At 51.6% G+C, this 121008-nt stretch overlaps 1 pseudogene and 5 gene segments (V, D, J or C); 3 read left to right on the top strand and 3 right to left on the bottom strand.

Moving 5' to 3' along the window:
- Nucleotides 1-5717: 5717 nt before the first annotated feature.
- On the bottom strand, nt 5718-28878 carry LOC140896787 (Ig mu chain C region membrane-bound form-like). The segment is given in 10 exon segments: nt 5718-5726; nt 7796-7847; nt 12481-12568; nt 17158-17268; nt 20087-20308; nt 20796-21125; nt 23964-24283; nt 24584-24910; nt 27523-27831; nt 28872-28878. Coding segments are annotated over 10 exon segments (1775 nt in total).
- A 131-nt stretch (nt 28879-29009) lies between these two features.
- LOC140896786 (Ig gamma-1 chain C region-like) lies at nt 29010-37787 on the top strand. The segment is given in 6 exon segments: nt 29010-29014; nt 29463-29584; nt 32682-32978; nt 33309-33623; nt 36779-37105; nt 37447-37787. Coding segments are annotated over 6 exon segments (1407 nt in total).
- Nucleotides 37788-44660: 6873 nt separating this feature from the next.
- Nucleotides 44661-64937, bottom strand: LOC140896785 (Ig mu chain C region membrane-bound form-like; annotated as a pseudogene).
- A 4134-nt stretch (nt 64938-69071) lies between these two features.
- LOC140896784 (immunoglobulin heavy constant epsilon-like) lies at nt 69072-74315 on the top strand. The segment is given in 5 exon segments: nt 69072-69081; nt 69125-69421; nt 69724-70038; nt 73323-73646; nt 73975-74315. Coding segments are annotated over 5 exon segments (1287 nt in total).
- Nucleotides 74316-82060: 7745 nt separating this feature from the next.
- Nucleotides 82061-104517, bottom strand: LOC140896783 (Ig mu chain C region-like). The segment is given in 9 exon segments: nt 82061-82224; nt 91142-91255; nt 95584-95916; nt 96404-96733; nt 99409-99720; nt 100888-101207; nt 101506-101826; nt 104125-104433; nt 104508-104517. Coding segments are annotated over 9 exon segments (2213 nt in total).
- Nucleotides 104518-104678: 161 nt separating this feature from the next.
- On the top strand, nt 104679-114060 carry LOC140896782 (Ig gamma chain C region-like). The segment is given in 6 exon segments: nt 104679-104726; nt 106069-106186; nt 109407-109703; nt 110037-110351; nt 112968-113294; nt 113647-114060. Coding segments are annotated over 6 exon segments (1446 nt in total).
- Nucleotides 114061-121008: the final 6948 nt, after the last annotated feature.

Here is a 121008-nt window from a genome sequence, read left to right as displayed (position 1 = left end):
TAGGATCCCCTGGGGGACTAACATGAAGGGGAAAGGAATCCAGGAGAGCTGGCTGTATTTCAAGGAATCCCTGTTGAGGTTACAGGGACAAACCATCCCAATGTGTCAAAAGAATAGTAAATATGGCAGGCGACCAGCTTGGCTTAACGGTGAAATCCTAGCAGATTTTAAGCATAAAAAAGAAGCTTACGAGAAGTGGAAGGCTGGACATATGACCAGGGAAGAGTATAAAAATCCTGCTCGGGCATGTAGGAATGAAATCAGGAGGGCCAAATCGCACCTGGAGCTGCAGCTAGCGAGAAATGTTAAGAGTAACAAGAAGGGTTTCTTCAGGTATGTTGGCAAAAAGAAGAAACCCAAGGAAAGTGTGGGCCCCTTAATGAATGAGGGAGGCAACCTAGTGACAGAGGATGTGGAAAAAGCTAATGTACTCAATGCTTTTTTTGCCTCTGTCTTCATGAACACGGTCAGCTCCCAGACTGCTGCGCTGGGCATCACAACATGGGGAGTAGATGGCCAGCCCTCTGTGGAGAAAGAGGTGGTTAGGGACTATTTAGAAAAACTGGATGTGCACAAGTCCATGGGGCCGGATGAGTTGCATCCGAGAGTGCTAAAGGAACTGGCAGCGGTGATTGCAGAGCCATTGGCCATTATCTTTGAAAACTCGTGGCGAACGGGGGAAGTCCCAGATGACTGGAAAAATGCTAATGTAGTGCCAATCTTTAAAAAAGGGAAGAAGGAGGATCCTGGGAACTACAGGCCAGTCAGCCTCACTTCAGTCCCCGGAAAAATCATGGAGCAGGTCCTCAAAGAATCAATCCTGAAGCACTTACATGAGAGGAAAGTGATCAGGAACAGTCAGCATGGATTCACCAAGGGAAGGTCATGCCTGACTAATCTAATCGCCTTCTATGATGAGATTACTGGTTCTGTGGATGAAGGGAAAGCAGTGGATGTATTGTTTCTTGACTTTAGCAAAGCTTTTGACACGGTCTCCCACAGTATTCTTGTCAGCAAGTTAAAGAAGTACGGGCTGGATGAATGCACTACAAGGTGGGTAGAAAGTTGGCTAGATTGTCGGGCTCAACGGGTAGTGATCAATGGCTCCATGTCTAGTTGGCAGCCGGTGTCAAGTGGAGTGCCCCAGGGGTCGGTCCTGGGGCCGGTTTTGTTCAATATCTTCATAAATGATCTGGAGGATGGTGTGGATTGCACTCTCAGCAAATTTGCAGATGATACTAAACTGGGAGGAGTGGTAGATACGCTGGAGGGCAGGGATAGGATACAGAGGGACCTAGACAAATTGGAGGATTGGGCCAAAAGAAATCTGATGAGGTTCAATAAGAATAAGTGCAGGGTCCTGCACTTAGGATGGAAGAACCCACTGCACAGCTACAGACTAGGGACCGAATGGCTAGGCAGCAGTTCTGCAGAAAAGGACCTAGGAGTGACAGTGGACGAGAAGCTGGATATGAGTCAGCAGTGTGCCCTTGTTGCCAAGAAGGCCAATGGCATTTTGGGATGTATAAGTAGGGGCATAGCGAGCAGATCGAGGGACGTGATCGTCCCCCTCTATTCGACATTGGTGAGGCCTCATCTGGAGTACTGTGTCCAGTTTTGGGCCCCACACTACAAGAAGGATGTGGATAAATTGGAAAGAGTCCAGCAAAGGGCAACAAAAATGATTAGGGGGCTGGAACACATGACTTCTGAGGAGAGGCTGAGGGAACTGGGATTGTTTAGTCTGCGGAAGAGAAGAATGAGGGGGGATTTGATAGCTGCTTTCAACTACCTGAAAGGGGGTTCCAGAGAGGATGGTTCTAGACTATTCTCAGTGGTGGAAGAGGACAGGACAAGGAGTAATGGTCTCAAGTTGCAGTGGGGGAGGTTTAGGTTGGATATTAGGAAAAACTTTTTCACTAGGAGGGTGGTGAAACACTGGAATGCGTTGCCTAGGGAGGTGGTGGAATCTCCTTCCTTAGAAGTTTTTAAGGTCAGGCTTGACAAAGCCCTGGCTGGGATGATTTAATTGGGGATTGGTCCTGCTTTGAGCAGGGGGTTGGACTAGATGACCTCCTGAGGTCCCTTCCAACCCTGATATTCTATGATTCCCTGCCTTTTGCATTCCAATTGCTTCTGCAGCTTCTGTAGCCTCAGGTAAGGGCTGTGCTCCTGCCTCCTGATCACTGCCCATGAACAGATCTCCCAGTCCTTCATTTGTAGCTTTCTTTTTTAAGCTTTTTCCCTTTTCTGAACACAAATCTTCCAGGGCCTTTCTCTCACAGCCCTCATACGCTCTTTGCTCACCCATTGCAACTGCTCTTTAGCCAGCCAAACTCTCAACACCAAAATTCAACTTTGGATAGTGTGGGGTTCTGGTCCAAAGCTTAACAGATCTGGTTCTGTGGATCCCAGCACGACTACATGACCGTAACGACGCTGCCTCTGGAGGGACACTTCTGAGAGTCTCAATTCAGGACAAATTGCTCAGAGTAGGGCCGTCACAGCCCAAGGCTGGGGTTTCTCCACTTCTAAAGCACCAAACCAGCCAGCCAGAGTAACAGGGTTCCCTCCCCACTCTGGACTCTGGGGTACAGCCGTGGGGACCCGCATGAAAGACCCTCGAAGATTATATTCCGTCAGCTTAGGTTAAAAACTTCCAAAAGGCACAAATTCCTTTCCTTGTCCTTGGACAGTATCGCGGCCACCACCAAGTGATTTAAACAAACATTCAGGGAGGGGCCACTTGGAGCCCTTAGCCTCCCTCCCAAAATATCCACCCAAGCCCCTTCACCCCCTTTCCTGGAGGGGGCTTGAGAATAATATACCAACCAATAGGTTACCAAAGTGAGCACAGACCAAATCCCTGGTTTTTAGGGGACTGAAAATTAATCTGGTTCTTAAAAGAAGAATTTTATTTAAAAAAAAGTAAAAGAATCACACCTGCAAAATTGGGATGGAAGGTAACTTTACAGGGTAAATAAAAAGATTTAAAACACAGGGAATTCCCCTCTGACTCTGCTTCTCAGACACAAAACAGGAATAAAATTATCGCTTAGCATAGGGAAAATTTACAAGCTAAAACAAAAAATAATCCAACGCATTTCCTTGCTATTACTTACAATTTCTGTAATTTTAGACATATTATTTCAGGATCTTTTTAGGAGCTGGGTTACCTGCTCCGTCTCTCTCTTTGTTCTGAGAGGGAACAACAAAGAGAGCACAAACAATCTGAAAGTATCTTCTTTCCCCATTGGTCCTTCTGCTCAGGTGTCAACTAGGTTAATTGCACTGATTAATCCCTCACAGGTAAGTGATTCTGTACCTCTGGCCAGGAGCGATTTTATGTTACTGCATACAGAAAGGTTGGAACCCTTCCCTTTATATTTATGACACAGAGAGTAATGGCAAAGTTCTTGGTCCAGGCTTGTACCAGTGATACAGGTTCAAATCCAGTCTCTGGAGTACATCCACAGAGGGGATGGGTCATTCAGTCCTTTGTTCAGAGCTTCAGTTTCTAGCAAGGTTCTTCCAGAGGTCTGAAGCAGGACTGAAGACAAAACGGAGGGGTTTTCCGGGCCTTTTATATTCTCTATCCTTTCTTCTTACTGTGGAAACTCACAGCACCAAGATGGAGTCTGGAGTCACATGGGCAAGTCACATGTCCATGCATGGCTCAGTTTGCAGGCCGATGCCATTGTTTACAGGTTAGTTTGAACGTTCCCAGGAAAGCTCAGACGTGGATTGGCATCTCCCAAATTCATTGTCAGTTAAGTGTTTCTTGATTGGCCACTTACTGAGAATAGTCCTTTCGCAGGAAGCTGAGCAAATGCTTGACTGAGGCTACTTAGAATCAAAACACTTTGAAATACAAGTCCAAAGCCAATATCCATAACTTCAACTACAAAAATCATACACACACACAGACAGGATCATCACAACCAGCAAGTCATAACCTTGTCATAGACACCTCATACAACAATCTTCGTACAACATTTCCTGCAAATACATAACAGTGATTGCAACAATGATCCATGCCGTCACAGTTCATGTCAATAACATCACAGAGGGCAGCATGGAAGGGAAAGAAAGAACAGAAGAAGGAAAGAGAAAGAAGAATAGGTGAATAAGACAGAGACTGAGTGAATGAGACACAGACATAAAAGCAGGAAGGGATGACACAGACAGACAGACTGAGCAGCTCCCCCAGCCCTGACCCCTCTCACCCTTGCTCTCTCCGCCCCCGTGCAGGTGAAGTGGCTGTTCTCCGCCATGGTGCAGCTGAGGCAGGCGAGTGGCCCCGAGTACAAGAACGTTGTCCAGCGCGTGGTGTAGGGGCCGCTGCCCCCGTCCGCCCGGAGACAAGGGGCCGGGACTCCCGGCTCTATTGGTGACACCACCCTGAGTCCCACAGCTGCCCCCCGCTAGCGCTGTGCCCCTGGGAGACCCCCCTGGGGGGAGCGAGGAGCTCACCCCACATGGCCTAATCCACCCTCAGCCACTGGGGACGCTGCCCTGCTGGGAGCTGGGCTGAGACCAGACAACTCGCTTCATGCAGGGGACCAGCACCCCTAGCGAGGAAACAACCCGACTCCCACTTCCCACCCTCCCGAGCCCAACAGCCCTCTGCTCTGGGACTGGATCAGAGCCAGCGCGCCCTAGAGCGGAAAGGCCCCCATATCCCCTTCCCCACCCCCTGCGCCAGCCAGCCCCCCGCCCTGGGGCAGGACCATAGCCAGAGTTGTGTCTGTCGTGCTGTATGTTGCATATTTAGCTCTTCATTGGGATTTTTATGGGTGGTGTGTGGGTGTGACTTTTGTTGTGTGCACTGAGTGACCATAAATAAATAAATAAATAGATATACAAATCAGGCTCCATCTCATTCATAACCTCCATCCCCCACTTTCAGGGACCGCTGACACCCGCCAGAGGGTCATGTCGTGTCTGTAGGGGGTGTCTCAGGGCATGGAGAATGAAATGAAGGATGCCCGCTGCACTGGCCCCAATGGGAGATGGGGGCCTAGTTACGAACCCAGAGAGCTGGGACCGAGGGGCAGAAAGGGGAGATCTCTGGGGCAGGGAATACCACTGGTCAGGAAGAAGAAAGAAAGAAAGAAAGAAAGAAAGAAAGAAAGAAAGAAAGAAAGAAAGAAAGAAAGAAAGAAAGATGTGTATGTCTGAGAATGGACGGATGGGTAGATAGACACCGGTGGGCTGGGACATACAGTGGGTACCGTTCTCCTTGGTTAAATCCCCCAAACCACCCTGAAATGCAGCTTTATTTTATTTTCGATCAAACACACAATTCCTGTGTAAGTTGCAAGTTAAACGGTGGATCAAATGAGACTCTTCTCCCTCGCCAGAGTCCACGTTGACCAGACCTCAGGACACTACAGCCCTGCACACACAGACACACAAGGAAATCCAGTCCCTGCCGTGGGATGGGGGTGGAGGATTGAGGGGCACGGGGCTGAGCTCAAGCTCCAGCGTGGGCTGCCCCACGGGGACGTCCGGGGAAGGACTCTGCCCTCCCTGCTCTGCGTTCTGCGGAGCTCAGACCCTTCAGCGGCCATTGTCGCGCCCTCCGCGCTGCTGTGGAACATGGTCTTTCCCGGTGTCCGGAGAGGGGGCCGGAGCCCGGGAGGGCTGAAGATGGAGGGAGGGAATGAAGAGGACGAAGCAGTGCTGTCCCCTCCTAGGAGCCCGGAGCCGGGCACTCACCGCACCTGTGGGACACAGAGAGCAGAGGGGTTCAGCCGGTGCCGCTCACGGGCAGCATCCTCGGCTGGGAGAGCAAGGCCAGAAGGGACCCTTGGGACCATCTAGCCTCGCCCAGCCACGCCTGCATCCTGCCAGGATGTCTGGGTTGAGCTGGAGCTCATCTTCCAGACAGAGACACCAGCCTTGTCAAACCGCCTCAGGGAACGGCCACTGCCCAGCGGGTGCCGCACACCAAGTCCCTGGGGAGCCGCAGCTGCCTCCGCCAATTCTCCCTGCTTCTGGTACCAGCCCCATTGCAACGCGGCCCGGCACAGAACCGGCTTCACGGGCACCTCTGGCCCTTTGTGCTTCTGGGCCCGACCACTGATCCTTGGAGGTCACGGCTGAGTGCTTATTGATTGACGCTCATTGAGCCTTGCTCTTGGAACATTTCCTCTTGCTTCTTAATTAGGGATCATTCATTTTTGGTCATTGATCATTAATTCCTCATTATTGACAAGTGATTCTTATCAATTGATAATTATTAGCAGCGTATTGATGCTTGATCCTCGATTCTTTAACATTAATTACTGATCTGTGAGTGTTGATTATTGATAATTAATTGCAGATTAATGGCTATTCAGCATTAAGTACAGATCACTCCGTACTGACCAGGGATAGCCAATCCATGATTATTGATTTCTCAGTGATAAACAATTGGAATTGATAATAGACTGTTGATACTCATTTATTGATCACTGCCGCATTAACCTTGATGGGAGCTCATTAATTAGTGATGACGGGTGGTGGATTATTAATAAGTAATCGTTCCTGATTCTCTCTCATTGATCGTTGGTCACTGTCAGGAATCAGGGCTGGCAGCAGAGCGAGTCCCAGGCAACCTGACGTGCGCACCTGGCCTGGAGCCGGCTGCCTGATTGGCTCCGCCCTGATTGCTTGGCAGAGTCAGCAGCCCGGTTCATGAGCCCAGCAGAAGTTAAGCAGCTGCCCAATGAATTTCCCCAGGGCTGCAATAGCAGCTGTGACTGCTTGTTCCAGCCCGGCTCCTGCCTTCTTCCCTTCTGGGTCCAGCCCAGCTGCTGTCCTGCACCCAGGCTTTCTTCTCTCCAGGTAACCTGTTCCTAAAGCTGGGCTCTAACTCCTGACTTTGGTGTTAGCCTCTGACAACCGTAACATCATAGAGCTGTGGGACAGGGAGAGACCTCGACAGCTCACCTAGTCCCCTCTCCTGCCCTGAGGCAGGACTAAGTCATAACTAGTCCATCCCTGACAGGTATTTGTCTAACCTGCTCCTAAAAACCTCCAACAATGGAGGATCCACAACCTCCCTGGCAATTTGTTCCAGTATTTACCCAGCCTGACAGTAAGGAAGGTTTTTCCAATGTCCAACCTAAACCACCCTTGCTGCAATTATCGCCCATCGCTTCTTGTCCTAGCCTCCGAGGTTAACGAGTACAATTTTTCACCCTCCTTTTTAGAACAACCTTTTGTAGATTTGAAAAATGTTATAATCTCATTCCCCCGCCCAGGCCACCCCAGTCTTCTCTTCTCCAGTTCTTTCAATCTTCCGTCACAGCTCATGTTTTCTAGCCCTTGAATGATTTTTGTTGCTCTCCTAAGGCCTTTCTCCAAATTTTCCACTTCTTTCCTGAAATATGGTCCCCAGAACTGGACACAAGACTCCAGATGAGGCCGTATCAGTACGGAGTAGAGCAGACGAATTACTTCTCATATCTTCCTTACAATATTCCTGCTAATACATCCCAGAATTCATTTTTTTCCCCGATAGTATTACATTGTTGACTCATATTTAGCTTGTGATCCCCTACTACCCCCAGATCCCTTTCGGCAGTACTCCTCCCTAGGCCGTCATTTCCCATTTGTGTGTGTGCAACTGATTGTTCCTTCCTCAGTGGAGTACCTGGCATTGTCCTTATTGAATTTCATCACTGAATGTGGGTGACTAAGTAGTTCCCGCGGCTGGCGGCTGGCTGCATGCTGATGGCGTGGGATCGATTCTTGAGCACTGGTTGTTGCTCTAAGCAGTAAAACAGGACCATGCTGTTGCTGTTACCTTAAGCAGCGTGATGCCGGCGCTGTACAACAGGCTGAGCAGGAAGAGAGCTGTCAAGGTTCCTTCCCCACTCTGAACTCTAGGGTACAGATGTGGGGACCTGCATGAAAACCTCCTAAACTTACTTTTACCAGCTTAGGTTAAAACTTCCCCAAGGTACAAACTATTTTACCCTTTGCCCTTGGACTTCCACTGACACCACCAAACTTTATCTGGGTTCCTGAAAAAACGTAGTGTGGAAACGTCTTTCCCCCCAAAATCCTCCCAACCCTTGCACCCCACTTCCTCGGGAAGTTTGGTAAAAATCCTCACCAATTTGCATAGGTGACCACAGACCCAAACCCTTGGATCTTAGAACAATGAAAAAGCAATCAGTTTCCTTAGAAGAAGGCTTTTAATAGAAGGGAAAAAAAGAGTCACCTCTGTAAAATCAGGATGGTAAATACCTTACAGGGTAATCAGATTCAAAACACAGAGAATCCCTCAAGACTGCATATTCTCCGAATCCCGCTAGGAGACCATCTACAAGTCTTTGGAAGGTGGCGGGTGCATTTCGCAGCCCGAAAGGGAGGACATTAAATTCATACAGCCCGAGATGTATGGTGAAGGCTGACCTTTTCTTGGTGGATTCATCTAGCGGTACCTGCCAGTACCCCTTGGTTAAGTCCAAGGTAGAGATGAACTGGGCCCATCCCAGTTTCTCTAATAGTTCATCTGTGCGTGGCATTGGATAGTTGTCTGGGCGAGTTACAGCATTTAGCTTACGGTAGTCCACGCAAAAACGTATTTCCCCATCTGGTTTGGGAACTAGAACCACTGGAGATGCCCGTGCACTGCCAGAGGGGCAGATTATACCCATCTGTAACATATCCTGGATCTCCCAGTCTCCTCAAGCAGTTTTAGCTTGAGGAGACACCCGGTAAGGTTGGACTTTAATTGGGTGAGTATTACCTGTGTCAGTGGAGTGGTATGCCCATTCAGTCAGTCCTGGGGTGGCTGAGAACGTCGGCGCATAGCTAGTGCACAGCTCCTCGATCTGCTGTCGCTGCATACACCCAAAGGTCAGGGAGAGGTTCACCTCTTCCACATCATCAGCACTTTTCCCTTCGTAGTAGACACCTTCAGGCCACTCAGCGTCGTCTCCTCCCTGGGCTGTAAACTGACAAACCTTTAATTCACTGGAATAAAAGGCCTCTAGAGAATTAATATGGTACACCTTAGGCTTTCGGTTGGAGGTGGGAGGTTGGAGGTGTTAATTATGAGATAATTAACAGCTCCCAGGCGCTCCTGGACTGTGAATGGCCCTTCCCACGATGCTTCCATTTTATGGGCCTGGAGCACCTTTAAGACCATGACCTAGTCCCCTACTTTGAAGGAACGCTCTCTGGCATGTTTATCATACCAGGCTTTTTGCTCTTTTTGAGCATCCTGTAAGTTTTCTCTAGCAAGGGCTAAAGAGGTTCGGAGGGTGTTTTGTAGGTTGGTTACAAAGTCCAGAATGTTAGTTCCTGGAGAAGGTGTAAATCCCTCCCATTGCTGCTTCACCAACTGTAATGGCCCCTTAACCTCATGGCCATATACAAGTTCAAATGGGGAAAACCCTAAACGGGGATGTGGTACAGCTCTGTAGGCAAAGAGCAACTGCTGCAACACTAGGTCTCAATCATTGGAGTGCTCATTTACAAATTTACATATCATGGCCCTCAAAGTTCCATTAAACTTCTCCGCCATGCCATTTGTTTGATGGTGGTAAGGAGTAGCTACCAAGTGATTTACCCCATGAGCTTCCCAGAGGTTTTCCATAATTCCTGCCAGGAAATTAGTCCCTGCATCTGTGAGGATGTCGGAGGGACAACCTACCCTGGCAAAAATGTCTACTAGTCCTGGCTCACACTTTTAGCCCTGGTGTTGCTTAGAGCTACTGCTTCCGGCCATCGGGTGGCAAAATCCGTGAAAGTCAGTATGTACTGCTTTCCTCTGGGTGTCTTTTTCAGAAAAGGACCCAGAATATCCACAGCTACTCACTGAAATGGAACTTCAATGATGGAGAGTGGCTTTGACCTGGTCTTGGGGTTTTCCCACTCTTTGGCATACTTCACAAGACCAGACATAGGTAGAAACATCCTTGCCCATTTCCTCCCAGTGGAATGACCCCCCAAAACGGTCTTTGGTCCTGTTCACCCCAGCATGGCCACTAGGATGATCGTGGGCTAAGCTCAAGAGCTTGGCCTGGTATTTAGTTGGAACTACCAACTGTCTCTGAGGATGCCAGTCTTTCTGGTGTCCACCAGAAAGAGTTTCCTTCTATAAAAGTCCTCTTTCTACAACAAACCTGGATCGATTAGAAGAGCTGAGAGGCGGTGGGTTGCTCCGTGCCACCGTCCAAGCTCTCTGGAGGCTTTCATCTGCTTCCTGTTCGGTCTGGAACTGTTCCCTTGATGCTGGAGACATCAGTTCCTCATTGGATTGTGGACCTAGGCTTGGTCCCTCTGGAAGCGATGTAGGGGATGGGGCTGTTTCCATTGACTGTGAACCGCTCTCCACTGGGACACTATGTTGGGGTTAAGGCTCCGGCTGAGCCTCTTGTGCAGGGTTATTGGCTGCTGCCAGTTCAGGTTCAGTGGGGCTCTCTGGTGTTGAGGTTGCAAGTACTGGATTCAGTGCTAGCAATGGGTCCGGTGCTGGTTGTTCCGCTGGTTCCAGTTCTGGGACTGGTTCCGTCTGGGTCTCTGGGACTGGATCCACTACTGCTGTTGCAGACATTGGCCTGGGGTCCCGGTCCATCACCTCTGACCGGGTCCTGATAGAAGTTTCTGGAACAGAGCTAGGCCTCATGGCTTGTTTAGCCTGGCTGCGGGTGACCATTCCCACCCTCTTGGCCCGCTTCACATGATTGGCCAAGTCTTCCCCCAACAGCATGGGGATGGGATAATCATCATAGACTGCAAAAGTCCACGTTCCTGACCAGCCTTTGTACTGGACAGGCAACTTGGCTGTAGGCAAATTGAAAGAGTTGGACTTGAAGGGTTGAATCGTCACTTAAATCTCTGCGTTGATTAAATTGGGGTCCACTAAGGAAGCATGGATAGCTGATACTTGTGCTCCGGTGTCCCTCCACGCGGTGACCTTCTTCCTGCCCACACTCACAGTTTCCCTCCGCTCCAAGGGTATCTGGGAGGTATCTGGGCCTGCAGATCTCTGGTGTGATTCCGGTGCAATGAACTGTAATCTGTTGGGGTTCTTGGGGCAGTTGGCTTTTACATGCCCCAGCTCGTTACATTTAAAACATCGTCCAGCTGACGGGTCACTGGGGCGAGGCGGGTTGCTGGAGAACGGGGAGGTGGGACGATAAGGTGTCTGGAGGGTTCTTTGGGAGGTAGGTGGGGCCTTGGGTGGCCCCCGGTAATAGGGTGTGGTCTTGGGTTGTCCCTTCTGGTCTCCACTCCAACTGCGACCAGTTTTCTTCTCTGCCACCAACACCCATCTGGCTCCAATCTCTCCTGCCTCGATTACAGTTTTGGGCTGCCCATCTAGGATGTATCTTTTTGGGCTGCCCATCTAGGATGTATCTTTCTATTTCCTCAGGAACACCCTCTAAGAATTGTTCCATTTGCATTAGGAAGGGCAAATTTACTGGAGATTCAACACTTGCTTCCAATGATTTCCAGTTGGATACCTGCTTTCTAGCAGCCCAAAGGAAAAAATTTCCTTTTCAAATCTGTGCTCCTTGTCCAAAAAAAAAAAAAATAAAAATCCTAAAAAACCCAAAAACTAACACTTTTGTATTCAGACAAATAGGTAGAAATCCCCTCTAGTTGCTCTTAGGTCTGTGAAAACTTGAGAATTTCCCTGCAGGAGGTTAACTACTCTGCCTTAATCCCACCGCTCTGCCACCATGTCAAGGTTCCTTCCCCACTCCGAACTCTAGGGTACAGATGTGGGGACCTCCATGAAAACCTCCAAAGCTTACTTTTACCAGCTTAGGTTAAAACTTCCCCAAGGTACAAACTATTTTACCCTTTGCCCTTGGACTTCCACTGACACCACCAAACTTTATCTGGGTTCCAGAAAAAACATAGTTTGGAAACATATTTCCCCCCAAAATCCTCCCACCCCTTGCACCCCACTTCCTGGGGAAGGTTTGGTAAAAAGTCTCAACAATTTGCATAGGTGACCACAGACCCAAACCCTTGGATCTTAGAACAATGAAAAAGCAATCAGTTTCCTTACAAGAAGAATTTTAATAGAAGTAAAAAGAAAAGAATCACCTCTGTAAAATCAGGATGGTGAATACCTTACAGGGTAATTAGATTCAAAACATAGAGAATCCCTCTCGGCAAAACCTTAAGTTACAGAAAGACACACAAACAGGAATATTCATTCTATTCAGCACAGCTATTTTCTCAGCCATTTAAAGAAATCATAATCTAACATATACCTAGCTAGATTACTTACTAAGTTCTAAGACTTTCCTGTTCTGTCCCCGGCAAAAGCATCACACAGACAGACACAGACCCTTTGTTTTTCTCCCTCCTCCCAGCTTTTGAAAGTATCTGGTCTCATCATTGGTCATTTTGGTCAGGTGCCAGCGAGGTTACCTTTAGCTTCTTAACCCTTTACAGGTGAGAGGATTTTTCCTGTAGCCAGGAGGGATTTTAAAGGGGTTTACCCTTCCCTTTATATTTATGAAGGCAACAGGTGTCCAGAGACCGTCAGATTCCTCCTCTTCTCCTTCAACAGAGATGCCGTGGTCCTCCACTAGGCAGTGAGGAGCTGGGGATGAGACAAACGTGCCAATTAGAGAGGCCTCTTCGTTAACCCAGGGAGCTGAGTGGGCACAGCGGGGAGGTCTGATCTGGGCTCTGGGCAGGAGAGAGGCCAGGGGAGACCGGGCAGGCTGCAGGGGGAGACCCCACATCACAGGCTGCAATTCTCACAGCAACCTCAGGGATTTCAGCCCCAACTTCCATTAAATTTCACGCCCTTTGGCTCCTTTACACGCCCCAGCCACCCCGAGCATGCGATTCCCCTCCCCAGGCCAGCAACAGAGCTGGGCTGAGACCTGCCAATGCATAGCTCAATAGGGCCATGCGCACCCATCCAACAGCGGCATCTTCCCAGCCAATGCCAGTTCATTCCAATGCTTCCCTTCCAGATCTTGTGCTGGTGGCAGGGTGTGCATACCCGCACTAGCCAGGAAAGGGTTAATCACACCCTAGGGGTGGAGGAAGTCCTTCACCTCACACCATGCTAAGCAAGCTCCAAATGCTGTGCTGGTAGGAAGAAGAGCAGGCCAGCTCACTCTGCACTGACCGCCAAGGAGGAAGGACATTTGGTCGAGGCTCCAACCCAGGAGCCATTACAGCCCTTGCCTGTGGAAGGTGGACATCTTGAGACAGACCTGGGACCTCTTGCCTTCAGCTGACCAGCTGGAGTCGGAGTCACAGGGAAATACCTGCTCCGAGGAGCTCGCAGACCCCAACGTGATATGGACTGCAGCTTCAGGAAGCCCGGTAGCAAGTGACCCAGGGAGGGGGAGGGAGTGGTATCTCCCACCCGTCTAAGGTCAGCATGTTGCAATCAGGGGAGGAAAACGATAACAGACAATGCGGAAATGGCAGAGGTGCTTAATGACCTCTGTGTTTCCGTTTTCACCAACAAGGTTGGTGGCAATTGGACGTCTAATGTAGTGAATGCCGGTGAAAATGAGGTAGGATCAGAGGCTAAAATAGGGAAAGAACAAGTTAAAAATTACTTAGCCATGTTAGATGTCTTCAAGTCACCAGGGCCGGATGAAACACATCCTAGAATACTCGAGGAACTGACTGAGGGGATATCTGAGCCATTAGCGATTATCTTTCAAAAGTCATGGAAGTTGGAGGAGATTGCAGAAGACTGGAAAAGGGCAAATCTAGTGCCCATCTATAAAAATGGAAATAAGGACAACCTGGGGAATTACAGACCAATCAACTTAACTTCTGTACCCGGAAAGATAATGGAGCAAATGATTAAGCAATCAATTTGCAAACATGTAGAAGAAAACAAGGTGATAAGTAACAGCGTGGATTTGTCAAGAACAAATCGTGTCAAACCAACCTGATAGCTTTTTTTGACAGGGGAACAAGCCTTGTGGATAGGGCAGAAGCGATAGACATGGTATATCTTGACTTTAGGAAGGCTTTTCATACAGTCTCATGTGACCTTCTCATAAACAAACTAGGTAAATGCAGACTAGATGGAACTACTATGAGGTGGGTGTATAACTGGTTGGAAAACCATTCCCAGAGAGTAGTTATCAGTGGTTCACAGTCATGATGGAAGGGAATAATGAGTGGGGTCCCACAGGGATCAGTTCTGGGACCAGTTCTCTTCAATATCTTCATCAATGATTTAGATAATGGCATAGAGAACACACGTATAAAGTTTGTGGATGATACCAAGTGGGAGGGGTTGCAAGTGCTTTGGAGGTTAGGATTAAAATTCAAAATCATAGAATCATAGAATATCAGGGTTGGAAGGGACCCCAGAAGGTCATCTAGTCCAACCCCCTGCTCAAAGCAGGACCAATTCCCAGTTAAATCATCCCAGCCAGGGCTTTGTCAAGCCTGACCTTAAAAACCTCTAAGGAAGGAGATTCTACCACCTCCCTAGGTAACTCATTCCAGTGTTTCACCACCCTCTTAGTGAAAAAGTTTTTCCTAATATCCAATCGAAACCTCCCCCACTGCAACTTGACTATGAATGATCTGGACAAAGTGGAGAAATGGTCTGAAGTAAAAAGGATGAAATTCAAAAAGTACAAATGCAAAGTACTCCACTTGGGAAGGAACAATCTTCCGCTCTACTCCGTGCTGATTAGGCCTCAACTGGAGTATTGTGTCCGGTTCTGGGTGCCACATTTCAGGAAAGATGTGGACAAATTGGAGACAGTCACAGAAGAGCAACACAAATGATTAGAAGTCTAGAAAACATGAGCTTTCAGGGAGGATTAAAAATTGGGATTGTTGAGGCTGGAAAAGAGAAGGTTGAGAGGGGACATGACAACAGCTTTCAAGAACATAAAAGGTTCTTACAAGGAGGAGGGAGAAAAATTGCTCTCCTTAACCTCATAGGGTAGGACAATTAGCAATGGGCTTAAATTGCAGCAAGAGAGGGGTCGGTTGGACACTAGAAAAAACTTCCTGTCAGGGTGGTGAAGCACTGGCATAAATTGACTAGCGCGGTTGTGGAATCTCCATCACTGGAGATGTTGAAGAGCAGGTTAGACAAACACCTGTCATGGGCGGTCTAGATAATACTTAGTCCTGCCGTGAGTGCAGGGGCCGGAACTAGATGAGCGCTCAGGTGAGCCCGTGTCCCACTGCCCTTGCCTCATCCCCTCCGGTGACAGCCCCTGGGTTTGGCCATTACCACACTGCCCTGCATTTGAGGTCCTCTCTATTCACTCTGGCCGCTAGGCCACACTCCCCTACACTCAAGGGCTGCCATATTGACTCTAGCCCCAAGAAAACAAAGTCCTGCACTTGAGGACTGATATATTCACCATGGGCACTAGGCCACACCGCTCTGTGTTCATGAGTGCCCTTTAACAGACTTATCCTCCAGGAACTTATCTAATTCTTCTCTGAACCCACTTATACTTTGGGCCATCACAACATCCCCTGACAACTACTTCCACACGTTGACTCTGTTGTGTGAAGAAGTTCTTTCTTGTGTTTGTTTGAAACCAGCTGCCATTTAATTTCATTGGGTGACCCCAGGTTCTTGTATTATGTGAAGGGGAAAATAATACTTCCTGATTTACTTTCTCCACACCCGCCATGATTTTATAGACCTCTGTCATATCCCCCTTAGTCATGTCTTTTCTAAGATGGAAAGTCCCAGCCTGTCTAATCTCTCCTCAGTCGGAAGCTGTTCCATCCCCATGATCAATGTTGTCCCTTTTCTCTGTACCTTCTCCATTTCTAATACATCTTTCTTGAGATGGGGCGACCAGAATTGCATGCAGTATTCAAGCTGTGGACATACCATGAATTTATACAGTGGCATTATGAGATTTACCGTCTTAATATCTGTCCCTTTCCTAATGGTTCCTACCATTTGTTACCTTTTCTGACTGTCACTCTGTGTTGACTCCAGAACTGAGTGCTGTATTCCAGTATCGGTCTCCCTAACCCCGTACACAGAGGTGAAATCACTCCCCTGCACACCACCCCCATGTTTATACATCCAGGGACAGAGCTGGGAGGAATGAAGGCTCCTAACTCAGTCTCACCCTCCTGCCTATCTCCCTGAAGACATAACACCAAATTCCTGGGCGCTCTGCCTCTAACCTTATGTGGTCAAGTGAGGACACATCTCCTAAGGCTTCTCATGCCGGAGTGGCTAGGGCTACATTGTGAGACAGGTGCAATAGTTACGAAACAAGTCTTGGAGATGGGGGATCAGGGCTCTATTCCCACCTCTCCCACTGACCTGCAGTATGACCCGAGACAAGCCACCTGGGCTGGGGACTTTAAAGGACTCTTAGGAAATTAGGTGCCAGTGAAATAAACTCACAATTGAATGGGAGTTGGGTGTCTCATTCCATTTTAGCTTAACAATTTTAATCCTTTTCTGCCAAAATATCAGCTCCTTGCTTCCAGGACGTTTGCTGTGTGTGTGTTCATACCGGACCCATCCAATGGGGCCCTGACATCAGTCAGGAGATCTAGGAGCTGCAATATCATGAATAATAATGGATGGATAGCAACTCCCTGCAGAGGGATGGGCAGGTGGAAACATGACCATGAGGATGGATGGATGGATGCAGAGAGGAGATTGCATAATTTTGCATGCATGGATGGACAGATATTGTGCAATCAATGAGACAGGTACTGCAGAGGGTAGGATGGATGGATAAATCCTGTGGAAGGATGAATTGACGTAGACAATCCATAAGGAAAAGAGGATGGCTAAAGAGAAAGAAAGAAAGAAAGAAAGAAAGAAAGAAAGAAAGAAAGAAAGAAAGAAAGAAAGAAAGAAAGAAAGAAAGAAAGAAAGAAAGAAAGGTGGGGGGATAGATCTAGATATTGGGGAAGGAAGCGTGGATGAGACACAGAGACAGTCTCCGCCAGAAGACACACCCTTCATCACAAACTCTGGCATGCTGCATTTTAATTTGGGCATATTCCACACACAGCCACGCTCTGTACACCAGAGCTCCCACAGCTTTACACACAGGCTAAGAGGAATCCCAGAGCCCACGAGGTTCCCTGGCCATCTCAGATATGCCATGAGGAGCCCACGCGGCTCTGCTCCTCAGTAGCAGGTGACGTCAGTATCGGACAAGATCACAGAGATATTGACGGTGGTGGGTTTACCGGAGGCTTTGTCCATGCTCCGCTGGACAAAGGTCATGGGCAGACCCTCGTGCCCCACCACGCAGGCGTACGTGTCCCCCTGTCCCCATTCAGATGCCAAGACATTGAGTTAGAATCATAGAATATCAGGGTTGGAAGGGACCTCAGGAGGTCATTTAGTCCAACCCCCTGCTCAAAAGCAGGACCCATCCCCAATTAAATCATCCCAGCCAGGGCTTTGTCAAGCCTGACCTTAAAAACTTCTAAGGAAGGAGATTCCACCACCTCCCTAGGCAACGCATTCCAGTGTTTCACCACCCTCCTAATGAAAAAGTTTTTCCTAATATCCAACCTAAACCTCCCCCACTGCAACTTGAGACCATTACTCCTTGTCCTGTCCTCTTCCACCACTGAGAATAGTCTAGAACCATCCTCTCTGGAACCACCTCTCAGGTAGTTGAAAGCAGCTATCAAATCCCCCCTCATTCTTCTCTTCTGCAGGCTAAACAATCCCAGCTCCCTCAGCCTCTCCTCATAACTCATGTGTTCCAGTCCCCTAATCATTTTTGTTGCCCTTCGCTGGACTCTCTCCAATTTATCCACATCCTTCTTGAAGTGTGGGGCCCAAAACTGGACACAGTACTCCAGCTGAGGCCTCACCAATGTCGAATAGAGGGGAACGATCACGTCCCTCAATCTGCTCGCTATGCCCCTACTTATACATCCCAAAATGCCATTGGCCTTCTTGGCAACAAGGGCACACTGCTGACTCATATCCAGCTTCTCGTCCACAGTCACCCCTAGGTCCTTTTCCGCAGAACTGCTGCCTAGCCATTCGGTCCCTAGTCTGTAGCTGTGCATTGGGTTCTTCCGTCCTAAGTGCAGGACCCTGCACTTATCCTTATTGAACCTCATCAGATTTCTTTTGGCCCAATCCTCCAATTTGTCTAGGTCCTTCTGTATCCTATCCCTCCCCTCCAGCGTATCTACCACTCCTCCCAGTTTAGTATCATCCGCAAATTTGCTGAGAGTGCAATCCACACCATCCTCCAGATCATTTATGAAGATATTGAACAAAACCGGCCCCAGGACCGACCCTTGGGGCACTCCACTTGATACCGGCTGCCAAGTAGAAATGGAGCCATTGATCACTTCTCGTTGAGCCCGACAATCTAGCCAACTTTCTACCCACCTTATAGTGCATTCATCCAGCCCATACTTCCTTAACTTGCTGACAAGAATACTGTGGGAGACCGTGTCAAAAGCTTTGCAAAAGTCAAGAAACAATACATCCACTGCTTTCCCTTCATCCACAGAACCAGTAATCTCATCATAAAAGGCGATTAGATTAGTCAGGCATGACCTTCCCTTGGTGAATCCATGCTGGCTGTTCCTGATCACTTTCCTCTCATGCAAGTGCTTCAGGATTGATTCTTTGAGGACCTGCTCCATGATTTTTCCAGGGACTGAGGTGAGGCTGACTGGCCTGTAGTTCCCAGGATCCTCCTTCTTCCCTTTTTTAAAGATTGGCACTACATTAGCCTTTTTCCAGTCATCCGGGACTTCCCCGGTTCGCCACGAGTTTTCAAAGATAATGGCCAATGGCTCTGCAATCACAGCCGCCAATTCCTTCAGCACTCTCGGATGCAACTCGTCCGGCCCCATGGACTTGTGCACGTCCAGCTTTTCTAAATAGTCCCTAACCACCTCTATCTCCACAGAGGGCTGGCCATCTCTTCCCCATTTTGTGATGCCCAGCGCAGCAGTCTGGGAGCTGACCTTGTTAGTGAAAACAGAGGCAAAAAAAGCATTGAGTACATTAGCTTTTTCCACATCCTCTGTCACTAGGTTGCCTCCCTCTTTCATTAAGGGGCCCACACTTTCCTTGGCTTTCTTCTTGTTGCCAACATACCTGAAGAAACCCTTCTTGTTACTCTTGACATCTCTTGCTAGCTGCAGCTCCAGGTGCGATTTGGCCCTCCTGATATCATTCCTACATGCCCGAGCAATATTTTTATACTCTTCCCTGGTCATATGTCCAACCTTCCACTTCTTGTAAGCTTCTTTTTTATGTTTAAGATCTGCTAGGATTTCACCATTAAGCCAAGCTGGTCGCCTGCCATATTTACTATTCTTTCGACTCATTGGGATGGTTTGTCCCTGTAACCTCAACAGGGATTCCTTGAAATACAGCCAGCTCTCCTGGACTCCTTTCCCCTCCAAGTTAGTCCCCCAGGGGATCCTGGCCATCCGTTCCCTGAGGGAGTCGAAGTCTGCTTTCCTGAAGTCCAGGGTCCGTATCCTGCTGCTTACCTTTCTGCCCTGTGTCAGGATCCTGAACTCAACCAACTCATGGTCACTGCCTCCCAGATTCCCATCCACTTTTGCTTCCCCCACTAATTCTACCCGGTTTGTGAGCAGCAGGTCAAGAAAAGCGCCCCCCCTAGTTGGCTCCTCTAGCACTTGTGCCAGGAAATTGTCCCCTACGCTTTCCAAAACCTTCCTGGATTGTCTATGCACCGCTGTATTGCTCTCCCAGCAGATATCAGGAAAATTAAAGTCACCCATGAGAATCAGGGCATGCGATCTAGTAGCTTCCGTGAGCTGCCGGAAGAAAGCCTCATCTACCTCATCCCCCTGGTCCGGTGGTCTATAGCAGACTCCTACCACTACATCACTCTTGTTGCACACACTTCTAAACTTAATCCAGAGACACTCAGGTTTTTCTGCAGTTTCGTACCGGAGCTCTGAGCAGTCATACTGCTCCCTTACATACAATGCTACTCCCCCACCTTTTCTGCCCTGCCTGTCCTTCCTGAACAGTTTATAACCATCCATGACAGTACTCCAGTCATGTGAGTTATCCCACCAAGTCTCTGTTATTTCGATCACGTCATAGTTCCTTGACATCACCAGGACCTCCAGTTCTCCCAGCTTGTTTCCAAGGCTTTGCTGTAGATGAAGTAGCGCTCCTCCTTCCCAGCCTCCCGGACGGGGCCGATGTTGGTGTAGGCTTCCTGGGGAACAGGCTGCTCCTGTTGGGTCCGTGTCACCAAGATGGCTCTGGGCTGGAAGCCGGAGGCCAGGCAGGTGATGGTGGCCGATTCCCGGAGAGCCAGCTCCTCAGCGTGAGGAGGGGAGATGTAGACAGAAGGGGCCCGGAGGGAAACCACTGCCATGAGAAACAGCAAAGGGTTAATGCAAAGGATTGGGACCCAGGAGTCCTGGCTACCACCCCCCACCCTCATCACCCTGCTATATCCCACAAGACCCCCCACTCCCCACCCAGACCCATGGATACAATCTAGGAGTTCGGCCCACACTAACCCACCAGATCCAAATGCCTTCCCTGAAAAGTGGCTAGAACTCAAGACTCATGGCTTCCAGTCTACCTATTCTAAATCATGACATCCCACTCCCCTCCCAGAGAAAGAAAAAGAACCCAGGAGTCCTGACTCTGTCCCCTTCTGTCTCATAAATTTGCCCGTTTCATCCCAACCACAAATTTGCGACACCCAGTCCCAAAGACCTCAAGCCGGATCACAGCTAAAGACAGAAGGTCCTGTCTCCCATTCCCCACATCCTGAGCCAGCCACTCTCCCAAGCCTGCAGCCGGATGGCAGCTGGCGCCCCCTACAGGGGAAAGGCTGAGCTCTTACTGTGACTCTTGCGGATGCTCTTGACAATGGCCGACGGGATGTCTTGGTGCTTCACGGTGCAGGTGAACTCCTCCCCCGCCTGCCACTCCTCCACGCACACCCGCAGGATGCTGGTTGCACTGTAGGTGCCATCTTCCTGCAGCACTGCCTCCCTGGAGACCACGGCCAACGGGCCCCCACTACCCCAGTTCCAGGAGACCTCCAGGCTGCCAGGGGTTTCCATGCCACTCACCAAACAACTGATGGTGGCGTTCTGCCCTATGTAGAGCTTCTCCAGGGAAGGGGGAAGGAGAGAGACCTCCAGAGGGTGTCGATTACAGTTGCTGACACCTGGTGGGGGGCAGGAGGCAGCATTGAGGGCTGGGCTGAGCAAATATTTCAACAGGCACGAGGTGGTAACTGAGTGCCTCGCTCTCAGGGGCGCAAAGCCCAGGGGCTGTTTGGGAAAGGGGCTGAGGGTCATTGGAGGTGGAAATAGGGCACTAGGGTCCCTGGTAGAAGGGGCAGGACCCTCATCTTATGGAGCAGCGGGGAAAATGGCTGAGATTTTCCAACCAACAGAGAGATGGGGATTCCTGGGTCCAATTATGCTTATTTGGGTCTCTCGGTGCCAGGAGCAAATCTGAAGGTCTCCGGCTTTGTTGGGAGAAAGCCCCATTGAGGAAAACATGGCCAGGGACAGACCTGCCATGGTTGCTCAACTCTGGGTCCTTCCAGCCAGAAATTCATGAGCTTGATGACCCACCTGAGCTCAATGCATTTATTCCCCTTTCCCAGAGATGGCAGCTGGTACACAGGACAAATGACCTGCCCATGGTCATGACTGGCACCCAGATCCTCCTGCTCTAACCACTAGACCCCACACTGCACCCACAGCTCAGGACAGAACTTGTGTTCCCTAAACCCTACCCTCTGCACAGGGAGAAGGGCCATTTATATTTCACACCTGTGTTCTGCTGAGGTCCCTCAAGACATGAGTCCCCCAACTCCCACTGCAAGCCGATGGAGGAGGGGAGACCTCGAATCACTTTAGAAATCTCAGCAGGGAAACCCAGACTCATGGGAGCCCTGGCACCCAGGGACAATGTCCTCTATTGAATGTTGTGTGAAGGATATGCATGGTGTCGCTCATGAGATTAGTTTCTAAAGTGAACGTCCAAGCCCCACTGTGGCGCAATGGAGCTGAGGGGTTTCTCTCCTTTGTTTGCATGAATTCGTCAGCTTCTGAATCCGATATGGAATCTGCCCCACCCCAGCTCATCTTTTCCTTCAGAACAGATTTTAATTGGGTGCCTGTCATGGCTGCAGATCCATGAAGACTTTCCTAATGTGCCAGCAACAAATTTGAGGAATAAAAAGGGACAATAAGGACAAAATTCTGAAACAGCCACCTTGGGAATCCATGTCCAAATGTGGAGCAAACAACTCCCAGGGGGATCCATGGTTAAGAAGGAAAGAAATTTTTCAGTGAACCACCTCCCTGCCATGAAAGTCCTCTGTGAACTTTCCCCAAGATCAAGAGTGTCCATCCCAATGTCTTGGCCAAATCACAGCCCAATGAGATTACATTCTGCACCCTTCTTTAAATTCCCTCTTGCAGTTAGGACAGTTTTCCTGCATTTCCGTTAGTGGTGATGGGGTCTATGAAGCTGCAGAATCATCTCCTCCAGGGGTGGGGTGGGATCCCCATTAATTGGGGCATTTCGGATTGGATAATGCCTTGGGAATACAGGGTAATCTCCTGCACTGGAGTGGAGCGGAGGTTCCCACCCAGCTCAGGTTGCAATAAATCTTGGTTTCACCAAAGACAGATTTCTTTCTCCATTATAATGCCTTCATTGCCACCCCGCCTCCCCCCACCAGGGCTCACATGGAGTCATTCGGTTGTTTATGCCATTGGCTGGACGGGATAAATACATGTGTGGACATCCCCAAATTAATACCTGCCTTCTCACGGATGCCTAAATGAAAAGGAAGAGGGGCAAGAAAAGAATAAGACTTGGTTTGTCTGTCTAAGTTAAGGACTTAGATCCACCAGCTATCTCTGTGTGAAGGGGACAGGAAGGGCAGTTGTTCAGGGTACGTGTGAAGCTAGACCAGGCAAAATAAAAACCCAACCCTTGAGCATCATCTCCCTTGAAACTCAAAAAGCCTGGATCTTCACCCAAAGACTCAACTGAACTCCAAAGCCTTCCCCGCAGAATGCACAGTGAACTTCCAGATCCTCAACCTTCAATGGCAACAACTTAATATCATCATCTTCATCTCCATCACCATATTCATCTTCTTCACCTCCCTTCCTTCCTCCTTATCTTCATCTTCTCCAGCATTCTAACATTCTTTCTTTTTTTCTCCTTCAGCATCTTCATTTCCTTCTTCATTGTCATCGACATCATCTTCATCCCCTTCGAGATCATCATCCTAATTGTTATCCTCAGCTTGGTTTTACAGTAACGCAGATGGGCAGGGGGCTTTGAGCGAGTCCTGTGTCTCAAATCTGAACCCTCACACCAAACCTTGAACCACACTATCTCCTCTTCACCCCAAGTCTCCACCATGCATCATCATGACATTGGGTCACCAACCCATTTGCTCACTCAGATGGAGCCTCTTCCCTCCTTCAAACACTCACAGCAAAATTAAACACAACTGAGATTTTTCAAAGGCTGGCTAAGGGACTTGGACACCTTGGGTATTTCAATGGGATTTGGGCACCTAACTCCACTGGAGACTTAGAGATTCTCATCAGAAATATCCCTGAAAGACCAGATGCCAGCGACAAGCACCAGCCTGATTTCCAGAGGTAAGAAGTACATATGCACATCAGACCAGAGTCCATAACAGGCCACATCGCTGGATCCCAGGGAGCAGAGGGAGTGAAATTCTTGGAGAATCAGGAAATTAATGATAAAGCAGGGAATACTGGGGAAACTGTGCAAGTGGAAATTAATGAGAGATAGAGAATGAAAGATTCATACGAGAAATAATAATTATACCTGCAATACACCCCTCTGCTGAGGGCCTGGGCTCCGCTAAAGTCCTACTTCTCGGGGGGTTAACTGGGACTTAGAGGCTGCCTAGGACTTGTGCGGGGTGAGTTTCACCCTCTAATCCCAATTAATAATGACTGGAGTTTGCCTTTTCCTTTGAGATGCCAAGGCTACTGACCTGTATTGCTCATGGTTATGTCCTGGGTTAGTTCTCCAGAACAGAGTGTGGTCACTTTGCAGGTAAATATGGTGCCTTGTCCCCATTGGGCCAGTGACACAGGGTGAGAACTGACCAGGCTGGTGGTCCCGTTGCTGTTCTTCTTGAGAGTTTCTGTCTTCGCCGCAGAGCTGACTTCCCCATCCACTTTCCATGCGATTCTGCTGGCTGCTAAGTCATAACCCAAAACTAGACAGGTAACATGACCAGAATTTTGATGACGTCTTCATAGGAGGGTTTGGTTAAGTAGATGGTTGGGTCAAGTGAACTTCTGAGGCTGGCTGAGAAATGCAAAGAGAGGTCAATGACCAGCATAAATAATGTGGAAAGGCAGAAAAAGACTATCGAAATCTAATCTAATCTATCCATCCACCTCCATCAGAACACTGGTACTATCCATCCCATCCATCCATCCCCCCATTATATCTCTTTCTCTTCCCATCCACTTACAGTATCAATTTCTCTATGGTACTCCTATGTCTCCCATCACACTAGTGTCTAGGTGCAGTCCCACCTACCCTTAGGCAGGGCTGGTTTCTGAGTAACTCTCCACCCCACCATGCACGGGCGTAGCCCCTCACCCCAGCACTTGCTGGCATTGTGCATGGAGAGCTCTGTTCCCACTTCTGGGTGGGTCACTTGACAGGTGAAGATGTCCCCCATCTCCCAGCTCTGCCTGGTGATGGTCATGCAGCTCTGCCCCATGTAGAAGCCATCTGTGCCCATTGCAGAGGAAAAGGCCGGGGTGGGGGGGCTCCTCTCCTTTCCATTCACCAGCCATTTCATGTCAGCTTTCCCGGGTCTGAAGCTCAGGAGGAGGCAAACCAGCTCCACCTGGCTCTCTGTGGCGCTGTCCTCACAGGTGGGGACCAGGAGGTAAACCTGGGGTGGCACTGTCAAACCATATGCTGAGGGCAGACAGAGGGGATGACAAGGTTCCTTCCCCACTCTGAACTCCAGGGTACAGATGTGGGGACCTGCATGAAAACCTCCTAAGCTTACTTTCACCAGCTTAGGTAAAAACTTCCCCAAGGTACAAATTAATTTTATCCTTTGATGCTGGATTTCCACTGCCACCACCAAACTTTAACTGGGTTTACTGGGAAACGTAGTTTGGACACGTCTTTCCCCCCAAAATCCTCCCAACCCTTGCACCACACCTCCTGGGGAAGGTTTGGTAAAATCCTCACCAATTTACATAGGTGACCACAGACCCAAACCCTTCGATCTTAGAACAATGAAAAAACATTCAGTTTTCTTACAAGGAGATGTTTAATAGAAGTAAAGGAATCACCTCTGTAAAATCAGGATACCTTACAGGGTAATTAGATTCAAAACATAGAGAATCCCTCTCGGCAAAACCTTAAGATACAAAAAAGACACACGGACAGGAATAGTCATTCTGTTCAGCACAGTTCTTTTCTCAGCCATTTAAAGAAATCATAATCTAACACATACCTAGCTAGATTACTTACTAAAAGTTCTAAGACTCCATTCCTGTTCTGTCCCCAGCAAAAGCAGCATACAGACAGACACAGACTCTTTGTTTCTCTCCCTCCCCCCAGCTTTTGAAAGTATCTTGTGTCCTCATTGGTCATTTTGGTCAGGTGCCAGCGAGGTTACCTTTAGCTTCTTAACCCTTTACAGATGAGAGGATTTTTCCTCTGGCCAGGAGGGATTTTAAAGGGGTTTACCCTTCCCTTTATATTTATGACAAAGGAAAACACAGTCCAGTGTCACTCTCTGTAGATCCCCACTCCCCTTCCCGAGAGAGTGCTAACTCTACAGTCCTCCCAGCACTGGCAAAACCCCCACCTTCTTGTGCTGTGTTTACACTGCATACTTTATTCAGCCTCTAGGGATTAACTTCACAGCCATGTAAGGGATTAAAACAAACGGGAACAGGGCCCTTAAACCATTTAGGCAAATAATGAATGCCTCCGTGCATTCTTTCTGCACATGCTGCTTTTCTGCACATGCTGCTGGAGTGTGTTCTCCCTGGTAAACAGCAGGGACAAAGCTGGAACTGGAGCTGTGTTTCTTTGAAGTTCTTTTCCTCAATTAATGTCCCCTGTTTAAGGGGGAGTGTGGCACTGCAGAGCATGACATGGCATCAGAAGAAAACCTGGGAGAGGACTGACTGTGTCTGAGTATGGAAAAAGGGTCAAATGCTCAGCTGATGTAAGTCGACACAGGGCCACTGACTTCCGTGGAGATCAGTCGATTTACACCCGTTCAAGTTCTCATATGCTCAGGGTTTAGCTGATCGCCATATTTGGGGTCGGGAAGGAATTTTCCTCCAGGGCAGATTGGAAGGCCCTGGAGGTTTTTCGCCTTCCTCTGTAGCATGGGGCACGGGTCACTTGCTGGAGGATTCTCTGCTCCTTGAGGTCTTCAAACTACAATTTGAGGACTTCAATAGCACAGATATAGGTGTGAGGTCTTTTTTAGGAGTGGTGGGTGAAATTCTGTGGCCTGCATTGTGCAGGAGGTCAGACTAGATGATCATAATGGTCCCTTCTGACCTAAATATCTATAAGTTCTGACCCCAGAATGCCTAGGTTTGCTCCTCTGGGGTTGTATCCATTTCAAAAGATGCCCGAGAACAGCCGGAGTGCAAGAAACACACACAGCTCCATGACAAAGAGGTGTAAGCGAGTGCTAGCTTGTAAGGGGGTGTAGCCCCGTTAGGGCCAGTGGTTGCTGGGAATTGGAGTTTCATGGGGCTGCTTGCTGCAGTCTATATAAGGGAAAGCTTCTGGCTCAGTGCTGAGGAAAGCACCTGAGGGGGAAATCTCTAGATGCGGACCAGGCAGGAGGGTTAGGAACCATGCGGGAAAGGGGACCTAGTGGGAAAGGGGGCGTGTGCTCCCCATCCAGCCGGCTGAACGCTGGGGGGGCCCCGGGTGGCTGGGAGCCTGTGCTCTGAGTTCCACTGGTTTTGCTTTGAGTCCTTGTGTGTGAACAAACCTGGCCTTTGGACTGAAGCAGCGAATGGGCTTTGTTCTACCCCCCCAGTGGGAGGAGTCTGGGTCTGGGTCTGGGTTTGGGTGAGGGTGAGGGAGTAAGGCAGTGAGCCGAAGATTTCCCCTGTACAGAAGGGCAGCATGAGGCTTCGGTGCCATTTCAGACCAGCTGCGTGTCTAAGATTTCCCAAGGTGCCTGAGGGATTTACGTGCCACGTTCCCATGGGAAATGGGTACCTAAATATTTTAGGCAGGGCTGAAAAATCTCCCCCTTCGTGGAACATAGGTCTCTGCCCAGGGGTGCATTTCACCCTGAGGTTTGCCTCATTCAGGGGCCCACGGAGAGGGGCACTGGGGGCGGGAGTTCTGCAATGACAAAGCACCGGGGCTCAGTGTGTTTCAACATGGGGCCAAACTTTCCCCACTCTTGCAGGGTGAGATTTTTCCAAAGGTACCTACGGGATGTGGATTAAGATTAACTGGCTCCCAGACCCTCTAGGTGCTTTGAAAATCTCAGCCTGGCTGCCCCCTCCTCCCCCCGCCGCATGTCTTACATTCCTGAGGGAACTTCCCGGACACTGTCTTCCCTGTGCCTTGATGCATCACGTCGCACTGGTAGGGGTCGCCCTGCCGGGAACTGTCGGAGGGGATCAGCAGGCTGCTCTGGGTGTGGAGCCCATTGCTCATCGTCACCTCTGGGAAAGTTTTGACCCCCTTGGTCACTTGGCCAGAATTCCACTTGATGTCCACTGGTGATGGCAAATAGCCAGTTACGAGGCAGGCCAAGCTGGTGTCCGGGGGCACATTGCCAGTCTTGCTGCAGCAGGGAACCAGGGGGAAAACGGAGGGGGCTGTGCGGGTCGCTGGAAAAAGAAAGAGAATATGAGAGAAACCATCAAAAGGGGAAACTCTGAAAACCGGCCACTGATCAACCTACATCCGTCCATCCACCTCCCTCTGTGGCCTGATGGCTGCCTGGCCCAGTGGCCAATTCACTGGGAAAGGAGTATCTGAGGTTCTATTCCCAGCTGCTGTGGGACCGTGGGCCTGTCGCAGACCTTCTCTCGCCCTTTAACTTTCCATTGTGAAGTGGTGTCGGAGCGATGGACGAAAAACACGAGAAATGGGATTCTGACCTCGGCTGTTCCAGTGTAAACCTGGAGCAACTCCAGAGGACTAGCTCTGGTTTTGTGCAAGTGATGCTAAGAGGAGACTCTGATCCTTTGGAAGGCAGAAATATTCCCCACACGCCTCACAATGTGAGTCCAGCCCTCCTCATCTCCCCAGTATGAAGCGAGCATCAGTACTGTTGTTGAACAGATGGGGAAACTGAGGCCTGGAGAGATGACGTGGCTTCCCCAAGGTGACAGGGTGAGTCTGTGGGAGATCTGGGAACCAAAGCCAGCTCCCTAAGTCCCTTCCTCTGTTTGATGACAAGACCATTCGTTAAAGCTAGGGAAGAGCCCTCCAAGAGTCATGGATGGATGAGATAACTCAACACGCGCGCTTTCTCCTCCGGTCCCTGCCCTTCTGTGCAAACAGATCTTTCAAACCATACACCTCGGATTCTGGGTGCTACAATCTGCCTCTCCTGGACACTGACAGGTCCAGGGGCAATTCACTGAGGACGAAATCTTCACTCCCAGCTGGCTTTCCCAATTTTACAGTATTTTGGGGGTTGCAGTCCTTATTTCTGGATTCTGGTGGACTCTCCATGACACGAAGTCCTTAAAGCCAGCTTTATCCTCTCTGTCTAACGGCTCTGCTCGACCAGAAGGTTGGGGCTTGGGCCAGGGATCGCCGGGAGACGTGCCAATCATGGTGATCCCTTCTTCTGCCCTGAAACTCCACTCCAAAATTGATGAGTTCTAAACAGGTCAAATTGCAGTGGACATTCCACCACCAGTCATGGTGCGAGGAACCACCCAACTACTTCTCACCACCTTCACAGGAGCAAGAACCAGAAGAGACAATAAAGACAAATAATAAAGACAAACTGCCAGGAGATGTTAAAAGAATTAAAAGATGGCTAGAAGGAGACATGATGTTTGTGCGCACCTAGGTACAGGACATCTATCTATCCCCGTACACACCCACTATCAATCTATCCATCCTGCGTGGTTGAGAGTCAGGATTCCTGGATTCTATCCCCAGTTCCAGGACAGCCGTAAAGTCTCCTTCTTCACCTTCCCGCACGGCAGGTTCTCAAAAAGAGCCCCCAGGAGGCCTCAATCTTTTCTGAGCTTTGGGGCCTTCGTGACCGAATCTCTGGGCAAAACCGACCAACAAAACAAACAAACAATATGGGCTGAAAAGGGGAAGATTACAGAAGTGAAAGTCACACTGAGGTTGTTTTTTCACCCCGGTTTTAGCCCCCTCGGCTTCCCCGCCTGTCCAATTTTCACACCTTCTCACCAGCTGTAACAGTGAAAGCTCCCCAGTGGGCGTCATCTATTGTTCTCAATCTATAATTATCTTGACTACCATCTGGTAGGGAGGAGAGGGGATGTCTGACAGGCAAAGATACCTCAGAAGAGCTACACGACAGCCACAGAGCAGAGCTGGACTCCCGGACAGAACCCCCCGGTCTACAGTGCCGGACCACGACCCAACATGGTGAGTAAAAACAGGAAAGTGGCTGCTATTGGCTTCTCACATGAGTGCAGAGGGTGTTTTAACCCTATCAGAGATAAATAATTGGGGGCAGAGTGTGCTAGAGAGGGGAGCAAGATGCCTGGGTTCTCTCCCCAGTTCTGGGATGGGGGTGGGTTTTCAGAGGTTAAAACAGTGGGTCAGGGATCCAGGACTGTTGTGCTCTGGTCCCACCTATGAAGGGCAGTGGGGTACGCCCCCTGTGTGGACCCAAAACCAGAGCAGGGTGCAGAACATGGCTCCCCTGCAGAGCCTGGATATGCTGGGGAGGTCGGGATGGGTAACATAGGCAGCGCTGTGCCCCCCGCCCCCCACAGAGACAGGGGAACAGAGGTGCTTATCTCACACTCCACCTATAAGCTGGGATAACAGTTTTGAAAGAACTGTAGGGAGCGAGCCCAGGGCTGGGTTAGCAGGACCTGCGGGTCTGGAGGGAGGGGCACCCGCAGAGCTGTGAGGGAGCCAGGGCCTGGCTCGCACAGTGCTGTGGGCCGGGAGTGAGGGGCACCAGCAAGGCCGGGGGGGACAGGGCTGAGATATCAGGGGGCTTCAGGTCATCATTGAGGGTCACTGGCAGAGCTGGGTGGGGGAGCCTAGTGCTGGGCTAGCAGGGGATATGGGTCAGGAGTGAGGGGCACCCGCAGAGCTGTAGGGAGATCCCAGGGCTGGGCTAGCAGGGGGCTGCAGGTCAGGAGTGAGGGGGCACCAGCAGAGCTGGGGGGGCAGTGCTGAGATATCAGGGGGCTGCGGGTCGGGAGTGAGGAGCACTGGCAGGGCAGTGGGGCAGAGCGGGGCTAGCAGGGGCTGTGGGTTGGGAGTGAGAGGCACTGGCAGGTCTGGGGGAGCCCAGGGCTGGGCTAGCAGGAGGCTGCAGGTAAGGAGTGAGGGGCACTGGCAGAGTTGTGGGGGGCAGGGCTGGGCTAGCAGGAGGCTGGGGGTCAGGACTTAGGGACATAAGCAGACATGGGGTGCTCAGGGTTGGGGGGGCTGAAACTAGAGGTTTGGGGGAACAGCTGAATTGTTTCTAAGGGACTTTTGTTGTCTCCTCTCTTTAGCCCAGTCGCAAATATTTGCTACCAAAAACTTTCTAAACTGAGGCATAAATTTCCCTTTGCATGTCCCTTGTCAGAGGTAAAACCCTCAACTCACCGAGTGCAGGAACACGTCTCTCTGAGCCGTCCCAGCCTCCCTCCACCAGCTCTGTGCTCATGCTCCATGCTGAGGGCCGAGCGTGGGGAGTTCCCAGCACAGCTAGATGTCAGCTTGGCTGCCTGGGGCTGGACGTAACTGGCAGCCCCTGTTCGGGCAACAGTTCAGAGTTCAGGCTCCTAATTTGGCCTTTGAGTTGAGCTGTCTCCATTTTTGCGGCGCACTCAGCTGGAGACGCGTTGGGCTTCCTTTCCAGGGGGGACGAGCTCTGACGTCTCCGGCTAAAGCCCACTGGAGATGCAGACCCCAGTAACTGCTTGTGTGGGAATCTGGCTAGAAAGCTTGTGAGCTAGAAGTCATGATAACTAGTCAACTACAGAGTTTGGGGGAGGGAAGCTTTTTTACCCTAACCACAGAACTATCACCCTAAACCAACCTTAAACCCAACTACTTAGACCCCCAACTCTGACCTAACTCCCTAACCAGGATCCTAACCCCAGTGTCCGAACCCCCAAAAGATGCACCAACTCCTTAACCCCAACACCCTAATCTCGCCCTTTCCCTATAGTCCTATCCTCATCCTGAACCCCGGCTCTCTAGCCCCTACTCCCTAACTCTGACCCCAACTCTGACCCTCTCGTCAAACCCAACCCCTAACATCCCAACCTGATCCCCCCAACCTTTAGATTTCTTATGCTGCAATGGTCCTGGGATCAGTAAAGTCCTCACCCTTATGTCTCTGTAAAGCTCCTGGCGCGATGGGTCCCTGATCCTAGATTGGGTTTTCTAGACACTGTGATACAAGTACTAACGACCAATTATACCCCTAACCATAACCCCAGCTCTTACCCTAACCTCCCCACCTTCACCCTCTGAGCACTAGGGTTTCCATGTTTCCAGTGGGGTATCAAGCATCCCAGCATCAGAATTATGAGTCATCGTGGCAAACTGCCCCTTGGGATAGGACCCAAGAGTCTCACTAACTCCAATCCAATCACAACACATCAAATATTGAACTTGAGAGTGGAAAGGTATTTGACCCAAACCATTAAACCATCACACTTAATTATAGCCCTTAACCCCAGCACCTAATCCTAACTGCTAACCCTTAATCCTCCTCCCCATGTATAATGATAACCCGAACTCTAACCCAAAGGGCCCAAATGTCCCGGGTTGATTTGGACAGTCCCAGTCTTTCCTACCAGTGTCTCAAGTGAGTTCCCAGGACTCTAATAACGTGTGTTTGAGCGACAGAATTGCTAATTGGCCAGTAGGCACTGATGATGTTAGCAGTGAACCTAGGAGCCTCATGAGAATATAACATTTAATATTCGTACCCAAGCTAAAATTGCTGGTCTAACTTCTGCATGTCTTCAGCTGGAGACCGGAAGACCCAAAAGTTTCTGGTACCACACTTCTTCCGAGAGCCCAGATGTGTCCCCCAATTTAAGTACCTGGCTGTGCCACTGACCTGCTGTGACCAGGTCCCTTCCTCGCCCTCTGCCTCAGTTTCCCCTCTGACCCTTCCTTTACCTTGCCTATTTGGCCTGTAAGTTCCTTGGAGTATGGGACTGTCTGTCATTGTGTCTCTCTGCAGCACCCGTGTAATGGGGCCCCCGACCACAGACAGGGCCTGTTTAGCGCTAAGTGATTTGGGGGCCCTGCTCCTGGTGACTCTGTGACTCCGCCGGGAAGACGGGGGCAGCCTCTCTCAGGCACCCACTTACACACAGACCTTGCATCAGTCTCACGACAAGCTGTCTGCTGTGCTGAATGGAGCAGGGTGGGGCTCCGTTAGGGGACGCTCTCCCCCGGCATTGAGTGCTGGGCCCAGGGCCACGCTAGGGCCCCCGTGCTGCATGGAGCGGGGTAGGGGCTGCGTCTCATGGCCTCGCTCTCTCTCCCTTTGCAGTCAGCCCCACGGCCCCGTCTGTCTTCCCCCTGACCTCCTGCACCGGCGACGACACCCCCCAGGTCACCTTCGGCTGCCTGGCCAAAGGATACTTCCCCGAGCCGGTCACCGTGACGTGGAGCCCAAGCGTCGCCTCCTCGGGCGTGAAGACCTATCCCTCCCTGCTGCAACCTTCCAGCGGCCTCTACGCGCTCAGCAGCCAGGTCACCGTCCCGGCCAGCAGCTGGGAGTCTAACACCTATAGCTGCAACGTACAACACCGGCCCACCAGCTCCAGCATCTCCAAGGAAATCCCAAGTAGGGACAGCGCGGCGCAGCCCGAGGGGGGAACGGGAGGGGTTGGGGGTCTCTCAGCTCCCTGATCTGGTGACTGGTGCAGGGAGAGAGGATGGGAGCCTGCCGGCGCTGTGAGCCGAGGGAGTCGCTGTGGTGGGTGGATGGACGGAGAGAGAGAGACACCACGCCGAGAGAAGTGACGGGTGCTGCAGTGCAGGGAAAGGGGCAGAGGGCTCTGTCAGGGGCGCCGTGCTGCGGAGAGCAAGGTGGGGGCGCCGGGGAGCGGGGAGCAAGGTGGGGGGGCTCAGCAGGGGTCTGTACAAAAACTAACCCCTGCCACCCTTCTGCCAGAGGGCCAGCACTCTGAACCCGAGGTGCACGTTCTATACTCCTGCACCGCCAAGCCAGGCACCGTGCAGCTGGTGTGCTTCATCTCCGGCTTCTCCCCCGAGCCTTTGACGGTGCAATGGCTGGTGGACGGCCAGCCCGGGATACTTCATGGTGACACCGACCCTGCCAAGAAGGACGCCGACGGCCGCACCTTCAGCACCCGCAGCAACACCACTGTCTCCCAGGACGAGTGGCGGGAGGGCAAGACGTACACCTGCCACGTGTACCACCCGGGCACCAAGACCACAAACGAGGACCATGCCTGCAAGTGCGAAGGTGACTGTCACTCCCACTAGGCTGCCTCGGAAGAAACGGGGCCGTGGCAGATGTAGAGGGAGCGGGGCCCTGTGATCAGCGTCATTTTTGGGCCCCTCCTTGGACCCAGCCAAGAAAAAGATCATTCTCTCTTCTCCCCCCCACCCCCATTTCTTCATTCTTGTTTTCTTCCTCCTCCTCCTGTAAGTAATAGCAAGTGAATGAAAATAAAGGGAGGTACCTTGACTGGTGTTGTCGTCAAATTTATTTTCCCACAGACCACTTGAAAATCGCTGGGGGTCTTGGCGGACACGTAATGATCTTTCCAAATATTGTGTGTACCATTCACTAATGATTGTAAATCGCTTCGGATAAGAGCCCTTTGTAAAAAAATGTACGAAAAGGTGCGGTGAGGGGTGTGGCCACGAGTTAGGGTGCGGGAGGGGGCTCAGGGTTGGGGTGCAGGGTGTGGTCAGGAGTTAGGGGGAGGGATGGGCTCAGGGCTGGGGCAGGGGATTGGGGTGTGGATCACTTCCCTGGGGCAGCTCCCATTTGGTACAAGGGGTGCAGGTGCGGATGTGGGGGTCTGCAGGAGTCAGGGAGGGCAGGGGGCTGGGAGTGGGATGGGGATTGGTGGTTGCCGGAGTAAGGGAGAACTGGAGGCTGGAGGGCTCTGTGGAGGACAGGAGGCTGTGGGAAGTGTGGGAGGTGCAGGAGTCAGGGAAGGCAGGAGGCTGGGGGGTTGTGGGGGGTGCAGGAGACAGGGAGGGCAGGAGGCTGGGGGCTGTGGGGGGGGTGCAGGAGTCAGGGAGGGCAGGAGGCTGGGGGGTTGTGGGGGGTGCAGGAGACAGGGAGGGCAGGAGGCTGGGGGCTGTGGGGGGGTGCAGGAGACAGGGAGGGCAGGAGGCTGGGGGGCAGTGAGGGGGTGCAGGAGTCAGGGAGGGCAGGAGGCTGGGGGCAGTAGGGGGGTGCAGGAGTCAGGGAAGGCAGGTGGCTGGGGGCTCTGGGGGGTGCAGGAGACAGGGAGGACAGGAGGCTGGGGGGTTGTGGGGGGGTGCAGGAGTCAGGGAGGGCAGGAGGCTGGGGGCTGTGGGGGGGGTGCAGGAGTCAGGGAGGGCAGGAGGCTGAGGGCTGTGGGGGGGTGCAGGAGACAGGGAGGCCAGGTGGCTGGGGGCTGTGAGGGGTGCAGGAGACAGGGGGGCAGGAGGCTGGGGGGCTGGGGGGGGTGCAGGAGACAGGGAGGGCAGGAGGCTGGGGGCTGTGAGGGGGTGCAGGAGACAGGGAGGCCAGGTGGCTGGGGGCTGTGAGGGGGTGCAGGAGACAGGGAGGGCAGGTGGCTGGGGGGCTGTGGGGGGTGCAGGAGACAGGGAGGGCAGGAGGCTGGGGGGTTGTGGGGGGGTGCAGGAGACAGGGAGGGCAGGAGGCTGGGGGCAGTAGGGGGGTGCAGGAGACAGGGAGGGCAGGAGGCTGGGAGCTGTGGGGGGGGTGCAGGAGACAGGGAGGGCAGGTGGCTGGGGGCTCTGGGGGGTGCAGGGTCTGAGAGGGAGTTAGGGCGCGGGAGGGGGCTCAGGGCTGGGGCAGGAGGTTGGGGTGCACAGCGCTTACCTGGGGCAGCTCCATTTGGTGCCAGGGGTGCAGGTGGGAATGTGGGGGGTCCAGGAATCAGGGCAGGGGGCTGGCACATGGGGGTGCTCCCAGTCCCCTCCCCCGAGCGGCTCACAGCAGGGCCTTGGGGGGTATGTGTAGGGGGAGTGCGGGGACCAAGCTTCTCCCCCGCAGCTGCCCGGCCCTGGACCCCCCCCCCCCGTGTTTTACTGTCAATCCGCATCTGCTCCTGCCGGCTCCAGGGGCTCCTCTGCAGGCTCCGCCCCACCCCGGCATCACGCTCCCCCCTCCCCCACCTCTTCCCTGCCCCTCCCCAGCGCTGCCCCTGCCCCCGAACAGCTGTTTGCCGGCGCTCGGGCCTGCCGCACTCCCCCCGCACATCTCCCCCCGTGAGCCGGCAGGGGGCTGGGAGCACCCCCACACACCCAGCCCTGACTCCTGAACCCCCCCACATTCCCACCCCCACCCTCCGCACCAAATGGAGCTCCCCAGGGAACTGGTCCACACCCCAACCTCCTGCCCCAGCCCTGAGCCCCCTTCCTCACCCTAACTCCTGGCCACACCCTGCACCCCAACCCCCAGCCTGCTCCTGCACCCTAACTCCCTCCCAGACCCTGTACCCCCCACCCTGAGAACCCTCCCACACCCTAACTCCCTCCCAGACCCTGTACCCCCAACCCTGAGCCCCCTCCCACACCCTAACTCCCTCCCAGACCCCAAACCCCCAACCCTGAGCGCCCTCCCGCACCCTAACTCCCACCCAGACCCTGCACCCCCAACCCTGAGCCCCCTCCCGCACCCTAACTCCCTCCCAGACCCTGCACCCCCAACCCTGAGCCGCCTCCCGCACCCTAATTCCCTCCCAGACCCCGCACCCTCTGCCTGAGCCCCCTCCCGCACTCTAACTCCCTCCCAGACCCTGCAACCCGACCCTGAGCCCCCTCCTGCACCCTAACTCCCTCCCAGACCCTGCACCCCCCACCCTGAGCCCCCTCCCAAACCCTAACTCCTGGCCACACCCCTCACCCCACCTTTTCTTACATTTTTTTACAAAAGGCTCTTATCCGAAGCACTTTACAATCGTTAGCGAACTGTACACACAGTATTTGGAAAGATCATTACATGTCCGCCGAGACCCCCAGCGATTTTCAAGTGGTCTGTGGGAAAATAAGTTTGACGACAACACCAGTCACAGTATCTCACTTCATTTTCATTCACTTGCTATTACTTACAGGAGGAGGAGGAAGAAAACAAGAATGAGAAATGGGGGCGGGGGGGGAGATAGGAGAGAGTGATCTTTTTCCTGGCTGGATCCCAAGGAGGGGCCCCACTAACTCTAAATCTCCCACTGGGCAGAACCAAGCTTCTGCCCTCGCAGCTGCCCGGCCCTGGGGCCCCCCTGCCATTGGGAGGCCCTGTGCCAGGGCACTCTGGGTTTTACTGGAAATCCACTTCTGGGGAGGTGGGTGCCGGGCTGGGCTCCAGGGGGGAGAGGACTGCGGGGGAGACTGGGATGGGCTTGGGCAGGGGAACCCAGGGCTACCTGCTGATCTGGGCTCTCCTGTCCCCAGAAGAAAAAACATCTCCCAGTAACATCCAGGTCTTCCCGGTGCCCCCGTCTCCCACCGCCCTGTATGTGGCCCAGAGCCCCCTGCTCACCTGCCTGGTGGTCAACCTGCCTAGCAACTCCAGCCTCCGGGTGGTCTGGTCCCGGGAGAAGCCAGAGTCCATGAGCCCTGATCGCCTGGACATCGGTGAGCAGTTCAACGGCACCTTCACCGCCTCCAGCTCCATGCCCATCTTCACCCGCGACTGGGATGCCGGAGAGACCTTCACCTGCAAAGTGGAGCACTCAGAGCTGCCCTCGCCCCTCATCAAATCCATCTCCAAGAAGCCAGGTAGGAGGAGAGCAGGGTCCCTAAGGGGAGAGACTCCCCTATCCCCACCCCCAGCAGGGAGGGATGCTCCTTAAGGGGAAGCTCCAACCCCCAACAACCTGGGATCCCGGCCTTGGGTCCCTTTGCATCCCCACGTGAGATGGAGACCATCCAATCCCCCATCCTGCTCTCCAGGACTACCAGCTCCCAGTCCCCAGCCCCTCCATCCTGGAGGAGAGAGGGGATGTTTCTATCCCCACACCCACACACACCCACACACACACGCACAGTCCTTCTCCCTGCGTGGCCCAGCTGAGTGATGTGCATGGCTCCCCTGTGTCCTCCATCCCCATGCACCGAAGGCAGGCGCTCTGGCCCAGGCATCTACCTCCTGCGCCCCCACAACGATGAGCTGAGCAGCTCTGAAGACTCCATCAGCCTCACCTGCCTGGTGCGGGGCTTCTTCCCCGAGGACATCTCGGTGCAGTGGATGAAGAACCACAAACCCGACGAGAGCATGGAATACATCACCACCCAGCCCATCAAGGACGGAGCCGGCAACTCGAACTTCTTCCTCTACAGCAAGCTGAAAGTCAGCAAGGCCAGCTGGAACAGCGGGGACACCTACACCTGCATGGTCATCCACGAAGCCCTGCAGATGAAGTTCACCCAACGCAGCATCAGCAAAGTCTCTGGTAAATAAAGACGTCTCCTCCCAGCCCCACTGTTAGTATTGTCCAGAACAGCTTCTTGTATATAATCTCTGTGCCCGCAATGACGACAAGTGAATAAACGGAACTAGTCTGTGCTCACCCCCAGGTCTCCTTGTTGTGGTGTCACTGGGTCAAATCTGCAGGTCGCCCAAGGTGGACGAGGTCCCAGGTTGCAGGCTGGGGGAAGGCAAGATGCTACAAGTCTGGGGACACCAATTCCCAGATCCTGAATGGGTGGATACATATACACCATGGATGGATGGGTAGATCCATGGGTAAAGGCCATGGAAGGAAGCATTGGTAGATACCATGGAAGGAAGGATTGTTAAATACATGGGTTGATGCCATGGAACAAAGGATGGAATGGTGCCATGGAAGGAAGGATGGGTAGATACATGGGTTGATGCCATGGAAGGAAGGATTGGTAGATACATGAGTTGATACCATGGAAGGAAGGATGGAATGGTGCCATAGGAAGGAAGGATGGGTAGATACATGGATACAAAAACAACACAGAAGCAGTGATGGAGAGGGGGGTAGATGGACAGTTACACACTCACATACTACAGAGCCCATATCCAAGCCCTGGTCAGTTGGAAGGCCCAGTGTTCAGAGAGATGGTTAGATGGATACTTACATACTTGAGAGGGAAGGACTAATAGACCAACAGATATCACAGAGAGAAGGAGAGAGAGAGAGATTATTATTTGGATTAAAGTAGCACCTCCACCCCCGACTCAGAGAGGGCCCTGTTGGGCTGGGTATGGCACAGACACAGTGGGAGACAGTCCCTGTGTCAAAGGGCTCACACCTAAACAGAGAAGGAGGGAGACGAAACAGAGACACCAAGAGGGGAAGGGACCTGCCCAACGTCATGTCTGTTACTGAGCTCGAAACAGAACCCTGAGCCTCCTTTCACAGCCTCCTGAGCCTCCTTTCACAGGCAGAGAAACTAAGGCACAGAGAAATTCAACATGCGGCCAAGCTTCAGTGCCAGGGTGTAGGGCCACGGCCACATGGGACAAGTGAGATGAGACCTGGGAGGCTCTGCATCCTTCCATCATAGCGGGCAGGGGTGAGTGGATGGATGGAGGGGTGCGTCTTGGGATGGTTGGAGGTGTCTAGAGATTGATGGACGGATTGATGGGTGGTTTGCGGTCATGGATGGACGGATGCGGGGGGCGTGTCTCAGGATGGACTGATGGATGGATGCGGGGTTTGTAGTCATGGATGGATGGGTGGATTGTGGTCATGGATGGATGGAAGTATCTACAGATGGATGGGTTCAGGCATGGATGGATGGTTTCTTGCCATGGATGAATGGAGGGATGAATGGGGATGGGCAGATGGATGGATACGTCTAGAGATGGATGAATGGAAGGAGGGGTGTGTCTAGGGATGGAATAATGGATGCTTTGTGGTCAGGGATGGGTGGATGTATCCAGAGATAGATGAGTGGAGGGATGGAAGGATGCGTGGAGAAGGGGATAGGCGGGTTGGTTTTGGACTCACAGTCCGAGCTCTCTCTGTCACAGTGGCTGAGTTGGAGTTGATGTCTCTTTCTCTCCCCACAACAGAGGTGATCGTGTCAGGTGAGTTTTGCAGCGAGGATGGAGACAAGGAGCTAGACGGACTCTGGTCCACCATCTCGATCTTCGTCACCCTCTTCCTCTTGAGTGTGTGCTACAGCGCCACTGTGACCCTGTTCAAGGTGAGAGAGAGAGAACGAACATAGGAATGAAGCAATGAACGAGTTTAGCACAGTAGAGGGTGTAACGATGCTGCCTCTTGTAGCGATGCTGTCTTTGGTGGGACACTTCTGAGAGTATCAATTCAGGACAAATTGCTTAGAGCAAGGCAGTTTCAGCCCAAGGCTGGGGTTTCTCCACTTCTAAGGAACACCAAACCAGCCCAGCAGAGAGGACTTTGGTTTTACCGCACTGCCTAACCACAAGTCACACAAGCAATTCCCTTAGACACTCTAGTTTACCAGTATCACCACCAATGCCACTCGTTATGGGGACAAATGGTTATCAAAACCAATTCCCAGTACTTCTCACAATCCCAAAGGACCGAGCCCCAGACCCAGGTCAATATACAAATCAGATCTTACCCCCATTTTTACAGTTCTTGGTAATAGCAACACATTCGTTACAAAAATTACCAGTAGCAAGAACAACAAATTCATTGCAAGTGTCCATCTACAATCATTTTTGTCATACCACATCTTTGGCTCAATATCACTGGGGTTTGGGCCTTTCAGGGTTACCCTTTGAAAAATTAAGTTCTCTTTTTCCTCCTTGTCCTGAAGGATCAAACCCTGATTTCTCTTGCTTAACAGAATTCACTGGCTGCTAGGGTGGACTCTCTGTGCCAACAGCTATTAGCAAGTCTTTCTTCCCCCAGTCTCCCAGGTAATTTGCATCCACACAGACAGGAGCCTGTTCACCAGTTTTCAGATTCTTAACTGCTACCAATTCCAAGGCTGGACTCTGTCTTGAAGAGATACCACACCAATCCAAACAGTCTGAGGGTGAAACTTTGCTTGTCTCTCCCCTGCATCCTCAAGCATTCAGCTATAAAATTGTTCGGCTCTAAAACATTAGTAGAATAGAATATCAGGGTTGGAAGGGACCTCAAGAGGTCATCTAGTCCAACCCCCTGCTCAAAGCAGGACCAATACCCAATTTTTGCCCCAGGTCCCTAAATGGTCCCCTCAAGGATTAAGCTCACAACCCTGGATTCAGCAAGCCAATGCTCAAACCACTGAGCTATCCATCCCCTCTGTAGCCAAATCTGTCCTCAGACCCTGAAGCACAGACGGCTCGCTCACAGAATCAGCACAGAGACATTCCTCTCTCAACAACCTCATCTCCCCAGCAAACTGGTCAAGCACAGCCACTTGCAAAATTGGGATGGAAGGTAACTTTACAGGGTAAATAAAAAGATTTAAAACACAGAGGATTCCCCTCTGACTCTGCTTCTCAGACACAAAACAGGAATAAAATTACCGCTTAGCATAGGGAAAATTTACAAAAAATAATCTAACGCATTTCCTTGCTATTACATACAATTTCTGTAATTTTAGACATATTATTTCAGGATCTTTTTAGGAGCTGGGTTACCTGCTCCGTCTCTCTCTTTGTTCTGAGAGGGAACAACAAAGAGAGCACAAACAATCTGAAAGTATCTTCTTTCCCCATTGGTTCTTCTGCTCAGGTGCCAACTAGGTTAATTGAATTGATTAATCCCTCACAGGTAAGTGATTCTGTACCTCTGGCCAGGAGGGATTTTATGTTACTGCATACAGAAAGGTTGGAACCCTTCCCTTTATATTTAAGACACAGAGGGTAATGGCAAAGTTCTTGGTGCAGGCTTGTAGCTGTGATTCAGGTTCAAATCCAGTCTCTGGAGTACATCCACAGAGGGGAGGGTCATTCAGTCCTTTGTTCAGAGCTTCAGTTTCCAGCAAGGTTCCTCCAGAGGTCTGAAGCAGGATCAAGACAAAATGGAGGGGTTTTCCAGGCCTTTTATATTCTCTATCCTTTCTTCTTACTGTGGAAACTCACAGCACCAAGATGGAGTCTGGAGTCACATGGGCAAGTCACATGTCCATGCATGGCTCAGTTTGCAGGCCGATGCCATTGTTTACAGGTTAGTTTGAACGTTCCCAGGAAAGCTCAGACGTGGATTGGCATCTCCCAAATTCATTGTCAGTTAAGTGTTTCTTGATTGGCCACTTACTGAGAATAGTCCTTTCACAGGAAGCTGAGCAAATGCTTGACTGAGGCTACTTAGAATCAAAACACTTTGAAATACAAGTCCAAAGCCAATATCCATAACTTCAACTACAAAAATGATACACACACACACAGACAGGATCATCACAACCGGCAAGTCATAACTTTGTCATAGACACCTCATACAACAACCTTCGTACAACATTTCCTGCAAATACATAACAGTGGTTGCAACAATGATCCATGCAGTCACAGTTCACGTCAATAATGTCACAGAGGGCAGCATGGAAGGGAAAGAAAGAACAGAAGAAGGAAAGATTAAGAAGAATAGGTGAATAAGACAGAGACTGAGTGAATGAGACACAGCCATAAAAGCAGAAAGGGATGACACAGACAGACAGACAGACCGAGCAGCTCCCCCAGCCCTGACCCCTCTCACCCTTGCTCTCTCTGCCCCCCCGCAGGTGAAGTGGCTGTTCTCCAGCGTGGTGCAGCTGAGGCAGGCGAGTGGCCCCGAGTACAAGAACGTTGTCCAGCGCGTGGTGTAGGGGCCGCTGCCCCCGTCCGCCCGGAGACAAGGGGCCGGGACTCCCGGCTCTATTGGTGACACCACCCTGAGTCCCACAGCTGCCCCCCGCTAGCGCTGTGCCCCTGGGAGACCCCCCTGGGGGGAGCGAGGAGCTCACCCCACATGGCCTAATCCGCCCTCAGCCACTGGGGACGCTGCCCTGCTGGGAGCTGGGCTGAGACCAGACAACTCGCTTCATGCAGGGAACCAGTGCCCTAGCGAGGAAACAACCCGAGTCCCACTTCCCACCCTCCTGAGCCCAACACCCCCTGCTCTAGGACTGGATCAGAGCCAGCGCCCCCTGGAGCGGAAAGGCCCCATATCCCCTTCCCCACCCCCTGCGCCAGCCAGCCCCCCGCCCTGGGGCAGGACCATAGCCAGAGTTGTGTCTGTCGTGCTGTATGTTGCATATTTAGCTCTTCATTGGGATTTTTATGGGTGGTGTGTGGGTGTGACTTTTGTTGTGTGCACTGAGTGACCATAAATAAATAAATAAATAAATAAATATACAAATCAGGCTCCATCTCATTCATAACCTCCATCCCCGACTTTCAGGGACCCCTGACACCCGCCAGAGGGTCATGTCGTGTCTGTAGGGGGTGCCTCCCAGCAGGGAGAATAAAATGAAGGATGCCCTCTGCACTGGCCCCCATGGGAGCTGGGGCTTCGTCCCTCAGCCTATACAGGCTGGGACTGAGGGGCAGAAAGGGGAGATCTCTGGGGCACATCTTCTGTGATGGGTTGGATCACAGAAACCCCCTTGGGGCTGCCACCTGATGTGCCAAGGTGTCAAGGTTCCTTCCCCACTCTGAACTCTAGGGTACAGATGTGGGGACCTGCATGAAAACCTCCTAAGCTTACTTTTACCAGCTTAGGTTAAAACTTCCCCAAGGTACAAACTATTTTACCCGTGGACTTCCACTGCCACCACCAATCTTTATCTGGGTTCCTGAAAAATCATAGTTTGGACACGTCTTTCCCCCCAAAATCCTCCCAACCCTTGCACCCCACTTCCTGGGGAAGGTTTGGTAAAAATCCTCACCAATTTGCATAGGTGACCACAGACCCAAACCCTTGGATCTTAGAACAATGAAAAAGCATTCAGTTTCCTTACAAGAAGACTTTTAATAGAAGTAAAAAGAAAAGAATCACCTCTGTAAAATCAGGATGGTAGATACCTTACAGGGTAATTAGATTCAAAACATAGAGAATCCCTCTAGGCAAAACCTTAAGTTAAAAAAAAAGACACACAGACAGGAATATTCATTCTATTCAGCACAGCTATTTTCTCAGCCATTTAAAGAAATCATGATCTAACACATACCTAGCTAGATTACTTACTAAGTTCTAAGACTCCATTCCTCTTCTGTCCCCGGCAAAAGCATCACACAGACAGACACAGACCCTTTGTTTTTCTCCCTCCTCCCAGCTTTTGAAAGTATCTTGTCAACTCATTGGTCATTTTGGTTAGGTGCCAGCGAGGTTACCTTAACCCTTTACAGGTGAGAGGATTTTTCCTCTGGCCAGGAGGGATTTTAAAGGGGGTTACCCTTCCCTTTTATATTTATGACACAAGGCCACTTCTGCCTCGCTTTCCCTGCCAGCCTGGGACTCCAGCACCCTGCCTGGTTGGGGCCAGACACGCCAGCCTGCTCCAGCACAGACCCAGGTCTCAACCACATGCCCCAAAGCTGCAGACTTAACTGAAAGCACGTTTGACCCTCAGATGCCCAACTCCCAATGGGGTCCAAACCCCAAATAAATCCATTTTGCCCTGTATACAGCTTATACATGATAAACTTATAAATTGTTCACCCTCTATAACACTAATAGAGAGATATGCACAGCTGTTTGCCCCCCCCCCGAAGTGTTAATACATACTGTGGGTTAATTAATAAGGCAAAAGTGATTTTATTAAATACAGAAAGTAGGATCAGATGGGGTCATGTGTAAGAAAGAAAGGAAGAAAGATGTGTATGTCTGAGAATGGACGGAGGGTAGATAGACACCGGGGGGCTGGGACATACAGTGGGTACCACTGTACTGGGACATACAGTGGGTACTCCTTGGTTAAATCCCCCCAAACCACCCTGAAATGCAGCTACCAATTCTTAACTCCTTTTATTTTCGATCAAACACACAATTCCCATCTAAGTTGCGAGTTAAACGATGGAGCAAATGAGACTCTTCTCCCTCGCCAGAGTCCACGTTGACCAGACCTCAGGACACTACAGCCCTGCACACACACACACACAAGGAAATCCAGTCCCTGCCGTGGGATGGGGGTGGAGGATTGAGGGGCACGGGGCTGAGCTCAAGCTCCAGCGTGGGCTGCCCCACGGGGACGTCCGGGGAAGGACTCTGCCCTCGCTGCTCTGGGTTCTGCGGAGCTCAGACCCTTCAGCGGCCGTTGTCGCGCCCTCCGCGCTGCCGTGGAACATGGTCCCTCCCTGTGTCCGGAGAGGGGGCCGGAGCCCGGGAGGGCTGAAGATGGAGGGAGGGAATGAAGAGGACGAAGCAGTGCTGTCCCCTCCTAGGAGCCCGGAGCCGGGCACTCACCGCACCTGTGGGACACAGAGAGCAGAGGGGTTCAGCCGGTGCCGCTCACGGGCAGCATCCTCGGCTGGGAGAGCAAGGCCAGAAGGGACCCTTGGGACCATCTAGCCTCGCCCAGCCATGCCTGCATCCTGCCAGGATGTCTGGGTTGAGCTGGAGCTCATCTTCCAGACAGAGACACCAGCCTTGTCAAACCGCCTCAGGGAACGGCCACTGCCCACCGGGTGCCGCACACCAAGTCCCTGGGGAGCCGCAGCTGCCTCCGCCAATTCTCCCTGCTTCTGGTACCAGCCCCATTGCAACGCGGCCCGGCACAGAACCGGCTTCACGGGCACCTCTGGCCCTTTGTGCTTCTGGGCCTGACCACAGATCCTTAGTGATCACGGCTGAGTGCTTATTGATTGACACTCATTGAGCCTTGCTCTTGGAACATTTCCTCTTGCTTCTTAATTAGGGATCGTTCATTTTTGGTCATTGATCATTAATTCCTCATTATTGACAAGTGATTCTTATCAATTGATAATTATTAGCAGCGTATTGATGCTTGATCCTCGATTCTTTAACATTAATTACTGATCTGTGAGTGTTGATTATTGATAATTAATTGCAGATTAATGGCTATTCAGCATTAAGTACAGATCACTCCGTACTGACCAGGGATAGTCAATTCGTGATTATTGATTTCTCAGTGATAAACAATTGGAATTGATAATAGACTGTTGATACTCATATATTGATCACTGCCGCATTAACCTTGATGGGAGCTCATTAATTAGTGATGACGGGTGGTGGATTATTAATAAGTAATCATTCCTGATTCTCTCTCATTGATCGTTGGTCACTGTCAGGAATCAGGGCTGGCAGCAGAGCCAGTCCCAGGCAACCTGACGTGCGCACCTGGCCTGGAACCGGCTGCCTGATTGGCTCCACCCTGATTGCTTGGCAGAGTCAGCAGCCCGGTTCATGAGCCCAGCAGAAGTTCAGCAGCTGCCCAAAGAATTTCCCCAGGGCTGCAATACCAGCTGTGACTCCTTGTTCCAGCCCTGCACCTGCCTTCTTCCCTTCTGGGTCCAGCCCAGCTCCTGCCTTTTTCCCGTCTGGGTCCAGCCCGGCTCCTCCCCTCTTCCCGTCTGGGTCCAGCCCAGCTGCTGTCCTGCACCCAGGCTTTCATCCCTCCACGTAACCTGTTCCTAAACCTGAGCTCTGACTCCTGACTTTGCTGTTAGCCTCTGACAACCGTAACATCATAGAGCTGTGGGACAGGGAGAGACCTCCACAGCTCACCTAGTCCCCTCTCCATCCCTGGCAGGTATTTCTCTAACCTGCTCCTAAAAACCTCCAACAATGGCGGATCCACAACCTCCATGGGCAATTCGTTCCAGTATTTACCCAGCCTGACAGTTAGGAAGGTTTTTCCAATATCCAACCTAAACCGCCCTTGCTGCAATTATCGCCCATTGCTTCTTGTCCTGGCCTCCGAGGTTAACAAGTACAATTTTTCACCCTCCTTTTTAGAACAACCTTTTATAGATTTGGAAAATGTTATAATCTCATTCCCCCACCCAGGCCACCCCAGTCTTCTCTTCTCCAGTTTTCTAGCCCTTGAATGATTTTCATTGCTCTCCTATGGTCTTTCTGCAAATTTTCCACATCTTTCCTGAAATATGGTCCCCAGAACTGGATACAAGACTCCAGATGAGGCCTTATCAGTACGGAGTAGAGCAGACTAATTACTTCTCGTATCTTCCTTACAACATTCCTGCTAATACATCCCAGAATTCGTTTTTTTCCCGGTAGTATTACATTGTTGACTCATATTTAGCTTGTGATCCCCTGGGACCCCCAGATCCCTTTCGGCAGTACTCCTCCCTAGGCCGTCATTTCCCATTTGTGTGTGTGCAACTGATTGTTCCTTCCTAAGTGGAGTACCTGGCATTGTCCTTATTGAATTTCATCACTGAATGTGGGTGACTAAGTAGTTCCTGCGGCTGGCGGCTGGCTGCATGCTGATGACGTGGGATCGATTCTTGAGCACGGGTTGTTGCTCTCAGCGGTGACGCGGGACCATGAAGGCAGCTGTTGCTCTTACCTTAAGTAGCGTGATGCCGGCGCTGTACAACAGGCTGAGCAGGAAGAGAGCAATGAAGGCAACAGGTGTCCAGAGACCGTCAGATTCCTCCTATCCTCCTTCAACAGAGATGCCTTGGTCCTCCACTAGGCAGTGAGGAGCTGGGGATGAGACAAACGTGCCGGTTAGAGAGGCCTCTTCGTTAACCCAGGGAGCTGAGTGGGCACAGTGGGGAGCTCCGATCTGGGCTCTGGGCAGGAGATCCCTGTCCAGGGTCAGAGACAGAGGGTCCCTGCCAGGGGAGACCGGGCAGGCTGCAGGGGGAGACCCCCCGTCACAGGCTGCAATTCTCACAGCAGCCTCAGGGATTTCAGCCCCAACTTCCATTAAATTTCATGCCCTTTGGCTCCTTTACACACCCCAGCCACCCCGAGCATGCGATTCCCCTCCCCAGGCCAGCAACAGAGCTGGGCTGAGACCTGCCAATGCATAGCTCAATGGGGCCATGCGCACCCATCCAACAGCGGCATCTTCCCAGCCAATGCCAGCTTGAGCCATGCTGGGACCAGTTCTCGGGCAGCAGAGGCACCAATTCCCCCCGATCCCTATTCTGGGGACCTGGGGAATTTACCCACAGAGCTGTTCTGAGACCTCCCTCAACTCATATCATCCCACAGGCAGTGAGGTCCAATGAACAGAGCACTAGGATGGGACTCAGGACCCCCATGGGTCTATTTCCAGCTCTGTCATTGACTTTGCAGGACCTCAGGCTGTGGCAGTTCAATGATGAGACAGAACACAGCTTTATGCAAGCAAGCAGGCTGGTCAGCTGAGATGGGCTGTTCTGCCCCCCACCTTCCACCTTCTCCTTTTATTATATTTCTCTCCCCTAAGCATTACACACTGCTACCGCAAAAAGATACACAAAGGAATGTATGACGTTGATTAATATACTTATTTACCATCCTTTATCTACTACAATCCTGGTTCTCAGGCCTTGAGCCCAGGCTAAGAAAGCTTCCCACAGTCACTGTCCCAACAATCAAGTTCTCATGGTTCATATCTAGCCCTTGTCCTTGGATAGAGCAATGTGTGCATTGCTTCTACAAAACAGTCAGGGTGTGCCCTGCCTGCTTCCAGGTGGAATAGCTAAACATGAACCCTTCATCAGGCAATTCACTCCCCTCTCTGTGCCTCAGTTTCCCTTCACATCCTTTCTCTGTTTGGACATTTAGCTCTCCTGGGCAGAGACTATCTCTTACTCTATCTGTGTGCAGCTCCTAGCTTTTTGGGGTCCCAAACTCAGTGGAGACCTCTACACACAACTGTAATACACCTAATAACGGGGCCATATGATGGGAACAACTTTTAAGCCACTACCCGCTTGGACTCCATTTCAACCCATGCTCCTAGAAGGGGAAAGATCTGTAGCCCATCGCCACATTTGGGCAACACTTGACCAGCCCACCCTCAAGCCCTACGAAAAGGGGGGAAAGGGACGGCCAGCCCATCAGCAACACCCTGAGCTGCCCCATATTCTCAGACACTGGAACAGACGTGATGGCCCCCAACTGACTTCTCCCTTGGGATGACTCTGCCACCATCATACAGCAGTGACCTCAGTCCCTGTAGGCAGACGTCTCCATGGCCCATTTCTAATTCCTTCAGCCGTCTATGTGGTTGTGTCATGGGGACTGAGTAAAGACCTCTCCCAACTCATCCCACATGGGACACCTCGCAGTCAGAGCCCCTTTCACCCACCACCAGCCTGGGCTCCCCTGGGAACCCGTTCCCAAGAGTTGGAAGGACTCACAGCCCAGCATTCCCTGAGCCTGTCCATGTGTCTTGTCAATGGCATGAACATCGACTGGGAAATGGCCTGGAGCCTCCTCAAATTAGTACACACCTGGGCACTCAAAGGGCTGGCATGAGAGGCCTCAGCTGTCTGGATGTACCAGCTGAAATCTTAATTCACTCACCAGTGCACTCTATGGCCCAGGTAGTGGATGGATAATTGACGTGACCTTCCTAGCTCTGAAACCTTGACTGGTGCATTTGTAGATCTTAAGGCAAGAAGGGACCATTACAGTAACAAGCCTGACCTCCTGTATATCACAGGCCAGAGAATCTCACCCAGCTACCCCTCTATGCAGCCCCATGACTTGTCTTTGCTGGGAGCATATTTTCCAGAATGGACCCCAGGATGGATGTACAAATCTCGAGATGGCGACTCCACCTCTACCACTGGAAGTTCGTTCCAATGGTCCAATGTATATATTTATACATAGCAATCATGTCTCCTCTCAGCCTTCTTTTGGTTAGGCTAAACAAAACAAGTTCCTTGAGTCTCCTTTCATAAGACAGGTTTTCCATTCCTCGTTTCATCCTAGTAGCCCTTCTCTGTACCTGTTCCAGTTTGAATTCATCCTTCTTAAACATGGGAGACCAGAATGGCACCCAGTATTCCAGGGGAGGTCTCACCAGTGCCTTGTATAACGGTACTAACACCTCCTTATCTCTCCTGGAAATACCTCGCCTGATGCATCCCAAGACCGCATTAGCTTTTTTCATGGCCATGTCACATTGGCAGCTCATAGTCATCCTGTGATCAACCAATACTCCAAGGTCCTTCTCCTCCTCTGTTACTTCCAAGTAATGTGTCCCCAGTTTATAACAGAAATTCTTGTTATTAATCCCTAAATGCATAACCTTGCACTTTTCACTGTTAAATTTCATCCTATTACTAAAAAGAAAAGGAGGACTTGTGGCACCTTAGAGACTAACCAATTTATTTGAGCAAGAGCTTTCGTGAGCTACAGCTCACTTCATCGGATGCATACCATGGAAACTGCAGAAGACATTATATACACACAGAGACCATGAAACAATACCTCCTCCCACCCCACTGTCCTGCTGGTTTCCACGGTATGCATCCGATGAAGTGAGCTGTAGCTCACGCTCAAATAAATTGGTTAGTCTCTAAGGTGCCACAAGTACTCCTTTTCTTTTTGCGAATACAGACTAACACGGCTGTTACTCTGCATCCTATTACTATTACTCCAGTTTACAAGGTCATCCAGATCTTCCTGTATGATATCCCGGTCCTTCTTTGTATTGGCAATACCTCCCAGCTTTGTGTCATCCCCAAACATTATTAGCACATTCCTGCTTTTTGTGCCAAGGTCAGTAATAAAAAGATTAAACAAGATTGGTCCCAAAACCGATCCCTGAGGAACTCCACTAGTAACCTCCTTTCAGTCTGACAGTTCACCTTTCAGTGTGACCCGCTGTCGTCTCCCCTTTAACCAGTTACTTATCGACCTTTCAATTTTCATATTGACCCCCATCTTTTCCAATTTAGCTTATAATTCTCCATGTGGAACCGTATCAAATGCCTTACTGAAATCGAGGTAAATTAGATCCACTACGTTCCCTTTGTCTAAAAAATCTGTTACCTTCTCCAAGAAGGAGATCAGGTTGGTTTGGCACGTATTTTGTCCCATTTACCTTTGACCTCAATGTCCTTAACTACTTTCTCCTTCAACATTTTTTCCAAGACCTTGCATACTACAGATGTCAAACTGTAGTTACTCGGATCGCTCTTTTTTCCTTTCTTAAAAATAGGAACTATGATAGCAATTCTCCAGTCATATGGTACAACCCCTGAGTTTACAGATTGATTAAAAATTCTTGCTAACGGGCTTGCAATTTCATGTGCCGGTTCCTTTAATATTCTTGGATGAAGATTATCTGGGCTCCCTGATTTAGTCCCATTAAGCTGTTCGAGTTTGGCTTCTACCTCGGATGTGGTAATATCTACCTCCATATCCTCATTCTCATTTGTCGTCCTACCATTATCCCTAAGCTCCTCATTAGCCTTGTTAAAGACTGAGGCAAAGTATTTGTTTAGATATTGGGCCTTGCCTAGATTATCCTTAACCTCCACTCCATCCTCAGTGTTTAGCGGTCCCACTTCTTTCTTTGTTTTCTTCTTATTTATATGGCTTGTGACAGGGCAAGGCCAGATGGCTATGGAAAAGTAGTGGGAGATAGATAGATTAGCTCCAGGCTAAACAAATCCCTGGTACCAGGATAAGTGAAATGGCAGCTGTTCCAGGTCAATTAAGACATCTGGGGCCAATTAAGAACTTTCCAGAAGGCAGGGAGAAGGCTAGGTTGATTGGGACACCTGAAGCCAATCAGGGGCTGGCTGAAACTAGTTCAAAGCCTCCCAGTCAGTCAGGTGGGTGTGCATGTCAGGAGATGTGGGAGGAAGTTGCGCTGTTGGAGAGGCTGAGTAGTACACACCATATCAGACACAAGGAAGGAGGCCCTGAGGTAAGGGTGAAGTGGAGCTTGAGGAAGTGAGGGCTGCTGTGGGGGAAGTAGCCCAGGGAATTCTACATGTCATGTTTCTAAAAGGTCAGCTACCATAGCTGATACTATTAGGGTCCTGGGCTGGAGCCCGGAGTAGACGGTGGGCCCGGGCTCCCCACCACCACCACCGTTGCCCCCTGATTAATCACTGAGACTGGGAGACAACAGAGACTGTGCAAGGAAGGATAACTTCTCCTCACCTCCCTCACTGGCTTATGATGAAAATGGCTCAGTAGACTGTGACCCTTGTCTCTAGAGAGAGAAGGGTTACGGGGAGGGTCACAGTGAGCCTCTGAGGCTAGCAAAATGCACCAGGAAACACGGGACCCACGGAGGCAAGGACAGAGCTTTGTCACAGGCTATAGAACCTTTTACTATTGCTTTTTGTTGCGGTCCAAATACAAGACAGAACAAGGCTTTAAGCAAGCAAGCAGGCTGGTCTGTCTTGTCAGCTTTCCACCCTCTCTTTTATTCTCCCCCTCCTCCTGCGCATTACATACTCCAACAGATAAAAGGAATACACTGGCTTTGTTTAATATTCTTATTTACCAATTTCTATCTACCGCATTCCATGCTCTCGGGCCTTGAGCCCAGTCCTGGGAGGCTTCCCACAGTTCATGTCCTCTGGGCGAGTTTCCAACATTCATGCCCTTGAGAGGAGCCGTGTGTGCACTGCTCCTACACAACACTCAGGGTGTGCCCTGAATGTTGCCAAGTGCATGAACCCTGCATGAATCCTTCATCCCCTCCTTTTTTGTTTATTTGTGCTCGGCCATCTCATGGTAGCCATCAATTTGCTTTTCAAGCCATTAACTCCCAGACAGACAAGGTCATAACTCGTGGAGCCTGCCAGGGCGGGTCTCGACAAAGCCTTAACAAAAAGGAAATACATTGCACATAGCAACAGCAAAAAATAAGCCCAAGAGGGTAAAGTGTAGTTGGCCGGGCCCCAATTAGCCATGCTAGAGTACTGGGAAGAGAGGTTCGCGTAAGCAGCAAGCATCATCTCATTCCCTATTTCCTCAGGGTGATCACATACTGGAATAAGGCACGTACCTAACAATTCTTCAGCTGCTACAAAATCAGATAAACAAAAGTGGGTAACATTTGCTATTGAAGCCAATCTTTCCCATAGGTTATATGTCATTCGGGCCCGTAACGGAGGAGGCGCTGCCGAGTCAACCCCTACAGGAAATAGCAGGCACATAAGGCACACAATCAATACACAATTAGCAGTGATTTGGGCGAGAATGGCCACAAACAGAGTCTCAGGAGTCTCTGGCTGTTGATCTGCTGCCAGTCTTCGTTGAGCCGCGGCAACCAATGCTTTCACTACTCCCCATGTCACGGGCTGGCTTGGGATGCTACGTCTCCTCCATCTCCATCCCGCCATTGTCGACCCGGGAGGCACCACGTTCTCCTCCAAGGTCAGCTGAAACTCCGGTATGGGGTTCGACAGCCCCTGGTGTCACGCCATGCTGTTTCAGTGCCGGTCGCACACACCGGGCCGGAACCCACAACACTCCTGCAGGGAGAGACAGAGCAGCATATCCCCGACCCCAAGTAATTAAAGGTACTGGGCCCAACCATTGCGGATCGGGCAGCTGACGGTAATAGACACGCGGTCTTTCCAGTACCTCGGACTTATGAAAATGCCAATCCGCGGGGGTCTGCTGATCTGTATTCAGTATTAAATTATTTAAAGTAAACAAAAGGACATGCAATTGTTGCTGAATGTCTCCTAAGGTTCGGAGATGCAGCTCCCCTTGTTTTAATTGTTTATCAAGCAAGGGAAAAGAAGTCCAGGAGAGCTGGCTGTATTTCAAGGAATCCCTGTTGAGCTTACAGGGACAAACCATCCCGATGTGTCGAAAGAATAGTAAGTATGGCAGGCGACCAGCTTGGCTTAACGGTGAAATCCTAGCAGATCTTAAGCATAAAAAAGAAGCTTACAAGAAGTGGAAGTTTGGACATATGACCAGGGGAGAGTATAAAAATATTGCTCGGGCATGTAGGAATGAAATTAGGAGGCCCAAATCGCACCTGGAGCTGCAGTTAGCGAGAGATGTCAAGAGTAACAAGAAGGGTTTCTTCAGGTGTGTTGGCAACAAGAAGAAAGCCAAGGAAAGTGTGGGCCCCTTAATGAATGAGGGAGGCAACCTAGTGACAGAGGATGTGGAAAAAGCTAATGTACTCAATGCTTTTTTTGCCTCTGTCTTCACGAACAAGGTCAGCTCCCAGACTGCTGCGCTGGGCATCACAACATGGGGAGTAGATGGCCAGCCCTCTGTGGAGAAAGAGGTGGTTAGGGACTATTTAGAAAAGCTGGACGTGCACAAGTCCATGGGGCCGGACAAGTTGCATCCGAGAGTGCTAAAGGAACTGGCGGCTGTGATTGCAGAGCCATTGGCCATTATCTTTGAAAACTCGTGGCGAACGGGGGATGAAGGGTTAATGTTTAGCTATTCCACATGGAAGCAGGCGGGGCACACCCTGACTGTTTCCTAGGAGCAATGCACACATTGCTCTATCCAAGGACAAGGGCTAGATATGAACCATGAGAACTTGATTGTTTGGACAGCAACTGTGGGAGGCTTTTTTAGCCTGGGCTCAAGGCCTGAGAACCAGGATTGTAGTAGATAGAGGATGGTAACTAAGCATATGAATCAACGTCATACATTCCTTTGTGTAGCAGTGTGTAATGCTTAGGGGGAGAAATATAATAAAAGAAGAAGGTGGAAGGCGGGGGGGCAGAACAGCCCATCTCCGCTGACCAGCCTGTTTGCTTGCATAAAGCTGTGTTCTGTCTCATCACTGAACCGCCACAGGGGGAAGTCCCGGATGACTGGAAAAAGGCTAATGTAGTGCCAATCTTTAAAAAAGGGAAGAAGGAGGATTCTGGGAACTACAGGCCAGTCAGCCTCACTTCAGTCCCCGGAAAAATCATGGAGCAGGTCCTCAAAGAATCAATCCTGAAGCACTTACATGAGAGGAAAGTGATCAGGAACAGTCAGCATGGATTCACCAAGGGAAGGTCATGCCTGACTAATCTAATCGCCTTCTATGATGAGATTATTGGTTCTGTGGATGAAGGGAAAGCAGTGGATGTATTGTTTCTTGACTTTAGCAAAGCTTTTGACACGGTCTCCCACAGTATTCTTGTCAGCAAGTTAAGGAAGTATGGGCTGGATGAATGCACTATAAGGTGGGTAGAAAGTTGGCTAGATTGTCGGGCTCAACGGGTAGTGATCAATGGCTCCATGTCTAGTTGGCAGCCGGTGTCAAGTGGAGTGCCCCAGGGGTTGGTCCTGGGGCCGGTTTTGTTCAATATCTTCATAAATGATCTGGAGGATGGTGTGGATTGTACTCTCAGCAAATTTGCGGATGATACTAAACTGGGAGGAGTGGTAGATATGCTGGAGGGCAGGGATAGGATACAGAGGGACCTAGACAAATTGGAGGATTGGGCCAAAAGAAATCTGATGAGGTTCAATAAGGATAAGTGCAGGGTCCTGCACTTAGGACGGAAGAACCCAATGCACAGCTACAGACTAGGGACCGAATGGCTAGGCAGCAGTTCTGCAGAAAAGGACCTAGGGGTGACAGTGGACGAGAAGCTGGATATGAGTCAGCAGTGTGCCCTTGTTGCCAAGAAGGCCAATGGCATTTTGGGATGTATAAGTAGGGGCATAGCGAGCAGATCGAGGGACGTGATCGTCCCCCTCTATTCGACATTGGTGAGGCCTCATCTGGAGTACTGTGTCCAGTTTTGGGCCCCACACTACAAGAAGGATGTGGATAAATTGGAGAGAGTCCAGCGAAGGGCAACAAAAATTATTAGGGGTCTGGAACACATGACTTCTGAGGAGAGGCTGAGGGAACTGGGATTGTTTAGCCTGCAGAAGAGAAGAATGAGGGGGGATTTGATAGCTGCTTTCAACTACCTGAGAGGTGGTTCCAGAGAGGATGGTTCTAGACTGTTCTCAGTGGTAGAAGAGGACAGGACAAGGAGTAATGGTCTCAAGTTGCAGTGGGGGAGGTTTAGGTTGGATATTAGGAAAAACTTTTTCATTAGGAGGGTGGTGAAACACTGGAATGCGTTACCTAGGGAGGTAGTAGAATCTCCTTCCTTAGAAGTTTTTAAGGTCAGGCTTGACAAAGCCCTGGCTGGGATGATTTAATTGGGGATTGGTCCTGCTTTGAGCAGGGGGTTGGACTAGATGACCTCCTGAGGTCCCTTCCAACCCTGATATTCTATGATTCTATGAGATGGGGGATCAGGGCTCTATTCCCACCTCTCCCACTGACCTGCAGTGTGACCAGAGACAAGCCACCTGGGCTGGGGTCTTTAAAGGACTCTTAGGAAATTAGGTGCCAGTGAAGATAAACTCACAATTGCAGTGGGAGTTGGGTGTCTTGCTTCTTTATAGCATCCCTATTTTAATCCTTTTGTGCCAAAATATCCCATCCCAGCCTCTGTCTGCTTAGACTATCAGCTCCTTGGTTCCAGGACATTTGCTCTGTGTGTGTTCATACAGGGCCCATCCAATGGGGCTCTGACCTCAGTCAGGAGATCTAGGAGTTGCAATATCATAAATAATAATGGATGGATAGCAACTCACTGCAGAGGGATGGACAGGTAGAAACATGACAATGCATGAAGATGGATGGATGCAGAGAGAAGATTGCATAATTTTGCATGCATGGACATTGTAGAATCAAAGCAACAGGTATAGAATCATGCGATATCAGGGTTCGAAGGAACCTCAGGAGGTCATCTAGTCCAAGCCCCTGCTCAAAGCAGGACCAATCCCCTATTTTTGCCCCAGATCCCTAAGTGGCCCCCTCAAGGATTGAACTCACAACCCTGGGTTTAGCAAGCCAATGCTCAAAATACTGAGCTATCCCTCCCCCAGAGCCTAGGATGGGTGGATGGATCCTGTTTGGAAGAATGAATTGATGTAGTCTATAAAGAAAGAAAGAAAGAAAGAAAGAAAGAAAGAAAGAAAGAAAGAAAGAAAGAAAGAAAGAAAGAAAGAAAGAAAGAAAGAAAGAAAGAAAGAAAGAAAGGTGGGGGGATACATCTAGATATTGTGGGAAGAAGTGTGGATGGGTGGATGAGACACAGAGACAGTCTCCGCCAGAAGACACACCCTTCATCACAAACTCTGGCATGCTGCATTTTTATTTGGGCATATTCCACACACAGCCACGCTCTGTACACCAGAGCTCCCACAGCTTTACACACAGGCTAAGAGGAATCCCAGAGCCCACGAGGTTCCCTGGCCATCTCAGATACGCCGTGAGGAGCCCACGCGGCTCTGCTCCTCAGTAGCAGGTGACGTCGGTATCGGACAAGATCACAGAGACATTGACGGCGGTGGGTTTACCGGAGGCTTTGTCCACGCTCCGGTGGACGAAGGTCATGGGCAGACCCTCGTGCCCCACCACGCAGGCGTACGTGTCCCCCCGCTCCCATTCAGATGCCAAGACATTGAACTTGCTGTAGATGAAGTAGCGCTCCTCCTTCCCGGCCTCCCGGACGGGGCCGATGTTGGTGTAGGCTTCCTGGGGCACGGGCCGGTCCTGCTGGGTCCATGTCACCAAGATGGCTCTGGGCCGGAAGCCGGAGGCCAGGCAGGTGATGGTGGCCGATTCCCGGAGAGCCAGCTCCTCAGCGTGAGGAGGGGAGATGTAGACAGAAGGGGCCCGGAGGGAAACCACTGCCATGAGAAACAGCAAAGGGTTAATGCAAAGGATTGGGACCCAGGAGTCCTGGCTACCACCCCCCACCCTCATCACCCTGCTATATCCCACGAGACCCCCCACTCCCCACCCAGACCCATGGATACAATCCAGGAGTTCGGCCCACACTAACCCACCAGATCCAAATACCTTCCCTGAAAAGGGGCTAGAACTCAGGACTCATGGCTTCCAGTCTCCCTATTCTAACCCACGACATCCCACTCCCCTCCCAGAGACAGAAAAAGAACCCAGGAGTCCTGACTCTGTCCCCCTCTGTCTCATAAATTTGCCCATTTCATCCCACCCACAAATTTGCGACTCCCAGTCCCAAAGACCTCAAGCCGGATCACAGCTAGCACCCCCTAGAGACAGAAGGTCCCGTGTCCCATTCCCCACATCCTGAGCCAGCCACTCTCCCAAGCCTGCAGCCAGATTAGAGCTGGCGCCCCCTACAGGTGAAAGGCTGAGTTCTTACTGTGTCTCTTGCGGATGCTCTTGACAATGGCCGACGGGATGTCTTGGTGCTTCACGGTGCAGGTGAACTCCTCCCCCGCCTGCCACTCCTCCACGCACACCCGCAGGATGCTGGTTGCACTGTAGGTGCCATCTTCCTGCAGCACTGGCTCCCTGGAGACCACAGCCAACGGGCCCCCACTACCCCGGTTCCAGGAGACCTCCAGGCTGCCGGGGATTTCCATGCCACTCACCAAACAACTGATGGTGGCGTTCTGCCCTATGTAGAGCTTCTCCAGGGAAGGGGGAAGGAGAGAGACCTCCAGAGGGTGTCGATTACAGTTGCTGACACCTGGTGGGGGGCAGGAGGCAGCGTTGAGGGCTGGGGTGAGCAAATATTTCAACAGGCATGAGGTGGTAACTGAGTGCCTCTCTCTCAGGGGCGCAAAGCCCAGGGGCTGTTTGGGAAAGGGGCTGAGGGTCACTGGAGGTGAAAATAGGGCACTGGGTTCCCTGGTAGAAGGGGCGGGACCCTCATCTTATGGAGCAGGGGGAAAATGGCTGAGATTTTCCAACCAACCGAGAGATTGGGATTCCTGTGTCCCATTATGTTTATTTGGGTCTCCGGGTCACAGGAGCAAATCTGAAGATCTCTGGTTTTGTTGGGAAAAAGTCCCATTGCGGAAAACATGGCTGGGAACAGACCAGCCATGGTGGCTCAAATCTGACGGGAGTCCTGGCACCCGGGGACAATGTCTTCTATTGAATGTTGTGTGAAGGATATGCATGGTGTCACTCATGAGATTAGTTTCTAAAGTGGATGCTGCTGGAGCTGGGATTCCAGATTCATATGGACGCCCAAGCCCCACTGTGGGGTTTATCTCCTTTGTTTGCATGAATTCATCAGCTTCTGAATCCGATATGGAATCTGCCCCACCCCAGCTCATCTTTTCCTTGAGAACAGATTTTAATTGGGTGCCTGTCATGGCTGCAAATCCATGAAGACTTTCCTAATGTGCCAGCAACAAATTTGAAGAATAAGAAGGGACAATAAGGGCAAAATTGTGAATCTGCCATCGTGGGAATCCATGTTCAAGTGTGGAGCAAACAACACCCAGGGCGATCCATGGTTAAGAAGAAAAGAACATTTTCAGCGAACCACCTCCCAGCCATGAAAGATCTCTTTGAACTTTCCCTAAGAGCAAGAGTGTCCACCCCAATGTCTTGGCCAAATCACAGCCCAATGAGATTACATTCTGCACCCTCCCTTAAATTCTCTCTTGCAATTAGGACAGTTTTCCTGCACTTCCTTTAGTGGTGATATGCTCTGTGAGGCTGTGGAATCATCTCCTCCAGGGGTGGGGTGGGATCCCCATTACTTGGGGCATTTCGGACTGGATAATGCCTTGGAAATACAGGGAACTCTCCTGCACTGGAGTGGAGGGGACATTCTCCACCCAGCTCAGGTGGCAATAAGTCTTGGTTTCACCAAAGACAGCATCATAATGGAGATAGAAATCCTTCATTGCCACCCCTCCCATGAGGGCTCACATGGAGTCATGCGGTTGTTCATGCCATTGGCTGGACAGGATAAGAACACGTGTGAACATCCCCAAATTAAAACCTGCCTCTGAGAATCCACTTACCGAGGGACACCTTTTCCACAACCCTCTTGGGCTCTTCCATGGCTGGGTGATGCACCACCCAGGTGTAATTTCCTTCTCCTTGACTTTGCTCAACCTTCAGGATGCTGTAGGCAGAGAAAGTGCCATTTCCTGACACAGGGCCACTGTTGTAACTGGACTTGAGTTCCGGGGAGTTATTCTTCAACCATGACATGCTGATCTCTTCAGGGTAAAAGCCACTAGCTTCGCAGATGAGAATAAAGGAGACACTGTTCCCAGAGATGTCTTCGTGGTAGGCTCGGGAGACGGTGACTGTGGGCTCCTTCTTACTGATGCTTAAATGAAAAAAAAGAGGGGCAAGAGAAAAATAAGATTTGGTTAGCATGTCTAAGTTACGGACTTAGATCCAGCAGCTATCACTGTGTGAAGGGGCCAGGGAGGGCAGTTGTTCAGAGTATGTGTGAAACTAGACCAGGCAAAACAAAAAGCCAACCATTGAGCATCATCTCCCTTGAAACTCAAAGACTCAACTGGACCATCACCCAAAGACTCAACTGAACTCCAAAGCCTTCCCCGCAGAATGTACAGTGAACTTCAACCTTAAAAGGCAACAACTTAACATCATTATCTTCATCTTCATCACCATCGTCATATTCATTTTCTTCACCTCCCTTGTCTTCATAATTACTTCCTTCCTCTTTATCATCCTCTGTTTCAGATCAAAATCTTCATCATCATCCTTTTCCTCTTTATCTTCATCATCTCCTTCAGCATTCTAACATTCTTTCTCTTTTCTCCTTCAGCATCTTCATTTCCTTCTTCATTGTCATTGACATCATCTTCATCCCCTTCGAGATCATCATCCTAATCATTATCCTCAGCTTGGTTTTACCGTAATGCAGATGGGCAGGGGACTTTCAGCTAGTCCTGCGTCCCAAACCTGAACCCTCACCCCAAGCCTTGAACCACACTATTTCCTCTTCACCCCAAGTCTCCGCCATGCATCATCATGACATTGGGTCACCAACCCATTTGCTCACTCAGATGGAGCCTCTTCCCTCCTTCAAACGCTCACAGCAAAATTCAACACAATCAAGATTTTCAAAGGCTGGCTAAGGGACTTGGACATCTTGGGTATTTCAATGGGATTTGGGAACCTAACTCCACTGGACACTCTTAGAGAGTCTCACAAGAAATATCCCTGAAAAGCCGAATGCCGGATGACAAGCACCAGCCTGATTTCCAGAGATAAGAAGAACAAATGCACATCAGACCAGAGTCACAAATAGGACACTCAAAGTCCCTCAAAGGCCACATCCCCGGATCCCAGGGAGCCAAGGGAGTGAAAGTTTTAGAGGAGCTGGCATTCAATGATAAGAAGAAAGTGAGTACTGGGAAAACCTCTAAACTGGATATTAACGGTGATCCCCTGAATGAGAGATTCACAGGGGAAATATTAATTACGGCTGAAATACACCCCTGTGCTGAGGGCCTCGGCTCTGCTAAAGAGTTATTTGAGGGGTTTAACTGGGACTTCAAGGCTTCCTAGGACTTGTGTGGGGTGAGTTTCACCCTCTAATCCCAGTTAACAGTGACTGGAGTTTGCCTTTCCCTTTGAGATGACAAGGCTACTCACCTGTATTGCTCATGGTTATGTCCTGGGTTAGTTCTCCAGAACAGAGTGTGGTCACTTTGCAGGTAAATATGGTGCCTTGTCCCCATTGGGCAGTGACACAGGGGGAGAACTGACAAGGCTGGTGGTCCCGTTGCTGTTCTTCTTGAAAGTTTCTGTCTTCGCCACAGAGCTGACTTGCCCATCCACTTTCTATGCGATTCTGCTGGCTGCTAAGTCATAACCCAAAACTAGACAGGTAACATGACCAGAATTTTTGATAACGTCTTCATAGGAGGGTTTGGTTAAGTAGATGGTTGGGTCAAGTGAACTTCTGAGGCAGACTGAGAAATGCAAAGAGATGTCATTGACCAGCATAAATAATGTGGAAAGGCAGAAAAAGACTATCGAAATCTAATCTAATCTAATCTATCCATCCATCCATCCCCATCAGAACACTGGTAGTATCCACCCCATCCATCCATCCATCCCCCCATTATATCTCTTTCTCTTCCCTTCCACCTACAGTATCAATTTCTCTGTGGTACTCCTATGTCTCCCATCACACTGGGGTCTAGGTGCAGTCCCACCTACCCTTAGGCAGGGCTGGTTTCTGAGTAACTCTCCACCCCACCTCCCCACCATGCAGAGGCGTAGCCCCTCACCCAAGCACTTGCTGGCATTGTGCATGGAGAGCTCTGTTCCCACTGCTGGGTGGGTCACTTGACAGGTGTAGACATCCCCCGTCTCCCAGCTCTGCCTGGTGACGGTCATGCGGCTCTGCCCCATGTAGGAGCCATCTGTGCCCATTGCAGAGGAAAAAGCCAGGGTGCGGGGGCTCCTCTCCTTTCCATTCACCAGCCATTTCACGTTGGCTTTGCCGGGTTTGAAGCTCAGGAGGAGACAAACCAGCTCCAGCTGGCTCTTTGTGGCGCTGTCCTCACAGGTGGGGACCAGGAGGTGAACCTGGGGTGGCATTGTCAAACCACACACTGAGAGCAGAGAGAGGGGAAAACACAGTCCAACGTCACTCTCTGTAGATCCCCACTCCCCTTTCCAAGAGAGTGCTAACTCTACAGTCCTCCCAGCACTGGCAAAAACCCCACCTTGTTGTGCTGTGTTTACACTGCGTACTTTATTCAGCCTCTAGGGATTAACTTCACAGCCATGTAAGGGATTAAAACAAATGGGAACAGGGCCCTTAAATCATTTAGGCAAATATTGAATGCCTCCGTGCATTCTTTCTGCACATGCTGCTGGAGTGTGTTCTCCCTGGTAAACAGCAGGGACAAAGCTGGAACTTGAGCTGTGTTTCTTTGAACTTCTTTTCCTTAATTAATGTCCCATTTAAGGGGGACTGTGGCGCTGTAGAGCATGACATGGCATCAGAAGAAAACCTGGGAGAGGACTGACTGTGTCTGATTATGGAAAAAGGGTCAAATGCTCAGGTGATGTAAGTCGACACAGGGCAACTGACTTCCGTGGAGATCAGTCGATTTACACCCGTTCAAGTTCTGACCCCAGAATGCCTAGGTTTGCTGCTCTGGGGTTGTATCCATTTCAAAAGATGCCCGAGAACAGCCGGAGTGCAAGAAACACACACAGCTCCATGACAAAGAGGTGTAAGCGAGTGCTAGCTTGTAAGGGGGTGTAGCCCCGTTAGGGCCAGTGGTTGCTGGGAATTGGAGTTTCATGGGGCTGCTTGCTGCAGTCTATATAAGGGAAAGCTTCTGGCTCAGTGCTGAGGAAAGCACCTGAGGGGGAAATATCTAGATGTGGACCAGGCAGGAGGGTTAGGAACCATGCGGGAAAGGGGACCTTGTGGGAAAGGGGGGGTGTGCTCCCCATCCAGCTGGCTGAACGCTGGGGGGGCCCCGGGTGGCTGGGAGCCTGTGCTCTGAGTTCCACTGGTTTTGCTTTGAGTCCTTCTGTGTGAACAAACCTGGCCTTTGGACTGAAGCAGCGAATGAGCTTTGTTCTACCCCCCCGGTGGGAGGAGTCTGGGTCTGGGTTTGGGTTTGGGTTTGGGTTTGGGTGAGGGTGAGGGAGTAAGGCAGTGAGCCGAAGATTTCCCCTGTACAGAAGGGCAGCATGAGGCTTAGGTGCCATTTCAGACCAGCTGCGTGTCTAAGATTTCCCAAGGTGCCTGAGGGATTTACGTGCCAAGTGCCCAGGGGAACCGGGGGCCTAAATATTTTAGGCAGGGCTGAAAAACCTCCCCTTTAGTGGAACATAGGTCTCTGCCCAGGGGTGTGTTTCACCCTGAGGTTTGCCTCATTCAGGGGCCCACGGAGAGGGGCACTGGGGGCGGGAGTTCTGCAATGACAAAGCACCAGGGCTCAGTGTGTTTCAACACGGGGCCAAACTTTCCCCACTCTTGCAGGGTGAGATTTTTCCAAAGGCACCTACGGGATGTGGATTAAGATTAACTGGCTCCCAGACCCTCTAGGTGCTTTGAAAATCTCAGCCTGGCTGCCCCCTCCTCCCCCCGCCGCATGTCTTACATTCCTGAGGGAACTTCCCGGACACTGTCTTCCCTGTGCCTTGATGCGTCACGTCGCACTGGTAGGGGTCGCCCTGCCGGGAACTGTCGGAGGGGATCAGCAGGCTGCTCTGGGTGTGGAGCCCATTGCTCATCGTCACCTCTGGGAATGTTTTGACCCCCTTGGTCACTTGGCCAGAATTCCACTTGATGTCCACTGGTGATGGCAAATAGCCAGTTACGAGGCAGGCCAAGCTGGTGTCCGGGGGCACATTGCTGGTCTTGCTGCAGCAGGGAACCAGGGGGAAGACGGAGGGGGCTGTGCGGGTCGCTGGAAAAAGAAAGAGAATATGAGAGAAACCATCAAAAGGGGAAACTCTGAAAACCAGGCCACTGATCTACCAGTGTAAACCTGGAGCAACTCCAGTGGACTCGCTCTGGTTTTGTGCAAGTGATGCTGAAAGGAGACTCTGGTCCTTTAGAAGGCAGAAATATTCCCCACACGTGAAGGATTCATGCAGGGTTCATGCACTTGACAACATTCAGGGCACACCCTGAGTGTTGTGTAGGAGCAGTGCACACACGGCTCCTCTCAAGGGCATGAACGTTGGAAATTCGCCCAGAGGACATGAACTGTGGGAAGCCTCCCAGGACTGGGCTCAAGGCCCGAGAGCAAGGAAATTGGTAAATAAGAATATTAAACAAAGCCAGTGTATTCCTTTTATCTGTTGGAGAATGTAATGCACAGGAGGAGGGGGAGAATAAAAGAGAGGGTGGAAAGCTGACAAGACAGACCAGCCTGCTTGCTTGCTTAAAGCCTTGTTCTGTCTTGTATTTGGACCGCAACACACACGCCTCACAATGTGAGTCCAGCCCTCCTCAGCTCTCCAGTGTGAAGCGAGCATCAGTACTGTTATTGAACAGATGGGGAAACTGAGGCCTGGAGAGATGACGTGTGAAGAGTTCATGTAGCGTTCATGCACCTGGAAACAGTCAGGGCACACCCTGACTGTTGTGTAGGAGCAATGCACACATTGCTCTGCTCTGTCCAAGGACATGGACCATGAAAACATGGACCATCTGGGAAGTCAAAATAAGGACATCAACCGTGGGAAGCTTCCTCGGCCTAGGCTCAAGCCCTGAGAACAAAGACTGTAGTAGATAGAGGCTGGTAAATAAGAATATTAATCAAAGTCATATTATTTCCTTTGTTGATGCCTTTTGCGGTCGGAGTATGTAATGCGCAGGGGGGAGAGAAATTAAAGAGGGGTGGAAAAGCTGAAAGGGGCAATCCAGTCACCAAACCAGCCTGCTTGCTTGCCTAAAGCCGTGTCCTGTCTTGTATTGAACTGCCACAACGTGGCTTCCCCAAGGTGACAGGGGGAGTCTGTGGGAGATCTGGGAACCGAAGCCAGCTCCCTAAGTCCCTTCCTCTGTTTGATGACAAGACCGTTTGCTAAAGCTAGGGAAGAGCCCTCCATGAGTCATAGATGGATGAGATAACTCAACACGCGCGCTGTCTCCTCTGGTCCCTGCCCTTCTGTGCAAACAGATCTTTCAAACCATACACCTCGGATTCTGGGCTCTTCAGTCTGCCTCTCCGGGACACTGACAGGTCCAGGGGAAATTCACTGAGGATGAAATATTCACTCCCAGCTGGCTTTCCCAATTTTACAGTATTTTGGGGGTTCCAGTCCTTATTTCTGGATTCTGGTGGACTCTCCATGACACGGAGTCCTTAAAGCCAGCTTTGGCCTCTCTTTCTAACTGCTCTGCTCGACCAGAAGGTGGGGCTTGGGCCAGGGATCGCCGGGGGACGTGCCAATCACGGTGATCCCTTCTTCTGCCCTAAAACTCCACGAATTGATGAGTTTAAACAGGTCAAATTGCAGTGAACATTCCACCACCAGTCATCGTGCGACAAACCACCCAACTACTTCTCACCACCTTCGCAGGGGCAAGGACCAGAAGAGACCCTTTGTGTAATAAAGACAAACTGCCAGGAGACGTTAAAATAAAGAAAAGATGGCTAGAAGCGAGACACGAAACTTGTGTGCAACGATGTACAGGACATCTATCTATCCCCACTATCAATCTATCCATCCTGGGTGGTTGAGAGTCAGGACTTCTGGGTTCTATCCCCAGTTCCAGGACAGCCCTAAAGTTGTCTTCTTCACCCTCCCACACAGCAGGTTCTCAAAAAGAGCCCCCAGGAGGCCTCAATCTTTTCTGAGCTTTGGGACCTTCCTGGCTGAATCTCTGGGGAAAACCGACAAACAAACAACATGGGCTGAAAAGGGGAAGTTTCCACAAGTGAAAGTCACACCAATGTTGTTTTTTCACCCCGGTTTTAGCCCCCTGGGCTCACCCACCTGTCCAAATTTCACACCTTCTCACGAGCTGTAACAGTGAAAGCTCCCCAGTGGGCATCATCTATTGTTTTCAATCTATAATTATCTTGACTACCCTCTGCGGGGGGAAGAGAGGGGATGTCTGACAGGCAAAGATACCTCAGAAGAGCTACGCGACAGCCACAGAGCAGAGCTGGACTCCCGGACAGAACCCCTCGGTCTACAGTGCCGGACCACGACCCAACATGGTGAGTAAATTACAGGAAAGTGGCTGCTGTTGGCTTCTCACATGAGTGCAGAGGGTGTTTTAACCCTATCAGAGATAAATGGGGATAAGCTGGGGAGGCCAGACGGTGCCCCCCGCCCCCCACAGAGACTGGGGGGGGAGGGATAGCTCAGTGGTTTGAGCATTGGCCTGCTAAACCCAGGGTTGTGAGTTCAATCCTTGAGGGGGCCATTTGGGATCAGGGGCAAAAATTGGGGATTGGTCCTGCTTTGAGTAGGGGGTTGGACTAGATGACCTTCTGAGGTCCCTTCCAACCCTGATATTCCATGAGTCCATGAGGGGAACAGAGGTGCTTATCTCACACTCCACCTATAAGCTGGGATAAGGGGGTAGGGATATCTCAGTGGTTTGAGCATTGGCTTGCTAAAGCCAGAGTTGTGAGTTCAATCCTTGAGGGGGCCATTTAGGGATTGGGGGCAAAAATTGGGGATTGGTCCTGCTTTGAGCAGGGGGTTGGACTAGATGACCTCCTGAGGTCCCTTCCAACCCTGATATTCTATGATTCTATCGGATAACAGTTTTGAAAGAACTGTAGGGAGCGAGCCCAGGGCTAGGCTAGCAGGGGCTGCAGGTTACGATTGAGGGGCACTAGCAGAGCTGGCGGGGGGGGGCAGGCAGGGCTGAGCTAGCAGGGGCTGTGGGTCGGGAGTGAGGGGCATCAGCAGAAGTGGGGACAGCCCAGAGCTGGGCTAACAGGGGGCTGCAGGTCCGGAGTGAGAGGCACCGGCTCAGCTGCAGGGGGATGCCAGGACTGGGATAGCAGGGGGCTGCGGGTCGGGAGTGAGGAGCACCAGCAGAGCTGGGTGGGGGAGCCCCAAGCGGGGCTAGAAGGGGCTGCCGCTCAGGTGCGAGGGGCCCCCACAGAGCTGGGCGGGAGCCAGGGTTGGGCTAGCAGGGGGCTGCGGGTCGGGAGTGAGGAGCACCGGCAGGGCAGTGGGGCAGAGCAGGGCTGGCAGGGGCTGTGGGTTGGGAGTGACAGGCACCGGCAGGTCTGGGGAGAGCCCAGGGCTGGGCTAGCAGGCAGCTGGGGGTCAGGACTCAAGGCCATAAGCAGACGTCGGGCGCTCAGGGTTGGGGGGCTGAAACTAGAGGTTTGGGGGAACAGCTGAATTGTTTCTAAGGGGCTTTTGTTGTCTCCTCTCTTTAGCCCAGTCGCAAATATTTGCTACCAAAAACTTTCTAAACTGGGGTATAAATTTCCCTTTCCATGTCCCTTGTCAGAGGTAAAACCCTCAACTCGCCGAGTGCAGGAACACGTCTCTCTGAGCCGTCCCAGCCTCCCTCCACCAGCTCTGTGCTCATGCTCCATGCTGAGGGCTGAGCGTGGGGAGTTCCCAGCACAGCTAGATGTCAGCTTGGCTGCCTGGGGCTGGACGTAACTGGCAGCCCCTCTTCGGGCAACAGCTCAGAGTTCAGGCTCCTAATTTGGCCTTTGAGTTGAACTGGCTCCGTTTTTGCGGCGCATTCAGCTGGAGACGCGTCTGGCTTCCTTTCCAGGGGGGACGAGCTCTGACGTCTCCGGCTAAAGCCCACTGGAGATGCAGACCCTGGTAACTGCTCCCCAAGGTGCCTCAAGTTTGGGCTTCTAGAAAGTGAGGCCACTGAAATTCTTGGGAGATTTCTCCTGTAGAGTTTAGGAAAGTGTCCAGCAAAATCTTCATCCAAATTGGTTAGAATATGAGTGTTTCTTGAGTGGGAATCTGGCTAGAAAGGTCGTGCGCGAGGGGGCGTGAAAACCAGTCGACTACTGAGTTTGGGGGAGGGAAGGTTTTTTACTCTAACCCCAGAACTCTGACCCTAAACCAAACCTTAAACCCAACTACTTAGACCCCCAACTCTGTCCTAACTCCCTAACCAGGATCCTAACCCCAGTGTCCTTACCCCTGACAGATGCACCAACTCCTTAACCCCAACACCCTAATCCTCGCCCTTTCCCTATAGTCCTATCCTCATCCTGAACCCCAGCTCTCTAGCCCCTACTCCCCAACTCTGATCCTCTCGTCAAACCCAACGCCTAACCCTAACATCCCAACCTGATGCCCCCAACCCTGACTTTAGATTGTTTAGGCTGCAATGGTCCTGGGATCAGTAAAGTCCTCATCCTTATTTCTCTGTAATGCTCCTGGCACGATGGGTCCCTGATCCTAGATTAGGATTTCTAGTATGACACTGTGATACAAGTACTAATGACCAATTATACCCCTAACCATAACCCCAGCTCTTACCCTAACCTCCCCACCTTCTCCCTCTGAGCACTAGGGTTTCCATGTTTCCAGTGAGGTATCAAGCATCCCAGCATCAGAATTATGAGTCATCGTGGCAAACTGCCCCTTGGGATAGGACCCAAGAGTCTCACTAACTCCCTCTGGGAAATGACAGCACAACCGGTAGGAATCTGATGGATCAATGCCTACAAAATTGGCTAGAAATCCAATCACAACATGTCAAAAATAGAACTTGAGAGTGGAAAGGTATTTGACCCACCATTAAACCATCACCCTTAATTTTACCCCAGCAACCTCTAGCCCTTAACCCCAGCACCTAACCCTAACCCTTAATCCTCCTCCCCATGTATAATGATAATCCGAACTCTAACCCAAAGGGCCCAAATGTCCCGGGTTGATTTGGACAGTCCCAGTCTTTCCTACCAGTGTCTCAAGTCAGTTCCCAGGACTCTAATAACGTGTGTTTGAGCAACAGAATTACTAATTGGCCACTAGGGACTGATGATGTTGGCAGTGAACCTAGGAGCCTCGTGAGAATATAACATTTAATATTCATACCCAAGCTAAAATTGCTGGTCTAACTTCTGCATGTCTTCAGCTGGAGACCGGAAGACCCAAACGTTTCTGGTACCACACTTCTTCCGAGAGCCCAGAAGGGTCCCCCAATTTCAGTTCCTTGGTCAAAAACTTGGGTTGTTTTCTAGCTGCAGGCGCTGTGATTTCTCCAAGGAGAATTTCTCTGCCACTTGAGCACTTCAGCACCTAATTCCTGGGTTTTCTACCCAGCTGTGCCACTGACCTGCTGTAACCAGGTTCCTTCCTCGCCCTCTGCCTCAGTTTCCCCTCTGACCCTTCCTTTACCTTGCCTATTTGGCCTGTAAGTTCTTTGGGGTAGGGACTGTCTGTCATTGTGTCTCCCTGCAGCACCCGTGTAATGGGGCCCCCGACCACAGACAGGGCCTGTTTAGCACTAAGTGATTTGGGGGCCCTGCTCCTGGTGACTCTGTGACTCTGCCGGGAAGACGGGGGCAGCCTCTCTCAGGCACCCACTTACACACAGACCTTGCATCAGTCTCACGACAAGCTGTCTGCTGTGCTGAATGGAGCAGAGTGGGGCTCCGTTAGGGGACGCTCTCCCCCGGCATTGAGTGCTGGGCCCAGGGCCACGCTAGGGCCCCCGTGCTGCATGGAGCGGGGTAGGGGCTGCGTCTCATGGCCTCGCTCTCTCTCCCTTTGCAGTCAGCCCCACGGCCCCGTCTGTCTTCCCCCTGACCTCCTGCACCGGCGACGACACCCCCCAGGTCACCTTCGGCTGCCTGGCCAAAGGATACTTCCCCGAGCCGGTCACCGTGACGTGGAGCCCAAGCGTCGCCCCCTCGGGCGTGAAGACCTATCCCTCCCTGCTGCAACCTTCCAGCGGCCTCTACGCGCTCAGCAGCCAGGTCACCGTCCCGGCCAGCAGCTGGGAGTCTAACACCTATAGCTGCAACGTACAACACCGGCCCACCAGCTCCAGCATCTCCAAGGAAATCCCAAGTAGGGACGGCGCGGCGCAGCCCGAGGGGGGAACGGGAGGGGTTGGGGGTCTCTCAGGTCCCTGATCTGGTGACTGCGGCAGGGAGAGAGGATGGGAGCCTGCCGGCGCTGTGAGCCGAGGGAGTCGCTGTGGTGGGTGGATGGACGGAGAGAGAGAGACACAACGCCGAGAGAAGTGACGGGTGCTGCAGTGGAGGAAAAGGGGCAGGGGGCTCCGTCGGGGGCGCCGTGCTGCAGGGAGCAAGGTGGGGGGGCTCAGCAGGGGTCTGTACAAAAACTAACCCCTGCCACCCTTCTCCCAGAGGTCCAGCACTCTGAACCCGAGGTGGAAGTCCTCCAGTCCTGCACCCACAAGCCAGGCACCGTGCAGCTGGTGTGCTTCATCTCCGGCTTCTCCCCCAAGCCTTTGAGCGTGGAATGGCTCGTGGACGGCAAGCGTGGGCTACTTCCTGGTCACACCGACCCTGCCAAGAAGGACGCCGACAGCCGCACCTTCAGCACCCGCAGCAACACCACTGTCTCCCAGGACGAGTGGCGGGAGGGCAAGACGTACACCTGCCACGTGTACCACCCGGGCACCAAGACCACAAACCAGGACCATGCCCGCAAGTGCGAAGGTGACGGTCACTCCCACTAGGCTGCCTCGGAAGAGACGGGGCCGTGGCAGATGTAGAGGGAGTGGGGCCCTGTGATCAGCGTCATTTTGGGGGCCCCCCCTTGGGACCCAGCCGAGAAAAAGATCATTCTCTCTTCTCCGCCCCGACCCCATTTCTCATCCTTGTTTTCTTCCTCCTCCTCCTGTAAGTAATAGCAAGTAAATGAAAATAAAGGGAGGTACCTTGACTGGTGTTGTCGTCAAACTTATTTTCCCACAGACCACTTGAAAATCGCTGGGGGTCTCGGCGGACACGTAATGATCTTTCCAAATATTGCGTGTACCATTTGTAAAAAAATGTAAGAAAAGGTGGGGTGCGGGGTCTGGGAGGGAGTTAGGGTGCGGGAGGGGGCTCAGGGTTGGGGGTGCAGGGTCTGGGAGGGAGTTAGGGTGCAGGAGCAGGCTGGGGGTTGGGGTGCAGGGTGTGGCCAGGAGTTAGCGGGAGGGATGGGCTCAGGGCTGGGGCAGGAGATTGGGGTGTGGATCACTTCCCTGGGGCAGCTCCCGTTTGGTGCGAGGAGTGCAGGTGCAGATGTGGGGATCTGCAGGAGCCAGGGAGGGAGTGGGGGTTGCCGGAGTCAGGGAGGGCAGGAGGCTGGGGGGCTGTGGGGGGGGTGCAGGAGTCAGGGAGGGCAGGAGGCTGGGGGGCTGTGGGGGGGTGCAGGAGTCAGGGAGGGCAGGAGGCTGGGTGCTGTGGGGGGTGCAGGAGTCAGGGAGGGCAGGAGGCTGGGGGGCTGTGGGGGGGGTGCAGGAGACAGGGAGGGCAGGAGGCTGGGTGCTGTGGGGGGTGCAGGAGTCAGGGAGGGCAGGAGGCTGGGGGGCTGGGGGGGTGCAGGAGACAGGGAGGGCAGGAGGCTGGGGCAGTAGGGGGGTGCAGGAGACAGGGAGGGCAGGAGGCTGGGGGCTGTGGGGGGGGTGCAGGAGACAGGGAGGGCAGGTGGCTGGGGGCTCTGGGGGGTGCAGGGTCTGAGAGGGAGTTAGGGCACGGGAGGGGGCTCAGGGCTGGGGCAGGAGGTTGGGGTGCACAGCGCTTACCTGGGGCAGCTCCATTTGGTGCCAGGGGTGCAGGTGGGAATGTGGGGGGGGTCCAGGAATCAGGGCAGGGGGCTGGCACATGGGGGTGCTCCCAGTCCCCTCTCCCGAGCGGCTCACGGCAGGGCCTGGGGGGGTATGTGTAGGGGGAGTGCGGGGACCAAGCTTCTCCCCCGCAGCTGCCCGGCCCTGGACCCCCCCTGTGTTTTACTGTCAATCCGCATCTGCTCCTGCCGGCTCCAGGGGCTCCTCTGCAGGCTCCGCCCCACCCCGGCATCACGCTCCCCCCTCCCCCACCTCTTCCCTGCCCCTCCCCAGCGCTGCCCCTGCCCCCGAACAGCTGTTTGTCGGCGCTCGGGCCTGCCGCACTCCCCCCGCACATCTCCCCCCGTGAGCCGGCAGGGGGCTGGGAGCACCCCCACACACCCAGCCCTGACTCCTGAACCCCCCCACATTCCCACCCCCACCCTCCGCACCAAATGGAGCTCCCCAGGGAACTGGTCCACACCCCAACCTCCTGCCCCAGCCCTGAGCCCCCTTCCTCACCCTAACTCCTGGCCACACCCTGCACCCCAACCCCCAGCCTGCTCCTGCACCCTAACTCCCACCCAGACCCTGCACCCCCAACCCTGAGCCCTCTCCCGCACCCTAACTCCCTCCCAGACCCCATACCCCCAACCCTGAGCCCCCTCCCGCACCCTAACTCCCACCCAGACCCTGCACCCCCAACCCTGAGCCCCCTCCCGCACCCTAACTCCCTCCCAGACCCCATACCCCCAACCCTGAGCCCCCTCCCGCACCCTAACTCCCTCTCAGACCCTGTACCCCCAACCCTGAGCCCCCTCCCACACCGCAACTCCCTCCCAGCCCCCCACACCCCATGCCTGAGCCCCTTCCGCACCCTAACTCCTGGCCACACCCCTCACCCCACCTTTTCTTACATTTTTTTACAAAGGGCTCTTATCCGAAGCGCTTTACAATCGTTAGCGAACGGTACACGCAATATTTGGAAAGATCATTACGTGTCCGCTGAGACTCCCAGTGATTTTCAAGTGGTCTGTGGGAAAATAAGTTCGACAACAACAACAGTCAAGGTACCTCACTTCATGTTCATTTAGTTCTGTCCCGGAGTCCCCGGCCGATGCTCCGGAGCTGCTCCCCATGAAGCCAGGCAGGACTCTGGGGCAGTCGCTTTCCTGGGAGCAGCCTGTCTGCAGGACACACAGCTCACCCGGCTCCACCTTCCTGGCTCTGACCTCGGAGCATTCAGCCTCCTCTGCCCCTCCCTGCGCTTCCCCCAGCGAGTCCGCCCAGGCGGGGTCCTGGGGAAGCCAGAGGGTCCTGCCCCACAACTCCGCAGTCAGACGTGACTCTCAGCCAGCCAGTAAAACAGAGGTTTATTAGACGACAGGAACATGGTCTAACCCAGAGCTTGTAGGTGCAGAGAAGGGACCCCTCAGCTGGGTCCATTCTGGGGGGCAGTGAGCCAGACAACCCCGTCTGCACTTCACTCCATGTCCCAGCCAGCCCCAAACTGAAACTCCCTCCAGCCCCTCCTCCTCTGGGCTTTCCCCTTTCCGGGGCCAGGAGGCCACCTGATTCCTTTGTTCTCCAACCCTTTAGCTCTCACCTTGCAGGGGGGAAGGGCCCAGGCCACCAGTTGCCAGGAAACAGGGTGTCGGCCATTCTCTGTGTCCAGACCCCTGCACACACCTGCCCTCTAGGGCTCTGCAATGATCATACACCCTTACCCCACCACCTCGATACTTAAGAACTGCATAGGGGAAACTGAGGCACCCCCACAATATTCAGAGGAAACATTAAGAACAGTCCTGCTTCATCACAACTTCCTATTAATTACAGGAGGAGGGTGAAGAAAACAAGAATGAGAAATGGGGGTGGGGGGATAAGAGAGAATGATCTTTTTCTTGGCTGGGTCCCAAGGAGGGGCCCCAAAAATGAAACTGAGCCCAGGGCCCCATTAACTCTAAATCTCCCACTGGGCAGGACCAAGCTTCTGCCCTCGCAGCTGCCTGGCTCTGGGGCCCCCTGTCATTGAGGGGCCCTCTGCCAGGGCACCCTGTGTTTTACTGGAAATCCACCTCTGGGGAGGTGGATGCCAGGGTGGGCTCCAGGGGGAAGAGGAGACTGGGATGGGCTTGGGCAGGGGAACCCAGGGCTACCTGCTGATCTGGGCTCTCCTGTCCCCAAAAGAAACAACATCTCCCAGCAACATCCAGGTCGTCCTCGTACCCCCATCTCCCGCCGCCCTGTATGTGGCCCAGAGCCCCATGCTCACCTGCCTGGTGGTCAACCTGCCTAGCAACTCCAGCCTACGAGTGGTCTGGTCCCGGGAGAAACCAGAGTCTATTAGCCCTGATCGCCTGGACATCGGGGAGCAGTTCAACGGCACCTTCACAGCCTCCAGCTCCATGCCCATCTTCACCCGCGACTGGGATGCCGGAGAGACCTTCACTTGCAAAGTGGAGCACTCAGAGCTGCCCTCGCCCCTCATCAAATCCATGTCCAAGAAGCCAGGTAGGAGGAGAGCAGGGTCCCTAAGGGGAGAGACTCCCCTATCCCCACCCCAGCAGGGAGGGATGCTCCTTAAGGGGAAGCCCCAACCCCCAACAACCTGGGATCCCAGCCTTGGGTCCCTTTGCATCCCCACGTGAGATGGAGACCATCCTATCCCCCATCCTGCTCTCCAGGACTACCAGCTCCCAGTCCCCAGCCCCTCCATCCTGGAGGAGAGAGGGGATGTTTCTACCCCCCCCCACACACACACACACATTCCTTCTCCCCGCGTGGCCCAGCTGAGTGATGTGCATGGCTCCCCTGTGTCCTCCGTCCCCACGCACCGAAGGCAGGCGCTCTGGCCCAGGCATTTACCTCCTGCGCCCCCACAACGATGAGCTGAGCAGCTCCGACGACTCCGTCAGCCTCACCTGCCTGGTGCGGGGCTTCTTCCCCGAGGACATCTCGGTGCAGTGGATGAAGAACCACAAACCCGACGAGAGCATGGAATACATCACCACCCAGCCCATCAAGGACGGAGCCGGCGACTCGAACTTCTTCCTCTACAGCAAGCTGAAAGTCAGCAAGGCCAGCTGGAACAGCGGGGACACCTACACCTGCATGGTCATCCACGAAGCCTTGCAGATGAAGTTCACCCAACGCAGCGTCAGCAAAGTCTCTGGTAAATGAAGACGTCTCCTCCCAGCCCCACTGCTAGTATTGTCCAGTACAACTTCCTGTAAATAATCTCTGTGCCCGCAATGACAACAAATGAATAAACAGAACGAGTCTGAGCTCACCCCCAGGTCTCCTTGTTGTGGTGTCACTGGGTGAAATCTGCGGGTTGCCCAAGGTGGACAAGGTCCCAGGTTGCAGGCTGGGAGAAGCCGAGATGCTACACGTCTGGGGATGCCAATTCCCAGATCCTGAATGGGTGGATACATATACACCATGGATGGATGGGTAGATACATGGGTAAAGGCCATGGAAGGAAGGATTGGTAGATACCATGGAAGGAAGGATTGCTAAATACACGGCTTGATGCCATGGAACGAAGGATGGGTTGGTGCCATAGGAAGGAAGGATGGGTAGATACATGGATACAAAAACAACACAGAAGCAGTGATGGAGAGGGGGGTAGATGGACAGTTACACACACACATACTACAGAGCCCATGACCAAGCCCAGGTCAGTAGGAAGGCCAGATGTTCAGAGAGATGGTTAGATGGATACATACATACTTGAGAGGGAAGGACTAATAGACCAACAGATATCACAGAGAGTGTGTTAATAGAGACATATGGTCATGGATGGTTGGAGATGGATAATATATAAAGGGATGATAGATAAGTGGATGGGGTTGCATGGATGGATGGAAGACATGGGTGAGGATGAATGGGTGGATGGTTAGGGATGATGATGGAGATGGATGGATGGATGAAAGGGGAGGTAGGAGAATGGATGGGTAAGGATCTATATGGATGGATGGAAGATATGGAGGATGGTTAGAGATAAGTATGGATGGAGCGTGGGATGGCTGGGTGGCTAGGTGTATCGGTGGATGGCCAAGCCATCCCTGGCATCTCACCGAGGCGAGATCCTCTCTAGGCTATAACCCATGTGTACCCAGAGGGGCACTGTATCAGGATCAGGATTTACCCTACACCCCCGTCCACTTCAGAGAGGAGCAGATGCCCCATGGGGATTTTCCAGACAGAGTCAGTGGTGGGAAGGTAATTAAAATACCCTGACTCCCACATCCACCTCCTCTGCTGGCTAGGAGGCTAAGGGGTTTCCCTCCACCCCTCACCCTCAGTGGCAGCTGGGGAGGGGGAGATAGGACAACATCAGGCAAACACCTCACAGCAGGGATCAGCTCCTGGGACTCAGTCCCTACAAAGTAGCAGCAGTAGTAGGGCTGTTATCTGGAGAGGACACTTAGCAGGGACTCAGTTAAAGTCTCACTAGCTCTGGTGACATAGGGGGCCCAGGCAGTGGGGTGGGAAGGTGAGGCAGATACCCCTATGGCCCCCCACATGAGTCCCATCTCCTACCCAGCCCCTCACTCACACACCTTCCCCCCCATGCGTGTATCAGCCCCAAGGCTGGATGGGCGAGCGCAGGGCTCAAACCCACCAGTGCCGAGCACAGAGCTCGCACCTGGCATTAAAGAGGGGGTAGCCTGCAGCGGCAGTGTTAGGGCTGTTATCCTGGGGGCCGTGCAAGGGCACACAGAGAAAGAGAGCGTGCGGCTTGGCTGAGAGAAAGCTCAGTCATAGAATCATAGAATCATAGAATATCAGGGTTGGAAGGGACCCCAGAAGGTCATCTAGTCCAACCCCCTGCTCGAAGCAGGACCAATTCCCAGTTAAATCATCCCAGCCAGGGCTTTGTCAAGCCTGACCTTAAAAACCTCCAAGGAAGGAGATTCTACCACCTCCCTAGGTAACGCATTCCAGTGTTTCACCACCCTCTTAGTGAAAAAGTTTTTCCTAATATCCAATCTAAACCTCCCCCACTGCAACTTGAGACCATTACTCCTCGTTCTGTCATCTGCTACCATTGAGAACAGTCTAGAGCCATCCTCTTTGGAACCCCCTTTCAGGTAGTTGAAAGCAGCTATCAAATCCCCCCTCATTCTTCTCTTCTGCAGGCTAAACAATCCCAGCTCCCTCAGCCTCTCCTCATAACTCATGTGTTCCAGTCCCCTAATCATTTTTGTTGCCCTTCGCTGGACTCTCTCCAATTTATCCACATCCTTCTTGAAGTGTGGGGCCCAAAACTGGACACAGTACTCCAGATGAGGCCTCACCAATGTCGAATAGAGGGGAACGATCACATCCCTCAATCTGCTCGCTATGCCCCTACTTATACATCCCAAAATGCCATTGGCCTTCTTGGCAACAAGGGCACACTGCTGACTCATATCCAGCTTCTCGTCCACTGTCACCCCTAGGTCCTTTTCTGCAGAACTGCTGCCTAGCCATTCGGTCCCTAGTCTGTAGCTGTGCATTGGGTTCTTCCATCCTAAGTGCAGGACCCTGCACTTATCCTTATTGAACCTCATCAGATTCCTTTTGGCCCAATCTTCCAATTGGTCTAGGTCCTTCTGTATCCTATCCCTCCCCTCCAGTGTATCTACCACTCCTCCCAGTTTAGTATCATCCGCAAATTTGCTGAGAGTGCAATCCACACCATCCTCCAGATCATTTATGAAGATATTGAATAAAACCGGCCCCAGGACCGACCCTTGGGGCACTCCACTTGATACCGGCTGCCAACTAGACATGGAGCCATTGATCACTACCCGTTGAGCCCGACAATCTAGCCAGCTTTCTACCCACCTTATGGTGCATTCATCCAGCCCATACTTCCTTAACTTGCTGACAAGAATACTATGGGAGACGGTGTCAAAAGCTTTGCTAAAGTCAAGAAACAATACATCCACTGCTTTCCCTTCATCCACAGAACCAGTAATCTCATCATAAAAGGCGATTAGATTAGTCAGGCATGACCTTCCCTTGGTGAATCCATGCTGGCTGTTCCTGATCACTTTCCTCTCATGCAAGTGCTTCAGGATTGATTCTTTGAGGACCTGCTCCATGATTTTTCCAGGGACTGAGGTGAGGCTGACTGGCCTGTAGTTCCCAGGATCCTCCTTCTTCCCTTTTTTAAAGATGGGCACTACATTAGCCTTTTTCCAGTCATCCGGGACTTCCCCGGTTCGCCACGAGTTTTCAAAGATAATGGCCAGTGGCTCTGCAATCACAGCCGCCAATTCCTTCAGCACTCTCGGATGCAACTCGTCCGGCCCCATGGACTTGTGCACGTCCAGCTTTTCTAAATAGTCCCTAACCGCCTCTATCTCCACAGAGGGCTGGCCATCTCTTCCGCATTTTGTGATGCCCAGCGCAGCAGTCTGGGAGCTGACCTTGTTAGTGAAAACAGAGGCAAAAAAAGCATTGAGTACATTAGCTTTTTCCACATCCTCTGTCACTAGGTTGCCTCCCTCATTCAGTAAGGGGCCCACACATTCCTTGGCTTTCTTCTTGTTGCCAACATACCTGAAGAAACCCTTCTTGTTACTCTTGACATCTCTGGCTAGCTGCAGCTCCAGGTGCGATTTGGCCCTCCTGATAACATTCCTACATGCCCGAGCAATATTTTTATACTCTTCCCTGGTCATATGTCCAACCTTCCACTTCTTGTAAGCTTCTTTTTTATGTTTAAGATCCGCTAGGATTTCACCATTAAGCCAAGCTGGTCGCCTGCCATATTTACTATTCTTTCGACTCAGTCCAGGGCAGATGGACACACCTGTCACATGGAATGACCCAGGGACCCTCCCACCTGGGCTGTCGTGTTTCTACACACAGAGACACACACACAACACAGATTTCAGAGTAGCAGCCGTGTTAGTCTGTATTCGCAAAAAGAAAAGGAGGACTTGTGGCACCTTAGAGACTAACCCATTTATTTGAGCATGAGCTTTCTTGAGCTACAGCTCACTTCATCGGATGCATACCGTGGAAACTGCAGCAGGCTTTATATATACACAGAGAATATGAAACAATACCTCCTCCCACCCCACTGTCCTGCTGGTAATAGCTTATCTAAAGTGATCATCGAGTTGGGCCATTTCCAGCACAAATCCAGGCTTTGTCACATACACACCCCCGCCCCCCGGGATTTGTGCTGGACATGGCCCACCTTGATTACCATGCACATTGTAGGGATAGTGGTCACTTTGGATGAGCTATTACCAGCAGGAGAGTGCGTTTGTGTGTGTATGGGGGTGGGGGGGTGAGAAAACCTGGATTTGTGCTGGAAATGGCCCACCTTGATTATCATGCACATTGTAGGGAGAGTGGTCACTTTGGATGAGCTATTACCAGCAGGATAGTGAGTTTGTGTGTGTGGTTTTTGGAGAGGGGTGAGGGGGTGAGAGAACCTGGATTTGTGCAGGAAATGGCCCACCTTGATTATCATGCACATTGTGAAGGGAGTTGTCACTTTGGATGGGCTATCACCAGCAGGAGAGTGAGTTTGTGTGGGGGGGGGTGGAGGGTGAGAAAACCTGGATTTGTGCTGGAAATGGCCCAACTTGATGATCACTTTAGATAAGCTATTACCAGCAGGACAGTGGGGTGGGAGGAGGTATTGTTTCATGGTCTCTGTGTATTTAATGTCTGCTGCAGTTTCCACGGTATGCATCCAATGAAGTGAGCTGTAGCTCACGAAAGCTCATGCTCAAATAAATTGGTTAGTCTCTAAGGTGCCACAAGTACTCCTTTTCTTTTTACACAACACAGAGAGAGACAAACATGCACCCACACAGATCCATGCACCTGTTCTCCAGACATCTCTAGGGCAGGGGGCTCAGTAGGGGGCACCGTGCTTCAGAGAGCACTATCTATTATGTATCAGAGAGAAACATTAGATCCCATCCTTAAAATTCTTGTGGCTCTGTTCTTAAAAACAACAGTGTTCAAAATCCCCACAGCCGAGGCAACTCCAGGTTGGCAAGAGAGTCCTGTATAAACAGGCCCAGAGGTGGCTGTGTTCCATCTGATGTGGCTTCTGGGTGTATAGTTACATTGGGATCAGGGTCATAGAGGCACACGTGTGAAATCCATCCATCCTGGTCTTTCGGAAGCTCCTGCACCATGGCAGCATCCCGGCACCTCGCCCACCTCAGAGGGATCCTGAGCCTCCTTTCACAGGCAGAGAAACTGAGGCCCAGAGAAATTCAACAAGCTTCAGTGCCAGGCTGTAGGGCCACGGCCACATGGGACAAGTGAGATGAGACCTGGGAGGCTCTGCATCCTTCATTTCATCACAGCGGGCAGGGGTGGGTGAACGGATGGAGGGGTTCCTCTTAGGGGTGGACTGCTGGGTGGATGTGGGAGTTGCTATCATGCATGGATGGATGGATAGAGGGGTGTGTCTAGGGATGATGAGTTTTGGTCATGGATGGATGGATGTACCTAAAGGTGGATGGCTGGAGGGGTGTATCTAGGAATGGTTGGATGGATGGAGGTATTTAAGGATGGACTGATGGATCGATGGGTGGTTTGTGGTCATGGATGGATGGAGGAGTGAATGGGGATGGGCAGATGGATGGATACATCTAGAGATGGATGAATGGAAGGGATGAAATGTCTAGGGATGTCTAGGGATGAAATGATGGATGCTTTGTGGTCAGGGATGGGTGGATGTATCCAGAGATAGATGAGTGGAGGGATGGAAGGATGGAGAGAGAAGGGGATAGGCGGGTTGGTGCTGGACTCACAGTCCGAGCTCTCTCTGTCACAGTGGCTGAGTTGGAGTTGATGTCTCTTTCTCTCCCCCCAGCAGAGGTGATCGTGTCAGGTGAGTTTTGCAGTGAGGATGGAGACAAGGAGATAGACGGCCTCTGGTCCACCATCTCGGTCTTCATCACCCTCTTCCTCTTGAGCGTGTGCTACAGTGCCACCATGACCCTGTTAAAGGTGAGAGAGAGAGAGAGAGAGAACGAATATAGGAACGAAAGAATGAATGAGTTTAGCACAGTAGAGAGTGTAAGTATGTTGCCGTTGTTTACATGTTAGTTTGAACAATCCCAGGAAAGCTCAGACGTGGATTGGCACCTCCCAAATTCATTGTCAGTTAAGTGTTTCTTGATTGGCCACTTACTGAGAATAGTCCTTTCCCAAGAACCTGAGCAAATGCTTGACTGAGGCTACTTAGAATCAAAACACATTGAGATACAAGTCCATAGCCAAAATCCATAACTTCAACTACAAAAATAATACACACACACACACAGGATCATCACAACCAGCAAATCATAACCTTGTCATAGACACCTCACTCCACAACCTTTGTACAATATTTGCTGCAAATATATAACAGTGGTTGCAACAATGATCCATGCGGTCACAGTTCATGTCAATAACATCACAGAGGGCAGCATGGAAGGGAAAGAAAGAACAGAAGAAGGAAAGAGAAAGAAGAATAGGTGAATAAGACAGAGACTGAGTGAATGAAACACAGACATAAAAGCAGGAAGGGATGACACAGACAGACAGACCGAGCCGCTCCCCCAGCCCTGACCCCTCTCACCCCTGCTCTCTCTGCCCCCCTGCAGGTGAAGTGGCTGTTCTCCGCCATGGTGCAGCTGAGGCAGGCGAGTGGCCCCGAGTACAAGAACGTTGTCCAGCGCGTGGTGTAGGGGCCGCTGCCCCCGTCCGCCCGGAGACAAGGGGCCGGGACTCCCGGCTCTATTGGTGACACCACCCTGAGTCCCACAGCTGCCCCCCGCTAGCGCTGTGCCCCTGGGAGACCCCCCTGGGGGGAGCGAGGAGCTCACCCCACATGGCCTAATCTGCCCTCAGCCACTGGGGACGTTGCCCCGCTGGGAACTGGGCTGAGACCAGACAACTTGCTTCATGCAGGAAACCAGCGCCCCTAGCGAGGAAACAACCCGAGTCCCACTTCCCACCCTCTCGAGCCCAACAGCCCCCTGCTCTGGGACTGGATCAGAGCCAGCGCCCCTAGAGCAGAAAGGCCCCCATATCCCCTTCCCCACCCCCTGCGCCAGCCAGCCCCCCGCCCTGGGGCAGGACCATAGCCAGAGTTGTGTCTGTCGTGCTGTATGTTGCATATTTAGCTCTTCATTGGGATTTTTATGGGTGGTGTGTGGGTGTGACTTGTGTTATGTGCACTGAGTGACAATAAATAAATAAATAAATAGATATACAAATCAGGCTCCATCTCATTCATAACCTCCATCCCCGACTTTCAGGGACCCCTGACACCCTCTAGAGGGTCATGTCGTGTCTGTAGGGGGCACCTCCCAGCATGGAGAATAAAATGAAGGATGCCCGCTGCACTGGCCCCAATGGCAGATGGGGGCCTAGCTACGAACCCAGAGAGCTGGGACTGATGGGCACTAAGGGGAGATCTCTGGGGCAGGGAATACCACTGATCAGCCAAGAAAGAAAGAAAGAAAGAAAGAGAGTTATGTGCATGTCTGAGAATGGACAGATGCGTAGATAGAGCTGGGATAGATAGATAGATGCGTAGACGGGGCTGGGACATACAGTGGGTACCGTTCTCCTTGGTTAAATCCCCCCAAACCACCCTGAAATGCAGCCACCAATTCTTAACTTCTTCTATTTTCGATCAAACACACAATTCCCGTGTAAGTTGCAAGTTAAACGGTGGATCAAATGAGACTCTTCTCCCTCGCCAGAGTCCACGTTGACCAGACCTCAGGATACTACAGCCCTGCACACACACACACACAAGGAAATCCAGTCCCTGCCGTGGGATGGGGGTGGAGGATTGAGGGGCACGGGGCTGAGCTCAAGCTCTAGCATGGGCTGCCCCACGGGGACGTCGGGGAAGGACTCTGCCCTCGCTGCTCTGGGTTCTGCGGAGCTCAGACCCTTCAGCGGCCGTTGTCGCGCCCTCCGCGCTGCTGTGGAACATGGTCTTTCCCGGTGTCCGGAGAGGGGGCCGGAGCCCGGGAGGGCTGAAGATGGAGGGAGGGAATGAAGAGGACGAAGCAGTGCTGTCCCCTCCTAGGAGCCCGGAGCCGGGCACTCACCGCACCTGTGGGACACAGAGAGCAGAGGGGTTCAGCCGGTGCCGCTCACGGGCAGCATCCTCGGCTGGGAGAGCAAGGCCAGAAGGGACCCTTGGGACCATCTAGCCTCGCCCAGCCACGCCTGCATCCTGCCAGGATGTCTGGGTTGAGCTGGAGCTCATCTTCCAGACAGAGACACCAGCCTTGCCAAACCGCCTCAGGGAACGGCCACTGCCCACCGGGTGCCGCACACCAAGTCCCTGGGGAGCCGCAGCTGCCTCCGCCGATTCTCCCTGCTTCTGGTACCAGCCCCATTGCAACGCGGCCCGGCACAGAACCGGCTTCACGGGCACCTCTGGCCCTTTGTGCTTCTGGGCCCGACCACTGATCCTTGGAGGTCACAGCTGAGTGCTTATTGATTGACGCTCATTGAGCCTTGCTCTTGGAACATTTCCTCTTGCTTCTTAATTAGGGATCATTCATTTTTGGTCATTGATCATTAATTCCTCATTATTGACAAGTGATTCTTATCAATTGATAATTATTAGCAGCGTATTGATGCTTGATCCTCGATTCTTTAACATTAATTACTGATCTGTGAGTGTTGATTATTGATAATTAATTGCAGATTAATGGCTATTCAGCATTAAGTACAGATCACTAGGTACTGACCAGGGATAGCCAATCCATGATTATTGATTTCTCAGTGATAAACAATTGGAATTGATAATAGACTGTTGATTCTCATTTATTGATCACTGCCGCATTAACCTTGATGGGAGCTCATTAATTAGTGATGACGGGTGGTGGATTATTAATAAGTAATCATTCCTGATTCTCTCTCATTGATCGTTGGTCACTGTCAGGAATCAGGGCTGGCAGCAGAGCGAGTCCCAGGCAACCTGACGTGCGCACCTGGCCTGGAGCCGGCTGCCTGATTGGCTCCCCCCTGATTGCTTGGCAGACTCAGCAGCCCGGTTCATGAGCCCAGCAGAAGTTAAGCAGCTGCCCAAAGAATTTCCCCAGGGCTGCGATAGCAGCTGTGACTGCTTGTTCCAGCCCTGCGCCTGCCTTCTTCCCTTCTGGGTCCAGCCCAGCTCCTGCCTTCTTCCAGGCTTTCTTCTCTCCAGGTAACCTGTTCCTAAAGCTGGGCTCTAACTCCTGACTTTGGTGTTAGCCTCTGACAACCGTAACATCATAGAGCTGTGGGACAGGGAGAGACCTCGACAGCTCACCTAGTCCCCTCTCCTGCCCTGAGGCAGGACTAAGTCATACTTATTCCATCCCTGACAGGTATTTCTCTAACCTGCTCCTAAAAACCTCCAACAATGGAGGATCCACAACCTCCCTGGCAATTTGTTCCAGTATTTACCCAGCCTGACAGTAAGGAAGGTTTTTCCAATGTCCAACCTAAACCGCCCTGTCTGCAATTATCGCCCATCGCTTCTTGTCCTAGCCTCCGAGGTTAACGAGTACAATTTTTCACCCTCCTTTTTAGAACAACCTTTTGTAGATTTGAAAAATGTTATAATCTCATTCCCCCGCCCAGGCCACCCCAGTTTTCTCTTCTGCAGTTCTTTCAATCTTCCCTCACAGCTCATGTTTTCTAGCCCTTGAATGATTTTTGTTGCTCTCCTATGGCCTTTCTCCAAATTTTCCACATCTTTCCTGAAATATGGTCCCCAGAACTGGACACAAGACTCCAGATGAGGCCGTATCAGTACGGAGTAGAGCAGACGAATTACTTCTCATATCTTCCTTACAATATTCCTGCTAATACATCCCAGAATTCATTTTTTTCCCCGATAGTATTACATCGTTGACTCATATTTAGCTTGTGATCCCCTACTACCCCCAGATCCCTTTCGGCAGTACTCCTCCCTAGGCCGTCATTTCCCATTTGTGTGTGTGCAACTGATTGTTCCTTCCTAAGTGGAGTACCTGGCATTGTCCTTATTGAATTTCATCACTGAATGTGGGTGACTAAGTAGTTCCCGCGGCTGGCGGCTGGCTGCATGCTGATGGCGTGGGATCGATTCTTCAGCACTGGTTGTTGCTCTAAGCAGTGACAGGACCATGCTGTTGCTGTTTCCTTAAGCAGCGTGATGCCGGCGCTGTACAACAGGCTGAGCAGGAAGAGAGCTGTCAAGGTTCCTTCCCCACTCTGAACTCTAGGGTACAGATGTGGGGACCTGCATGAAAACCTCCTAAACTTACTTTTACCAGCTTAGGTTAAAACTTCCCCAAGGGACAAACTATTTTACCCTTAGCCCTTGGACTTCCACTGACACCACCAAACTTTATCTGGGTTCCTGAAAAAATGTAGTGTGGAAACGTCTTTCCCCCCAAAATCCTCCCAATCCTTGCACCCCACTTCCTGGGGAAGTTTGGTAAAAATCCTCACCAATTTGCATAGGTGACCACAGACCCAAACCCTTGGATCTTAGAACAATGAAAAAGCAATCAGTTTGCTTACAAGAAGGCTTTTAATAGAAGGGAAAAAAAGAATCACCTCTGTAAAATCAGGATGGTAAATACCTTACAGGGTAATCAGATTCAAAACACAGAGAATCCCTCGAGGCAAAACCTTAAGTTACAGAAAGACACACAGACAAGAATATTCATTCTATTCAGCACAGCTATTTTCTCAGCCATTTCAAGAAATCAGAATCCAACGCATCTCTACCTAGATTACTTACTAAGTTCTAAGCCTCCATTCCTGTTCTGTCCCCGGCAAAAGCATCACACAGACAGACACAGACCCTTTGTTTTTCTCCCTCCTCCCAGCTTTTGAAAGTATCTGGTCTCCTCATTGGTCATTTTGGTCAGGTGCCAGCAAGGTTACCTTTAGCTTCTTAACCCTTTACAGGTGAGAGGATTTTTCCTCTGGCCAGGACGGATTTTATATTTATCTCTTCCCTTTATATTTATGACAAGCCCCCCAAATCTCAGCTAGGGTGAAACGCTGGCTGTGATTTCTTCCTGGAGCTCTAGGAAAAAACAGAGTTAATAAGACACATGCACCTCTAAATATACTACCAAGTACATAAAGACTAACAATATTTTCCACATCTCAAGGACGATTTTAACCAGTTGATTCTGGGAAACTTTCACGGGAGAGTGCATCAGCCACTTTGTTAGAAGCTCCTGAGATGTGTTGGATGTCGAAATCAAAATCTTGGAGCGCGAAACTCCACCGAATAAGTTTTTTGTTATTTCCCGTGGCGGTATGAAGCCACTGTAGTGCAGCATGGTCAGTTTGCAGGTGGAAACGCCATCCCCAGACGTATGGGCGTAGCTTTTCCAGAGCGTAGACAATGGCGTAACATTCTTTTTCACTGACTGACCAGTTGCTTTCCCTCTCAGACAGCTTCTTGCTGAGAAACATTACAGGGTGGAATTCTTGATCCAGTCCTTCCTGCATTAAAACTGCTCCCACACCACGGTCCGACGCATCTGTGGTTACTAGGAACGGTTTGTCAAAGTCTGGGGCCCTTAGCACAGGGTCAGATACGAGTGTCGCTTTAAGCTGGTTAAAGACCTTCTGACACTCTTCGGTCCACTGAACGGCATTTGGCTGTTTCTTTTTGGTTAGGTCTGTCAGTGGGACGGCGATTTGGCTGTATTGCAGTACAATCACCTGTAATATCCGGCCAAGCCTAAGAAGGATTGAACCTGTTTTTTTGACTTTGGGACAGGCCACTTTTGGATAGCATCCACTTTGGCCTGTAGGGGGCTGATAGTTCCTTGACCCACCTGGTGTCCAAGGTAAGTCACTCTGTTTAGACCTATTTGACACTTCTTAGCCTTAACAGTTAGTCCTGCCTCCCTTATGCGCTCAAGGACTTTTTGTAGATGTTCCAGGTGTTCTGCCCAGGAATCCGAAAATATGGCCACATCCTCAAGGTAGGAGACTGCATATTCTCCTAATCCCGCTAGGAGACCATCTACAAGTCTTTGGAAGGTGGCGGGTGCATTTTGCAGCCCGAAAGGGAGGACATTAAATTCATACAGCCCGAGATGTATGGTGAAGGCTGACCTTTCCTTGGTGGATTCATCTAGCGGTACCTGCCAGTACCCCTTGGTTAAGTCCAAGGTAGAGATGAACTGGGCCCGTCCCAGTTTCTCTAATAGTTCATCTGTGCGTGGCATTGGATAGTTGTCTGGGCGAGTTACAGCATTTAGCTTACGGTAGTCCACGCAAAAACATATCTCCCCATCTGGTTTGGGAACTAGAACCACTGGAGATGCCCGTGCACTGCCAGAGGGGCGGATTACACACATCTGTAACATATCCTGGATCTCCCGGTCTATAGCAGTTTTAGCTGGAGGAGACACCCGGTAAGGTTGGACTTTAATTGGGTGAGCATTACCTGTGTCAGTGGAGTGGTATGCCCATTCAGTCAGTCCTGGGGTGGCTGAGAACGTCGGCTCGTAGCTAGTGCACAGCTCCTCGATCTGCTGTCGCTGCATACGCCCAAGGGTCAGGGAGAGGTTCACCTCTTCCACATCACCAGCACTTTTCCCTTCGTAGTAGACACCTTCAGGCCACTCAGCGTCCTCTCCGCCCTGGGCTGTAAACTGACAAACCTTTAATTCTCTGGAATAAAAGGCCTCCAGACAATTAATATGGTACACTTTAGGCTTTCGGTTGGAGGTGGGAGGTTGGAGGTGTTAATTATGAGATAATTAACAGCTCCCAGGCGCTCCTGGACTGTGAATGGCCCTTCCCACGATGCTTCCATTTTATGGGCCTGGAGCACCTTTAAGACCATGACCTGGTCCCTACTTTGAAGGAACGCTCTCTGGCATGTTTATCATACCAGGCTTTTTGCTCTTTTTGAGCATCCTGTAAGTTTTCTTTAGCAAGGGCTAAAGAGGTTCAGAGGGTGTTTTGTAGGTTGGTTACAAAGTCCAGAATGTTAGTTCCTGGAGAAGGTGTAAATCCCTCCTATTGCTGCTTCACCAACTGTAATGGCCCCTTAACCTCACAGCCATATACAAGTTCAAATGGGGAGAACCCTAAACTGGGATGTGGTACAGCTCTGTAGGCAAAGAGCAACTGCTGCAACACTAGGTCCCAATCATTGGAGTGCTCATTTACAAATTTACGTATCATGGCCCCCAAAGTTCCATTAAACTTCTCCACCATGCCATTTGTTTGATGGTGGTAAGGAGTGGCTACCAAGTGATTTACCCCATGAGCTTCCCAGAGGTTTTCCATAGTTCCTGCCAGGAAATTAGTCCCTGCATCTGTGAGGATGTCGGAGGGACAACCTACCCTGGCAAAAATGTCTGCAAGTCCTGGCACACACTTTTAGCCCCGGTGTTGCTTAGAGCTACTGCTTCCGGCCATCGGGTGGCAAAATCCATGAAAGTCAGTATGTACTGCTTTCCTCTGGGTGTCTTTTTCAGAAAAGGACCCAGAATATCCACAGCTACTCGCTGAAATGGAACTTCACTGATGCGGAGTGGCTGGAGAGGGACTTTGACCTGGTTTTGGGGTTTTCCCACTCTTTGGCATACTTCACAAGACCGGACATAGGTAGAAACATCCTTGCCCATTCCCTCCCAGTGGAATGACCCCCCCAAACGGTCTTTGGTCCTGTTCACCCCAGCATGGCCACTAGGATGATCGTGGGCTAAGCTCAAGAGCTTGGCCTGGTATTTAGTTGGAACTACCAACTGTCTCTGAGGATGCCAGTCTTCCTGGTGTCCACCAGAAAGAGTTTCCTTCTATAAAAGTCCTCTTTCTACAACAAACCTGGATCGATTAGAAGAGCTGAGAGGTGGAGCGTTGCTCCGTGCTGCCGTCCAAGCTCTCTGGAGGCTTTCATCTGCTTCCTGTTAGGTCTGGAACTGTTCCCTTGATGCTGGAGACATCAGTTCCTCATTGGATTGTGGACCTAGGCTTGGTCCCTCTGGAAGCGATGTAGGGGATGGGGCTGTTTCCATTGACTGTGAACCGCTCTCCACTGGGACACTATGTTGGGGTTAAGGCTCCGGCTGAGCCTCTTGTGTAGGGTTATCGGCTACTGCCAGTTCAGGTTCAGTGGGGCTCTCTGGTGTTGAGGTTGCAAGTACTGGATTCAGTGCTAGCAATGGGTCCGGTGCTGGTTGTTCCGCTGGTTCCAGTTCTGGGACTGGTTCCGTCTGGGTCTCTGGGACTGGATCCACTACTGCTGTTGCAGACATTGGCCTGGGGTCCGGGTCCATCACCTCTGACCGGGTCCTGATAGAAGTTTCTGGAACAGAGCTAGGCCTCACGGCTTGTTTAGCCTGGCTGTGGGTGACCATTCCCACCCTCTTGGCCCGCTTCACATGATTGGCCAAGTCTTCCCCCAACAGCATGGGGATGGGATAATCATCATAGACTGCAAAAGTCCACGTTCCTGACCAACCCTTGTACTGGACAGGCAACTTGGCTGTAGGTAAATTGAAAGAGTTGGATTTGAAGGGTTGAATTGTCACTTGAATCTCTGGGTTGATTAAATTGGGGTCCACTAAGGAAGCATGGATAGCTGACACTTGTGCTCCGGTGTCCCTCCACGCGGTGACCTTCTTCCCGCCCACACTCACAGTTTCCCTCCGCTCCAAGGGTATCTGGGAGGTATCTGGGCCTGCAGATCTCTGGTGTGATTCCGGTGCAATGAACTCTAATCTGTTGGGGTTCTTGGGGCAGTTGGCCTTTACATGCCCCAGCTCGTTACATTTAAAACATCGTCCAGCTGACGGGTCACCGGGGCGAGGTGGGTTGCTGGAGAACGGGGTGGTGGGATGATAAGGGGTCTGGAGGGTTCTTTGGGAGGTAGGTGGGGCTTTGGGCGGCCCCCGGTAATAGGGTGTGGTCTGGGGTGGTCCCTTCTGGTCTCCGCTCCAACTGCGACCAGTTTTCTTCTTCTCTGCCACCTCCACCCATCTGGCTCCAATCTCTCCTGCCTCGATTACAGTTTTGGGCTGCCCATCTAGGATGTATCTTTCTATTTCCTCAGGAACACCCTCTAAGAATTGTTCCATTTGCATTAGGAAGGGCAAATTTACTGGAGATTCAACACTTGCTCCTGATATCCAGGCATCCCAGTGTTTCACAATGTGGTAGGCATGTCGGGTAAATGACACATCTGGTTTCCACCTTAGGGCTCTGAACCTCCGACGAGAATGCTCGGGTGTTATCCCCATTCTGACTCTCGCCTTGGATTTAAACAGTTCATACTTGTTCATGTGTTCTTTAGGCATTTCAGCCGCCACCTCAGCTAAGGGTCCACTGAGCTGCGGCCTCAGCTCCACCATGTATTGGTCGGTAGAGATGCTGTACCCAAGGCAGGCCCTTTCGAAGTTTTCTAAGAAGGCCTCAGTATCATCACCTGCCTTGTAGGTGGGGAACTTTCTGGGATGGGAAGTGGTACCTGGAGAAGGATTGCTAGGGTTTGTTGGTATATTCTGCTGAGCCTTTACCTTCTCCATCTCCTCCACATGCTTCCTCTCTTTTTCCTTCTCCTCCAGTTCTTTGGCCCTTGCCTCCATTTCTTTATCCCTTGCTTCCATAGCTCTCCTGTGAGCAGCCGCTTGGTGGTGTTCTGCCTCTTTCGCTGCCTCCATCTCTTTGTCCCTTGCCTCCATCTCCCTCCTGTGGGCAGCCTCCTGTACATCCTTCTCCATCCGCATGAGTTCTATCTGTCTTTCATGTTCCTTTTGTTTTTCAGCAGCCTCAAATCTGGCTAATTCCAGCTTTTGTTGAGCCATGGAGTCTGTCATCCTAACCTCTCTGTTTTTAACTAACTTTACACCCGAGGTTTAGAAATAAAAGGAACAAAACTTAGCTTGTAAAATTGTGTTGTGCTGGAATAGGATACCTATTCTCTGATAGTGATTGTCAGCCTACAGAAAAAAACAATTCCCTTTGTCTCTGCTCTGGCCCCAAATCAAAGCAAAAAAGCTTCCAACGATTTCCAGTTGGATACCTGCTTTCTAGCAGCCCAAAGGAAAAAATTTCCTTTTCAAATCTGTGCTCCTTGTCCAAAAAAAAAATTAAAATCCTAAAAAACCCAAAAACTAACACTTTTGTATTCAGACAAATAGGTGGAAATCCCCTCTAGTTGCTCTTAGGTCTGTGAAAACTTGAGAATTTCCCTGCAGGAGGTTAACTACTCTGCCTTAATCCCACCGCTCTGCCACCATGTCAAGGTTCCTTCCCCACTCTGAACTCTAGGGTACAGATGTGGGGACCTCCATGAAAACCTCCTAAACTTACTTTTACCAGCTTAGGTTAAAACTTCCCCAAGGTACAAACTATTTTACCCTTTGCCCTTGGACTTCCACTGACACCACCAAACTTTATCTGGGTTCCTGAAAAAACATAGTTTGGAAACGTCTTTCCCCCCAAAATCCTCCCAACCCTTGCACCCCACTTCCTGGGGAAGGTTTGGTAAAAATCCTCACCAATTTGCATAGGTGACAACAGACCCAAACCCTTGGATCTTAGAACAATGAAAAAGTGACCAGTTTTCTTACAAGAAGAACTTTAATACAAGAAAAAGTAAAAAGAATCACCTCTGTCAAATCAGGATGGTAAATACCTTACAGGGTAATTAGATTCAAAACACAGAGAATCCCTGGCCAAACCTTAAGTTACAGAAAGACACACAGACAAGAATATTCATTCTATTCAGCACAGCTATTTTCTCAGCCATTTCAAGAAATCAGAATCTAACATATACCTAGCTAGATTACTTACTAAGTTCTAAGCCTCCATTCCTGTTCTGTCCCCGGCAAAAGCATCACACAGACAGACACAGACCCTTTGTTTTTCTCCCTCCTCCCAGCTTTTGAAAGTATCTGGTCTCCTCATTGGTCATTTTGGTCAGGTGCCAGCAAGGTTACCTTTAGCTTCTTAACCCTTTACAGGTGAGAGGATTTTTCCCCTGGCCAGGAGGGATTTTATACTTCCCTTTATATTTATGACAAGAGCAATGAAGGCAACAGGTGTCCAGAGACCGTCAGATTCCTCCTCTCCTCCTTCAACAGAGACGCCTTGGTCCTCCACTAGGCAGTGAGGAGCTGGGGATGAGACAAATGTGCCGGTTAGAGAGGCCTCTTCATTAACCCAGGGAGCTGAGTGGGCACAGCAGGGAGCTCCGATCTGTGCTCTGGCAGGAGATCCCTGTCCAGGGCCAGAGACAGAGGGTTCCCTGCCAGGGGAGACAGGCAGGCTGCAGATGGAGACCCCCCGTCACAGGCTGCAATTCTCACAGCAGCCTCAGGGATTTCAGCCCCAATTTCCATTAAATTTCACGCCCTTTGGCTCCTATACAAACCCCAGCCAGCGGCACGACATGCCTGTCCCCGAGCATGCGATTCCCCTCCCCAGGCCAGCAACAGAGCTGGGCTGAGACCTGCCAATGCATAGCTCAATGGGACCATGCACCCCCCATCCAACAGCGGCGTCTTCCCAGCCAATGCCAGTTCATTCCAATGCTTCCCTTCCAGATCTTGTGCCTGTGGCAGGGTGTGCATACCCGCACTAGCCAGGAAAGGGTTAATCACACCCTAGGGGTGGAGGAAGTCCTTCACCTCACACCATGCTAAGCAAGCTCCAAATGCTGTGCTGGTAGGAAGAAGAGCAGGCCAGCTCACTCTGCACTGACCGCCAAGGAGGAAGGACACTTGGTCGAGGCTCCAACCCAGGAGCCATTACAGCCCTTGCCTGTGGAAGGTGGACATCTCGAGACACAGACCTGGGACCTCTTGCCTTCAGCTGACCAGCTGGAGTCGGAGTCACAGGGAAATACCTGCTCCGAGGAGCTCGCAGACCCCAAAGTGATATGGACTGCAGCTTCAGGAAGCCCGGTAGCAAGTGACCCAGGGAGGTGGAGGGAGTGGTATCTCCCACCCGTCTAAGGTCAGCATGTTGCAATCAGGGGAGGAAAACGATAACAGACAATGCGGAAATGGCAGAGGTGCTTAATGACCTCTGTGTTTCCGTTTTCACCAACAAGGTTGGTGGCAATTGGACGTCTAATGTAGTGAATGCCGGTGAAAATGAGGTAGGATCAGAGGCTAAAATAGGGAAAGAACAAGTTAAAAATTACTTAGCCATGTTAGATGTCTTCAAGTCACCAGGGCCGGATGAAACACATCCTAGAATACTCGAGGAACTGACTGAGGGGATATCTGAGCCATTAGCGATTATCTTTCAAAAGTCATGGAAGTTGGAGGAGATTGCAGAAGACTGGAAAAGGGCAAATCTAGTGCCCATCTATAAAAATGGAAATAAGGACAACCTGGGGAATTACAGACCAATCAGCTTAACTTCTGTACCCGGAAAGATAATGGAGCAAATAATGAAGCAATCAATTTGCAAACATGTAGAAGAAAACAAGGTGATAAGTAACAGCGTGGATTTGTCAAGAACAAATCGTGTCAAACCAACCTGATAGCTTTTTTTGACAGGGGAACAAGCCTTGTGGATAGGGCGGAAGCGATAGACATGGTATATCTTGACTTTAGTAGGGCTTTTGATACAGTCTCATGGGACCTTCTCATAAACAAACTAGGTAAATGCAGACTAGATGGAACTACTATGAGGTGGGTGTATAACTGGTTGGAAAACCATTCCCAGAGAGTAGTTATCAGTGGTTCACAGTCATGATGGAAGGGAATAGTGAGTGGGGTCCCGCAGGGATCAGTTCTGGGACCAGTTCTCTTCAATATCTTCATCAATGATTTAGATAATGGCATAGAGAACACACGTATAAAGTTTGTGGATGATACCAAGTGGGAGGGGTTGCAAGTGCTTTGGAGGTTAGGATTAAAATTCAAAATGATCTGGACAAAGTGGAGAAATGGTCTGAAGTAAAAAGGATGAAATTCAATAAGTACAAATGCAAAGTACTCCACTTGGGAAGGAACAATCTTCCACTCTACTCCGTGCTGATTAGGCCTCAACTGGAGTATTGTGTCCGGTTCTGGGTGCCACATTTCAGGAAAGATGTGGACAAATTGGAGACAGTCACAGAAGAGCAACACAAATGATTAGAAGTCTAGAAAACATGAGCTTTCAGGGAGGATTAAAAATTGGGATTGTTGAGGCTGGAAAAGAGAAGGTTGAGAGGGGACATGATAACAGCTTTCAAGAACATAAAAGGTTCTTACAAGGAGGAGGGAGAAAAATTGTTCTCCTTAACCTCATAGGGTAGGACAATTAGCAATGGGCTTAAATTGCAGCAAGAGAGGGGTCGGTTGGACACTAGAAAAAACTTCCTGTCAGGGTGGTGAAGCACTGGCATAAATTGCCTAGCGCGGTTGTGGAATCTCCATCACTGGAGATGTTTAAGAGCAGGTTAGACAAACACCTGTCATGGGCGGTCTAGATAATACTTAGTCCTGCCGTGAGTGCAGGGGCCGGGACTAGATGAGCGCTCAGGTGAGCCCGTGTCCCACTGCCCTTGCCTCATCCCCTCCGGTGACAGCCCCTGGGTTTGGCCATTACCACACTGCCCTGCATTTGAGGTCCTCTCTATTCACTCTGGCCGCTAGGCCACACTCCCCTACACTCAAGGGCTGCTATATTGACTCTAGCCCCAAGAAAACAAAGTCCTGCACTTCAGGGCTGATATATTCACCATGGGCACTAGGCCACACCACTCTGTGCTCATGGGTTCCCTTTAACAGACTTATCCTCCAGGAACTTATCTAATTTCCTTTTTGAACCCACTTATACTTTGGGCCATCACAACATCCCCTGACAACTACTTCCACACGTTGACTCTGTTGTGTGAAGAAGTTCTTTCTTGTGTTTGTTTGAAACCAGCTGCCATTTAATTTCATTGGGTGAACCCAGGTTCTTGTATTATGTGAAGGGGAAAATAACACTTCCTGATTTACTTTCTCCACACCCGCCATGATTTTATAGACCTCTGTCATATCCCCCTTAGTCATTTCTTTTCTAAGATGAAAAGTCCCAGCCTGTCTAATCTCTCCTCAGTCGGAAGCTGTTCCATCCCCATGATCAATGTTGTCCCTTTTCTCTGTACCTTTTCCATTTCTAATACATCTTTCTTGAGATGAGGTGACCAGAATTTCACGCAGTATTCAAGCTGTGGGCATACCATGGATTTATACAGTGGCATTATGAGATTTACCGTCTTAATATCTGTCCCTTTCCTAATGGTTCCTACCATTGTTACCTTTTCTGACTGTCACCCTGTGTTGACTCCAGAACTGAATGCCGTATTCCAGTATCGGTCTCCCTAACCCCGTACACAGAGGTGAAATCACTTCCCCTGCACACCACCCCCATGTTTATACATCCAGGGACAGAGCTGGGAGGAATGAAGGCTCCTAACTCAGTCTCACCCTCCCACCTCACTCCCTAAACACATAAAACCAGATTCCTGGGCGCTCTGCCTCTAACCTTATGTGGTCAAGTGAGGATGCATCTCCTAAGGCTTCTCACGCCAGAGTGGCTAGGGCTACATTGTGAGACAGGTGCAATAGTTACGAAACAAGTCTTGGAGATGGGGGATCAGGGCTCTATTCCCACCTCTCCCACTGACCTACAGTGTGACCTGAGACAAGCCACCTGGGCTGGGGACTTTAAAGGACTCTTAGGAAATTAGGTGCCAGTGAAATAAACTCACAATTGAATGGGAGTTGGGTGTCTCGTTCCATTTTAGCTTAACAATTTTAATCCTTTTGTGCCAAAATATCAGCTCCTTGCTTCCAGGACGTTTGCTGTGTGTGTGTTCATACAGGACCCATCCAATGGGGCCCTGACATCAGTCAGGAGATCTAGGAGCTGTAATATCATGAATAATAATGGATGGATAGCAACTCCCTGCAGAGGGATGAACAGGTGGAAACATGACACTGCATGAGGATGGACGGATGCAGAGAGGAGATTGCATAATTTTGCATGCATGGATGGACAGATATTGTGCAATCAACGAGACAGGTACTGCAGAGGGTAGGATGGATGGATAGATCCTGTGGAAGGATGAACTGACGTAGACAATCCATAAGGAAAAGAGGATGGCTAAAGAGAAAGAAAGAAAGAAAGAAAGAAAGGTGGGGGGATACATCTAGATATTGTGGGAAGAAGTGTGGATGGGTGGATGAGACACAGAGACAGTCTCCGCCAGAAGACACACCCTTCATCACAAACTCTGGCATGCTGCATTTTTATTTGGGCATATTCCACACACAGCCACGCTCTGTACACCAGAGCTCCCACAGCTTTACACACAGGCTAAGAGGAATCCCAGAGCCCACGAGGTTCCCTGGCCATCTCAGATACGCCGTGAGGAGCCCACGCGGCTCTGCTCCTCAGTAGCAGGTGACGTCGGTATCGGACAAGATCACAGAGACATTGACGGCGGTGGGTTTACCGGAGGCTTTGTCCACGCTCCGGTGGACGAAGGTCATGGGCAGACCCTCGTGCCCCACCACGCAGGCGTACGTGTCCCCCCGCTCCCATTCAGATGCCAAGACATTGAACTTGCTGTAGATGAAGTAGCGCTCCTCCTTCCCGGCCTCCCGGACGGGGCCGATGTTGGTGTAGGCTTCCTGGGGCACGGGCCGGTCCTGCTGGGTCCATGTCACCAAGATGGCTCTGGGCCGGAAGCCGGAGGCCAGGCAGGTGATGGTGGCCGATTCCCGGAGAGCCAGCTCCTCAGCGTGAGGAGGGGAGATGTAGACAGAAGGGGCCCGGAGGGAAACCACTGCCATGAGAAACAGCAAAGGGTTGATGCGAAGGATTGGGACCCAGGAGTCCTGGCTACCACCCCCCACCCTCATCACCCTGCTATATCCCACTAGACCCCCCACTCCCGACCCAGACCCATGGATACAATCCAGGAGTTCGGCCCACACTAACCCACCAGATCCAAATACCTTCCCTGAAAAGGGGCTAGAACTCAGGACTCATGGCTTCCAGTCTCCCTATTCTAACCCACGACATCCCACTCCCCTCCCAGAGACAGAAAAAGAACCCAGGAGTCCTGACTCTGTCCCCTTCTGTCTCATAAATTTGTCTGTTTCATCCCAACCACAAATCTGTGACTCCCAGTCCCAAAGACCTCAAGCCGGATCACAGCTAGAGACAGAAGGTCCCGTGTCCCATTCCCCACATCCTGAGCCAGCCACTCTCCCAAGCCTGCAGCCGGATGGCAGCTGGCGCCCCCTACAGGGGAAAGGCTGAGCTCTTACTGTGACTCTTGCGGATGCTCTTGACAATGGCCGACGGGATGTCTTGGTGCTTCACGGTGCAGGTGAACTCCTCCCCCGCCTGCCACTCCTCCACGCACACCCGCAGGATGCTGGTTGCACTGTAGGTGCCATCTTCCTGCAGCACTGGCTCCCTGGAGACCACGGCCAACGGGCCCCCACTACCCCGGTTCCAGGAGACCTCCAGGCTGCCAGGGGTTTCCATGCCACTCACCAAACAACTAATGGTGGCGTTCTGCCCTATGTAGAGGTCCTCCAGGGAAGGGGGAAGGAGAGAGACCTCCAGAGGGTGTCGATTACAGTTGCTGACACCTGGTGGGGGGCAGGAGGCAGCGTTGAGGGCTGGGGTGAGCAAATATTTCAACAGGCATGAGGTGGTAACTGAGTGCCTCTCTCTCAGGGGCGCAAAGCCCAGGGGCTGTTTGGGAAAGGGGCTGAGGGTCACTGGAGGTGGAAATAGGGCACTGGGGTCCCTGGTAGAAGGGGCAGGACCCTCATCTTATGGAGCAGCAGGGAAAATGGCTGAGATTTTCCAACCAACAGAGAGATTGGGATTCCTGGGTCCAATTATGCTTATTTGGGTCTCTCGGTGCCAGGAGCAAATCTGAAGGTCTCCAGCTTTGTTGGGAGAAAGCCCCATTGAGGAAAACATGGCCAGGGACAGACCTGCCATGGTTGCTCAACTCTGGGTCCTTCCAGCCAGAAATTCATGAGCTTGATGACCCACCTGAGCTCAATGCATTTATTCCCCTTTCCCAGAGATGGCAGCTGGTACACAGGACAAATGACCTGCCCATGGTCATGACTGGCACCCAGATCCTCCTGCTCTAACCACTAGACCCCACACTGCACCCACAGCTCAGGACAGAACTTGTGTTCCCTAAACCCTACCCTCTGCACAGGGAGAAGGGCCATTTATATTTCACACCTGTGCTCTGCTGAGGTCCCTCAAGACATGAGTCCCGCAACTCCCACTGCAAGCCGATGGAGGAGGGGAGACCTCGAATCACTTTAGAAATCTCAGCAGGGAAACCCAGACTGATGGGAGCCCTGGCACCCAGGGACAATGTCCTCTCTTGAATGTTGTGTGAAGAATATGCATGGTGTCGCTCATGAGATTAGTTTCTAAAGTGAACGTCCAAGCCCCACTGTGGGGCAATGGAGCTGAGAGGTTTCTCTCCTTTGTTTGAATGAATTCATGGGCTTCTGAATCCGATATGGAATCTGCCCCACCCCAACACATCTTTTCCTTCAGAACAGATTTTAATTGGGTGCCTGTCATGGCTGCAGATCCATGAAGACTTTCCTAATGTGCCAGCAACAAATTTGAGGAATAAAAAGGGACAATAAGGACAAAATTGTGAATCAGCTGTTAGGATATAGATATTCAGGCCTGTCTGCAAAGGCCTGTACTCTAAGAATTTAGGTGTATTCTTATCACTTGGCTAGTTCTAGAGGTATAAAAGAAAGAATCAAAACCACTGTCTGCTGGTGTAAGGGCCTTCTCTTACTGTGACAGTCTGAGGCCCTGTGCTTAGGCTCAGGCCTTTGGCTAAGCAGCAGAGGCAGCCATAAGCTGGGAAGCGAACGGTCACCTCCTCACATCCCAAACTAGTCACACTGAAATAAGGTGCTATTGGGCTGTTAGGCACTATCAGGACAGGATTGTATTCCTATCACCTCCAGAGAAAGGGAAGTGCCTAGAAAATGTAAAAGGAAACTTAGTTTGATAGCATCCTGTCTGGCAAGAACTCACTTATCAATAGCTGGGATGTGAAATCCTCACTTCTGTATTGTTTTGTCATTATAGTTCCCACTTTGCTGTTGTTTGTCTGTATAATCTCTGTCTGGTTCTGTGATTGTTCCTGTCTGCTGTATAATTAATTTTGCTGGGTGTAAACTAATTGAGGTGGTGGGATATAATTGGTTACATAATCATGTTACAATATGTTAGGATTGGTTAGTTAAATTTCAGGAAAATGATTGGTTAAGGTATAGCTAAGCAGAACTCAAGTTTTACTATATAATTTGTAGTCAATGAGGAAGTGACGGGGTGTGGGTGGGGGTGGGCATGTGGGTGTGTGAGATGGGAACAGGGAATGGGGGTAAGAAAATTGGAATCATGTTTTGCTAAAGGGGGAGATGGGAACAGGGAATGGGAGTAAGGAAGTTGGAATCATGTTTGGCTAAGGGTAGGAATGGGAACAGGGACACAGGTGTAAGGCTCTGTGGTGTCAGAGCTGGGAAGGAGGATACTAAGGAAGGAAACTGGAATCATGCTTGCTGGAAGTTCACCCCAATAAACATCGAATTGTTTGCACCTTTGGACTTCGGGTATTGTTGCTCTCTGTTCATGTGAGAAGGACCAGGGAAGTAAGTGGGTGAAGGAATAAGCCCCCTAACATCAGCCACCTTGGGAATCCATGTCCAAGTGTGGAGCAAACAACTCCCAGGGGGATCCCATGGTTAAGAAGGAAAGAAATTTTTCAGTGAACCACCTCCCTGCCATGAAAGTCTTCCGTGAACTTTCCCCAAGAGCAAGAGTATCCATCCCAATGTCTTGGCCAAATCACAGCCCAATGAGATTACATTCTGCACCCTCCTTTAAATTCCCTCTTGCAGTTAGGACAGTTTTCCTGCAATTCTGTTAGTGGTTATGGGGTCTATGAAGCTGCAGAATCATCTCCTCCAGGGGTGGGGTGGGATCCCCATTACTTGGGGCATTTCAGACTGGATAATGCCTTGGGAATACAGGGCACTCTCCTGCACTGGAGTGGAGCGGAGGTTCCCACCCAGCTCAGGTTGCAATAAATCTTGGTTTCACCAAAGACGGATCTCTTTCTCCATTATGATGCCTTCATTGCCACCCCGCCTCCCCCCACCAGGGCTCACATGGAGTCATTCAGTTGTTTATGCCATTGGCTGGACGGGATAAATACATGTGTGGACATCCCCAAATTAATACCTGCCTCTGAGAATCCACTTACCGAGGGACACCTTTTCCACAACCCTCTTGGGCGCTTCCATGGCTGGGTGATGCACCATGCAGGTGTAATTTCCTTCTCCTTGACTTTGCTCAACCTTCAGGATGCTGTAGGCAGAGAAAGTGCCATTTCCTGACACAGGGCCACTGTAACTGGACTTGAGTTCTGGGGAGTTATTCTTCAACCATGACATGCTGATCTCTTCAGGGTAAAAGCGACTAGCTTCGCAGAAGAGAGTCAAGGACACTCTGTTCCTGGAGATGTCTTTGTGGTCGGCTTGGGAGACAGTGACCGAGGGCTCCTTCTCACGGATGCCTAAATGAAAAGGAAGAGGGGCAAGAAAAGAATAAGACTTGGTTTGTCTGTCTAAGTTAAGGACTTAGATCCACCAGCTATCTCTGTGTGAAGGGGCCAGGGAGGGCAGTTGTTCAGGGTACGTGTGAAGCTAGACCAGGCAAAATAAAAACCCAACCCTTGAGCATCATCTCCCTTGAAACTCAAAAAGCTTGGATCTTCACCCAAAGACTCAACTGAACTCCAAAGCTTTCCCCGCAGAATGCACAGTGAACTTCCAGATCCTCAACCTTCAACGGCAACAACTTAATATCATCATCTTCATCTCCATCACCATATTCATCTTCTTCACCTCCCTTCCTTCCTCCTTATCTTCATCTTCTCCAGCATTCTAACGTTCTTTTTTTTTTCTCCTTCAGCCCCTTCGAGATAATCATCATCCTAATCGTTATCCTCAACTTGGTTTTACAGTAACACAGATGGGCAGGGGTCTTTGAGCTAGTCCTGTGTCCCAAACCTGAACCCTCACCCCAAACCTTGAACCACACGATCTCCTCTTCACCCCAAGTCTCCGCCATGCATCATCATGACATTGGGTCACCAACCCATTTGCTCACTCAGATGGAGCCTCTTCCCTCCTTCAAATGCTCACAGCAAAATTCAACACAACTGAGATTTTTCAAAGGCTGGCTAAGGGACTTGGACACCTTGGGTATTTCAATGGGATTTCGGCACCTAACTCCACTGGAGACTTAGAGATTCTCATCAGAAATATCCCTGAAAGACCAGATGCCTGCAACAAGCACCAGCCTGATTTCCAGAGGTAAGAAGTACATATGCACATCAGACCAGAGTCACAAATAGGACACTAAGTCCCTAACAGGCCACGTCACTGGATCCCAGGGAGCAGAGAGAGTGAAATTCTTGGAGAATCTGGAAATTAACGTTAAAGCAGGGAATACTGGGGAAACTGTGCAAGTGGAAATTAATGAGAGATAGAGAATGAAAGATTCATAGGAGAAATAATAATTATACCTGCAATACATCCCTGTCCTAAGGACTTGGGCTCCGCTAAAGTCCTAGGACTTAGAGGCTGCCTAGGACTTGTTCGGGGTGAGTTTCACCCTCTAATCCCAATTAACAATGACTGGAGTTTGCCTTTTCCTTTGAGATGCCAAGGCTACTCACCTGTATTGCTCATGGTTATGTCCTGGGTTAGTTCTCCAGAACAGAGTGTGGTCACTTTGCAGGTAAATATGGTGCCTTGTCCCCACTGGGCCAGTGACACAGGGTGAAAACTGACCAGGTTGGTGGTCCCGTTGCTGTTCTTCTTGAGAGTTTCTGTCTTTGCCACAGAGCTGACTTGCCCATCCACTTTCCATGCGATTCTGCTGGCTGCTAAGTCATAACCCAAAACTAGACAGGTAACATGACCAGAATTTTGATGACATCTTCATAGGAGGGTTTGGTTAAGTAGATGGTTGGGTCATGTGAACTTCTGAGGCAGGCTGAGAAATGCAAAGAGATGTCATTGACCAGCATAAATAATGTGGAAAGGTAGAAAAAGACTATCGAAATCTAATCTAATCTATCCATCCACCTCCATCAGAACACTGGTAGTATCCATCTCATCCGTCCATCCCCCCATTATATCTCTTTCTCTTCCCATCCACCTACAGTATCAATTTCTCTATGGTACTCCTGTCTCCCACCACACTAGTGTCTAGGTGCAGTCCCACCTACCCTTAGGCAAGGCTGATTTCTGAGTAACTCTCCACCCCACCATGCACAGGCATAGCCCCTCACCCAAGCACTTGCTGGCGTTGTGCATGGAGAGCTCTGTTTCCACTGCTGGGTGGGTCACTTGACAGGTGTAGACGTCCCCCACCTCTGCCTGGTGACAGTCATGCGGCTCTGTCCCATGTAGGAGCCATCTGTGCCCATTGCAGAGGAAAAGGCCGGGGTAGGGGGGGCTCCTCTCCTTTCCATTCACCAGCCATTTCATGACAGTTTTCCCGGGTCTGAAGCTCAGGAGGAGGCAAACCAGCTCCAGCTGGCTCTCTATGGCACTCTCCTCGCAGGTGGGGACTAGGAGGTAAACCTGGGGTGGCACTGTCAAACCACACACTGAGAGCAGAGACAGGAGATGTCAAGGTTCCTCCCCCACTCTGAACTCTAGGGTACAGATGTGGGGACCTGCATGAAAACCTCCTAAGCTTAGTTTCACCAGCTTAGGTTAAAACTTCCCCAAGGTACAAATTAATTTTATCCTTTGCCCCTGGATCCACTGCCACCACCAAACTTTAACTGGGTTTGCTGGGAAAAGTAGTTTGGACACGTCTTTCCCCCCAAAATCCTCCCAACCCTTGCACCCCACTTCCTGGGGAAGGTTTAGTAAAAATCCTCACCAATTTGCATAGGTGACCACAGACCCAAACCCTTCGATCTTAGGGCAATGAAAAAACATTCAGTTTTCTTACAAGGAGACGTTTAATAGAAGTAAAGGAATCACCTCTGTAAAATCAGGATGGTAGATACCTTACAGGGTAATTAGATTCAAAACATAGAGAATCCCTCTAGGCAAAACCTTAAGTTACAAAAAGGACACACAGACAGGAATAGTCCTTCTATTCAGCACAGTTCTTTTCTCAGCCATTTAAAGAAATCATAATCTAACACATACCTAACTAGATTACTTACTAAAAGTTCTAAGACTCCATTCCTGTTTTATCCCCAGCAAAAGCAGCATACAGACAGACACAGACCCTTTGTTTCTCTCCCTCCTCCCAGCTTTTGAAAGTATCTTGTCTCCTCATTAGTCATTTTGGTCAGGTGCCAGTGAGGTTACCTTTAGCTTCTTAATGCTTTACAGGTGAGAGGATTTTTCCTCTGGCCAGGAGGGATTTTAAAGGGGTTTACCCTTCCCTTTATATTTATGACAAAGGAAAACACAGTCCAGTGTGACTCTCTGTAGATCCCCACTCCCCTTCCCAAGAGAGTGCTAATTCTACAGTCCTCCCAGCACTGGCAAAAACCCACCTTCTTGTGCTGTGTTTACACTGCATACTTTATTCAGCCTCTAGGGATTAACTTCACAGCCATGTAAGGGATTAAAACAAATGGGAACAGGGCCCTTAAATCATTTAGGCAAATACTGAATGCCTCCGTGCATTCTTTCTGCACATGCTGCTGGAGTGTGTTCTCCCTAGTAAACAGCAGGGACAAAGCTGGAACTTGAGCTGTGTTTGTTTGAACTTCTTTTCCTCAATTAATGTCCTGTTTAAGGGGGACTGTGGCGCTGTAGAGCATGACATGGCATCAGAAGAAAACCTGGGAGAGGACTGACTGTGTCTGACTACAGAAAAAGGGTCAAATGCTCAGGTGATGTAAGTCGACACAGGGCCACTGACTTCCATGGAGATCAGTCAATTTACACCCGTTCAAGTTCTGACCCCAGAATGCCTAGGTTTGCTGCTCTGGGGTTGTATCCATTTCAAAAGATGCCCGAGAACAGCCGGAGTGCAAGAAACACACACAGCTCCATGACAAAGAGGTGTAAGCGAGTGCTAGCTTGTAAGGGGGTGTAGCCCCGTTAGGGCCAGTGGTTGCTGGGAATTGGAGTTTCATGGGGCTGCTTGCTGCAGTCTATATAAGGGAAAGCTTCTGGCTCAGTGCTGAGGAAAGCACCTGAGGGGGAAATCTCTAGATGCGGACCAGGCAGGAGGGCTAGGAACCATGCGGGAAAGGGGACCTAGTGGGAAAGGGGGCGTGTGCTCCCCATCCAGCCGGCTGAACGCTGGGGGGGCCCTGGGTGGCTGCGAGCCTGTGGTCTGAGTTCCACTGGTTTTGCTTTGAGTCCTTGTGTGTGAACAAACCTGGCCTTTGGACTGAAGCAGCGAATGAGCTTTGTTCTACCCCCCCGGTGGGAGGAGTCTGGGTCTGGGTTTGGGTTTGGGTGAGGGTGAGGGAGTAAGGCAGTGAGCCGAAGATTTCCCCTGTACAGAAGGGCAGCATGAGGCTTCGGTGCCATTTCAGACCAGCTGCGTGTCTAAGATTTCCCAAGGTGCCTGAGGGATTTACGTGCCACGTTCCCATGGGAAATGGGTACCTAAATATTTTAGGCAGGGCTGAAAAATCTCCCCCTTCGTGGAACATAGGTCTCTGCCCAGGGGTGCATTTCACCCTGAGGTTTGCCTCATTCAGGGGCCCACGGAGAGGGGCACTGGGGGCGGGAGTTCTGCAATGACAAAGCACCAGGGCTCAGTGTGTTTCAACATGGGGCCAAACTTTCCCCACTCTTGCACGGCGAGATTTTTCCAAAGGCACTTACGGGATGTGGATTAAGATTAACTGGCTCCCAGACCCTCTAGGCGCTTTGAAAATCTCAGCCTGGCTGCCCCCTCCTCCCCCCGCCGCATGTCTTACATTCCTGAGGGAACTTCCCGGACACTGTCTTCCCTGTGCCTTGATGCGTCACGTCGCACTGGTAGGGGTCGCCCTGCCGGGAACTGTCGGAGGGGATCAGCAGGCTGCTCTGGGTGTGGAGCCCATTGCTCATCGTCACCTCTGGGAAAGTTTTGACCCCCTTGGTCACTTGGCCAGAATTCCACTTGATGTCCACTGGCGATGGCAAATAGCCAGTTACGAGGCAGGCCAAGCTGGTGTCCGGGGGCACATTGCCGGTCTTGCTGCAGCAGGGAACCAGGGGGAAGACGGAGGGGGCTGTGCGGGTCGCTGGAAAAAGAAAGAGAATATGAGAGAAACCATCAAAAGGGGAAACTCTGAAAACCGGCCACTGATCTACCTACATCCGTCCATCCACCTCCCTCTGTGGCCTGATGGCTGCCTGGCCCAGTGGCCAATTCACTGGGAAAGGAGTCAGGACTCTGAGGTTCTATTCCCAGCTGCTGTGGGACCGTGGGCCTGTCGCAGACCTTCTCTCGCCCTTTAACTTTCCATTGTGAAGTGGTGTCGGAGCGATGGACGAAAAACACGAGAAATGGGATTCTGACCTCGGCTGCTCCAGTGTAAACCTGGAGCAACTCCAGAGGACTAGCTCTGGTTTTGTGCAAGTGATGCTGAGAGGAGACTCTGGTCCTTTATAAGGCAGAAATATTCCCCACGCGCCTCACAATGTGAGTCCAGCCCTCCTCAGCTATCCAGTGTGAAGCGAGCATCAGTACTGTTGTTGAACAGATGGGGAAACTGAGGCCTGGAGCGATGACGTGGCTTCCCCAAGGTGACAGGGAGAGTCTGTGGGAGATCTGGGAACCGAAGCCAGCTCCCTAAGTCCCGTCCTCTGTTTGATGACAAGACCATTTGCTAAAGCTAGGGAAGAGCCCTCCATGAGTCATGGATGGACAAGATAACTCAACACGCGCGCTTTCTCCTCCTGTCCCTGCCCTTCTGTGCAAACAGATCTTTCAAACCATACACCTCGGATTCTGGGCTCTTCAATCTGCCTCTCCGGGACACTGACAGGTCCAGGGGAAATTCACTGTGGATGAAATATTCATTCCCAGCTGGCTTTCCCAATTTTACAGTATTTTGGGGCTTGCAGTCCTTATTTCTGGATTCTGGTGGACTCTCCATGACACGGAGTCCTTAAAGCCAGCTTTGGCCTCTCTATCTAACTGCTCTGCTGGACCAGAAGGTGGGGCTTGGGCCAGGGATCGCCGGGGGACGTGCCAATCACGGTGATCCCTTCTTCTGCCCTGAAACTCCATGAATTGATGAGTTCTAAACAGGTCAAATTGCAGTGGACATTCCACCACCAGTCTTGGTGCGAGGAACCACCCAACTACTTCTCACCACCTTCACAGGAGCGAGAACCAGAAGAGACAATAAAGACAAATAATAAAGACAAACTGCCAGGAGATGTTAAAAGAATTAAAAGATGGATAGAAGGAGACATGATACTTGTGTGCACCTAGGTACAGGACATCTATCTATCCCCGAATACACCCACTATCAATCTATCCATCCTGGGTGGTTGAGAGTCAGGACTCCTGGGTTCTATCCCCAGTTCCAGGACAGCCGTAAAGTCTCCTTCTTCACCTTCCCGCACGGCAGGTTCTCAAAAAGAGCCCCCAGGAGGCCTCAATCTTTTCTGAGCTTTGGGGCCTTCGTGACCGAATCTCTGGGGAAAACCGACCAACAAAACAAACAAACAACATGGGCTGAAAAGGGGAAGATTACAGAAGTGAAAGTCACACTGAGGTTGTTTTTTCACCCCGGTTTTAGCCCCCTCGGCTTCCCCGCCTGTCCAATTTTCACACCTTCTCACCAGCTGTAACAGTGAAAGCTCCCCAGTGGGCGTCATCTATTGTTCTCAATCTATAATTATCTTGACTACCATCTGGCGGGGAGGAGAGGGGATGTCTGACAGGCAAAGATACCTCAGAAGAGCTATGCGACAGCCACAGAGCAGAGCTGGACTCCCGGACAGAACCCCCCGGTCTACAGTGCCGGACCACGACCCAACATGGTGAGTAAATTACAGGAAAGTGGCTGCTATTGGCTTCTCACATGAGTGCAGAGGGTGTTTTAACCCTATCAGAGATAAATGGGGTGGAGAGTGTGCTAGAGAGGGGAGCAAGACACCTGGGTTCTCTCCCCAGCTCTGGGAGGGGGGCGGGGTCTAGTAGGTTAAAACAGCGGGTCAGGGATCCAGGACTGTTGTGCTCTGTTCTCACCTATGAAGGGCAGTGGGGTACGCCCCCTGTGTGGACCCAAAACCAGAGCAGGGTGCAGAACATGGCTCCCCTGCAGAGCCTGGATATGCTGGGGAGGTCGGGATGGGTAACATAGGCAGCGCTGTGCCCCCTGCCCCCAACAGAGACAGGGGAACAGAGGTGATTATCTCACACTCCACCTATAAGCTGGGATAACAGTTTTGAAAGAACTGTAGGGAGCGAGCCCAGGGCTGGGTTAGCAGGACCTGCGGGTCGGGAGTGAGGGGCAACCGCAGAGCTGTGGGGGAGCCAGGGCTGGGCTCGCACGCTGCTGTGGGTCAAGAGTGAGGGGCACCAGCAGGGCCGGGGAAGCAGGGCTGAGATATCAGGGGGCTTCAAGTCAGCATTGAGGGTCACTGGCAGAGCTGGGTGGGGGATCCCAGGGCTGGGCTAGCAGGGGGCTGAAGGTCAGGAGTGAGGGGGCACCAGCAGAGCTGCGGGGGCAGGGCTGAGATATCAGGGGGCTGTGGGTTGGGAGTGAGAGGCACCAGCAGGTCTGGGGGAGCCCAGGGCTGGGCTAGCAGGAGGCTGGGGGTCAGAACTCAGGGACATAAGCAGACATGGGGCACTCAGGGTTGGGGGGCTGAAACTAGAGGTTTGGGGGAACAGCTGAATTGTTTCTAAGGGGCTTTTGTTGTCTCCTCTCTTTAGCCCAGTCGCAAATATTTGCTACCAAAAACTTTCTAAACTGAGGCATAAATTTCCCTTTGCATGTCCCTTGTCAGAGGTAAAACCCTCAACTCGCCGAGTGCAGGAACACGTCTCTCTGAGCCGTCCCAGCCTCCCTCCACCAGCTCTGTGCTCATGCTCCATGCTGAGGGCTGAGCGTGGGGAGTTCCCAGCACAGCTAGATGTCAGCTTGGCTGCCTGGGGCTGGACGTAACTGGCAGCCCCTGTTCGGGCAGCAGCTCAGAGTTCAGGCTCCTAATTTGGCCTTTGAGTTGAGCTGTCTCCATTTTTGCGGCACACTCAGCTGGAGACGCGTCGGGCTTCCTTTCCAGGGGGGACGAGCTCTGACATCTCCGGCTAAAGCCCACTGGAGATTCAGACCCCGGTAACTGCTTGAGTAGCAATCTGGCTAGAAAGGTCGTGAGCTAGAAGTCATGATAACTAGTCAACTACTGAGTTTGGGGGAGGGAAGCTTTTTTAACCTAACCACAGAACTATCACCCTAAACCAACCTTAAACCCAACTACTTAGACCCCCAACTCTGACCTAACTCCCTAACCAGGATCCTAACCCCAGTCCTAACCCCCGACACATGCACCAACTCCTTAACCCCAACACCCTAATCTCGCCCTTTCCCTATAGTCCTATCCTCATCCTGAACCCCGGCTCTCTAGCCCCTACTCCCTAACTCTGACCCCCAACTCTGATCCTCTCATCAAACCCAACCCTAACCCTAACGTCCCAACCTTATCCCCCCAACCCTGACTTTAGATTGCTTAGGCTGCAATGGTCCTGGGATCAGTAGAGTCCTCATTCTTATTTCTCTGTAAAGCTCCTGGCGCAATGGGTCCCTGATCCTAGATTGGGTTTTCTAGACACTTTGATGCAAGTACTAACTACCAATTATACCCCTAACCATAACCCCAGCTCTAACCCTAACCTCCCAACCTTGACCCTCTGAGCTTTAGGGTTTCCATGTCTCCAGTTGTGTATCAAGCATCCCAGCATCAGAATTATGCGTCATCGTGGCAAACTGGCCCCTTGGGATAGGACTACAGAGTCTCACTAACTCTGGGAAATGGCAGCAGAACCGGTAGGAATCTGATGGTTGAATGGCTTCAAAATTGGCTAGAAATCCAATCACAACACATCAAATATTGAACTTGAGAGTGGAAAGGTATTTCACCCGAACCATTAAACCGTCACACTTAATTATAGCCCTTAACCCCAGCACCTAACCCTAACCGCTAACCCTTAATCCTCCTCCCATGTATAATGATAACCCGAACTCTAACCCAAAGGGCCCAAATGTCCCGGGTTGATCTGGACAGTCCCAGTCTTTCCTACCAGTGTCTCAAGTCAGTTCCCAGGACTCTAATAACGTGTGTCTGAGCAACAGAATTGCTAATTGGCCGCTAGGGACTGATGATGTTAGCAGTGAACCTAGGACCCTAGTGAGAATATAACATTTAATATTCGTACCCAAGCTAAAATTGCTGGTCTAACATCTGCATGTCTCCAGCTGGAGACCGGAAGACCCAAACGTTTCTGGTACCACACTTCTTCCGAGAGCCCAGAAATGTCCCCCAATTTCAATTCCTTGGTCAAAAACTTGGGTTGTTTTCTAGCTGCAGAGGCTGTGATTTCTCCAAGGAGAATTTCTCTGCCACTTTGTCACCTAATTCCCTTTGGTTCCTCGGGAAAATCCCGGTGCAAATAACTGGGAACAACCCTCCACTCTGGGAAATCAACCCATGTCCCTGCTGAACCACGGCACCAGCACAATGCATCACCCAGTCCATAGAGCAGAGGTTGGGGTTGGGACAGAGGACTCCTGGTTTCTGTACCTGGCTGTGCCACTGACCTGCTGTGACCAGGTCCCTTCCTCGCCCTCTGCCTCAGTTTCCCCTCTGACCCTTCCTTTACCTTGCCTATTTGGCCTGTAAGTTCCTTGAGGTAGGGACTGTCTGTCATTGTGTCTCTCTGCAGCACCTGTGTAATGGGGCCCCCGACCACAGACAGGGCCTGTTTAGCGCTAAGTGATTTGGGGGCCCTGCTCCTGGTGACTCTGTGACTCCGCCGGGAAGACGGGGGCAGCCTCTCTCAGGCACCCACTTACACACAGACCTTGCATCAGTCTCATGACAAGCTGTCTGCTGTGCTGAATGGAGCAGGGTGGGGCTCCGTTAGGGGACGCTCTCCCCCGGCATTGAGTGCTGGGCCCAGGGCCACGCTAGGGCCCCCGTGCTGCATGGAGCGGGGTAGGGGCTGCGTCTCATGGCCTCGCTCTCTCTCCCTTTGCAGTCAGCCCCACGGCCCCGTCTGTCTTCCCCCTGACCTCCTGCACCGGCGACGACACCCCCCAGGTCACCTTCGGCTGCCTGGCCAAAGGATACTTCCCCGAGCCGGTCACCGTGACGTGGAGCCCAAGCGTCGCCTCCTCGGGCGTGAAGACCTATCCCTCCCTGCTGCAACCTTCCAGCGGCCTCTACGCGCTCAGCAGCCAGGTCACCGTCCCGGCCAGCAGCTGGGAGTCTAACACCTATAGCTGCAACGTACAACACCAGCCCACCAGCTCCAGCATCTCCAAGGAAATCCCAAGTAGGGACAGCGCGGCGCAGCCCGGGGGGCGGGGAAGGGGAGGGGCTGGGGGTCTCTCAGGTCCCTGATCCGGTGACTGTGGCAGGGAGAGAGGATGGGAGCCTGCCGGCGCTGTGAGCCGAGGGAGTCGCTGTGGTGGGTGGATGGACGGAGAGAGAGAGACACCACGCCGAGAGAAGTGACGGGTGCTGCAGTGCAGGGAAAGGGGCAGAGGGCTCTGTCAGGGGCGCCGTGCTGCGGAGAGCAAGGTGGGGGCGCCGGGGAGCGGGGAGCAAGGTGGGGGGGCTCAGCAGGGGTCTGTACAAAAACTAACCCCTGCCACCCTTCTGCCAGAGGGCCAGCACTCTGAACCCGAGGTGCACGTTCTATACTCCTGCACCGCCAAGCCAGGCACCGTGCAGCTGGTGTGCTTCATCTCCGGCTTCTCCCCCGAGCCTTTGACGGTGCAATGGCTGGTGGACGGCCAGCCCGGGATACTTCATGGTGACACCGACCCTGCCAAGAAGGACGCCGATGGCCGCACCTTCAGCACCCGCAGCAAGGCCAGTGTCTCCCAGGACGAGTGGCAGGAGGGCAAGACGTACACCTGCCAGGTGTACCACCCAGGCACCAAGACCACAAACCAGGACCATGCCCGCAAGTGCGAAGGTGACGGTCACCCGCACTAAGCTGCCTTGGAAGAGACGGGGCCGTGGCGGATGTAGAGGGAGTGGGGCCCTGTGATCAGCGTCATTTTTGGGGGGCCCCTTTGGGACCCAGCCAAGAAAAAGATCACTCTCTCTTCTCCACTCCACCCCCGTTTCTCATTCTTGTTTTCTTCCTCCTCCTCCTGTAAGTAATAGCAAGTGAATGAAAATAAAGGGAGGTACCTTGACTGGTGTTGTCGTCAAACTTATTTTCCCACAGACCACTTGAAAATTGCTGGGGGTCTCGGCGGACACGTAATGATCTTTCCAAATATTCTGTGTACCGTTCGCTAATGATTGTAAAGCGCTTCGGATAAGAGCCCTTTGTAAAAAAATGTACGAAAAGGTGCGGTGAGGGGTGTGGCCACGAGTTAGGGTGCGGGAGGGGGCTCAGGGTTGGGGGTGCAGGGTCTGGGAGGGAGTTAGGGTGCGGGAGGGGGCTGGGGGTTGGGGTGCAGGGTGTGGCCAGGAGTTAGGGGGACGGATGGGCTCAGGGCTGGGGCAGGGGATTGGGGTGTGGATCACTTCCCTGGGGCAGCTCCCATTTGGTAAGAGGGGTGCAGGTGTGGATGTGGGGGTCTGCAGGAATCAGGGAGGGCAGGGGGCTGGGAGTGGGGTGGGGATTGGTGGTTGCCGGAGTAAGGGAGAGCTGGAGGCGGGAGGGCTCTGTGGGGGGCAGGAGGCTGTGGGAAGTGCGGGGGGTGCAGGAGTCAGGGAGGGCAGAAGGCGGGGGGGCAGCGGGAGGTGCAGGATTCAGGGAGGGCAGGAGGCTGGGGGGCTGTGGGGGGCTGAAGGAGTCAGGGAGGGCCGGATGCTGGAGGGGGTGGGGGGTGCAGGAGTCAGGGAGGGCAGGAGGCTGGGGGCTGTGGGGGGCTGAAGGAGTCAGGGAGGGCCGGATGCTGGAGGGGGTGGGGGGTGCAGGAGTCAGGGAGGGCAGGAGGCTGGGGGCTGTGGGGGGCTGAAGGAGTCAGGGAGGGCCGGATGCTGGAGGGGGTGGGGGGTGCAGGAGTCAGGGAGGGCAGGAGGCTGGGGGGCTGTGGGGGGTGCAGGAGACAGGGAGGGCAGGAGGCTGGGTGCTGTGGGGGGTGCAGGAGACAGGGAGGGCAGGAGGCTGGGAGCTGTGGGGGGGGTGCAGGAGACAGGGAGGGCAGGAGGCTGGGGGCAGTAGGGGGGTGCAGGAGACAGGGAGGGCAGGTGGCTGGGGGCTCTGGGGGGTGCAGGGTCTGAGAGGGAGTTAGGGCGCGGGAGGGGGCTCAGGGCTGGGGCAGGAGGTTGGGGTGCACAGCGCTTACCTAGGGCAGCTCCATTTGGTGCCAGGGGTGCAGGTGGGAATGTGGGGGGTCCAGGAATCAGGGCAGGGGACTGGCACATGGGGGTGCTCCCAGTCCCCTCCCCCGAGCGGCTCACGGCAGGGCCTGGGGGGGTATGTGTAGGGGGAGTGCGGGGACCAAGCTTCTCCCCCGCAGCTGCCCAGCCCTGGACCCCCCCTGTGTTTTACTGTCAATCCGCATCTGCTCCTGCCGGCTCCAGGGGCTCCTCTGCAGGCTCCGCCCCACCCCGGCATCACGCTCCCCCCTCCCCCACCTCTTCCCTGCCCCTCCCCAGCGCTGCCCCTGCCCCCGAACAGCTGTTTGCCGGCGCTCGGGCCTGCCACACTCCCCCCGCACATCTCCCCCCGTGAGTCGCCAGGGGCAGGGGGCTGGGAGCACCCCCACACACCCAGCCCTGACTCCTGAACCCCCCCACATTCCCACCCCCACCCTCCGCACCAAATGGAGCTCCCCAGGGAACTGGTCCACACCCCAACCTCCTGCCCCAGCCCTGAGCCCCCTTCCTCACCCTAACTCCTGGCCACACCCTGCACCCCAACCTGCTCCTGCACCCTAACTCCCTCCCAGACCCTGCACCCCAACCCTGAGCCCCGTCCCACACCCTAACTCCCACCCAGACCCCACACCCCCCCAACTCTGAGCTCCGTCCCACACCCTAACTCCCTCCCAGACCCCACACCCCCAACCCTGAGCCCCCTCCCGCACCCTAACTCCTGGCCACACCCCTCACCCCACCTTTTCTTACATTTTTTTACAAAGGGCTCTTATCCGAAGCGCTTTACAATCATTAGCAAACGGGACACGCAATATTTGGAAAGATCATTACGTGTCCGCCAAGACCCCCAGCGATTTTCAAGTGGTCTGTGGGAAAATAAGTTTGACGACAACACCAGTCACAGTATCTCACTTCATTTTCATTCACTTGCTATTACTTACAGGAGGAGGAGGAAGAAAACAAGAATGAGAAATGGGGGCGGGGGGGAGATAGGAGAGAGTGATCTTTTTCCTGGCTGGATCCCAAGGAGGGGCCCCACTAACTCTAAATCTCCCACTGGGCAGGACCAAGCTTCTGCCCTCGCAGCTGCTGGCCCTGAGGCCCCCTGTCATTGTGGGGCCCTGTGTTTTACTGGAAATCCGCTTCTGGGGAGGTGGATGCCGGACTGGGCTCCAGGGGGAAGAGGAGACTGGGATGGGCTTGGGCAGGGGAACCCAGGGCAACCTGCTGACCTGGGCTCTCCTGTCCCCAGAAGAAAAAACATCTCCCAGTAACATCCAGGTCTTCCTGGTGCCCCCATCTCCCGCCGCCCTGTATGTGGCCCAGAGCCCCATGCTCACCTGCCTGGTGGTCAACCTGCCTAGCAACTCCAGCCTCCAGGTGGTCTGGTCCCGGGAGAAGCCAAAGTCCATGAGCCCTGATCGCCTGGACATCGGTGAGCAGTTCAACGGCACCTTCACCGCCTCCAGCTCCATGCCCATCTTCACCCGCGACTGGGATGCCGGAGAGACCTTCACCTGCAAAGTGGAGCACTCAGAGCTGCCCTCACCCCTCATCAAATCCATCTCCAAGAAGCCAGGTAGGAGGAGAGCAGGGTCCCTAAGGGGAGAGACTCCCCTATCCCCACCCCAGCAGGGAGGGATGCTCCTTAAGGGGAAGCCCCAACCCCCAACAACCTGGGATCCCGGCCTTGGGTCCCTTTGCATCCCCACGTGAGATGGAGACCATCCAATCCCCCATCCTGCTCTCTGGAGCTACCAGCTCCCAGTCCCCAGCACCTCCATCCGGGAGGAGAGAGGGGATGTTTCTATCCCCCCACACACACACACACCCACACACACACACACACACACGCACATTCCTTCTCCCCGCGTGGCCCAGCTGAGTGATGTGCATGGCTCCCCTGTGTCCTCCGTCCCCATGCACCGAAGGCAGGCGCTCTGGCCCAGGCATCTACCTCCTGCGCCCCCACAACGATGAGCTGAGCAGCTCTGAAGACTCCGTCAGCCTCACCTGCCTGGTGCGGGGCTTCTTCCCCGAGGACATCTCGGTGCAGTGGATGAAGAACCACAAAGCCAACGAGACCATGGAATACATCACCACCCAGCCCATCAAGGACGGAGCCGGCAACTCGAACTTCTTCCTCTACAGCAAGCTGAAAGTCAGCAAGGCCAGCTGGAACAGCGGGGACACCTACACCTGCACGGTCATCCACGAAGCCCTGCAGATGAAGTTCACCCAACGCAGCGTCAGCAAAGTCTCTGGTAAATGAAGACGTCTCCTCCCAGCCCCACTGCTAGTATTGTCCAGTACAACTTCCTGTAAATAATCTCTGTGCCCGCAATGACAACAAGTGAATAAACGGAATGAGTCTGAGCTCACCCCCAGGTCTCCTTGTTGTGGTGTCACTGGGTCAAATCTGCAGGTCGCCCAAGGTGGACGAGGTCCCAGGTTGCAGGCTGGGAGAAGCCGAGAAGCTACACGTCTGGGGATGCCAATTCCCAGATCCTGAATGGGTGGATACATATACACCATGGATGGATGGGTAGATCCATGGGTAAAGGCCATGGAAGGAAGGATGGGTTGATGCCATGGAAGGAAGGATTGGTAGATACCATGGAAGGAAGGATTGGTAGATACACGGGTTGATGCCATGGAACGAAGGATGGAATGGTGCCATAGGAAGGAAAGATGGGTAGATACATGGATACAAAAACAACACAGAAGCAGTGATGGAGAGGGGGGTAGATGGACAGTTACACACACACATACTAAAGAGCCCATGACCAAGCCCAGGTCAGTAGGAAGGCCCAGTGTTCAGAGAGATGGTTAGATGGATACTTACATACTTCAGAGGGAAGGACTAATAGACCAACAGATATCACAGAGAGAAGGAGAGAGAGAGATTATTATTTGGATTAAAGTAGCACTTCCACCCCCAACTCAGAGAGGGCCCTGATGGGCTGGGTATGGCACAGACACAGTGGGAGACAGTCCCTGTGTCAAAGGGCTCACACCTTACAGAGAAGGAGGGAGACGAAACAGAGACACCAAGAGGGGAAGGGACCTGCCCAAGGTCACGTCCATTACTGAGCTAGAAACAGAACCCAGGTGTTCTCAAAGTCCCACCTAGTCCCACTAGACTGCGCTGCACTGCGGGAATGGTGGGTGGATGGTTCCCAGGTGCGGTGCCAATGGATAAGTGGATGGGGATGGGTGGATAAATTTATGGTGAAGGTAGGAAGGGTATCCGCTGTGAAGGATGAAGGGATGGATAAATGGATGGCCATAGGTGGACTATGATAGATGGAAGGCTAGAGATGAGGATAGGTGGGGACGGATGGATGTATAAATGAACGGATGAGTGGGTGCATATGGTAGTGGATCAGTACCGATAGGGATGGATGGTGATAGGAAAATGAGAATGGATGGACGGATGGATGGATGGGCTGGTAGTGATCGTGAGTGATTGATGAGGATGAATGGATGGGTGAATATGGCAATGGATGGATGGATGACTGATTGTGTTAATGGAGACATATGGTGATGGATGGTTGGAGATGGATAATATATAAAGGGATGATAAATAAGTGGACGGGGGTGCGTGGATGGACGGAAAACGTGGGGGAGGATGAATGGGTGGATGGTTAGGGATGATGATGGAGATGGATGGATGGATGAAAGGGGAGGTAGGAGAATGGATGGGTAAGGATCTATATGGATGGATGGAAGATATGGAGGATGGTTAGAGATAAGGATGGATGGAGCGTGGGATGGCTGGGTGGGTAGGTGTATCGGTGGATGGCCAAGCCATCCCTGGCATCTCACCGAGGCGAGATCCTCTCTAGGCTATAACCCATGTGTACCCAGAGGGGCACTGTATCAGGATCAGGATTTACCCTACACCCCCGTCCACCGCAGAGAGGAGCAGATGCCCCATGGGGATTTTCCAGACAGTCAGTGTGGGGAAGGTAATTAAAATACCCTGACCCCCACACACACCTCCTCTGCTGGCTAGGAGGCTAAGAGGTCTCCCTCCACCCCTTACCCTCAGTGGCAGCTGGGGAGGGGGAGATAGGACAACATCAGGCAAACACCTCACAGCAGGGATCAGCTCCTGGGACTCAGTCCCCACAAAGTAGCAGCAGTAGTAGGGCTGTTATCTGGAGAGAACATTAAGCAGGGACTCACATAAAGTCTCACTAGCCCTGGTGACATAGGGGGCCCAGGCAGTGGGTGGGACAGACAATGCAGTTGCCCCATCTCTTAAACAGCCCCTCACTCGCACACCTTCCCCCCCATGTGTGTATCAGCCCCAAGGCTGGATGGGCGAGCGCAGGACTCAAACCCACCAGTGCAGCACACAGACCTCGCACCTGGCATTAAGGAGTGGGTAGCCTGCAGCAGCAGTGTTAGGGCTGTTATCCTGGGGGCTGTGCAGGGGCACACAGAGAAAGAGAGTGGGAGGGTTGGCTGAGAGAGAGCTCAGTCCAGGGCAGATGGACACACCTGTAACATGGCATGACCGAGGGACCCTCCCACCTGGGCTGTCGTGTTTCTACACACAGAGACACACACAACGCAGAGAGAGACAAGCAGATTCATGCACCTGTTCTCCAGACATCGCTAGGGCAGGGGGATCAGTAGGGGGCACCGTGCTTCAGGGAGCATCATCTTTCATATCAGAGGGAAACGTTAGATCCCATCCTTAAAATACTTATGGCTCTGTTCATAAAAGCGACAGTGTTCAAAATCCCCACAGCCGAGGCAACTCCAGGTTGGTAAGAGAGCCCTGTGTAAACAGGCCCAGAGGTGGCTGCGTTCCATCTGAAGTGACTCTTGGGTGTTTAGATACATTGGGAGCAGGGTCATAGAGGCACACGTGTGAAATCCATCCTCCTGGTCTTTAGGGAGCTCCCCCACCATGGCAGCATCCCGGCACCTCGCCCACCTCAGAGGGATCCTGAGCCTCCTTTCACAGGCAAAGATACTAAGGCACAGAGAAATTCAACACTCGGCCAATCTTCAGTGCCAGGGTGTAGGGCCACGGTCACATGGGACAAGTGAGATGAGACCTGGGAGGCTCTGCATCCTTCATTTCATCATAGCGGGCAGGGGTGGGTGGATGGATGGAGGGGTGCGTCTGGGGATGGTTGGAGGTGTCTAGAGATTGATGGACGGATTGATGGGTGGTTTGTGGTCATGGATGGATGGAGGAGTCAATGGGGATGGGCGGATGGATGGATACATCTAGAGATGGATAAATGGAAAGAGGCATGTGTCTAGGGATGGAATGATGGATGGTTTCTGGTCAGGGATGGATGGATGTATCCAGAGATAGATGAGTGGAGGGATGGAAGGATGGAGAGAGAAGGGGATAGACGGGTTGGTGTTGGACTCACAGTCCGAGCTCTCTCTGTCACAGTGGCTGAGTTGGAGTTGATGTCTCTTTCTCTCTCCCCAACAGAGGTGATCGTGTCAGGTGAGTTTTGCAGCGAGGATGGAGACAAGGAGCTAGACGGCCTCTGGTCCACCATCTCGGTCTTCGTCACCCTCTTCCTCTTGAGTGTGTGCTACAGCGCCACTGTGACCCTGTTCAAGGTGAGAGAGAGAGAACGAACATAGGAATGAAGCAATGAACGAGTTTAGCACAGTAGAGGGTGTAACGATGCTGTCTTTGGTGGGACACTTCTGAGAGTATCAACTCAGGACAAATTGCTTAGAGCAAGGCAGTTACAGCCCAAGGCTGGGGTTTCTCCACTTCTAAGGCACACCAAACCAGCCCAGCAGAAAGGACTTTGGTTTTACCGCACTGCCTAACCACAAGTCACACAAGCAATTCCTTTAGACACTCTAGTTTCCCAGTATCACCATCAATGCCACTCATTATGGGGACGAATGGTTATCAAAACCAATACCCAGTAATTCTCACAATCCCAAAGGACCAACCCCCAGACCCAGGTCAATATACAAATCAGATCTTACCCCCATTTTTACAGTTCTTGGTAATAGCAACACATTCGTTGCAAAAATTACCATGAGCAATAACAACAAATTCATTGCAAGCGTCCATCTACAATCATTTTTGTCATGCCACATCTTTGGCTCAATATCACTGGGGTTTGGGCCTTTCAGGGTTACCCTCTGCAAAATTAAGTTCTCTTTTTCCTCCTTCTCCTGAAGGATCAGACCCTGATTTCTCTTGCTTAACAGAATTCACTGGCTGCTAGGGTGGGCTCTCTGTGCTAACAGCTATTAGCAAGTCTTTCTTCCCCCAGTCTCCAAGGTAATTTGCATCCACACAGACAGGAGCCTGTTCACCAGTTTTCAGATTCTTAACTGCTACCAATTCCAAGGCTGGACTCTGTCTTGAAGAGATACCACACCAATCCAAACAGTCTGAGGGTGAAACTTTGCTTGTCTCTCCCCTGCATCCTCAAGCATTCAGCTATAAAATTGTTCGGCTCTAAAACATTAGTAGAATAGAATATCAGGGTTGGAAGGGACCTCAGGAGGTCATCTAGTCCAACCCCCTGCTCAAAGCAGGACCAATCCCCAATTTTTGCCCCAGATCCCTAAATGGCCCCCTCAAGGATTGAGCTCACAACCCTGGGTTTAGCAAGCCAATGCTCAAGCCACTGAGCTATCCATCCCCTCTGTAGCCAAATCTGTCCTCAGACCCTGAAGCATAGACGGCTCACTCACAGAATCAGCACAGAGACATTCCTCTCTCAACAACCTCATCTCCCCAGCAAACTGGTCAAGCACAGCCACTTGCAAAATTGGGATGGAAGGTAACTTTACAGGGTAAATAAAAAGATTTAAAACACAGAGGATTCCCCTCTGACTCTGCTTCTCAGACGCAAAACAGGAATAAAATTACCGCTTAGCATAGGGAAAATTTACAAGTTAAAACAAAAAATAATCTAACGCATTTCCTTGCTATTACATACAATTTCTGTAATTTTAGACATATTATTTCAGGCTCTTTTTAGGAGCTGGGTTACCTGCTCCATCTCTTTCTTTGTTCTGAGAGGGAACAACAAAGAGAGCACAAACAATCTGAAAGTATCTTCTTTCCCCATTGGTCCTTCTGCTCAGGTGCCAACTAAGTTAATTGAACTGATTAATCCCTCACAGGTAAGTGATTCTGTACCTCTGGCCAGGAGGGATTTTATGTTACTGCATACAGAAAGGTTGGAACCCTTCCCTTTATATTTATGACACAGAGAGTAATGGCAAAGTTCTTGGTCCAGGCTTGTACCAGTGATACAGGTTCAAATCCAGTCTCTGGAGTACATCCACAGAGGGGATGGGTCATTCAGTCCTTTGTTCAGAGCTTCAGTTTCTAGCAAGGTTCCTCCAGAGGTCTGAAGCAGAATCAAGACAAAATGGATGAGTTTTCCGGGCCTTTTATATTCTCTGTCCTTTCTTTTTACTGTGGAAACTCACAGCACCAAGATGGAGTCTGGAGTCACATGGGCAAGTCACATGTCCATGCACGGCTCAGTTTGCAGGCCGATGCCATTGTTTACATGTTAGTTTGAATGTTCCCAGGAAAGCTCAGACGTGGATTGGCATCTCCCAAATTCATTGTCAGTTAAGTGTTTCTGGATTGGCCACTTACTGAGAATAGTCCTTTCCCAAGAACCTGAGCAAATGCTTGACTGAGGCTACTTAGAATCAAAACACATTGAGATACAAGTCCATAGCCAATATCCATAACTTCAACTACAAAATTGATACACACACACACACACAGGATCATCACAACCAGCAAATCATAACTTTGTCATAGACACCTCACTCCACAACCTTTGTGCAACATTTCCTGCAAATATATATCAATGGTTGCAACAATGATCCATGCGGTCACAGTTCATGTCAATAACATCACAGAGGGCAGCATGGAAAGGAAAGAAAGAAAGGAAGAAGGAAAGAGAAAGAAGAATAGGTGAATAAGACGGAGACTGAGTGAATGAGACACAGACATAAAAGCAGGAAGGGATGACACAGACAGACAGACCGAGCCGCTCCCCCAGTGCTGACCCCTCTCACCCTTGCTCTCTCTGCCCCCGTGCAGGTGAAGTGGCTGTTCTCCACCGTGGTGCAGCTGAAGCAGGCGAGTGGCCCCGAGTACAAGAACGTGATCCAGCGCGTGGTGTAGGGGCCGCTGCCCCCATCCACCCGGAGACAAGGGGCCGGGACTCCCGGCTCTATTGGTGACACCACCCTGAGTCCCACAGCTGCCCCCCGCTAGAGCTGTGCCCCTGGGAGACCCCCCTGGGGGGAGCGAGGAGCTCACCCCACATGGCCTAATCCACCCTCAGCCACTGGGGACGCTGCCCTGCTGGGAGCTGGGCTGAGACCAGACAACTCGTACCATGCAGGGAACCAGCGCCCCTAGCGAGGAAACAACCCGAGTCCCACTTCCCACCCTCTCGAGCCCAACAGCCCCCTGCTCTCGGACTGGATCAGAGCCAGCGCCCCTAGAGCAGAAAGGCCCCCATATCCCCTTCCCCACCCCCTGCGCCAGCCAGCCCCCCGTCCTGGGGCAGGACCATAGCCAGAGTTGTGTCTGTCGTGCTGTATGTTGCATATTTAGCTCTTCATTGGGATTTTTATGGGTGGTGTGTGGGTGTGACTTTTGTTGTGTGCACTGAGTGACAATAAATAAATAAATAAATATACAAATCAGGCTCCATCTCATTCATAACCTCCATCCCCGACTTTCAGGGACCGCTGACACCCTCTAGAGGGTCATGTCGTGTCTGTAGGGGACGCCTCTAGGCATGGAGAATAAAATGAAGGATGCCCACTGCATTGGCCCCAGTGGGAGATGGGGGCCTAACTACGAACCCAGAGAGCTGGGGCTTCGTCCCTCAGCCTATAAAGGCTGGGACTGAGGGGCAGAAAGGGGAGATCTCTGGGGCACATCTTCTGTGATGGGTTGGATCACAGAACCCACCTGATGTGCCAAGGTGTCAAGGTTCCTTCCCCACTCTGAACTCTAGGGTACAGATGTGGGGACCTGCATGTAAACCTCCTAAGCTTACTTTTACCAGCTTAGGTTAAAACTTCCCCAAGGTACAAACTATTTTACCCGTGGACTTCCACTGCCACCACCAATCTTTATCTGGGTTCCTGAAAAATCATAGTTTGGACACGTCTTTCCCCCCAAAATCCTCCCAACCCTTGCACCCCACTTCCTGGGGAAGGTTTGGTAAAAATCCTCACCAATTTGCATAGGTGACCACAGACCCAAACCCTTGGATCTTAGAACAATGAAAAAG

This window comes from Lepidochelys kempii, chromosome 13 (assembly GCF_965140285.1).
Source record: "Lepidochelys kempii isolate rLepKem1 chromosome 13, rLepKem1.hap1, whole genome shotgun sequence".
NCBI classification, from domain to species: domain Eukaryota; kingdom Metazoa; phylum Chordata; order Testudines; family Cheloniidae; genus Lepidochelys; species Lepidochelys kempii.
This window is presented reverse-complemented; position numbering and strand designations above follow the sequence as displayed.